This window comes from Protopterus annectens, chromosome 5.part0 (assembly GCF_019279795.1).
Source record: "Protopterus annectens isolate FY-2018-M chromosome 5.part0, PAN1.0, whole genome shotgun sequence".
Classification (NCBI taxonomy): Eukaryota; Metazoa; Chordata; order Ceratodontiformes; family Protopteridae; genus Protopterus; species Protopterus annectens.
Genome location: NC_056735.1, coordinates 1,281,982,610 through 1,282,126,788, shown reverse-complemented (window position 1 = coordinate 1,282,126,788; position 144,179 = coordinate 1,281,982,610).

The following is a 144,179-nucleotide window of genomic DNA, read 5'->3' as shown; positions in this document are numbered from 1 at the left end:
TCCTCATCGGGGCAGTTAAACAGGGACAAAAGGATTGTATTCCACAATTGTCTAATGTAGTGGTGCAATTCAAATGGTATCCAGTATTTGTCTGCTTGGGATAACATGGTTGACAGACCATGATGCTTTGCCAGACAGGGCCTGCACCTGTCAACCCTGGGAATCTGGATACTGGCTAGGGCTCATGCTTCCCCTGTAGTGCCTTCATCATGCACAGTTCAAGTGAAGGTCCTGTTGCAGGTACAGCCAAGCAATAAACTGTGGGTCTCGCTACTCAATGATACATGTCAGAAACACTATATGGACTCACTTATGTCAATCCTTAACATGGAGAACATATCTGTGCAGTGGCTGAGACATGTTTCAATGCTCCAGAGAGCATACCTGCATGACCATGTTATAACACATACCTCACCCTCGCGTATATTTATTGGAACATAGATACGGTGTGTCCATATACCTGAAGGATAATGTACACCCCATGCTAGTTGCACTTGCGCCAACTTCGAATGCATTATGCTGAGCAGCTACCTTTGTGCTAAAGTGGAATCCAAATTGCACCTTGAGACAGATCACCCACCATGCCACAGATTTCCCAACTGTCATATTGTGCTGTAATGGGGAAGATTAGGTTTGAGACAGAAAACCATAATAATGGCTACTCTCAACTATTCCATTATGAACTGGGAAGACTCCTCATGCACCAAAACCTGCGCTCAATGCATGTTGGATTCCATCATCCCCAGTGACCTGGATCACAACAGTCACACAAACAGGGCTAACAGTATACTACACATAGTCAGTCTCCAAAGCCAATGTTATGCTTCCTAAGAGCAAAATGGTGACTGTCATGGCACACATGTAGATGAGTAATGCATGTGAAAATGCTGATTCCTATACAAATGAACCTTAAGCAGTCACATACGTGCAGTGATTGTGCCATTGAAAAAGAACCAAGATGTCAATAAACACAAACAAAGAAGGCAAACTGGTGGTACCATGCTTTAAACTGCAACACAGAGAGGTAGTGAAGCACTTTGTTGCAAGAGTGAACACACATGAGTGTAGGTGATCCCTGGTCAGCCTCAGTAAGATGCAGATATACCATATAAAGCCACACAAAGCTACTGTGAAACTAATTAGCCACATATTATGAGGCCAAGCACAGAGCATTCTATAGCTGTGCCATGAATCGTAATGGCAACAACAAGACTTGCCGTGCTGCACAGCACTATGGCATGGGAAGTACTTCACCTACAGAAATAGGAGCACGAACAAAACCAAAAAGACCAAGTAAACGAAGAAAGCACAGACTGGCTGAAAAATAATTCACTTTACTTCGAATAAATAAAATAATGCAAACAAAGGCAAATGGCCAAGTGAGGTAAAATAAGGTAAACGCTTTCGTTTGGCGGTTGCCAAACTTTTTCAAACAGACAAAACATCACTTCCTGTTGGTTAAATACTCCAATTTAATGATGTAATCCATGCTTAAACTGCGGAACCTTAAAGGTACAATGTATCTTAAATAGTGTAACAATAGCCAAATAACCATAACATTTTAAATAAATCAAATGTTACCATCTATCAGCACATAAAACGATGTCGCTTCTGCAAATGACCCTCAAAGCTTACATAAAATCATCAGAAAGTGAACCCTTTAAAACTACCTATATACATGTAATAAAGTTTGAAAGTAAAATTGTGTAAAGTAGGACTTTAAATAACATTAACTTACTTTTATCAATAACCTACAACAACTCAATGCCTAAATAGTCTCCGTTACACGTGTATCTTGATCAGACTTTTTGTCAACAAGTAAATAACGTCAACACTACATATAATAGTTCTCATGTAACGGTGACTGTAAAATAAGAAATCCTGTATCAATTTCATTCCTGTAAAGGTGGCAATTCCAAAATAAATATATATAATGTAGCCAGATGGTGAACCAACCTTGTAAATAAACTAGTAAGAATGTGTATAAGGAGGTATGTTAAAAACTAAATGTGTTTAAGGGCGGTATGTTGAAGAAAAGGGAATGTATTGAACTATGTATTGTCTAAAATATATTATATTTGTTTTATATTAATTAATGAACCATTTGAAACAACCAAAATGAAGGTGTTGTAATAAAATACTATAAGTAATGTGTGTGTGGTTAATAACTAAACATAACGAACTTCTAAACTTGACATGATGTTGTAATAAATGTTTTTGTTAAAAAATATATTAATTTCAATATTTTAAATATTATGGCAAAAAAATATATTAATTTCAATATTTTAAATATTATTGTTAAAAAATATACAGTTAAAAATAAGATATACAATCACCATAATTAATAACGTTTGTAATATCATCAATAAATAAATAATAATAATTATTAATTAATAATATTATATATAAATATATTATATAAATGAATAAATAATGTAAAACAGTATATGAACTATATGTACGGGTATGTAATATAAAAACTATATAAATATAAATTAATTTATATGTAACCATTCAAGTACAAAAAAGTATATCAGTACTAAATGTATAATATTTGTAAAATATTAGTATATGTATATATGAAATTATCTACAGTATACCAATGAATAAAAATGAGACACGTATAATAAAACTCAATATGAATAATAAATGCTAGTATGCCAATAACCACGCAAAAATATACAAAAGTGTAATAAGAATATAAAATATAAAATACTGAGGTAAGTACTATCTCTATACTTTGTATATATCTATATACATTTATGTAATATAATAAATATATGTATCCAAAAGGATGACCTATAAATTAATTGATTATCTAACAAGAGATTTTAATTTTAAAATACTAGCAATAGAAATGGCATTATTCAATCCTAGCCAATTATGTGCATTAAGTTTTATTTGCCATTGTAATTCTAGTTTTTCCAATAGTGGTTGCGATGCACCACCCCTGGCATCCAAGTTTAAAACATCTAGAACAACAAATTTAAAAGAATGGGATGCATAAGTAATAATATGTCTAGCTAAAGTATTCATTTCATTACAATCACATATAGCTCTAATGTGTTCTCCCATGCGATCTTTCAATTTCCTTTCCGTTTTACCTACATAAAACGTCGTGCATGTACAACATAAGGCACAATATATTATCTTTTCACTAGTACAACAAACTTTTTCCTTTATTCGAATCTTTGTGCCATTAATTGCTAATTCAGTGGTTTCAAACACATAACTGCAATGTTTACACCTGCCACATTTATACATTCTCCCTTGTTTTTTGTTTTGTGTGTTTTCCAAGCATTTTTTCAAGTTCATACCCTTTTTATACACTATTGATGGATTATAATTAAAATGCTGGTGTAAAAATGGATCAGCTATTAAAAGTTGTCAATTTTTTGTAAGTATCTTATTAATTGAACCACTGTCAGAATTAAAAGTAGTAATGAAATTTCTAGTGAAGTTTTTTACTTCACTATATAAATATAAATTAATTTATATGTAACCATTCAAGTACAATGAATGTTAGTAACATTATACATGGAATAAATCAAGTCAGAGGTGTTCGATTGTGTGTTCGTATCTTCCATATTACTAGCCTCTATAGAATCTGTAGTTATGTTGTTCGTTTGGTTCAATAGAGGTTTGAAATATGAATTATCATGTTTAGTTATTATTTCTACCATAACATAATTTATCAATCTATTAGGATACCCTCTGTTTTTGAACAGGATAGAAGTTCGTTATGTTTAGTTATTAACCACACACACATTACTTATAGTATTTTATTACAACACCTTCATTTTGGTTGTTTCAAATGGTTCATTAATTAATATAAAACAAATATAATATATTTTAGACAATACATAGTTCAATACATTCCCTTTTCTTCAACATACCGGCCTTAAACACATTTAGTTTTTAACATACCACCTTATACACATTCTTACTAGTTTATTTACAAGGTTGGTTCACCATCTGGCTACATTATATATATTTATTTTGGAATTGCCACCTTTACAGGAATGAAATTGATACATGATTTCTTATTTTACAGTCACCGTTACATGAGAACTATTATATATAGTGTTGACGTTATTTACTTGTTGACAAAAAGTCTGATCAAGATACACGTGTAACAGAGACTATATAGGCATCGAGTTGTTGTAGGTTATTGATGAAAGTAAGTTAATGTTATTTAAAATCCTATTTAACACAATTTTACTTTCAAACTTTATTACATGTATATAGGTAGTCTTAAATGGTTCACTTTCTGATGATTTTATGTAAGCTTTGAGGGTCATTTGCAGAAGCGACAGAGTTTTATGTGCTGATAGATGGTAACATTTGATTTATTTAAAATGTTATGGTTATTTGGCTATTGTTAGACTATTTAGGATACATTGTACCTTTAAGGTTCTGCAGTTTAAGCATGGATTACATCACTAAACTGGAGTATTTAACCAACAGGAAGTGATGTTTTGTCTGTTTGAAAAAGTTTGGCAACTAACAAACGAAAGCACTTACCTTATTTTACCTCACTTGAACATTTGCCTTTGTTTGCATTATTTTATTTATTCGAAGTAAAGTGAATTATTTTTCAGCCAGTCTGTGCTTTCTTCGTTTACCCACAGAAATAGCACCTGTTCATCCAGATAGGGTCTTGGAGAACCTAAACCCACTCCCACTGTACACTACAGAGCCTCTGTAATAACAACTATGCAGGTACAAGCTGCACTCTTTAAAGCCATACATACAGCTTTCATGGGACCTGTCAACATCATCTTTAAACTCCGTCTGGCTCATTGCAGGTCTCCCCTGGTTGCCCGCGTGGTGTGCTGCCTCTTTAAAGCCTAGTGCTCCTCATCGGGTTGTCCCTCCCTGCTGGCTTATCTCTCTTGGTTTCCTGAAGCTACGAAGCAGGCTATCTGTACTGGCACCCAGGAAGCACCCCTATCTCCTCTTGAGTGAAGGCTGTTTGATTCCTAATCTCACCTGTATTGGTTCTTTAAAGCCTAGTGCTCCTCATCGGGTTGTCCCCTCCCTGCTGGCTTATCTCTATTGGTTTCCCTGAAGCTACAAAGCAGGCTATCTGTACTGGCACCCAGGAAGCACCCCTATCTCCTCTTGAGTGAAAGCTGTTTGATTCCTAATCTCACCTGTATTGGTTCTTTAAAGCCTAGTACTCCTCATCGGGTTGTCCCCTCCCTGCTGGCTTATCTCTCTTGGTTTCTCTGAAGCTACAAAGCAGGCTATCTGTACTGGCACCCAGGAAGCACCCCTATCTCCTCTTGAGTGAAGGCTGTTTGATTCCTAATCTCACCTGTATTGGTTCTTTAAAGCCTAGTGCTCCTCATTGGGTTGTCCCCTCCCTGCTGGCTTATCTCTCTTGGTTTCCCTGAAGCTACGAAGCAAGCTATCTGTACTGGCACCCAGGAAGCACCCCTATCTCCTCTTGAGTGAAGGCTGTTTGATTCCTAATCTCATCTGTATTGGTTCTTTAAAGCCTAGTGCTCCTCATCGGGTTGTCCCCTCCCTGCTGGCTTATCTCTCTTGGTTTCCCTGAAGCTACAAAGCAGACTATCTGTACTGGCACCCAGGAAGCACCCCTATCTCCTCTTGAGTGAAGGCTGTTTGATTCCTAATCTCACCTGTATTGGTTCTTTAAAGCCTAGTACTCCTCATCGGGTTGTCCCCTCCCTGCTGGCTTATCTCTCTTGGTTTCCCTGAAGCTACGAAGCAGGCTATCTGTACTGGCACCCAGGAAGCACCCATATCTCCTCTTGAGTGAAGGCTGTTTGATTCCTAATCTCACCTGTATTGGTTGTACGTCCATTTTGTTTGATTTACTTGGTGTTTCTGTCCTCTTGTGGGTAGCACACACATAGCACAAGCTAAGGTCGCTTCTATCCCTTACTTATCTGCATTCTATTAGTTACCTTATCCCCTTGCAATTATTTTTTGCTACTCCCCCCACCCCTGCTAGCCTTCCTATAGCTGTTACATCCTGCTTGCCTTGCCTTTTCTGTCTCCTCACTGCCTCTCCATTACTTTTTTCTGGCTGCTGCACTCCTTTCTCTGTTCTACCTACCTTTATTTCACTAACGACTGTGTCTTACTAATATCCCTCTCAGTGTCCCTCTGCAAACGGTATATTTTCTTACCTATACCTTGTACCTACTGTGTCCTTGTATTCTCCCTGTACTCTTTCATGCTTCTTCACCTAACTCTTCACCTAACTCTGTAAACTGTATATTTTCCTACTTATACCTGTACCTGTTATGTACTTGTATACTGCCTGTAACCTCTCATGTTCTTTACCTAACTCTCCTATACTTGCTTTCTAAACTACATAGTATAAGAAACCCGTAGTGTTCAGCTTCCCTGCTAAGCTGATTGATTCCTCCCTCTTCTTCTCTATCTGTTTCCTGCTGGTTCTTGCCTCCCGCCCCCATCCTAAACCCTCCATGCTTATTGGTTTTCCCTCCTGACTCCCCCTCCCCCCTACCCCCACAGACTCTACATGTAGTGGCTTCCTCTCCGAGGCGTCATCTTTAAACTCCGTCTGGCTTATTGCAGGTCTCCCCTGGTTGCCCGCGTGGTGTGCTGCCTGTAAGTGCCAATTGTTTTACTCAGCAAGTGATTTATTTTCTCTATTTTTGGTAAGACCGTAAACAGTTTGTTAAACTTGCAGTCGCTGAGGTCCTGACAACCTGAGTACTGTAAGCGCTGCTCGTTAATGGTTTGCCTTTGCATAAACTACTGCATTTAGTCGCTAGTGCTTTTTATAGCAACAACTCTGTAAATGTTGTTCTGTTGTACTTACCTCTGATTTTAGCTACTGTATGCAGTTGCTAAAGAGGTCTTACTCCATGTGTTCCGTAGGCTATGGTTTAATGGTAATTTTGCCTATGTTTATGCTACTACACCTAGTCACCAAAGATTACTAAAGCTAGACTTCTGTAAGAGCTGTTCTATTGTACTCTGCCATCGGTTTTAGCTACAGTATTGAGTCGCTAAGAGGTTTTAACCCTTGAGCACTGTTAGCAATGTACAGTTGTACTTTGTCTTTGATTTAACTACTGCTTTAAGTTGCTTAGAGGTCCATAATCACGTGTTATATACGCGTTGTTTTAGTGTAGCTTGTTCAGATTTAGCTACTGTATACAGTCATTAGTTTTAGGCTTTTCTTTTCTTAAAAGCACAAATATTACAAAAGGGTAAGAGGTTAACCTCGTTGAGAAGTTTCCTTTCTTAATAGCACAAATACAAAAAACGCTGCTCTTGTAGTTTGTGCACAGTATAGTATAGTGTGGACAGCACAAATATTACAAAAGGGCATGAGGTTAACCTCGTTGAGAGGTTTCCTTTCTTAATAGCACAGATACAAACAAACGCTGCTCTTGTAGTTTCTGCCTAGTATAGTGTGGACAGCGTTACCTCCTAATGCATCTCTCTACTGTTTAGAAATACACTGCATTGTTACTAGACCTGTATGCAATAAATATCTACTGTATTGCTTGTTAAGTGAATGCACCTTCCACTAGCAACTGTTTTGAACCCAATTTTGTTCACTATTTCTGAATGTACCTCCTTCAATACCACTAGTTGTATGTATAAATGCATTATAACTATTGCTGCTAACAATGAATATTGCCTTGAATACCTGTTACTGAGAATTGTAAATATTTTTTCTCTCTCTTACCTGTATTTTTCATACTTTGGTACCTCTCTATTCACTCTGTTGCTAAACACCTCTTTGCCTTCCATGACCTTGTGTTTTCCTAACCCTCCTTTTTCTTATTTTTGTATTCCAGCTTTAAAGCCTAGTGCTCCTCATCGGGTTGCCCCTCCTTGCTGGCTTATCCCTCTTGGTTTCCCTGAAGCTACAAAGCAGGCTATCTGCACTGGCACCCAGGAAGCACCCCTATCTCCTCTTGAGTGAAGGCTGTTTGATTCCTAATCTCACCTGTATTTGGTTGTACGTCCATTTTGTTTGATTTACTTGGTGTTTCTGTCCTCTTGTGGGTAGCACACACGTAGCACAAGCTAAGGTCACTTCTATCCCTTACTTACCTGCATTCTATTAGTTACCTTATCCCCTTGCAATTATTTTTTGCTACTCCCCCCGCCCCTGCTAGCCTTCCTATAGCTGTGACATCCCGCTTGCCTTGCCTTTTCTGTCTCCTCACTGCCTCTCCATTACTTTTTTCTGGCTGCTGCACTCCTTTCTCTGTTCTACCTACCTTTATTTCACTAATGACTGTGTCTTACATATTATTACCTGCTTACTTTCTAATATCCCTCTCAGTGTCCCTCTGCAAACTGTATATTTTCTTACCTATACCTTGTACCTACTGTGTCCTTGTATTCTCCCTGTACCCTTTCATGCTTCTTCACCTAACTCTTCACCTAACTCTTGTAAACTGTATATTTTCCTACTTATACCTGTACCTGTTATGTACTTGTATACTGCCTGTACCCTCTCGTGTTCTTTACCTAACTCTCCTATACTTGCTTTCTAAACTATGTAGTATAAGAAACTCGTAGTGTTCAGCTTCCCTGCTAAGCTGATTGATTCCGCTCTCTTCTCTAACTGTTTCTGCCCCACTCCGCTCTCCCCCTACCCCCTTATCCCACCCACCCCACGTGTCCTTAGCTTTATACCCCTTACACCACACCCCCTTTATAACTTACACCTATCATTGACTCCTACCTCTTTTGCAACTTCCCTCCCTACTATACCTTCCTCAATTACCTCTCCTATCTCCCCTCCATACTTAAAGCTACATACATACTTTGTCTCTTCCATCTAGCTTCTCTTCTTTATACTATAGTCTTAGCCAAGGTCTTTTAGTCTATTCCTCTCTTTCACACCTCAACATGTCTACTAAAATTTACAATCCTCCTTTCATGACCTCTGTAAAAGACAATGCTCTAAAAAACTAATACTCCTGCTTATTACTTCTTTTGCTCTCACAATACCCTGTTTCTTAACCTCTTATGAATCAAAACTTAATTTACACTTTAACTACTCTCCCAAACATACAGCCTCAAATTTCAAAAGCCTAAACTTTACTCATTTAAACATTACATCTACCTCTAGTTACCTCTTAGCTAAGTATCACAGGCTGTCTCACATTAGAATTCAAAACCTCTTGCGTAAGAAAATAAAATACTTACTGAACTTCCCTAACAAATCTCACTTGGAATATAACCACTCTACCTTGGTAGATGGCGACATTCACCCCAACCCAGGACCATCAAATACTTCAGCTGAAGCCACACCTGCCTCACTAAACTCATCCCTTCTATTACCAACCTCCAATACAAATACTTTACTCATAGGGCACCTTAATATCCGAAGTGTCAATAACAAAATCACCCAACTCCACTCTCTCCTTGAACACCACTCCTTTGATATTCTCTGTTTAACTGAAACCTGGTTAAAACCCTTTACTAAAGACACTGAAATCATTCCTCCAGGTTACAATATCTTGAGACTCGACCGCAATAGTAATAAAGGCGGAGGAGTAGCACTACTATTCAAAACTGAACTAAATGTAACATTAGTACCCCATGATAACCTAGACTTTACCAAGACTGAACTTCTTATCTCAAAGCTGCAACTAAACCCCAAAAAGTCTATCTATATTATCTGTATATATCTACCTCCTGGAAATAACTCCACTACCTTAGAAAATATCCTCAATTGGGCCACAAGAAACCATAATACTTGGAGACCTCAACCTTGACTGGTCCTCAATAAACACTAGCAACACAGCATCTCATATTAATCTCCATGGCTTTACTCAGACAATAAACACCTCTACTAGGATTAACAAACCTAATAACAAAGAAAGTATTCTTGATTGGATTCTGGTAAATAAACCTCTAGTAAAATATCAGTCCGGAACGCTACCTGATGACATTAGTGACCACAATCTAACCTTTATTATAAGACAAAAGAATGTCTCTACCTACTCTCCTATATATAGGACCCTACGTGATCTCAAATGATTTAATCCTATCCAATTTAAAACTGAACTAAAGGCCTGTAACTGGAAGCCACTAAAAACACTTCCTCTTGAAGAAGCTGTTAAATACTTTAACACCACATTCCTAACAATTCTAGATAATCATGCATCAAAACGTTCCATCAGAATTAAATCTAAGCCAGCCCCCTGGCTATCTAAAGATACAAGACAAAAAATGTCACTTAGAAACAAATCTTGGTTAAAATGGCGAACTAGCAAATCTCCCATAGACCAACAGACTTTCAGGCACCTAAGAAACAGTACCAAAAAAGCTATCCTCTCTGATAAAAGGAGCTATTATAGCAATCTTCAGCAAGTGAATCACAATAACCCTCAAAAATTCTGGTCAACCCTAAACAAACTTCTTCACCCTGGACAGACTACCACTCCCTCCCCTTCTGGGTCTGAAAGAAATTTTTCCCATGATACTGCCAATACTTTCAACTCATTCTTCATTGATACTATTAATTCCTTGGCCTCCCATCTCTCCAGTGACAACACTAGCATCCCTGACCATGCATCCTCCAAACTACCAACCTTTAGGCTACAACCCATCCCCACTACCTTTATACAGAGATGTATCCACAAACTTAAACCATGTACCCCCTCAGCTGACCAGCTTCCTTCTGAATTCCTTCAAAAAGCAGCCTCGGAAATTGCCTATCCCATATCCATTCTTATTAATAGAACCATAAATGAAGAAACCATACCTGATATCTGGAAAATCTCTCACATCATACCCTTACATAAAGGAGGTAACTCCTATGAATATTCTAACTACAGGCCCATAGCCCTATTCTCCCCACTCGCAAAAATAATGGAAAAATGTGTTCACCATCAGTTAATGAACCACTTAATAAAAAATAACATTCTTACTAACTGTCAACATGGTTTTAGGCCCTTTCATAGCACAACCACGGCTCTGCTCTCCTTTACAGACTTTATTAACAAAAATCGCAATAATAACATCCTGTCTTCCGCTCTCTTTATTGACCTGTCCAAAGCTTTCGACATGGTTAACCACTCTCTCCTATTAAAAATTCTCGAATCTCTTTCTTTAGAAGCTAAGGCTATCCACTGGTTTAGTTCCTATCTCACTAACAGGAAACAGGCCATCCTCTGGGATAATAATCTCTCATCTCTTCTCCCAATTTCACTTGGGGTCCCCCAAGGCTCTATTCTTGGACCTCTTCTTTTCTCCCTCTTTATAAATGACTTACAAGTAGCTATTCCCCAGGCTACATGCATTCAATACGCCAACGACTCCACACTAATTTGCTCTGCTAAATCCATTTCTGAACTTCAAACTAATACTCAAGCCGTATTTTCCAAAGTTGAAACCTGGTTCCTAAAACGTTGCCTACTCCTAAACGCAAAAAAAAACAAACTCCTACTCTTTAAGCCTACTACCAGATCCCCTACATTTGACTTCACTATCTTATCTAACAATGGAACCCCTATATCACCTGACTCTACTACTAAACTGCTAGGTGTCACGATTGACAATAATCTTTCCTTTGACTGTCATATCAACAATACCATTAAATCTGTAAACAGGAAACTTGGCTCTCTATATAGAATCAAAACTTTTTTAACCTACCCAGCCAAAGTTAATCTTGCCCACTCTCATCTTATTTCCACTCTTCTCTATGCCTCTCCAATCTATACTAACCTTAAGAAAAACAGTCTCTCTAAACTGTCTACCACTTATAATAACATAGCTAGATTTGTTACTGGGAAGCAATTCAGAACTCACCACTGTCTGAATCTGCAACAACTTAACTGGCTGGAACTGACAAACATGTTGCTTCTTTCCCAACTTATGTTTGTCCAAAGAGCTTTTTACCAACCTCTTAATACACCTGTACTTTCTAACCTCTTAACCCCCTACTCTAACCTGAACTCACTCCGCTCTTCAAGCAAACTGCTAGTTACCTTAACCAAATCTAATAACCTAGCTGGTGATTCCCTTTTCTCGAATACCATTGGGAAACTCTGGAATAAACTTCCTTCCGAACTTACTTCAATTGCATCTACGGTTCTGTTTAAACAAAAACTCAGAGTCTACCTTAAAAACCACTGGATATGTCCCTGCTCTAAGCTTGATTAAAAATGTGTTTTTCTCCTCCTCATGGCTATAGTCTATTTTTCTGACAGTACATATCTCTTATAAATCTGTTCTCTCTTTCTATTATTGTCTCTCTTTTCCTTGGTTTTATGCTTTCTCTTTATCGTTCTAAAGATGAAATAATGTTTAATATGTTGTTAAATACCATTACTCTGTTGTTAATTATCTTGTCTAGGAGTTAAAGTCCTAATGTCCTACCAGATTTTAATCTGTTATATTTTTTTTTGCTATGTGTTATCTGTCTTGTCTATATGTGGAGCTTTTCTCCCCGGGCCTCTGCTGAAAATGGAAATATATCCAGTCAGACTAGCCCTGTTAACAAATGTAAAATAAAATAAATAAATAATAAATAAAATAAACATCCCAGGGTATATCCTACACAAATGTAAGAACAATCTGCTCTCCACATACACATCATGTTCAATCATAGCTCCATGTCAGGCTGTGTACACACTGAATTGTGCACAGCAACATTTAACACACCCCACAAACGGGGAGACACCATTAATAATGGGAAACAGTGCACTTATACCCTGCTGAGTCTGGTCTGTAAGGCCATGAACCGTGATCAACTTATTTGTTGTACTCAGTACAGATGTAGATGACAGTAAGGTTGATTCACACAGCATATCATGACCTTGTCAGGTCTTAGGACACCATCATCCATACTGTGCTCCAGCTACACTCAGTAAACTAGGTGTATACTCCTATGTCACAGGAGTGGTTGGCAACTGGACTGCTGGCAGAACCAACACTACAGAAGGTGTCTGACTAATACATGCACATCAAACCAGTGCCAGCCACAGTAATACAGGGTTCATTCCTTGTACTCCCCCTCTTTGTTATCTATACCACACAGACTAACACAGAAAGCATCTGCCTATTGATGTTTGCAAATGACTATGAACTAGGAGCAATAGTTGACTCAATGTGTGCTGTGTTCAACATACAGAAGGGCCTTTGTGGGTCAGATATGTGGTGTGTGATGTACGGCCACAATCTGACAGCTAAGTATTGCATTGTCATCCCCTATGTGAAAAACACTGTACCCATGAACTACCACCTAGGCAGCGGTCAATGTAATGGCAACTGTGTGTGTATGGGATGCAGCTGGACAGTAGTCTTTCCTTTGATAGTTACTTCAACACACCAGTCAGGTAGTTGTATGTGGCACCCCTAATCATGAGAGGGTGCCAACCATGTATATAGAGATAATTGTTCAGCCATACTCAACACTCATGTGACCCATAATAGATCACATATTTCCCTTAAGGGTTACTGCCCATGTGTAGATGGCCTATACTGCCCTTCCCAATCCCTATCTCCACTATGTAGCATGCAGCCTACCCTGAATAAAGCCATGTCCAACCCAGAGATATTGGACATGCTACACTTAACACAGCCTGATTCCAAATAAACACATGCTTCATGGACATCCACCTTTCTAGTACAAGGATCACAACATGCCTGACAAATCTCTGTCCCATACACTTTACATACACCTGCCATACTATGCATCCCTGTTCAGTGAAGCTGCACATTGCCCCTCTCTGTGACATGGTGTGATGACCGTATGCCAAATATATCAGTAACCATGTGGAACAATTCTGTGGCACTGCTTGAGCTGGCCACTGAAACTTACCTGTCTGTTGGCTACAACTAGGTAACCTTTCTGCCTACAGTCATATATGGCCCAGTGCATATAGCCTGCTAGTTCACTATGACCATACATGCTATACTTGATATCCAGCCCTGCAAATACCATCAAGTTAACTATTGTCCCATGTGTTTCACATGTGCAACACAGGAAATACATGGCAGGATGCTACACAGCTGTACAGTGCCATGTAGATGTATATGGCAAAACACATACATATGCAACATTCTGTGAGCAAGTCTGCAGGGTCACAGGTCATGTCTCTAAAGGCTGTGTATGACTATATATGTGACATATACACAGCATAAGGTCTATTGCATTAATGTGAACACATCCAGGCATGTGCTGATGGGTAAAGACACCAGAACAGGCAAACAGACATGCCCATGTCAAGACAACATCCACATGGAGTATGAGAATTGTCGTCACATGACACACACATATATGGTGATAACATCACATCACCAGTAAGTGTCACATGTGTGTGACCTAAACATGCCAGTGGTGTTAGTGTCATGTAGATTTGCAAAGACTTATTTGTAATCTTAATAAATGTGATACACACGTATGTTCAGCTGTACTTCTGTACCTCTCTGTGAGTTACTGTGACCTGTCTCCATCATTATGTCTTACAGGTATGCCGCGTGGCAGGCTGCCAATGTACACCTGCTTGGACGATGAGGTCCTCATCCCATACCTCCTCGACAACCATTTAACACTCTTCAGCCATGTGCCACAGGATGCACGGCAGTGGGATGCCCTGTGGCAGGAACTCTGCAGGAGGGTAAATGATGTTGGCAGCCATAATCGCACCTATCAGCAGGTGTGACGACACTGCACCGACCTCATAAGATGGGTGAAACAGCGTGCTAATGCAATCACCAGGGAACAAGGTGCAACAGGTGGGGGGGCCACTCACCCAGCCCCCACTCACACATACCGAGGAGCTACTGGCTATCCTGGAGACACCTGCAGACCTCCATACACAAGCTTTAGCTGGTATTGTGGAGGTGGGTGTCTCTCAACCACTGAGCCTGGAGTTGCCTGGTAAGTCAGTACTGCACATATAACACAACTATATTTCACATAGCTACATGTGTTACTGTACAAAATGTAATGTAACATCATATGCAAGGAATGTATGCACACATGCCACATACTATAGTCTGCTACTCTATATATGCACAGATGTGCATACTCCATAGTATAGTGCATTGTACTGTCATATGTGCTAACATGGACATTGCACCCTGTAGCTATCACACAGGTGTGGATAATGATCTTACTGCTGTGACACTCCTGTTTAGGTACCTCTGGTGTTTTGCAGTGACAGCAGCTTGTGTCAGGTGAGATTATTATTTACCAGGCTTGATAATGCACAGATCATATTAATTGCATGCTATCTGCCATAACACACGTACACATAATGTATGGTGGTCCTGTTAATAGATACTGGTCAGACCTGCAATGCATCACAGTTACCCATGTGAAACAATTGAAGACTATACAAAACACCTACACTAAAGCTTACAAACTGTCATTGCCAGATGTGTGGACAACTGCGAATGCAATGGTGGAGGTGTGGTTCACTGTAGGGACAGGTACTACAGATCAGCAGTACACATGTTGGGAATACAAACAGTACTGTACAGAGAGCATATGTGTGCACACACCCCAATTGTGTTGGAGCTGGAGTATGATCAGCCTACAGGATACACCCTTGTGGATTATACCCTTGCTATGAATGTCACACAATGTCATGTGCTATCTGACATGTCCATGACATGTAGTGGGCTGACTGCAACACTGCTCAACTATCCTGCAAAGCATGATATCTCACATCCCAAATATACCACCCTTTGTCTGCATAACACTGTCCTCAGTGGAGCATTATGACATCTATGGGTGTATGTCATATGGGATAACACTGACATGTGAAATAGATGGCCATCACAACCATTGGACAGAACATGTGTACACATGGCCATGTAGGATGGCCAGAGACATGAAGTAACACACAGAGTAGAAGTGATGTACATGTGTGTACACCCTGTTGTACATTGGCTCGACACAATACAACTATGGCCTTTGTGTAATGGTGATACTGCAGATGTGAAACACTAAACATCATACAGGCCTGTGCACAGCTTGTGTAGGCATAACATGAAACCACCACATAACATGTCTTGAACATCTTGAGTGTGTCACGACATGAAAGCATTCACCTATACAGTATCCAAATACATACATGTGTTGCACAACATACACATACGATGACATCAGGCCACAGATACGATACATTCACCTTGCTGGTGTCAGACATCACTGTCATGCCTGCTCCTCATGTGTGTGAGGTACACAGATGGCATGTGGGACATAGAGTACTGCTAAGTTAGCCATGTGTGGGCATAGATGCCAGGTATCAGTAATATAGTTGCAGATGTGCAGGAGTGTCATCTGTATACCCTTCTGTGACCTGTGTCACACATTCCACATTAGGGCTTAGTGTGTATACACCTCAGTGACGTGGGTCACATTCCACATTAGATATGTATTGAATGTGAACACATTCATGACTATGAACTGTATCCGTAACTCACACTGTATAGCAACAGTGAAGCCACATGATGCCCTGCAATGGCTATGCACATCAGCTCAATGTGCAGTATGTCACTGCATATTTGTAGGGAGGACAGACAACATTGCGTCAGCTGAAAGCCCATGTTAGTATAACACATCCCTGCATTGGGACACCATTACCATACTGTAGATTGGCAAGGACACCATTGTGTTACAATGTATGCATGTCATTCAACACATCAGCAGAAGACATGTCATACTACATGTGATTGGCAAGGTCATATGCCACACATCAGCCCAGTGTACTGCAAACCTGTGCTGGTCTGTGGCACCATTGCAAAGTAGGGACAGCTATGTCAAACATGTGTGTACAGCCACATGCACAATGTCTGTAGACCCAGCTCAGGGGTAGGCAGAATAATGTTGAACAGACATGCACTGCTTTGGGGGAGATATGCAAGCTAGGGCTCAGGCAAACATAGTATTCAGTCGACATACCCTTCTGCTCATGTCCTCACACATAGGGGCAGTGGCCAACACAAAGCATTAGTGGCAGATATACAAAGGTCAGCAATGGTCTGTTAACATGTGGTGTATGTTGCACACACCATGGTCATGCGGTGTAATGGTGCATATTGAATGCATTGTGTTGCAGTATGTGGCATAAGCTACTTACCACAGATGGTGCAATACAGGTATGTATGCTACCCACCACTATAATTGTGTAAGGTGCATGCCGTCTGCTATAGCACATGCATGCTGTTGTGTGCAACTCATGGATGTATGATGTCTACCACTAAAATTCTCTAAGCTGAATGCCATCTGCCATATCACCTGCATGTTGCATGCCGTTGGGTGCCATAGCATATGTCTGTGTGTCTGTGTTGTATAACTTGTAATGTACAGTTCTTGTCAGCCACTCACAGGTGTTGATGTAGGTGCATTGCCCTCCTGCGGACCTCCTGATGTTAGTGTCCCCACAGACTCTAGCAGTGATGATGAAAGTATGATTGAGGCACAGACAGGGTTGTCAGGGGCTGAATCTGTGCCATTGGTTGCCATTCCACCTCTATCCCCCTCATCCTCGCAGACAGCTCCCCTGCCTACAAATACTCTGTCACCACTGGCCATAGAGGAAGGACAGCTGGCGGGTGGTAGCATGGAACAGGGAAGTGTGGAGACTATGGAAGGTGTGCCTGCACACCATGATCCCAGTCAACTGACTGGTGATGTCCCACACAGGCATGTGCCCAGTGCTGCTCGTAGGAGGACCACTGGGCAACATGCCCCTGCGAGACAAAGCACCATCAGCTGGAGTCACCAAACACATGTTTCAGATTGTAATGGAGGCACAGGCATGTGCTGAATGGCACAACAGAGAAGGTCTGAGGCTTCAGAGGTCTGCTGTCCGTTCATTAACTGACAACATCCAGGCAATAGCAAATGATCACCATCATCTTGCAGATGTTTTGGATAGATGATTGGGTGACATGGTGGGAGTCCTTGACCATGGCATGTCAATCCTCGAACGTGGAATGTCTGTGCTGGAACATCTGGTGGGAGTGAGGCGTTGGTCACGTGGATATAGGTCAGCTACATCAACTGTTGAAGGACTACATGAACATGCTCCTACACATGCCCGCTCCCATAGTGGCGGTAGCAGCAACAGTGCAGCTGGTGCTGTGCAGTCCACACCAGGACACAGCAGGCCACATGCACATGGTCCTGGATGGTCCCAACAGGGACATGGTTCCAGTGGATGTGTCATCAGACAGTACCCAATCTGGACCTCTGCCTGGTAGTGCCCATGCAACCCCTGGCAGGTGCAGGTCATGTGGCTGTGACCAGACACTGTGAAACCTGCCTTGTACAGTCTGCAGCTGTCAATAATACCCCTGTGTAGGCCAGCCACATGCCAGACCTGTGTGCATGCATATACACACACACACACACACACACACACACACACACACACACACACACACACACACACACACACACACACACACACACACACACACACACACACACACACACATAACATCCACACACACACAGTGATATCACAGGCCTTAACACACACACACACACACACACACACACACACACACACACACACACACACACACACACACACACACACACACACACACACACACACACACACAAACACACACACACATGATGTCATCCAATGGCACAGCCTAGGCCTCTGGCAAACATTATCACCCTGTGCATATGATGACGCCTGTGCTGCATCCCTGTCATCCACACCATCGCTGCAGGGACATGCTGATATGGTCTGATGCACAGGGTGAACATACTAGGTAGACAATTGTAGATTAACATTGTTGAGTATTGTTGACAGGCAGCAGACATACCATGTATTACAGTTTTAGAATGCATTTTGTATGTTTGACAGTATGTATCATGTGTAACAACATTAACAGCATGTTGATCTTGATGTTCTGCCTTTCTCTTTCAGGTGTAATTGCATGTGCCGGGGGATGTCAGTGTTTGTGGTTAGTGTCCCATATGGTCATGTTGACTACTCACAGGTCTGTATGACAATATCTGCATGCACTTTGTAGCTTTCACATCACAGTTATAATCTCCCATGTTTCAATTATGTTTACTGTCCTAATGATCCAAGAGCATGATAGCTGTGTATTAAGCTACTGTGTTCAGAGCTGTCACATCCATAGTGGATGACATCACAGGTATAGTCACCTGGAGCGGGGAGGAGGCAAAAGAGTGGTATAGCGGATGACAAGAGTAAAGGCCAGTGGAAATAGTGGCTTCTCATTGGGAAGGTCAATACCCGCTGCCATGAAAGGATGACAACACAGACACACACTCACACACCAGGATTCACAGACACAGTAACACACACCTGACACACGACACACAGTTGCCAGTGTTGGAATGAGAACCCCCTGCCTATGTGCAACCAATCATCATTATAGTACTACGCAATTACAAGACGCGCTTACACAGAAATTCGCTGCATGTACAGGTAGTTGGAATGGCCTAAGATCGAGGACATCAAATAGGGATACTAGCAGTGGAGTGAGTGTAAGGGGAGGGGTTCATCAGTAGGTTATGTAACAACAAGCCACACTCCAGGGTGTACATGTTGACAGGCGTGTTAGGAATGCTCATCTAAGACTGGATGGATATCGTCAAACAGGTGTACTAGGACTGCATTGACTGGATGGGGGGGAGGGGGCATTACACATTTCAGGAATATAGCCTAAAATATGCGCTCTGGGTCCAGGGACTGACAGCCACACACACACACTCACACACACACACACACACACACACACACACACACACACACACACACACACACACACACACACACTCACTCTCACACACACACACACACACACACACACACACACACACACACACTCACACACACACACTCGCGCACACACACACTCTGGCATTCACTGGAAGATATACACCTATGTCACACACATACAGACACTTCGACATTTGTGTGAGGTTCAACCAACCTACCTATGCATTTCCTTTCTACACTTCACCTGTAACTGATGTCAACAACAGTGTTCAGGAGAGTGGAAAAACATGTGGGATGTATTCTCAACCATACGTGACATATATGGACACACACATACCCACACATGCCAGTACTGTGAATCAAACACCTGCTCTATCTCATTATAGGTACTACAGAGGTACAGCACTATTGCATTCACTACAAAGTGTACTGACTCTTTCCTTTGCCAACTCTGCTGATATATGCACAATATATGCACAGCCGGAGGTATTACTGTTACAGGTGTCAAGAGGTCTGCCTTCAGTGTCACCCTCCTACTGCATCTCTTCACATTTTCTGTCTTCCACTTCAGTTAACAAAACCAGACCTTTAGCAGTTACACAGGTTATTGTAGGAATGGTTGTAACACACCTGTGAGTTGTCGTCAGTAATCAGTCATCTGCAAAGTAGCCCCACCACTTAGTAGTAATGTCCAAACATCTGTCCATATCACCTCATGTACAGAAGCTTACTGTACTTTGAGCATATCACCATATACAATTGGCAATGTTGGAGGCTGCATTGCAACAGCATGATGTACTAAAAAGAACAGTCACCTTCAAACATAAGACACTGCACATGCATGGAATTTAAACAAATGATCGAATACATGTACACATATATGCAGTGTACATCAGTAAGTGGACTAGTCGAGCTGCATTGGCAAAACACCCTATACAAGGTTTTTGTTTAAAATTTTTTTTTTTTAAAAAAAAAAAATTTTTTTTTCCTTTTTTAAGTTTTTCCTATTTATTCTTTTTTGGGGGTAGGGGAAACCTTTTAAGTAAAAAAAATTGCTTTTGGGCGTTGTTTCCCGGGGAAAAAAAAAACCCCCCCCTTTTTTCCCCGCAATTCTTTCCCCCCGTTGGGGGGTAAACCCCCCATTTTAAACATTTTTTTACAATTAGGGCCCCAATTAAATGCGTTTGGGTGGTTTTTCCCGGGGGGTTTAAAATTATTATGGGGGGTCATTGGTTGTACAAAGCCCCCGGGTTACTGTTAGGGGTTAAAGCCATTTTAATGTGAACCTGCTGTTTGAATAAAACTTTCATTTAAGAAATCCCGCTTAAAGGGGTGACAGCCAACCAAAAACCCCCCACCACAAAACCACAACAAAACCAAAAAAAACCCCAAACCCCCCAAAAAAAACACCCAAAAAAATTGGCATTACAAATTTCCCATTCCCAAAAAAAACTTGACTTTGAGTTCAACACTGTAAAGCATTTTCTTTATCACTGATTAACAAGTTTGTGCTTAATTATTTCCCCCATTGCTATTTCCTTTTACTGTATCAACCCTTTTTTTTATTCTTAAAGGGAAAGTAACTATGCTTTAAAATGTTGTTTTCCTTGCCATCTGCTGTTTGAAAAAAGAGTTTTTTTCGGTTAAATTTGTTTGTTCCCACTCCTTTTTTCTGTTTCCATTCAGGTTTAAAAAACCCCGCTTAAAGGTATTTGGGGGTTGTACACGTATGCTCAGTATTTCTTCCCCTTTTTTAAAACCCTTCTTCATAAAATACCTTATCCCTTTTTTTAGTATTTAGCTATCACATATATTTGTTGGGTCATTCCCCAAAATTTAAAAAGTACCTTCAACCATCTGACAAGAAAAAAAAATCAAATTTACACATTTTTCTTACATTGTGACTAGCAGGTAAGGTTTATTCCCTTTCCAGCCTTTTTGAAAAACCAAATTAAACCCGGTGTTGTACTGTTTGTAGGAAAACCCCTTTATGAGGAATTATTTAAATATAGCCCCTACGCTTTTCCATTCATTTAAAACTTTGTTTCCTTAAATTGGGGCCGCAGGTAATTGGGTGGAAATTATTGCCCCCTTCATTTTGGAAGTTTTAAAACCCCCGAGTTTGGCCCGTACTTTCAAGAGGGGTTTTTGGCTTTAACATAGCCTTGGCCTTTGGTACTAAGTAATTCGACAACCATGGGATGAATTGGTTGACATGGGGTTTGTGGACTGTTCCCCGTTTGAAAAAAATGAAAACTCGTTTTGGTTTGGTTTTAATTTCTTCGTTTGTTGTTCTTGTTCTGTTTTTGGATTTTTTTGGGGACATGTTATACATTTATCCCCGTGTTGTTTGTGGTGATGGGTACCGTGGGGTTTTTTTTGTTATAAATAATTATTTGTTGTGTTCTGCCTTGCTGTGTTGATGTAGCCACTGTAGTGAAGGTCAAAAAATTTGGGCATTTTGTTTTTGGGGGGGTTTAAATTCCCGGGGGTACATTAGGAAAACCCCAAGGGGTTTTTCGGTGAAGAACAGGACTTTTAAACTAAAATAATGGGTTTTTCAACTGATTTACAAAAATGGGATTTTCTTCTAAAAATTTGAGCTGTTTTGTCATTACTTTAATTTGGGGGGAAAACTGTTTTCCGTTTTGGGGACATTTCTTTTTTTTTTTTTCACCCGGTTTTTTTTCTTTTTCCATTTTCCCTTTTTTCCCCCCCGGGAAAAAACTTTAAATTTTCTTTCCCGTCTGGGTTTTTTTTTGAAATTGGTTTTCCCCCTTTTTTTATTTTGCTTTAATTTTTCCCCCTTTTTTGTCCTTTTGTTCTTTTTTTTTGGGGTTTTTTTTTGATGGAAATTTCTTTTATTTTGTGATTTTCGTTTTTTAAAGGGGAAAAAAAATTTTTTTTTCCCCCGTTTTTTTTAAAAGAAAAACCCCCTTTTTTTCCCGTATCCGGTTTTGGGGGTTTTGGGGTTTTTGTTTTTTGTTATTTTCTTTTCCCTTTAAAGGCCTGTTTCCCTTTTTTTTTTTGGTGTTTCCCGTTTTTTTAAAACCTTTTTCCTTTTTGGGGATAAACTTTTTGAAAATTTTTGGGAAACAACTGTTTTTTTTATTTTGCCGTCTTTTTTTTTAAAAAAAAGACTTTTTTCCCCCCCCAAAATTTTTCCATCAGAAGCTATGGGGGTTTTTGGTCGGGTGGCCTTTTTTTTTTAAAAATTTTTTTTTTCTTTTCCTTTTTGAATTGCTGTTTTCCCCCTTTTTGACTTGGAACTGTTTTCTATTTCTTATTTAGAATTTCCTTGAGTGAGATGATGCTTTTAGTTTTTGAGGGTTTTGTACTGTTTTTATTCATTTTTGTTTTTCCTGGTTTTTCCTTAATACACCGCTTTTGGCCAAAATATCCGGGGAAGGGGAGTTTTTTTACGATTTTGGGTTCTCCTCTTAACCTGGGACCTTTCCTTTGTTTTGGGTTTTGCCTTTAACTTATTTTTAATTTTTTTTGTTTCATTTACTTTTTTTTGAAATTCTTGCGATAGGCCCAAAATTTCATTTTATAAGTTTTCCTGTTTTTAAAAAGAAAAAATTTTTTTTCCTTTTTGTTTCCATCGATTCTGATTTTTTGCTTGTTCCTTGTGTTTTTCTTATTTGTTGGGGGGCTTCTTTTTAAATTAAGCATTGATTTTTTCGTGTAGTTTAGCATAAAGATTTAGGTTTTGCCGTTTTCCTTTTTTGGATAAAATTTTTCCTGCTTGCCAGGTTCAAGTTTCGAGAGCTGTGGTTTTTTGTTTTATTTTTTGTTTCAATTGCTCCTGCCTTTATTTCCTGCCTTTTTTGCTTTTGGTTTTTATCTTTCTTAAAGACTTGGGAATTTTTTGGGACTTTTACTGGGTTTGAGCATTTTTGTGTTTGTGGTTTTATAGTTATTTTGCCCTGTTTCCCCTTTTTAGAAAAAAAAAAAATTTCGTTTCCCTAAGTATAGCCCGTTGTATCTGCTTTGTGTATTCCTGTATTTTTTCCTTTTTTGTCCCTTTCTCTTAACTAGTTTAAATTTCGATTCTGATTTACTTTTTTGTTCCTTTATTTTTGCCTTTTTGTAATATTTCCCGTTTAAGGAAATTGTTTTTTGTCAGTTTTGGTTTAAAAATTTTATTGTTTTTTGAAAAAAAATCTGTTTCTTTAGTTTTCCTCTTTGACAGCTTTTGGGCCAGTTAATGGGGAGTTAAAAACGACTTTTTTTTATTTTTGTTCCTTTCCTTGATACCTGCATGTTTCCTGTTTTGTCTTTGTTTTTTAAAATTTCCTTAATTTTTTTGGTTCTTTTGGGTTTCTAGCAATTCCCCTGTAAAATTCGTTTATTTATAGGCTGTTTTCCCCCCTTGGAAAAAAAAGAAAATTTCTTGTTTTTGTTGGGTTTTGCCGATAATTTATTTTTTGCTTTTTTGGGTTTTTCCTTTTTTTAAAAGCTTTTCCTGTTTACTATTTGCCGTTTTGAGGGATTCCTGGGTTTTGGGGAGCCCGTTACTTTTTTTTTTTGGGGCCTTTTTCCTTTTTTGACTTTTTCCGTTTTTAGGGTTTAGCCGTTGTGTTTTTGGCTTTGGTGTTTTACTTTTTTTTTTTTTTTTTTTTTTTTTTTTTTTTTTTTTTTTTTTTTTTTTTTTTTTTTTTTTTTTTTTTTTTTTTTTTTTTTTTTTTTTTTCTTTTTTTTTTTTTTTTTTTTTTTTTTTTTTTTTTTTTTCTCCCCCCCCCCCCCCCCCCCCCCCCCCCCCCACCCCCCCCCCCCCCCCCCCCCCCCCCCCACCCCCCCCCCTCCCCCCCCCCCCCCCCCCCCCCCGTTTACTAAAGGGTTTTTAGTCCCAGTTTTCAAGTTGGGGCTTGGTTTCCTCCCCTTTGGGTTTGTTTCCTTTTGGGCCCCCCCCCTTTTTTCCCTTGGGGTTTAAAATTTGGGGAAATCACCAGAAAAAAATTTTAAAACAGCACTTGGAATCCTTGTTTGTTACTATTTGACTGTATTTGTAGCAAATTCTTCTCTGTAAGCTGTATTAGCTGATTCATAGCATTTATAAGTGTTTGCTGTACCTGTTTCTGCCTGTTTTTAGAAAAAAAAGAAAAAAAAATATCTCTTGTTTTTCCTGCTTACTAGTTTAGTCCAGTTTCAGAGTTGCTGATTCCTGGGCTTTGGTTGTAGTTCCTGTGTACTGTTTCCTTGCCTTATTTGGGGAAGGAAGCTACCTTGCTTTCCTGCTTTACTAGTTTAGTCCAGTTTCAGAGTTGCTGATTCCTGGGCTTTGGTTGTAGTTCCTGTGTACTGTTTCCTTGCCTTATTTGGGTGAAGGGAAGCTACCTTGCTTACCAGTGGGAGTGGGAAGCATTGAGCTGCCTTTTGTCCAGTTTTGTGAGGTTTCAGCCAGTAACTAGTAGTTTATTGGTCGTTTTGGGCCAGTTTCTAGCTTTTTCCAGCCCCTGGTATAAAACTTTCAGCTTGTACCTACTCAGCACAGACTCCACGTGGGCCAGCAGAGTAATCCAGGCTGCAGAGAGCAGAATAAGCGACTTTTCTTGATACTAAGTATATTTTTTGTTGCTTTCCACATCTGAATACCTAGCAACTGTATTTCGCCTGCCTTTCTGTTACATTGAAGCTGTTTTACTGCATTTAACTTAATATTGCACTTGGAATCCTTGTTTGTTACTATTTGACTGTATTTGTAGCAAATTCTTCTGTGTAAGCTGTAGTAGCTGATTCATAGCATTTATAAGTGTTTGCTGTACCTGTTTCTGCCTGTTTGTGAAAAAAAGAAAAAAAAGAAAAAAATATCTCTTGTTTTTCCTGCTTTACTAGTTTAGTCCTGTTTCAGAGTTGCTGATTCCTGGGCTTTGGTTGTAGTTCCTGTGTACTGTTTCCTTGCCTTATTTGGGGAAGGGAAGCTACCTTGCTTTCCTGCTTTACTAGTTTAGTCCAGTTTCAGAGTTGCTGATTCCTGGGCTTTGGTTGTAGTTCCTGTGTACTGTTTCCTTGCCTTATTTGGGAAGGGAAGCTACCTTACCAGTGGGAGTGGGAAGCATTGAGCTGCCTTTTGTCCAGTTTTGTGAGGTTTCAGCCAGTAACTAGTAGTTTATTGGTCGTTTTGGGCCAGTTTCTAGCTTTTTCCAGCCCCCGGTATAAAGCAGCTAAACGCTTGTTAGCGCGATTTAGAGCGATTGAGCTGCCACTGTTGCACACTAGGGCAGTGCGGTTAAGCAGGTTTAAACTATTCGGCTACCTAAAGTCCACTCTTCAAATTTTCCTTAAAACTACCTTCCTCGAACTATACTACTGATCAAATCAGCGTATCCTATAACTAAACGATCAACTCTACTTGACTCCAAGTAGACTATTCTCTATCTATTAAACCTAGCACTTGCTCTACAGTACTTATTACCTTGATATGGCACTCTTGTCATAGATAGTACCCCAAAAGGCAACCCCCATTTCTCGGTCACCCACGTCCCCGGAATCTTTTTTAAAGTTTTCGTCTACCCTTCTAGCATGTCGAGGGATCAGTTGCTAGTGTCCTCTCCTGCTCAGCTGGTGAACCTGGGAATATTGAGGCAATGTTTCAATTGCCTCATGTACACAGACAACCCTTTCCTCCTCCCACAAAACACAAATACATGCGAGAGATGCAACTATCGGCCAAACTGGAGGCTGAGCTCTCTCAACATAGGACTGGCAAGACCAGTCAGGAGGAGAAGGTTACCACACACACTATAGACCCAGTCTCACATAGTACCATTACAACCTCAAATCATACACATAAACACACAAAGACATACTCGGAGGCTCTGATCAAAAATCTACCAAAACAGCAGAGGCCACCAAAGCAGACACCCAAACAACCACCACCTCAGAACACAACACCCGCAACACATAGACCTCACAGTCAGAGTGTCAAACAGTCACAGCCCTTAAGGCCAAACACAATGCCAGACACACTAGTCATTGGTGACTCCATAGTCAGACACACTGATGTCCCGCTCACCAGACTGAGTAAGGAGAAGGTCACAGTAAGCTGCCTGTCGGGCTAGAATCCGCCATAACGCAAGCACTCAGGTCTCTCAACAGCAGGTACAAATATGACTCAGTCATTGTCCACGCTGGTGTAAACGACCTGAGACGTACCTCCTTGGACTACATGAAAAGAGACATTGAGGAGCTCTCTGATTATGTAGCCCAGGCAGGTATGACCCTGACCTTGAGCAGTATCCTACCTTCACCAAGAATGATGCCACAATACAGAGATAAGATGATCAGCTTTAACAATTGGCTTAAACACTGGTGTCATTCAAAGGGGATCCAGTATCTGTCTGCCTGGGATGACATGCTGGACAAGCCACGCTGCTTGAGGGACGGCTTGCACCTGTCACCCTGGGATTCGGATATTGGCAAAGGCTCTTGCCACCCCATAATGCCTTTTTAGGCAAGGCTCAAATTCTAAACCTACCACCCTAGAACACAAAAAGGAAAAAACTTAGGGTAATGCTGCTCAATGCCAGAAGTCTAAATCTCAAAATGCACGCACTCGAGGCCCTTCTCAGTATGGAGAACATCGATGTCTGTGCTGTGACAGAAACCTGGTTCAAGGCTCCTGAGAGCACCCCAGCTATCAGGTTTTACCTCATATCATGCGTTCCGGCCCCAAAATCCGGACAATACCAAAAGGAGGGTATCCATATTCATCAAGGACACCCACACCTCAAGACTGGTGGCAACGACGATGCATCGGAGACCATCCAGGTGCAATTAACCATAGGCAAGACTGCTCTGCAAATTGTAGCATGTTACAGGCCACCCTCACAAACTCAGGAAACTCACATGGCCTTCCTGAAAACACTAGAGGATAAATGTATCACCAAACACCATCATACTAGGTGACTTCAATTACCCTAATATAGACTGGGAACACTACTCAAGCCCAAACACCCCTAGCCCAAAAGTTCCTGGAATTCATAAACTCAAATGCCATGGAACAACTAGTCACCATCCCCACAAGAGGAGATAACATACTTGATCTCATCATCACGAACATGGGAGCACAATGTTCAACACCGGAAGTATACCCCTCACTGGTGAGATCAGATCACAACTAATCTCGCTGGAGGTCCTCATCCCACCCCACCTGAAATAAAAAGACCACAGTAAAGAACTTCTCAAAAGCCGACTTCACACTTCTAAAGACTAGTGTGGTCTCCTTTCAGGCCCCAGGCAGCGGAAAACAATACTCAAGCCGCTGAATCACTTACAAACGCCTTCTACCAGCACCTGCAGGACTGCATGGATAAGGCAATCCCAAGCAAAACAAAGACTCTTTGTACCAAAGGCAAGCGTCCAGTCTGGTGGACCCCAGCCATAAACAAACTCTACAACAAAGGAGAAAGCTACTACAAGATAGAGCAAAATCCTTAAAAGGTAAGACACCCTTGATCACTATAAGTAAAAACTAAGAGCTCTCATAAAATCATCCAAAGCAAATTTCGAGAGAAAAATAGCTAAAGACTCAAAGACAATCATAAGGCCTTCTTTAGCTATGTTAGAAACCTAGGAGGAAACTCCCAGATATGCTCAGAACTAGTTCAAAATGATGTGAAGATTACTGATCCTACAGACATTGCCAACATACTGGCTGACAGGTTCAGTGCAAACTTCTCCCCTCCCCAAAGGAGAGATATCTATACCAAATGAGTGCAGCCCCCAAACATCTCCAGCGCCCAAGTGAGAACTGCTCTCTCCAAAGCAAAAACACAGCATCCATGGGACCCGAGGGTGTCGCCGGCGTTGTTCTCCGCGAGCTCGATGAGGAATTAAACCCACAGCTAGGACAGCTGTTTAATCAAAGTCTTACCTCTGGATACGCACCCAGGAGTGGCGCACTGCAACTGTGGTCCCACTTCACAAAGGCGGTGCCTCCACAGACCCTGGAAATTACCGCCCATTAGCTTGACAAGCCTTATCTGCAAAGCCATGGAGAGGATCATAATGGACCTCATAAATAAAGACATAGGAATTTGCAGACTTTGGATCCAACCCAGTTTGGCTTTGTCAAAGGCAGATCATGCCTTTTAAACTTGGTTGACTTTTGAAACAGTCACCAAAGCCATTGATGAGGAAAGGCAGTCCATACAGCCTACCTCGATCTGGCTAAGGCCTTCGATACAATACCCCACTCGGGTATCATTGAAAAACTCATCAGCTTAAATGTTAACCCATACATCACAAGATGGGTTGCAAACTGGCTGAGTGACAGAACCCACAGGGTCAGAGTTGCTGGCACCATGTCAGACTCAAAGCCTGTCACAAGTGGTGTCCCACAGGGCTCAGTCCTGGGCCCACTCTTGTTTGGCATCTACTTTTCCGAAGTACAAGCAAACACAGGAGGGTTATGGCTGACAAAGTTTGCAGATGACTGCAAACTGGGCGCCATAGTAGAAAACACATCTGACACAGATATCCTTCAGAAGGGTCTCACAGAAACGGATAACTGGTGCCAGAGCCACGGCCTAAATTTAAATGCCAAAAAATGCATAGTCATACCCTTCGGGAAAAACAAGGTTACCCCTAGCTACCAAATAGGTGGCAATCCACTGAGCACAGAAGAAGTTATCAGGGACCTGGGGACCCAGGTTGATAGTAGTCTGTCATTCGACACCCATGTAGCTAAAGTAGTTAGGAAGTCCTTCTACATTGCCCACCTTATCATGAAGGGATTCTCATCTAGATCAAGGGAGGTCATAGTCTCCCTTTACTCATCACTCATCAGACCAATGATCGAGTACAATGCCCCATTGAATGTATCTGACCCGACACTTGCAGCAGCTGGAGAGGCCACAAAGTTCCTCACCAAAAGGATAAAGGGTCTCAAAATCTGTCCTATGCTGCCCGACTGAAAGAACTCCAGCTCTATTCAGTCGCCACGCTGCTCAGAGGTGACCTTTGCCTAACATACAAGGCCATGTCAAACCCAGATTTGATGAATATGCTTCACCTCAAAAAATCTAGATCCATCAGAGCCACAAGGGGAGACTTAAACCTCGACACGGCTATTAATAGGACGTGCTGGAGAGATAGATTCATCACCCAAAGACTCCCTATGCTGTGGAACAAAATCCCGGTACATGTGAGGCAGAGCACCTGGCTGGCCTTGTTCAAGAGAAATCTTGACCAATGGATGGGAGATCGCAGATATACCCCAGGAATTACCTCAGTGTCACTGCTCGACAGAGGCACAGCAAAATAATGGGTATAGTTCCCCATACTAAAGGGGTGGCGTAAGCCACAAAACAATGGGCTAGGCTTATAAATGCCCTCGGGCAGATAGCCTAGTATGAACCTATGAACCTATGAACCTATGGAGCGGGGAGGAGGCAAAAGAGTGGTATAGCGGATGACAAGAGTAAAGGCCAGTGGAAATAGTGGCTTCTCATTGGGAAGCAATAATACCCGCTGCCATGAAAGGATGACAACACAGACACACTCACACACTCAGGGATTCACAGACACAGTAACACACACTCTGACACACGCACACACAGTTGCCAGTGTTGGAATGAGAACCCCTGCCTATGTGCAAATCATCATTATAGTACTACGCAATTACAAGACGCGCCACAGAAATTCCGCATGTACAGGTAGTTGGAATGGCCTAAGATCGAGGACATCAACAGGGATACTACAGTGCAGTGAGTGTATGTGGGGAGGGGGTTCATCAGTAGGTTATGTAACAACAAGCCACACTCCAGGGTGTACATGTTGACAGGCGGTTAGAATGCTCATCTAAGACTGATGATATCAACAGGTGTACTAGACTGCATTGACTGGATGGGGGGAGGGGGCATTAACATTTCAATATGGTAAAATACAGCCTCAGTCCAGGGACTGGACAGCCACACACACACACACACACACACACACACACACACACACACACACACACACACACACACACACACACACACTCACTCTCACACACACACACACACACACACACACACACACACACACACACACACACACACACACACACACACACACACACACACACACACACACACACACACTCTGGCATTCACAAAGATATACACCTATGTCACACACATACAGACACTTGACATTTGTGAGGTTCAACCACCTACCTATGCATTTCTTTCTACACTTCACTCTGTACTGATGTCAACAACAGTGTTCAGGAGAGTGGAAAACATGTGGGATGTATTCCCAACCATACGTGACATATATGGACACACACATACCCACACATGCCAGTACTGTGAATCAAACACCTGCCTATCTCATTATAGGTACTACAGAGGTACAGCACTATTGCATTCGCTACAAAGTGTACTGACTCTTTCCTTTGCCAACTCTGCTGATATATGCACAATATATGCACAGCGGAGGTATTACTGTTACAGGTGTCAAGAGGTCTGCCTTCAGTGTCACCCTTACTGCATTCTACATTTTCTGTCTTCCAATTCAGTTAACAAAACCAGACCTTAGCAGTTACACAGGTTATTGTAGGAATGGTTGTAACACACCTGTGAGTTGTCGTCAGTAATCAGTCATCTGCAAAGTAGCCCCACCACTTAGTAGTAATGTCCAAACATCTGTCCATACCTCATGTAAAGCTTACTGTACTTTGAGCATATCACCATATACAATTGGCAATGTTGAGGCTGCATTGCAACAGCATGATGTACTAAGAGAACAGTCACCTTCAAACATAAGACACTGCACATGCATGGAATTTAAACAAACATCAATACATGTACACATATGCAGTGTACATCAGTAAGTGGACTAGCAGGTCAAGAGGATACATTCCACACCTTCTCCACGCCATGTGTGAAACATAGCCAAGCATTACACCATAATGGATGTTGTATTCATGTACTGGTTGGACACAACCACCTTCACTGAGTAGCCAAGTGTACATATATGACAACAGTACATATCAGCAAGACCCACATAGCATTATTCCATGTCATGATCCTACAAACTGTTACTTGACAGTTTCATGGTGAAGCCAGGGCACTGTAATGGTCAACAGTGAGCACATCATATTTGCCGCACACACCTCATGTTTACTGGAAGAGTGTGAGCAATGTGCTCTGTTAGAGCTAGGCAGTACACTCATTCAAGCATGTGCGAGGTCTGTGGCTTGTAAACATCTCACCCCAGCACGTACTGGCTGTTGTGGTACTAAGGCTAATGTCCAGACAGCACACAGCATGGCTTGCTATTGTTGACATGGGGTATATGTAGGAGCTGTGTGCACACATGGCTGTACATGTCATGGACATATCACCAGTAAATACTCAGGAACATACAGAGCAGAGTTGGATTTCCTTGAGTCTTTCAATATAGGCCTTGTTTAGGTCCAATGATCCTGTTATTTGGGTATATTTGTAGGCATTGCATTAGGTGGACATGTCTAATGAAATACATGCCACATGGGTTGTTGTATGATATGATAGGTGTCATGGGTGACCAGTAGAGAGGGAATATTACCTCTATTAACATAGATATCAAACCTTATGTACTGTTAGCATGCTATCTGCCATGTGCATGTGTGTAATGAATGTAGCCCCCTGTATGTAGAAAGGATAACAAAAGCTATGGTAATGTCATTTATGTTGTATGAGTGTGGTATGTACATATCCAGGGCAGATACAGTTAGGTAATATACAGCCATAAGGGTGTTGTTTACTGGTGTACAGCAACAGTTGACTGTGTTAATGCTGACAACATCCAAGGGACCCTGGTATGTGTACAACTGACCTGGTTACAAACAGTGGTATTATTACATTGCATAACACATTATGCAGCTGTGTCAGTACATGGGTACTTTGCACAGTTGATGTAGGCCTAGGTACAGTCCACGAATCAAAGATTATCTGGTGGTCTACCATACTATGTCATACCACATATGGATGTGTGTTGTTAGTCTGGGGACAAGGTGGTGGATGTATATGAGGATACAACCTAGAATGCAGCGTTCACCACTGTCACCTGTACCTGACTCATCTGTGATGAGTTATGTCAGAGTAGTGGTCTTTACATGTGAGTAGCCTTTATGAATATGTGGACACCACCACCTGAAATGGTCCATACCAGTGTTATGGCCCACATGTCTGGATCTGAGTTATATGGTGGTAGTGCAATTGTATACTACAGAGCCTTCAGCCAGGTGTTCCTCACTGCACAGTTGTCAGTATTGCCCATTGTAGGTTCTACATTGAGCAAATGGATTACAAAAGCCACACATCTAGCACTGGTTAGCATAAGCATCAAATGCGATTGTCTTGTAGGTGTCAGGGTGTTACTTCTGTGTGTAGGAATTTTGCCTTGGAATGCAACTATATGGGTAAATGCAAACTAGGTATTATCCACACACACGTGAAACATGGATGCATGTGCTTTGTGTCAAAGGCTTGTTGTTTAGTCATGACAATCCAGAATGACAGACACTGGACAACCTCATAATAACAGCAGGAGATTGGCTCATTGTTTTGGTCAAGCAGTTGCCACTCATACCATGACATCACTGTGAGTGGCAGTAATGTGCTTGGTATCAAATGCCACATCTAAGGTGATGGACAGCAGCAGATGTTGTGTATATGACCAATGTCAGATATACTTAGTGTAGCAGTCCTGCTAATAATGACAACTACTAACACCGCCGGGAGATGTCATTTTGACACCTGCACCTCAGTACCATTACACAATGGGGCTCACACATTATGCTTGCACATGCCACTGTTCCAAGTATAATGCCACTGTCCACAACCTGCTATCAATGTATGCCTTTCAGGGCAGCAAGGTGTGTGATACATGCTGTAGGTAGCATCCGCCTGTGTCCCTATTAACCTATTGTCTGTCACGTCCACACATGCATGATTGTGTATACTTAACATATATATGTCAGTACTTCATGTACCTGTATGCATGTGTATCACACAGCACAGACACAGATATATCATTTACGAGCCACATACAGGTATCTGGTAGGTGGCAGGACACTAAACATCGAAAGTGTGATGACAGACTTAAGGACACAGGTGGACAGTGGTCTCACTTTCGATAACCACAGTGCCACAACAGTCAGGAAATCCTTCTATGTGGCACACCTCATCACTAAGGGCTTTTCATCCAGAAAAAAGGAGGTCATTGTCCCACTGTACTCATCCCTCATTTGACCCATTATAGAGTATAATGCCCCTTTTGGTATGCACCTCACAAGACATCTGCAGCAGCTGGAAAGGCCACAGAAATACCTCACTAAAAGAATCACAGGCCTAAAGCAGATGCCATATACTGACCATCTAAAAAAAACTCCAGCTATACTCTATAGCATATCGTCTACTCAGAGGCGATCTCTGCTTAACATACAAGGCCATGTCAAACCCTGAGCTGTTGGACATGCTCAACTTAAAGAAATCCCAATCCCTCAGAGCCACACGCTCCAGGGATCTAAACCTTGTCATCACAATGAACAAAACATGCTGGAGGGATAGGTTCCTGACCCAGAGACTCCCCATACTCTGGAATAGACTGCCAATACATATAAAGCAGAGCGCCTCATTGGACCTCTTCAAAAGGAACCTTGATGATTGGATGGGAGATAGGAAATTCACCCCGGGGATCATGTCAGTCACCCTGCTAGACAGGGGCCTGGAGAAGTAAACATTGTGGGAAGAAATATCCAGGGAATTGTTATGGCTAGGCTTGCATAGGCCCCAGGGCCAATAGCCTAGTACCAACCTATGAACCTATGAACCTATGAACCAGTATGATGTGCATATATACTGACAGGTAATATGTACGTAGCTGTAAACCTGTCTATTTACAATAGGAGTCCATTACAACGTGTTCTGTACATGTAAGTGTATGAGCATGCACACTGTGGCCTTCTGTGGTTAGAATCGGAGTTCATCCCAAACAGCCCTGTGCTACTAGGTGTATGAGTGTACTCACTGCCACCTTGTGTAATTTGAGTCAGTGCATCCAAACAAGCCCTTTGTAAGTGTATGAGCATGCCCAGTATAACCTTGTGTAGTTGTAGTCATAGTGCATCCCAAACGGCCCTGTGCTACCAATTGTATGAGTATGCCCACTGTCACCTTGTGTAATTGGAGTCAATGCATCCAAACAAGTTCTGTGATTCTATGTGTATGAGCATGACCACTGTAACCCTGTATAGTGATAGTAGTTGTCCATTCCACAGATGGGCATACTTCAGTTCAGGGCTTGTTGTGCTACAACTATACCTTTCAGGTCTACCTATGTCTTACCTGCAGATGATGTGTCTTGTTTGTACATACAGGTTGTAATGGACTCCTACTTTAAACACACAGGTTTACAGCTATGTACATCTTGACTGTCAGTATCCCTGTTGTTGTCCTCAATCTTAGAAGGGCATTCTGACTGCCTTGGAATGTATAATCTCTGTGGTGCGTCTCATAACTGTGTAGTACTGCAATAGTGATCTGTAGAGAGGTGGAGTTCTGATCCCAACACTGGAAACTGTGTGTGTGTGTGTGTGTGTGTGTGTGTGTGTGTGTGTGTGTGTGTGTGTGTGTGTGAGTGTGTCAGCAAATGGCTGAGTGTGGTTGTGTATTTCTGTCTGCAGTCTGTCATGACAGTGGGTTTTGCTGCATCCCAAATAGATACTACCTTTTGCACTGGCCTTTATCCTCGTCAACTGCTAAAACCTCTCTTTTCTCCCTCCCCACTGCAAATAATCAGTCCTGTGATGTCACCCAGCTCAGAAGTGGAATCAGAGTAAGTGTAATTGTATGTGTCCTGTGGCACATAACCCAACTGCATACCACTATACTACTTACCTTTACATAGGCAAGACATGTATGCACAATACTGGCACACTCACAGTACACTTGAAATGCCCTTCTTTGGCAATCTTGCTGATGTCACCCACCTAGGAATACACCTCTGGGAGTGTTGTAACTCAGTAATCTCCATAGCGCGTGCTGTAATTGTGTAATGCTGTAGTGTGATAAACTAGTTTGGTAGGTGTTTTAATCCCAGACAGGCCAACTGTGTGTCTGTCTGTCTGCCTGAGAAAGGAGCAATGCTTTTTAGAGTATTCACACTCTTTACAATTCACATGCTCACCTTTGGCAATCCTGCTAATGTCATCCACCTAGAAATACACCTCTGGGACTGCTGTAACCCAATAATCTTCGTAGCGTGTGATGTAACTGCATAATGCTGTAGTGTGATAAACTAGTTAAGTAGGAGTTCTATTCCAAGACATGGCAGGTGTGTGTGTGTTTGACAGTCAGAGCCTGTGTGGAGGTGGCTGTGAGTGTCTAACCACTGGACATGTTGGGGAGCATTTTTTGTAGTTTTCCTATATTGTGCCCATATTATATGTCACAATGTCCACCTCACGAGGAGTACAGATGTCAATCAGCCAAGGGATTGGGTTGGCAACCCATACCCCTACAACTGGAAAAAGGCCTGGTGAACAAAGTATGCAACCCTACTATTACCCAGAATACGTTCTGAACCCATGTGTCATACACAAACACACTTGCCTAGAATATCCCACTATGTTGCTAGTACCCTGCACATTGATGACAGATAGTAGGCATGGTGTGATTGCAGTGGGCTGCAGAGAACAATGTGCCTTCACTATGTTCCCCACTGGATGCCTGCAACATATGTGATGCCATCAAATGTGATCCACAAAGGACATACAATGCCTTACACACATGCCCTGTATGGACAGATGCCACTCACACCAGGGAATACCTATACCATGCTATCAGTGCAGGTGCAGGGTCAATCTGCTGTCTATTAGCAGGTCCTGCCACACCAGGCCAGTATTGGCATATCTGATGATAACAGTCTGTGTACACAGCATGTGCCAGCCAAACCAGGTACACTTGTACATGTCACTGTACATTATTGTGGGAGGTGCACATCCCAGGCAATGTCCATGTCAAGGACTATCAAACACAGACATGGCATGCATTGCAAAGCAATGGTCATACACAATGGTAACCAGGATGACAGGACAGTTCATACAATACCCATCTGTGTGGGACATTGCAGACACTACACCCCTGAACCACACTGCACACCATTGTCAGTGGTGTGATGCCAAGGATTACCCCTCACCCAGCCTTGTACAGCCATCTTGCACAGCCAACCTTATACACCCATGAAGCAATGCACACATGCATGTCAGTACTGGCACCTTGTGTCTGCATGTGGGGTATGATGCTCCCAACCACAGTCGCACCCAGTATAACTCCCATTGGCCTACCGACTGATGTCAGACATGTTCACATGCCCTAGCCCATAGAACCTCAGGATAGCCCCTGTGGTGCATGTAGTACCTGTGCATTACTGCAGTGTGGCAAACTAAGTAGTTAGAAAGTGTATTTGTGAGCCTGGCAAAGTGTGACAATGTGGCTGAGTCCCTTAGAGAGTGTGTTTGTGCTGCCAGTGATATCTGTTCATGTGGACAGCCATGTGTACTATACCTAATGTATGTCTACTATATCTCTATTGCAGATGTCACTCACCAGCACACAGATGTGTTCTTACAGCACACCATGTCAGCTATGTGGCACATGGAGTAACTGCATGCACTTGTAATAGTAATGGCTAGTCAGTCAGGAGTTTGAACCCCTGTACTGGTAGGTGTGTGACAGATGATGCTTAGGTTTTAGTCTCCAAGACCTTCTCTGATGTACTTTGCCTCTGTCTGTCCCTCCCACAAACTCCCTGGTGGATGTGGACTTCTACACCTGCTCAGCAGCAGCTTGTGTTTTGTAAGTGATGGGCATGATCAGGTGATGGCCTCTACACCTATTGCAGTCCTCCTCTAGCTGATTGCATGTGGAACAGCTGTGGTGACATTCCCATAGCCAATCGCATGGAAACACAGTACAATATCTAGGAACATCATGTTGGTGTTTGCCCATGACAGTCGCTGTGAATGGAACCTGGATCTGGTGTTTGGTAAACAGCATCACATATGACATCTGGATACTCCTCAAACAACATACACAGCAGAAAATAGCCTAAAGACAGGAGGGGGATGTGCCAGACATGACTACAGCATGTAAGTGTAGCTATGCTTCATTGAGACTAATGCCAATTTAACAGGATTTGTGTGGTAATGGCTTGTGTGCATGTTTTAAAACTGACAAGACAGTGCTCTGTTTGTGAGGAAACCCCCATCTGTAAGGTCATCTTTGGACTGGTCAGTGTGTGGAACAATTTGTTTCTTGTGTTACTCACTGAATACACATCTGTGTACTGCAGAAGCATAGTGTGAGGATTGCAGTCAGTACATGGTGATAGTGATGACAGTTACTGCCATCGCATCCCTGATTGGACATATGTCACATGAAACAGTGGTATGACAGTCACTGTCTGATGTTCTCACAGTGACATGCCAATAATGGGCCACTGTTCATAGCTGCAGCCGCAAGTCTTCTACACTTTGTACAGAAGTCATGCAGTATATATGCATGTGTTGTGCTCCCTCTGCAAATGTACACCATCTGTTGTGTTGGGTTGATGGTCATATCTATGCATGCTGTTATAAGTAATCCTGAATGCTGTTGACTATTACTAAGCCATATCTGTGTTAAAACTGCAACATCATAGGCTGTATGTGATTGGAGGTCCTGGTAGAACCTCCTGTCCCACTTCAGCTGGCCATGGCACCAGGCACCAGCACATCTGGGGCCCAGCCTTGGACCTCCACCTCTATTGGCTCTACACCACCTTCTGCTGGAACCGCCACTGAGGATGGGACTTGTCACCCCTGGGAGCAGGTCCAGACAAGAACTTGTCAGCCATTGTACAGTCCCAGACGTGGTACGTAGGGGGTTCAGTAAGGGGTTTCAAGGCCAGATGCACCAGCTCAAGGGCAGAGTGTCACATTTAGAGGGTGAGCCTGCCTCTCCTAGACAGCACCCAGCACAGCCACCTTTGCGGCTGTTTTGGTGCAGTGGTAGCTGCCCATGGGTGGGGACCTCTATTCCACTGTTTCCATCTGGGGGCTCATGGGCTTGTGACTGCCATCCAAGGTGTATCCCCCCACATGTGTCAAATACTGACCCTGTATGCTGTCTTGTCTGTCTTGCCCATCATCTAACCCAACCTATCCTCCACAAGCATACCTACTCTCCTTCTCTAACATCCCACTCTCACCTTACAGAAACAAAAGGCCAATCTGTTCCTAGAACAACATTTGCCCCATACATAGCTGTCCATTTCACACACGTGTCCACTGGACACATGTAACCTTTTTAATTTGCATCACAATATACTAGTGTTGTCCTCACCCCTCTCTCTCTCTCTCTCAGGCACACGATCCTGGTATGCACATGACTCCTAAAGGTTCCAGATACACGTGATGCAGACAACCCCATTATTCACATAACACTAATGGTGCCTCTATGGTTACTCCATTTACTTTTTTCATGATGATGATGTCGCACACAGCACCTTGCAAGAGTACTGTTCTCACATAATGATTAGACACAAACTGTTTTGTTAGTGTAAATAAAATGCACAGAGTAATGTATTTGGCCAATGTACAAATGTTTGCGTGTATTAATGACACATGTCTGTCTGAGGGAGTCTTGATATTACATAGGACAACACCACTACATAATACAGGAGTTGCTGGTGTTTCCCTTTTCATTCCTTTTTAATGCTTAGTTGTCACATGGGATGTTCTTGATATGTCTATGTATATGTATGTATCTATATCTGGACATAAACACACACACATACATCTGCATGATGGAATACATTTCCTATACTGTTGAATGACTGTGCTGGATGATATGTTTGTGATAACATCTAATGTTTGTATATCTACTATGGCTTAGTGGTAAATCACATTGGCTGTGGTGTGCAGCGTCCTGATTTCGAGCCTTGCAGAGGCCGTTTATTTTGTTGCTGGGCAGAACAAGGGCCATTGGATACGGAGTGATTAAGGCACTTTTAAGTTACTGTGAGTGGGTGTACTTGGGTTTGCGTGACGGTAAGCAATGGTTCCATTTGGTTACAGTTCCTTACACTCAGTTACCTTCTTGATTGCTCAACCAATGTAGGCAGTGCTTACCCCTGCGCAAACAGGCTGAAACCCACTCACTGCTGCTTAAAAGTGCTTACTCCCGCTTACCCCAGTGCTAATTTCTTTAAAAGAAAAGAAAAAAGGGTTTATAGGAAAGTGGTAAAAAAGGGGCACAAAGAGGGAAAGACAGTAGGGAAAATAGCTAGGGATCTGCAGGAAGGCTGTAGGGAAGGTCCATAGCTGAAGATTTCTTCTACAGCAACGGTTGTGCATATGCAATAAATTTGGCGGGACATTTGGACACTCACAACCCTGAGAGAGGCGTAAGGGCAACAATAGTATGTTGTGATGCCAATTAGAAATGTTTACATGTGTCCAGTGTACATGTGTGCGAAATGGACAGCTATGTATGGGGGTGTGTTTTTTTTGCGGGAACAGATTGCTCTTTTTTCTTTTATGTTTAGGTGAGAGTGGGATGTTGGGGAAGGGCAGTAGGTATGATCAGGGAGGATAGGTTGGGTAGGATGACAGACAAGACAAACAACACGTGTACAGGGGCAGTATATGACACATGTGGGGGGAAACACCTTGGATGGGGAGGGGTGTTTGGAAGTCGCAAGCCCATGAGCCCACCAATGGGTACAGTGGGACTGAGGTACCCCCCCCCTTGGGCAGTCACCACTGCCCCTTCACAACCCAAAAGGTGGCTGTGCTGGGGGCTGTGCAGGAGGGGCAGGCTCACCCTCTAGTTGTGCCACTCAGCCCTCAAGCTGGCATAGGCGGTCTCGAATTTCCCTGTCGAGCTCCCTACGCACCATGGCCCAGATCGTACCACGGGTGACAGGTTCCTGTCCGCTCCTGCTCCCAGGGAGGGCCGAGCCCCATCTCCTGTGGCGGTTCCACCCGAAGGTGGTGCAGGGCCAATGGATGAGGAGGTCCCTGGCTGGGCCCCAGATGTGCTGGTGCCCAGTGCCATGGCCAGCTGAGGTGGGACAGGTGGGTCTGCTGGGACCGGCCTTCCCATATGATCTATGTTGTAGTATGTTTAAGGCAGATAGGGTGGGAGGGTGGCCTAATGGTTAAGATGTTTGCCTTACAAATACAAGGTACAGGGTTTGAATCTCACAGGGGATAATTGGCTAGGCTTAAAATGGCTCGAAATGGCAGTTAGCCTAGTACTAACCTATGAACCTATGAACCTATATGGATTAGTAATAGTCAATAGCATTCACGATTAGTTATAACAGCATGCATAGGTATTTCCATTATCCAGGGCACCAGATATAACATAGTTGGAAAACAGGCAGAACACATGCATATATGGGTAAACAGTGGCCATTACAACAACATGCAGGTTTCATTGATGGCAACAGGCCATCAATATGGCACATGTATAGAAATAGATGTGAATATTTATAAACCAATGTGACATATGTCCCAACAAAGGTTAGGAGTGTAGACATACCAAACGAGTTGTGTAAAACGGTTATGTTTGCACATATGGTAGGGGTGAGAGAGAGAGAGTTCAATTAACAACTAATACATCCTTGTAGTTTACACAACATTCGTAGTCACTGCAGTGGTCTGTCCCTTACATGTATTATTACACTACCCAATGCCATTATATTGCACAATGGTATGTTTGTAGATTATTATGTATGAGACCTGTGTCTTATGTACAGGCTTGACAAGATGCAGGTGTTAATGAAACATGTTTTGAGACTGCTCTCATACACTTTGGGTGAGATGCTGGGTTTGCATGTACATTCTTTGACTATGTACAAGTCTGGCTATCAGTTATATGTCATTAACAGCTGCCTACATTTCTTGGCTCTTCACACTGATTTGTCAGGGGAACAAGGCAACAGACAGGTGATGTGGGCCATTTATCAGGAGATACTGGGCAGATTGGAACAGTTGAGGGGTATGAATATGCATTCCACTCTCTATTTAAGCATTCTAGCAAAATCTGTACAGTTGTTAAGTGTAAATATGCATACAGCTTTCTCTCTGAACATTCTAACAGACTGTGTGCAGTTGTGTGGAATGATTATGCATACAACTTACTAGCGCTCCTGGGATCCAAAGCCCTGCTGTGTGTGACAAAAGCATTACAGTTAAGATCACTGTACACTATGCTATCAGGCAATTGTTGTGAGGCTTTGCAATGTATTTTGTGTAATATGACTGACCTGTTTGCACTTCCGACATTGTTATACAGCACTTCATACACATTTTATCTGCATACCGCAGTGTGGGTAACACTGCTTACTACAACAGTACTATTTAATAACTGCAACAGTACAACAACATATGACTGCAGAGTAAACAGAAGCAATGCAGGGGTTACATCTTTATTCACAGCATATTGCACTATTCAGTATACTGATACAACACTTTCTCAGGCTCTTAAATTTATTTGTTATGACAGTACATGCAGGCTATTTACTAACCCGCCTTGCGATGCATCCTTTGCAGCCTAGCATCATAGGCTTGCTGGTTTGCAGCACGCTCATGTGCAGGTGTCAGGGAAGTACAGTGATATTTAGCCTTACCTATCCATAGTATACACAGCAATTATTAACTGCGTAGTGGAAGGAGTACATACTCAGTTCTGGGGCATTCTGCATCTGCCTTGCTTCCTGGGGCCACTGTTCCAGGACATCCCCCCTCCATTGCTTCAGGTTTGCATGATGGTGCCTGACCTGCTCATCCATCTGGGGGGATACCTGTGGCACTAGTGAGGTCACGGCAAGACTGTCCCAGACTTCCATTTTGTACTGTGAGCCCTGGTACTGACCCTGCAGTAGTCTCCTGTTTTGGTGCTTTACCAGGAGCCATACCATGAATCTGGACTCCTGGATGCCCCAGCGCTGCACTCTAAAGTGAGTGCCTTCTCCCACTCCAGCCATTCTGCCTGCAGGGGGATGCTACAACCAGTTATGAGCCGTATACCCACCTCTTCGGTTTAAGTAGGGCCGGATTCCCACACTTTTCCATAATTGGCTGGTTTCAAAAAGGCTAAACTATGGGCACACATGCTTACTTCAGGTTGGCACTGATTAAAGAGGTGTACCTGTGGGCATATTGTATTGGCTTCAATACACATTGCTTATAATTACTTAGTTGGGCTGTGCGGCGGTTAGCATTGCTTATTGGTTATCTAGCATTATATTTGACTTTTGTCAACGATGTCTTACTCATTACAGGCTATATATGTGCCTGGTATCCGTCATTCATGTGTACATACACTGTATGGGGTCCTGGGGACTTCTGAACCTTATTACTGTGACACCTCAACTCTATGTGTACTGCAGTACTCCAATTCACATATTTATGGTCTGTGGCAGGTTACAAATCATTACACTGTACATAGATTCAGTTCAAATATTTGATTTGTTTCCCTGTTGTAAGGATTAGTTTGCTGATACCTCCTTTATATGTATTGCTATCATGGCATAGTGGTTTACTACTATGACTGTGATGTACAGGGTCCTGCGTTCTAGCCTTGCAGAGGCTGGTTCTTTTGTTGCTGGCCAGAACATGAGCTGTTGGGTACAGAGTGATTAAGGCACTTTAAAGCAGTTGTGAGTGGGTGTACGTGGGTTTGCATGGCGCTAAGCAATGCTAACCTCCATTTACAGTTTCTTACACTCAGTTAGCCTCTACATTGCTTTACCAGTGTGATACTCGCATACCAGCAGCCAAACAGGCTTACACCCGCTTGCTCCCGCACTTGCAAATGCACTGCATTTGGTATTTGCATCTGACACTCACACCCCTGGGTGGGAGTGAGGACTATGATATTACCTTGTGATGCCTATTACATCGGATTACATGCCTACAGTATTGGGAATGGCTGCCCATTAGGCGTAAGCATGCTGTTCGACTGTACGGAATCCGCTGCCTGTCCAAAGTTTGATTCATACTATTGGTGTGTTCCTTTTACAATCTGCACCTGTCTGGCTAATCCATGGGAACTGACACCATTAAATACAGACAAGTAATTGGGTTTTGGAACCCACATCCTTCAGCCGAGTCATGCTACTGCATACCATTGTATTTCCCACTATCCCCATCAATAACATGTAGCATTTATGAAAATATGAATATGAAAATATAAGTAATGAGAGGCAAACAGTGATTCATTTCTCTATTGCAAAACATTAACAATCTCAGTGTCATTTTGTTTATAAGTCCTTGCCCCTTCTAACTCTGCCAATTATTAGCCGGTAAATTCCTTACTTAAAGAAGTTACACCCAAAAAAGATCAAGGCATCAAAAGGCATTATGTGTGTTAACTGGAAATATACAAAACGTACTATAGGCTTGAACTAGGGATGTGATTATACTGCTGTACTCTGCACTCATTAGGCCAGTAATTTGATATAATGTCCCTTTCAGCATGTGTCTATCCATGCACCTGACTTAGCTACTAAAATGTTTTCTCACCAAGACAGTTACGGAACGAAATCATAAAACAATCCAAGAAATGCCAGGGACCATTGAACCACAAAATGCCAATAGTTTAATCCAGGAAGAAACGAAAAGTTACACCAAGAACTGTATCACGAAAAATAGTATTAACGCTCTTATAAATCAAGCACAATGTACGCGTTTTCGTCCTTATACTTAGGACTTCATCAGACAAAATACACCAATTTAATTACATATTAAATAACAAATCAAGTTGAATTAATTAAGTTAATTATCTTTAACCCAATAAAAACACTCTATTAGAATTCAAATTGTCAAATCACGATGCATAACTCATGAATATTTATGCCTATCTGCTAAAGTGCAAAAGTACTTGTGAATAAAATCATTAAAAATAAAACAATGTTTTATCATTTCCTAGTTAAAAACTGTCATAAAATTTAATTTTTAAAAAAAAAACTGTTAAAAATGTTTTTATTTTATGAATAAATTCATATAGATACGTTCAAATTTCCTATATAAGACTTTTATCTAGAAATGTATTTGTAGTATGTTGGCTCCCTCTAGTGTCCATAACATTAACTACACTATGAAATCATAAAAGCTACCCTGACTGCCTCAAAGCCCTGACACACTCCTCAGAGTTCTACAAGATATATGTGCCTGACATACAGGGCCACTGCTGATCCCATCCTTTCAGACCTTCTATGCATCTCTAAGTCCAGTACTTGCAGAAGTACCCATTCAATGACCTCTATCTTTATTACAACTTAAACAAAATATGCTGGAAGGATGGACGTGTCACAGAGAATACCACTTCTCTGGAACCACCTTCCTCTCCATGTGGAGTGAAGTATATCTCTTACTTTATTCAAGTGAAATCTGGATGTATGGATGAGAAAAGTAAATTTGCCCTAGGTTTAGTACTGTTGTTTCTTATGGACATGGGGGAACATGTAAATACCTGCTTCAGGGTTACTGTTCTCACACAGCACTAAAGGATTATCTCACCTGGGGGTTATACAAGACTTCATTAATGTACAGTGGCTTTGGTACAGAACTGCTAAAACTGGAATCTCAGTCAGTATGCACATTAGGGCGATAAAGATCCACACATATTAACAGCCTAGTAAATACCTATAAGCCTATAAGATATTTACATTTATTCTTCTGTTTTAGTTTCACTTTTTCTTGTTCATTTTATAGGACCGTGTTTCCTGTTTAACTTCCCCTGTTGTACTGTATGCTAGACTGAATATTCAATTACTTGTCATATGAACTATAACATGGACACAGGATGCAACATGCAGTATCTTGCCTTATTTATTTTTCATTCATTTGTTGAAAAAGGTGAGAACTGTTTTATTTGCCTTATTAACAGCTAATACATAATATGTGAAAGTGTAAGATATCAAATTGTTATTGTCACAACTGATATCAACAAAAGTCATTTTGAAGTCTCCTTCATACAGAGGTTTTTTTTTTTTTTTTTAGTTCAGTTTAATTTTATTTTGTTTTTCACATACAAGACTCAGTATATAGGAAGGTCTGTTTCCAGAGAAGATCTGAGAGCTCTGGTCAGGTACAATGAATTGTTTTAATTCTCCTGGTGTACAAGTGGAGGTTGTAATATTTTAGACTCGGGTCAAGAAGAAAATAACGTTTTTGCAATTTATTGAATTAATTCCCTAAGTTAAGGTGATTGTGAGTTTGAATTCTAGAATATCACTGCAGCCAAAACACACATTTTGCTGAGTATAGTTTCTATCTGTCTAACTGTCAAAACACCTCAAGTGACAACACCATGTTTCTTGCCAAAAGACTATTATTGAAATTGACAGTCATGATGTTTGGAGGTTTGGTGAGGAATGTTTAAAGTTGTATTTCATATGTATTCTTTGATGAAAAATATTTTTTAGTATGTGTTTTGCTCTTTTTCAGGCATTTATGGTCTGAAGCTGTACCAGACCCCATATGTTACAGCTGCAGTAGGGGACACAGTCATAATGAACTGCACTGCATCCAATGAAACTGTAGGACCTTTCAGATGGTACAAGGGTGGAGAGCAGGAGAAGCTATTGTACTCGTACGGTTTTACTAGTGAATCAGATCCACGAGTACATACAACTAGCAATGATGCAGGCAACAGAGCAACTGATCTGTCCATCACATTTGCAAATATTACCTTGGAAGATGCAGGAGTGTATTACTGTGTGAAGTTTAACTCAAGTAAAGTACACGTGGCAGCAAATGGATCAGGAACTCAACTTCATGTAATCCGTAAGTACAGAGCTAAAATAAATGATCATTACAAAGTGAAAGGAGCCATGCAACTATGTAACAGGGAACTGAAAAATAATTAACTTCATAATATAAATACTATAAATGTAGTGGGCCAAATATCTCTTGAAATTGTGTTCCAGAGTTATTACAGTACAGCAGGACTAGAAGAACAAAGCTTCAGACAAAACTAACATTTATACTAAACACAAATTAAAACTAGGAATATCTATTTAGTATAATGAATCATTCACACCTTTTAAGAAGATCTAGTTATTCTCCTATAAACAGCAAAAATCTGTGAAAATTACATTGTTCCAAACTAACTTTGTCTGACAAGTTATGATGCTGACCATATGGACATGAAAATAAAAAATACATTTTGTTGAGGGAAATCAGATGTCTGCAGTGCTTTCCCTGCTAAATCCTGGGAATTAATATAGTTTATTGATTTACACAATACACATATATGAAAATCAAAGTTAAAATTTACTTTTGTAGACAGCAAAATACAGTTTTCATGTTCTCTAGAATCAATGAAAATGTCTTTTTATCACTCACTGTCATCTCATTCCATTGGTACATTTTAATAGATGTAATAAAGATGCTTTGGAAATGGAGAAAATATTTTCTCCCATATACTGTAATTAGGAGGTGTCTGCAAAATGCTGCTCACATTAAAAAATCACATAAAAGTTATATAAACATTTTAAAAATACTGTTTGTTTACTACTTAGAATTAAAAATAAGAAGTTGTATGCTAATTTTCAAATTAAACTGTTAGAGAACATAGCTTTTAGTTCAGGAACGTTTATTCAAATACAAACAGATCTTATAGACAGGGATCAAAATAGTAATTAATTTGGATGACAAGTATAATTCTCCCAGACACACTTAGTGTTTGTTCCTCAAGTCATATTACACACATCGTGAGAAAATAGCCATTCAACTATTAAGATAAACTACAAGAAGAAGTGTTAACAGTACTGTGGTGGTGGTGTTACTGTTGTCGCCTCACAGTAAGACGCTGTCCGGTTCGATTCTCAGCTAGAGCGTCTTCTGTATGGAGACATGTGTGAATGGGCATGCCTTCGTTGAAGGTTGTGCATCAGGGCTGGCAACTCGGCACGTAAAAATCTTCTGCTGTGGCGACCCCTAACCAGGAAAAGCCAAAAGACACAACAACAACAACAACGTGTTAACACTATGAAATTTCAGTTCAGACTTGACATTATTTAATTTACATGAAAATGGTGATAACACACACACACACACACACACACACACACACACACACACACACACACACACACACACACACACACACATATATATATGCCAATTTTATTATAATACCAGATGCACAACTTTGCTGAAATTTTGTATTTTTGCAGGGTTTCAATAGATGGCAGGCATGTACTCTCATGTACAAAAGTCCTCAGGTCATTACAGGCAATAGCGCATAAACTGTACTTAAACTGGTCAGGGATGATATGTAAACATAAAAACAGAATAATGGGCATGCGAAAGAGTATTAACCCTTTGAGAAAGTATATGTCATAATCAATCAGCATATGACAAGTAGAGATTAATTATTTTTGTTTCATGCTTTGTCTCTCGCTATATAAATGGGAGCTGCTATTGAAGAAACTATCCTTGAAAGGAGCAAAATACTTGGATTTGACTACTATGGCATAGCAAATGAGTCTATGATTTACCCCATGAAAAACAATCAGACAGTGCATGTGTGTGTGTGTGAGTGTGTGTGTGTGTGTGTGTGTGTGTGTGTGTGTGTGTGTGTGTGTGTGTGTGTGTGTGTGCATTTGTGTCTCTGCTTGTCTGTCAGCATAAAAGTATCTACATGTGCATGTGCATATATCTGTGGCATGTGTTTGTGTCTGTGTGCCTCTGTGTGCATGCCAGCATTTACATGTGCATGTGTGCTTGTTTGTGTATTTGTGCCTCTGTCTGCATGCCAGCATCTACATGTGCATGCGTATGCATGAGTCAGTGTGTGTGTGTGTGTGTGTGTGTGTGTGTGTGTGTGTGTGTGTGTGTGTGTGTGTGTGTGTGTGTGTGTGTGTGTGTATGTACGCGTGTGTGCGTGTATATGTGTAAATATATACATGTATATATATAGGGTCTATTTTATATTCAAATGTTTAACTGTTCAAATCACTAAAGATCGAACTTTAGTGATCGAACATTTAAATGTTCGAATATATTAAAACTTAATATTTAAAAGTAAAAAAGTAAAACTAAAGGGTTTAAGCATGGGGGGCAAGCAACCCCCACACCCCACGCTACTTAAATATACCAAGTCTGAAATCACACTTCAGTGTGCTACAGTGCGGAAATGGAAAATTTCCCATTTCGTACACTGTGGCATGATTTTGGAGTTGGTATATTTAAGTAGCAGGGGCGAGGGGGTGCTTGCCCCCCTGTTTAAACTATTTAGTTTTACTTTTTTACTTTTAAATATTAAGTTTTAATATATTCGAACATTTAATTGTTCAATCACTAAAGTTTGATCTTTAGTGATTCGAACATTTAAGCGTTCAAATATACAAAATAGACCCTGTATATATATATATATATATATATATATATATATATATATATATATATATATATATATATATATATATATATATATATATATATATATGTATATATATATAAATACTTGTGTTTGTGAGTGTGTATGTGAGTATGTGCATATTGGCGTGTGTGTATGTGCATATCCATGTGTATTTTTGTCTTTGTGTGCATGTGTGTGCATAGATGCATGTTTGTGTGTGTGTTTCTGCGTGTGTGTATGTTTGTGTCACAAGAGCTCTACAGGTCCAGATGAAATTTTGAGCCACTTTATGTCCAATTAGTACCTTTGAAACAATTTTATGTAATAGATGCCGCTGATGACTGAACAGTAGTTTGCTTTCCACTACAAAACATCTGTTGTTAAGTATGTCTTGCTTCATTCTTAAGTATATTTAGGTTTACTTAAGCCTGGAATCATGTCAGTGTAATCTCTGTTACCTGAAATGTGCACACAATAATAGTATCCACTAACACTCACAGATGTATCATTTATGAAACATGGATTTCAGGAAAAATTAGTTTAATGGGTTATTTATAAAACACAGAATGAATGAACTTGTGAGTATATTGTGACCATTTTATTTGCAAGATTTTGGCCTGCTATCTGCATCATGACTGCAGTTAATATTTTTCATTAGTCATAGCAACGAAACAAGTCAATCAAAAAATGAAGCAGAGACTGTCACTTTCTCTTCAGTCAAAGAAATTCTGTCTGGGATTCAAAAGCATTTTTTGCACCACAATAGCCAACATTTTTGATGAGCAGCCACTTGTTGAGTCATGGTGATTCAGAGACCCATTAAGGTCGATCTTGATCGATAAATGCTCTGGCCTGCATAATATACAAATGGCAGTATAGTGACATGGAAATGAGGAACATTATTAAAATAAGGGTAGTGCAGATGAAAATGATGGTAAGGAATATGCTGGAGCAATTCAGAAGTGTATATATTCTGTGCAGAGAGATACTACTGCCAGAACTTTTGACCTCAGTAATAGCTTATGGGATAGAAACTGCAAGACAATTTTGGGTGTATCTGAGGCATTAAGTCAATATATATATATATATATATATATATATATATATATATATATATATATATGCACAAGGCCATTGTAACTGCCAGTAATCACAGAGTTAAGCACTGATGCCCTCAATGCTGTCCGGTCATCTAACCTCACCAAACATACCCTGTCCCTGCAACACAAACATATCGGACAACTACTGTACGGATAGTGGAACTATGTGGGAACTGTTTCAAGTGTGCTGTCCTCATATGCAGGGTAATGGGGCATACAAGTACCCAGCTCTGTGGACAACAGTGCATTGTAACATTAAGAATATTAGCTACAGTGACTTTTCAATGATAAGCTGAGGACACAGTAGCTACATCCTTGATATTTGTCTCAAGGACACTCCAACAGTTCATCAGTAACATGCTATAGCATGTAGAAGAGCACATATGGTTCCTACACACCACAGAGAAGACAGAGACTGCCATGCAGACATTTTATGACATAGCCCAAGTTCTCTGAGCTACTTGGAGCCATTGATTGCAGTCAGATTGCAATAATGATCTCATCTGTAGAGCAGGGACAATAGCATATCAGTCATAAGGGATTCTATTCCATCAACAGCCAGGTTGTTTACAATCCACATAGTATAATATATAATGCATCAGAAGGCCACCTAGGTGACAACCATGACTATCGCACCTGATACACATAGGAATGATATTGGCAGTTTCTTTGGAGGGATTTTTCATACTGCCATATTGGTGATGCCAGATATGCCCTGGAGCCATGGCTATGTCACAAATTAATAACTCAAAGACTATGGCAGACAATCCTTACAACACCATTGTCCAGCATGTGTTTGTACTGATATAGGTCTGCTTCCACTAACTTGATGTCTATGGTGGCACACTGCAGTATGATCCTGGAACTTCCAGGAAAATGTTTGTAGTGTTCATCATATTTCATGACATGTTAATACACAGACGTTTACAGCAGGTATGGATATTTTAGAGGAAGTAGTCCAGAGTCAGTGGTGGAGGGGTGCCTGCTGAGGAGCCTATGGTAGAGCCAGCTGCAGGTGATATCTACATAAGATGGAGTTAAGGACAGGTGGCATGGCACTGGCTAAAGGTCAGCGTATCATTCATAACTATGGCCAGAATAAGCCTAACATATAACAATAAAAGTGATTCATGCAGAACTACATCCAGGCTGTGCTACACCATCCATAGACCAAAGTGCATGTGACACAGGCTACCTAATTAGTAGGTAGGGTAGACCTGTCAATATGCACAAGTGTGGTGAGACACAGTAGTGTCAACAATGGTTAGCATGTGACTGGGGATGTGAAGTAAGACTTACTTTTGTATGTACGTGTGTGTGTATGTGTGTGTGTGTGTGTGTGTGTGTGTGTGTGTGTGTGTGTGTGTGTGTGTGTGTGTGTGTGTAAGGTATAGGCAGGTAAGCATGAGGACCCTAGAGGACTGCCAGTGAGTAGATGGTGTCTTTACTATCTTGTGAGCAGGAGGTGGTGGGTGGTGCTGATACATGTGCGTGGATGTGCATGGACACTGCTCCAGCAGAAGATACAGCAGAAACAAAACAGATAAAGCTCACAGGTAAAAGCTGGAATTGTAAAATACAATGTAGAGAATATTAGCAGTCCAACAATCCAACTGTGAAGATAGGTGAAGACTGCCAGCCTAGCCAGTTAGAATTTTGTAGATAATTCTGTCACTTGTAAATATTAATATAAGCCACAGGCTTGTTCTCTTACACTGAAGAAAATGCTGTTAGATGTGGAACTGCAAAAATGTAACAACAGTGCACTCTGCTGTAACAAAGCTGATAAGTTAAGCATTGTGAAATTCTTTGATCTAAAACTCGGAGTTGAGATGACTAGAGGGAGGCATTCTGCCTATTGTTTTGAAGCCAGAGTTAATGGCTAGAATTTACATATATAATTTAATTTATTGCTCTGGATTCCTGTTCAACTGCAAGATCAAAAGGGCTATTAACCTCTGAGTTTCTGTTAGCCTGGGAACCAGAACGAAATGATGTAATCTGAAATGAATCAGTGGTACTGTGTTATCAATTTAAGGACAGAAAGAATGAGAGCATTGAGCATTTGTCTTGAGAACATCCAACTCACCACTCTGCCTGTGTCTGTATAGGTTCATAGGTTCATAGACAGGTACTAGGCTATTGGCCCTAGGGCCTATATAAGCCTAGCCAAATGGTACCCTGGCTTTTGCCACCCAAGAAAATTATTTTCCTGTCCCCCTGTTGAGCAGAGCCACAGAAGTGATCCCCAGGGTGAATTTCCTATCTCCCATCCAATCATCAAGATTTTTCTTGAAGATTGCTAATGAGGAGCTTTGTTTGATATACAAAGGTAGTTTGTTCCAGAGTACGGGAAGTCTCTGGGACAGGAATCTATCCCTCCAGCATGTTCTGTTTATTGTGGTGACAAGGTTTAGGTCCCTAGACCGTGTAGCTCGGAGGGATTCAGATTTCGTTAAGTGGAGCATGTCCAACAGCTCTGGGTTTGACATAGCTTTGTATGCTAGGCAGAGATTGCCTCTGAGTAGGCGATATGTGATTGAGTAAAGCTGGAGTTTTTTGAGACGGTCTGCGATGGGCATCTGTTTGAGGCCAATAATATTCTTTGTGAGGTATTTCTGTGGCCTTTCCAGTTGTTGTAGATGTCTTGTGAGGTACATACCAAAAGGGGCGTTGTACTCGATAATGGGTCTAATGAGTGATGAGTAGAGGAGAACAATGACCTCTTTTTTCCTGGATGAGAAACCTTTTGTGAGGAGGTGTGCCACGTAGAAGGATTTCCTGACTACTGTGGTGATGTGATTATCAAAGGAGAGACTACTGTCCACCTGTGTCCCAAGGTCTCTTATCACATTTTCAGTGTTAAGTAGACTACCACCTATGTGGTAGCTCATGGGTACAGAGTTTTTACCAAAAGGGATGACAATGCATTTTTTGGCACTGAGCTTGAGGCCATGGCTTTGACATCGGGCATCTGTCTCAGTGAGGCCCTTTTGTAGGAAGTCCACATTGTTAGGAGTTTTGATTATGGCTCATAGTTTGCAGTAATCTGTGAACTTTGTTAGCCAAAGACCTTCTGTGTTAGCCTGTACTTCAGAGAAGTAGATACCAAACAGGAGAGGACCCAGGACTGAACCCTGTGGTACTCCACTTGTCACTGGTCTGAAGTTGGATTTAGAGTCTGCTACTTTCACAGTTTGGGTTCTGTGAGTGAGCCAGTTGGCAACCCATCTTGTGACATAGGGATTTATACCTAGTTTAGTGAGTTTGTCTATAATTCCAGAGTGGGGAGTGGTGTCAAAAGCCTTGGCGAGATCTAGATAGGCTGTGTGAATCACCTTCCCCTCATCTATGGCATTGGTGACTGCTTCAAAGAAATCTATCAGGTTTAGGAGACATGATCTGCCTTTTACAAACCCAAACTGGGTAGGGTCCAGAGTTTGGAGATTACCAATGTCATTGTTTATAAGTTCCATGATGAGACATTCCATAGCCTTACAGACCAGGCTCATCAGGCTAATGGGGTGGTAGTTCCTGGGGTCCATGGTGGCTCCCCCTTTGTGGAGTGGGATAACTGTTGCTGTGCACCATTCAGCGGACACAAAGTCTGAGGTGAGGCTATGATTGAACATGGTACTTAGGTGGGGTGCCAGTTCATTCTGTAGTTCATGTAGAACGCAGCCTAGGATGTTGTCAGGTCCCATGGATGCTGTGTTCTTGGCTTTGGAGAGTGTGTTTTTTACCTGTGCAGCCATGATTACAGGAACTTTGCATTCTTCTGGTATAGAGATTGTCCCTTTAGAGGGTGAGAGAGGGGTACAGTTATCACTGAACCGATCTGCCAAGATGTTGGCAATATCAGTTGGTTCTGTATATTTAGTGCCATTGTGCTGTAACTCAGAGCAGATCTGAGTGTTGCCATTGAGATTCTTGACATAGCTATAGAATGCTTTGTGGTTGTCTTTAAAATCAGTGGCAATTTTGTTTTCATAACAAGCTTTGGATTATTTTATGAGGGATCTCAGCTTCTTACTGAGGCTGACCAGGGAGTCCATCCAATCATGGGATTTTACTTTTTTTTGCAACAGTTTCTTTCTTCTGTTGTATAGTTTGTTTATGGCAGGGGACCACCAGATTGGCTTCCTTTTTTTTGGAGGATAGCATCATGGTTCTGTTAGGGATTGCATGATCTATGCACTCATGTAAGTGCTTTTAAAGTGCATTTGTATAGGATTCAGTAGTCGTACCTCTATTGTCCATCAGCATGGGTGTCGTGAAGTTTGCCCCTTCTGTCTTAAGAAGCGTGAAGTTGGCTTTGGAGACATTTTTTATGGTGGTTTCCCTAATGGTTGGTGGGGGTGGGATGTGGATGTCTAGGGTGATTAGCTTGTGGTCGGATCTGACCAACGAGGAATTGATCTCTGGTGCAGTAGGATCTTAAACTTTAGTGTTTCTTTTAGAAATAGCTAGGAAATAGGAAGATTAAACTAAGTGTTTTTCTGTGTTGATGTCAGAACTATTCTACTGTAGTATTGTAAGCATTTCCCTGTGATCGCTGAACTTTTGACTAGCACTGTGTAGTAAGAAGTATTGTCTTGTATTTTTTTTATTTATTATTAAATATTTTTAAACCTTTCAACTGTGACTGTTTTGTGTAGAGATAATTTAAGCTCTAGAGTACATTGCATGTATATAGTGATACTGGCAAAACCACTCCAAATAAGCCTTGACTGTTCAGTGGCACTTGCCATTTGGATAATAATATTGCAGAGTATAATTGGACACCCTTTCATACGGACCTTTTAGTAGCTGATAAATATCAGTGGGTGACGGCAGTGATTTCTACCATATAGTCTTGGTAAAAGTGGCACAGCTGGAGAACCTGTGCCAGCCTTCCCCAGGAGTGTCTGTGTGGTTGTATATAACTCTTATCTCAAAGTGTGTGTGTGCGTCAGCTACTTAGGCATGGACATGAAACACTGGTTTGACAGAGAGGGTGCTGGAGTTTTAGCTTGCCCACTAGGCTGAGATCTGGACCCTATAGCTGTGCCAGTGTTGAGTCTTATTGGGGACCTGGAGAGAAAGGGAGAAACCAGCCCCAGACTGACTGTGATCTCTGTGTGCTCTTAAGATAAATTGTACTTTACTGTGTGTGTATTTATTATCCTTTTCCTATATGGACACCCCTCACTGGTGTTAGTGGTGAAGATTGAGGCTCCCTGATTGCTGGGCCAGTGCACAGGCATCACACGAAGGGATGCAAAAAAATAAAGTTTAATGAGGTAAGCACTTTCACTACAACTGCAGCTTCATCAGACCATTGATAAAAAATGCCAGAAGACTATTTAAGCAATCAAACAGTGATGTCAGAAAGCAATAACCATTCAGCATTCACATAAAACAACACACCCTCTTAAACATACAATACCATAACAATTCTGTAATAAAGGCTTAAAACCTTTCAGCTCACAAAACATAAAAAACATTCAATAAAAATAGAGTCTATAAAACATTAAAACTAATGGGGCAACTTCCCAGTCCTTAAAATGGACTTCAAAGACACTTTGCAAAATTTATTTTTTTGCATCCCTTCATTTGGTGGTTGGATTATTAGACTGCTCATATTCTCTACATTGGATTTTACAATTCCAACTTTTACCTGTGAGCTCTATCTGTTTTGTTTCTGCTTCACTTTGCTTGTGTGAGCTCTTAGGACATGGTGGAGGAGGCTGATATAGAACTCGAATACACCATTAATAATGAACTGCAGCATGATGGATTACATGGGAATCAGTTTCTGTGTGTGTTACATGTGAGCAAGAATCCCTTGCTTCATATTCCTAGTGATCCTTTGGATAAGGACTGTACTAATGACAATATACAGGTGGGAGATTTTTCTGCTACTTTTAAACAGCTTGTAAGTAAACTATAAATTTAAAAGACTGCAGTGGCTTGAATTTTGAAGCTGCTTTATTTCATAAAGTGGTGTCTCGTGGTCTGAGGGTACTGACTATGCCTACTTATGGAGCAGCTTATCCTGAGCTGCTAAAAAATTGCAGTCATTGAATATTTACTTGAGCTTTGATTATATGCATTTGCTACTTGAGTTTTTTTTAAGCCAGAAGAAGAGACTTTGCTAGCAGAGATTAAAGCCCTACAGAATGACCTGTTAATTAAGTTTACATCTGATAATGTTTAAGAATCAACTACATGAGCTCTATGATAATAGTACTGCTTATGAGAAAAGACTGCAGTTAGTTAAAAAGAAGAAATTACAGCATGACTTACTTGATTTTTCTAAAGGCAATGTGTTTTCATGGCCCAAACCAAGGAGAGACACGCCCTCTGAGAATGCAGCAAGGAGAGAATGTGACCCTAACAACAGCCGGCAGGAAACTGATACATATATTACAGGGACTGCTACTTCTGATAGGATACATTTAACTCAGAATGCTACTCCTTCTGTAGCATTGTTGCCTTCAACAAATACAGCTTCATTGAAGCTACTGGCTGTGAGACCGAAAGAAAGGAGAGATTTGCAGATAAATGCTGTTTCTAAGGATGACAGCAGTTTGTGTGGAGTTCAAACTGAATCTAATGATGTGTTAGAAGCTACTGCCAGTACTTCTACAGCATGTGCTGCATCTCTGTTATCGGCTTCAACTGGCCAGAGATATTTTTATTTAAGGAATCCCCTGGCTATCAGAGAGAGACAGAAGAGAGGCAGATCCAGGAGCCCTTTGCTGAAGAGACCATATTAGAGCCAAATGCAGAGTCAGGTAGATTTCAAGAGATGGAACATAGTAACTTAGTTTTTAATTTGTTACCTTGTGACTTAACCTCTGAACAAGTGAATGTCCCGATTAAAGGTTTGTCATTTATTCCAGCAATGAAACCAAATCTTATTGACACTATTTTAGACTTGAAAATGTTTGCTAGGAATACTGCATTAAAACTGCTTTATCCTGAACAGAACAGGAATTATGTGTCAGGGTTTAAAAAACCTAATTCCTTCATACCGGACATACACCCTGCATTGAACACTTTCGTAACCTTTTGTGAGAATGAGTTACGGCAGACTCTGTATTATGATTTTAAGTGATCATATTACAACTTGACATATGATAATTTAGCTCTTAAAGCTTTACAAGAATCTGATTCACTGGAAATAAGACCTGCAGACAAAGGTAGTGGTATTGTTGTTATAGATTGTAGAGATTATGTTAAACAAATGCATGCTATGCTTAATGACGACTCCACCTACTTAAAGATATATAAGTACCAAGTTAATGGCATAATGAAGAAAGTTGAATTTTCTATTTATAATCTTTTAATGACATACCTTATTAATAAGGAATGATATGATTATTTTGTGGTTGAACACTCTTTGGTCCCCCTTATATATGGACTTTTGAAGATATATAAAAATGTATATAACCCCCCACCACCACCACCATGCGACCGATATCTCCAGCCATGGCTGGATTACAGAACCACTGTCAATTTTTGTTGAAAAATCTTTATGGCCTCTTCTTAATGACATACCTACTGTGCTTAGAGATACCAACGTTTTTCTACATGATTTATATGCATGGCAAAATGAAAGTAATGATTTATCTGAATTGCTTTTTGTTACTCTGGATATCAACTAATTTTTCACAGTAATTCCCAATGATATTGGAATTGAGAGTGTTAGGATGTTTCTAACAAGGCTGAGTGGTATGAGCATCAATAGGGTGATGCTGATTTGCTCTTTATTGGAGTTGATACTAGAAAATAATGTTTTATATTTCAGGATGATTTTTACCTGCAAAACATTGGTGTTGCGATGGGGACGGCATGTGCTAACTCTTATGCAAATGCGGTCCTTGTTCAGTGGGAGTTTGAGTGTCTACAGAATAATAATTTATATTTGGACAGCTTTGTTATTTATAGACATTTTGTGGATAATATATTTATTTTATGGAAAGGTACCACAGATAGTTTTGATGAGTTTTTAGAATGTTTGTACAGCACAACTTCCTATTTGGAATTTAAGTGCACTTACTCTTTTTCTTCTATTGATTTCCTAGACATCACTATTAGTAAGGATGGACTTGGTTTTGAAAGTAAGATATTTAGGAAGCAATGTAAAAGGAATTATAAATTGCATAGATTGAGTATGCATCCAAGACATGTCCCTAGGAATATTGTCAAGGGACAGTTGTTGAGAGAGATTCGTCTACATAGTGATGATTTATTAGCTAAGCAAGCTGTTGCTGCAGGTGAAAAATGGTTAGTCTCTAGAGGCTATTCTATGTTTGATGTCAAGAGGATCAGTGAGTTTGTATTGTCACACAGAGATACTGTTGCTAAACCTTATTTTGGTGTACATGATGTCAGTTCAGATGTTGGTCCTGTTAGACAACATCAAGATAATTTATGATTAGTTTTTACATATTCTAGTGGTACAACAGACATCTAATATTATTAAGAAATATCGGCAGGTGTTGCTAACCAATGAAGAGATTAGTCAGATAGTAGGTTCTAGACCGAAGTTTGCGTTCAGGAATAACAGATCTCTTAAGCACCAGTTATGCTATAAGAATTGTAAAACACATAGTAATGTTACTTTAGAATGTATAGGTACCTTTCCATGTAGAGGATGTTCAGCTTGTACATATGTATGGACTACCAGTCATATTGCTTGTTCTATCACCAAACGTCGTATTGATTTTAACTTTTATGCAGACTGTAAAACTGAACATGTGATCTGTTATGCTGAGTGCTCTCTCTGTCAAGCCTACTATGTTATATAGTATATATATCTACCTTATAGCTTATTCCTCTCAGAATTCCTGTCCAATACTTTGCTTCTCTTCAGTTCACTACATTGTATTACTACCTTAGCACCTTTCTCCTACCATCCCTCCCACCACTCTGTCTACCTCTCTTTGCACCTACATTACTTACCTTCCTTCAAAGCACTTTTCTCTGATTGTTCCTCATATGCTTCTTCCTTCTCTTGTCTCTACCGGCTCCATTCGCCCTGCGGGCTCACTCCGCTCCCCTATCCTACCCCCAATTCCCATCCACACCCAGTGGCCCTAAACTTATACTTCTATAACCACACCCTCCTACACACACAACCAATCAATTGGTACCACCATCCTAGATAATTGAACCACACCTACTCTTCACTAAACCAATCTTTAACCCTAATTATCTTAACTCAAAGTCTACCTCTCCTCTTAGCCTATACCTTTGCAAGCTACCTAATATTTCCTTACCAATTCTACCATCATGTCTACCAAACCACCTCAGCACTAACTAAACTACTGCTCTGTGCCACACTCATATCTGTACTAACCTCAGCATATCTGATAACCTCCTATGAACACCCAAATATTTCTCAATCTAACCATCCAAGAAAACAAACAGTCCTACATACTTTCACATTCACCCATAATAATATCACTATTACATCTGCAGCTAGATACATACTAGCTAAATACCACAGACTTGCCCACATTAAATAAAATAACCTAACTACAAAGAAATTCCAATACCAAATTAGTAACATTCATTATCTTTTGCTTTCACTAAAAAAGCATTCCTTACTGGATGGAGACATACATCCTAATCCTGGCCCACATAATGTCCTATCCACTGGACATCTCACCAACAATTCCTCTATTCCCCTCATCCCCAAAAAACACCCAACTCTCTCCTCATTGCACATCTCAATATCCAAAGTGTGAATAACAAAGTTCCCCATCTTCATGCTCTCCTACAAGTACACTCTTTTGATCTTTTATGTTTGACAGAGACTTGGCTAAAACCTAAAACACATGATAATGAAATTATCCCACCAGGTTATAACATATTTAGACTTGACCGTATAAAAAGAAAGGGAGGGGGAGTAGCACTTCTTTTTAAAGATGGGCTACAAGTCACCCCTATACCTTATAACCCACCAAAAGACAACCATGCTGAAGTCCTTATCTCCAAATTACAGCTCAATTGTCGTAAATCATTATATATCTTTTGTATCTATCTACCTCCTGGAAACAATATCAGCATTCTAGAGGATATTCTGAGCTGGATCTCAACATCCTTCCCACAAGAAACTATAATCCTAGGAGACTTTAATATAGATTGGAAGAACATCAGTACTGAACATCCTACCTCTCACATTAGCCTTCAAGGTTTCTCTCAGACCATTACCTCCCCAACAAGAATAAACAAACCAAACAAAAAAGAGAGCACTTTGGATTGGATCCTTATTAATAACTACCACCAACATTATACAGTTGGTATCCTCCCTGATGATGTGAGTGACCATTCCTTGACTTATATAATCAGGCATAAGTTTAATACCTCTCACCTAACTTCATATAGGACTATACGGTCCAACAAGCAATTTAACCCACACCTTTTCCAGAGTGAACTCAGTGCCTGTGATTGGTCTCAATTAAAAACCCTCCCACTTGAGCAGGCTGTCAAATATTTCAACTCTAAGTTCTTAGAAATTCTAGACAACCATGCTCCTAAATGTACTATCAGAACTAGGTCCAAACCTGCCCCCTGGCTTACAAATGAAACCAAGAAAAACATCCTCCTCAGAAATAAAGCCTGGTCTAAGTGGCAAACTACCAAAAGTACATCAGATCAACAAAGCTTTAGACATATGAGAAACATGACTAAAAAATAAATTCTCTCAGATAAAAAAAAAACTTTTACTGTAAATTGCAGCAAACAAACCAAAACAATCCTCAAAAATTCTGGGCAAATATCAATAGACTCCTCTATCCAGGTCACTCCAGAACACCAACCCTAACAGGTGCAACACATGAGACTCCTATCCAAACTGCCAATGCTTTTAATTCCTTCTTCACAGAGGCTATCCAATCTCTAGCCAGTCAACTAGCTCCTGATAAAGCCAGTCTTCTTAACTCTTCTCCTAGCTCTCTTCCTACCTTCCAATTTCAACCCACTTCAACATATTATATCTATAAACTCATTCTAAAACTTAAGCCTTGTACTCCTTCTGCTGACCAGATCCCAGCTGAATACCTGCAAAAAGCAGCTAAAGAAGTAGCTTACCCAATATCCATCCTGATTAATAGAACTACTAACGAGGGAAGCATCCCTAACATCTGGAAAATCTCGCATATTATCCCCCTACACAAAGGTGGCAACTCTAATGAATACTCTAACTATCGACCTATAGCCCTACTATCCCCCTTAGCAAAAATAATGGAAAAATGTATTCACCATCAGCTACTAAACCATTTAATTAATCAAAACATACTTGCTGAAAGCCAACATGACTTTAGGCCATTCCACAGTACTACTACTGCCCTCTTATCTTTTACTGATACCATAAACAAAAACCGCAATGACAATGTTCTCTCTTCCTCTCTATTTATTGATCTCTCAAAAGCATTTGATATGGTCAACCACTCTCTACTTATAAATATTCTGAAATCACTCTCTCTTGACACTTTGGCTGTACTATGGTTTACTTCTTACCTCAGCAATAGGCAACAGGCTGTGCTCTGAGAGAATAAACTATCATCCCACCTTCCAGTCTCACTTGGTGTCCCTCAAGGCTCCATCCTAGGCCCTCTCTTATTCTCAATATTTATCAATGATCTCTACCTAGCTATTCCTCAGGCAACGTGCATACAGTATGCAGATGATTCAACTTTAATCTGTGCAGCTGAATTTTCATCTGAACTACAATCCCTAACTCAGAAAATATTTAACATAGTTGAGACCTGGTTCCTAAAACGTTGCCTCCTCTTGAATCCCAAAAAAACAAAGCTCCTTCTCTTTACGCCTACCTGTAAATCCATGCCTTTAGATTTCTCTGTTATTTCTAACAATGGCACCCTCATATCCCCTGATTCTACCACCAAACTCCTAGGAATAACTATAGACAGTCACCTCAGCTTTGATAACCATATTAATAACACTATAAAAACAGTCAACAGAAAAATGGGCTCCCTATACCGGATCAAATATTTTCTCACTCCAACAGCCAGAACTACTATTACACACTCTCATCTAATCTCAACACTCCTCTATGCCTCACCAATTTACACCAACCTATCCAAGAAGAATCTTCTTAAACTCACTACATCGTACAATAACATTGCCAGCTTTGTAGTCACTTTAGAACTCACCACTGCCAGAATCTAAAACAACTAGGATGGCTTGAACTGCAAAATCAGCTTTATTTTAACCAACTAACCACTGCTCATAAGATCCTCAACCAGCCCAACAACACTCCTATACTCTCAAACCTCATTAATCCATATAAAAATCTTAATACCTTATGCTCTGCTAACAAACTTCTACTTAGTATTAGTAAGTCTAACAACATGGCAGGAAACTCTCTTTTCTCAAACACAACTGGGAAATACTGGAATCTTCTACCTAGTGATCTTACATCACTTCCTTCCCTACCCCACTTCAAACAAAAACTCAAAATATACCTTAGAACACACTGGCTATGCCCTTGCACTAACCCTGACTAACCCACTACCTCTATGACCAAGTTTCTCCTAACTCCTCTCTAATTATAACTTAATGCTCTTTCTCCAAACTTTAGAAGAATAGCAAACCTGCATGCAGTATGATCTACCTCACATGTATATCTTGTTCAATATGTTATCAATACTCTTATGCAACCGTTCTCAGGAATTGTAAACCTAAAAGTCTTATCTACCTCATGTGAATATTCTTGTTCCATATTGTAAATATTTGTTTTGCAATATACTGTAAAATGTTTTGTATCTATTGCTATGTTAACTGGATTGTAACCTTACAAACACTGTTTTGTATATGTAACCTTATACATATTGTTATAATGTATCTGTCTTGGAGCGTTTCTCCCCAGGCCTCTACTGAAAATGGACATATATCCAGTTGGACTAGCCCGGTCAACAAATGTAAAATAAATAAATAAATAAATAAATAAATAAAAATAAAAATAAATAAATGTTGATAAAACAAATCATAGTTTCAAGGAGAGGATACTTGAACATGTTAATTATATCAGGAAACTGGAAGAACACAGTGCGTTAGCAAAACATATTATCGAAAAAGGTTCAGAACATAAGTTTAAGTTTACAGTCTTAGAGTTTATGACTATTAATGTAAGAGGGGGGACGTTAAATCTAGAACAGAGTGTGCAGAGGTACACTAGATAAATCAGTTTCAAGCTGACACTTTTCCTGGTTTAAATGGCAATGTGTCTTTGAAGCCCATTTTAAGGACTAGGAAGCTGCCCCATTAGTTTTAATGTTTTATAGACTGTATTTTTATTGAATGTTTTTCTGTTTTGTGAGCTGAAAGGTTGTAAGCCTTTATTACAGAATTTTTATAGTATTGTATGTTTAAGAGGGTGTGTTGTTTTATGTGAATGCTGAATGGTTATTTCTTTCTGACATCAGTGTTTGATTGTTTAAATAGTCTTCTGGCATTTTTTTTATCAATGGTCTGATGAAGCTACAGTTGTAGTGAAAGCGCTTACCTCATTAAACTTTATTTTTTTGCATCCCTTTATGTGGTGGTTGGATTGTTGCACTGCTCATATTCTCTACAGAAGATGCAGCACTATACTTGGTCTGATGAACAGGCCTAGGGCAGCTACTGGAGGTGTACAAATAAACCATGCATTTCTTCATCCATGGAGGGTCCTTTCTGCTGGGAAGGTCATAGGCATGACCATAGCACACACAGAGGATGGAGTGCTTTGTCAGCATGAACAATCTGATGTGTTTTGTCTAGTCTCACTATTAAAATGCTGTCCATGTCTACATCCAAGATGCCCTGCAGTGCACTAAACACTGGACGGTGGTGTATAGGTAATAGTATTATGGCTCCTAGACCTTTCCCAACCCCCTCTCACACTGTACTCCCACATCAGAAGAGGAGGTGGATGTCCACAGTAAGAATGATGTCTGTGATGGGTGAAACCTCAAAGGCACCTACTGTAAGCAGACTCTCTGTGTTGACTGTCTGCTATGGTAGCCATCTGGCTGGGCACTTTCAAATGTTGTCATGTAGAAAAAGTACTACTTGGACTTAATCAGCTGTGGGAAACATGGCTTCTGCCTGTCCTGTCCTATGGTCCCCCAGAATCTCTGAGTAGCACACATGGAGACACTCAACTCAGGAAAAGGATGGTACTCAGTGGGCTTCAGACCAGTTGTTTTACATTAGGAAGGTTTGTGGCAAGCACTGTGGTGGCAGGACAGGTAGTTTTCATCCTTCTAAGTTGGGAACTGCTGATTGAGAGCCCAGTGTCCAAGTGTATTAGTTCTGGTTTAGGCACTTGGGCTTCAGGCCAGTTATTTTACATTAAGAAGGTTCGTGGACTGCACTCTTGTGGGAGAAGAGGCTGGACTCTGCCCTTCTGAGCTGGGAATTTTCTGGTTAAAGGTTTATAGTGCCTGAATATTTGAACTGTATCTTACTGAAATTGGTTCACCTTGTTTGCTCTAGCATAGACTAGATCCAGGCCTACTGAATCTAGCTTTGTTTATATACTTGTTGTTTGTTTGCTTGTTATTTCCCTGGAAGCTAATTCACCACTTCTCAGCTTCTGTGGATCACTAGTGATATCTGCATTGCTTACTGTACTTATTTCCTTGTTTCACTTGAAAGAAAGTTACTGTTTGTCATTTTGCATTTAGTTACTTGTATCACATTGCACTCAAGTTACCTGGCACTTGTTCACTAAAGCAATTATATAAGTCAGCACTAAAAATTAAAAGCACTACACCCTCACTCCCACTGGCCCTTGTTTTCAATTAAGGATTTCCCAATATTATTCTAGCATGTCCAAAGGTCAGTTGTCAATCTCCTCTCCGGTCCAGCTGGTGAATCTGGGAATCTTGAGGCAATGTTATAACTGCCTCATGTACACAGACAACCCTCTCCTCCTCCCACATAACACAAATACTTGAGATGCAGCTATTTAGCCAAACTGGAGGCTGAGCTCTCTCAACTCAGGACTGGCAAGACCAGACAGGAGGAGAAGGCAACTACACACACCACAAAACCAGCCTCACATAATGCTACCACTCCACTGAATCAAACACATAAACACACAAAGACATACTGGCTCTGAGTAAAATTTACCTAAACAGCAGAGGCCTCCAAAGCAGACACCCAAACAACTGCTACCTCAAGACACCCCACAAGCAACACATAAACCACAAAAGAGCAAGCAGTCACAGCCCTTAAGGCCAAATACAACACCAAACATACTTGTCATAGGTGACTCCATAGTCAGACACACTGACGTCCCACTCACCAGGCTGAACAAGGAGAGGGTCACAGTAAGCTGCCTATCGGGCTAGAATCCACACCATAACACAAGCACTCGGGTCACTCCACAGCAAGTACAAATATGACACAGTCATTGTCCATGCTGGTGTGAGCGACCTGAGCCTCCCTGGACTGCATGAAAAGAGACATAGAGGAGCTCTCTGATTATGTAGCCCAGGCAGGTATGACCCTAACCCTGAGCAGTATCCTTCCTTCACCAAGAATGATGCCACAATATAGAGACAAGATGATCAGCTTTAACAATTGGCTTAATGTCTGGTGTCATTCAAAGGGGATCCAGTGCCTGTCTGCCTGGGATCCCCTGGGATTCCGGATATTGGCTAAGGCTCTTGCCACCCCCATAGTGCCTTTTTTAGGCAAGGCTCAAATTCTAAACCTACCACCCTAGAAAACAAAATGGGAAGAAATTGAGGGTAATGCTGCTCAATGCCAGAAGTCTAAATCTCAAAATGCACGTTACGAGGCCCTTCTCAGTATCGAGAACGTCGATGTCTGTGCTGTAACTGAAACCTGGTTCAAGGCTCCTGAGAGCACCCGGCACTATTAGGTTTTACCTCATATCATGCAAAGGAGGGTGTATCCATATTCATAAAGGATACTCACACCTCCAGGTTGAAACCATCCAGGTGCAACTAACAATAGGCAAAACTGCTCTACAAATTGTAGCATGCTACAGGCCACCCTCTCAAACTCAGGAACCCCACACAGCCTTCCTGAAGACACTGGAGGGTATAAATGTATCTCCAAACACCATCATATTGGGTGACTTCAACTACCCGAATATAGACTGGGAACATTACTCAAGCCCCAACTTTCTAGCCCAAGGTTCCTGGAGTTCATAAATTCAAATGCCATGGAACAGCTAGTCACTGTTCCCACGAGAGGAGAAAATATACTAGATCTCATTGTCACAAACATGGGGACAAAATGCTCCACACCGAAGTATATCCCTCATTGGTGAGATCTGATCATAAACTAATCTCACTGGAAATCCACATCCGCCCCCACCCCAAACAAAAAGACCATAGTGAAGAACTTCTCTAAAGCAAACTTCACACTACTCAAGACTGGTGTGGCATCCTTCAAGGCCCCTGAGTCAGAGGAAACCACAACCCAAAGCCCTTACAAATGCCTTCTATGAACACCTCCAGGACTGCATGGATCAGGCAATCCCAAATAAAACCAAGACTCTTTCCACAAAGGGCAAACGTCCAGTCTGGTGGACCCCAGCCATTAACAAACTTTACAATAAGAGGAGAAAGCTATTACATGATAGAACAAAATCCATAAAAGGGAAGTCACTGATCATTATTAGTAAAAAATACGAAGCACTCATAAAATCAACTAAGGCCAATTTTGAGAGAAAAATTGCCATGGATTCAAAGGACAATCATAAGGCCTTTTTCAGCTATGTTAGGAACCTGGGTGGAAACTCACAGATATGCTCAGAATTAGTCCAAAATGATACAAAAATCACTGAACCCACAGACATTGCCAACATACTGGCAGACAGGTTCAGTGCAAACTTCACCCCTCTCCCCTAAAGGAGAGATAACTATCCCAGCCGAGTGTAGCCTCCCGGACATCTCAAATGTGAAAGCTGCTCTCTCTAAAGCTAAAAACACAGCATCAATGGGACCGGATGGTGTCCCCGCTGTGTGCTACACCGAGCTAAATGAGGAATTAAACCCGAGGCAGCTGTTTAATCTCAGCCTTACCACAGGATACGCGCCCAAAGGGTGGCGTACGGCAACTGTGGTCCCACTCCACAAAGGTGGCGCCTCTCGGACCCTGGTATAAGCTTAACAAGTCTAGTCTGCAAAGCTATGGAGAGGATCATAATGGAGCTCATAAACAAAGATATAGGGGACTTGCAGACATTGGACCCGACCCAGTTTGGCTTTGTCAAGGGAAGATCATGCCTTTTGAACTTGGTCGACTTCTTGAAATAGTCACCAAGGCCATTGATGAGGGAAAGGCAGTCCATACAGCCTACCTTGACCTTGCAATACCAGCTTAAATGTAAACCCATATGTCACAAGATGGGTTGCAAACTGACAGAACCCACAGGGTTAGAGTTGCTGGCGCTGTGTCAGACTCCAAGCCGGTCACAAGTGGTGTCCCACAAACAGATAGCTGGTGCCAGAGCCATGGCCTGAAAACAAGGTAACCCCAAGCTACCATATAGGTGGCAATCCACTAAGCACAGAAGAGGTTATCAGGGACCTGGGGACCCAGGTTGACAGTGGCCTTTCTTTTGACACTCACATTGCTAAAGTGGTTAGAAAGACCTTCTACATTGCCCACCTGATCATGAAGGATTCACATCCAGATCTAGTGAGGTCATTGTTCCCCTGTACTCTTCTTATCAGACCAATGATCGGTACAACATGCCCCATTCGATGTATCTCACCCGACATCTGCAGCAATTGGAGAGACCCCAAAAGTTCCTCACCAAAAGGATAAAGGGACTCCAAAATCTGTCATATGCTGCCAGATTGAAGAAACTCCAGCTCTATTCAGTCGCATACCGTCTGCTCAGAGGTGACATGTGCCTGACATACAAGGCCATGTCCAACCCGGAATTAATGGACATGCTCCACCTCAAAAAATCCAAATCCACCAAAACCACTAGAGCAAGCGACTTAACCCTTTTAGCCGGATATAAATAGGATAGATTTATCACTCAGAGACTCCTATGCTGTGGAATAAAATCCCGGTCCATGTGAGGCAGAGCACCTCGCTGACTCTGTTCAAGAGAAATCTAGACCTGTGGATGGGAGATCGTAGGGAATCATCTCTGGGTCACTGCTGGACAGAGGCACAACAAACTAATGGGCACAGTATTTTTCATATATAAATGCCTTAGGGCAGATAGCCTAGTATAAACCTATGAACCTATGAACTCATGGCATGTTCAGTCACCAACATGCCAGCCCCTGAGATCACCCTGTCACTCAATGGAGCTGGCAATATTCCAATGATGACTATGTCACTGAAATGAGGTAGTTCTGTGGGCTGATGTGTCAGCCTCATCATTTCTTTGGGTGGCATCCCTGGGCCATGGTGTGGGTTGCACAGACACAATAGCTGTGTCGGTAGAAATGGGTTGGGATATTGCCATGCATTACTTTAGTTTATCACTGACACCATGACCTCAAATGTGCTGGGACTTAGCTGCCATCATTATCTGGTCCAGACAGTTCCCCAGTATCAGGAAGGTCCATAAACATGGTGGAGGAGCCACACATAACATAGCATCTGTAAATGCACACAAGCATTACCCAGTCTAAGGAAGAACTCTTCATCAACATCCACAGTCCCATGAAACTACACCTGTATAAGACTTAGCTGCCATCATTATCCAATACAGATAGTTCCCCAGTATCAGGCAGGTCCAATATCCATGGTGGAGGAGCCACATAACATAACACCTGTAAATGCACATACATATTAGCCAGTCTAAGGAAGATCCCTTTGTCAACATCCACAGTCCTGTGAAACTACACCTGTATAACAGAGTGGTATGGAAAAATTATTGTTAACATACCTTAAGTAGACTGCCATTGCACCTGTAATCCTGATGTTCCTGTGACTACAAGGAAGCCATGCTTAAATCTTCTATGACTCTGAACTGAACAAATACTTCAGATAGTAAAACATGTTAAAACATAACCAACTGCGGCATCACTGAAGGATATTTGAAATATCACTTACCATTTGAAATGTGTATCCAGCACTCCACCATGGATTGCTGAACTGCATGGATCTTCAGACAGAATTGCTAGGAATTCTTGTGTCTATCAATGCTGGCTTTTACTATGTGCTTTTGAGATCATGTCAGTGACCCTTCCATGTGCCATCTTATTGGTCCAGTTTTGGCCACCAACAATACTGATGTCCTTGATAAGGTCTCACTAGACACACACACACACACACACACACACACACACACACACACACACACACACACACACACACACACACACACACACACACATGGAAGGTCTCATCAGATCTCTCTTTCTGGAGTACCTGATGATCACATTCATAGAGGACCTGCAGCATGGTGTCATTCTCTTCCTAGGAGAATTTACTCTTCCAGTGATAGTTACCTTTAGGCATGACCATCTGGAATTTTGAAGAAATATGCACTCATACTGTTGGCAAGTCATACATTACATACATCTACTCAGCACCATGCAAAACTGCCTACTGTTGGCAAGATCTCTGTTACATCACAGAAATGATGGAGGACTACCTAAGTGTACAGCTGCCATTTCTGCGGCAGTGGTACATATTGTATGATTATAGGTGCTGCATTGATATGGGGCAGGGGGTTCACATTACCCTGAGTAGGCAACCTTGTGCACATACATCTGTGTCTGTGATACATCATGTCTTGTCTATGTCTATGGAACAGAGCAGTACACATATTGGCTCCATGTAAACTTTGGAGGATTACAGGTGTGGTGACCGTCATCTGATTACTCCTCAGGACTGTGGACAAGCTACATGGCAAGCATATGATATGACTGCCAGTGTTCAATAACCTCCCTGCCAGAAGCATACATTGTTCCTGTGATGTGCAGTGTATCTATCCTCACAAAGCTGTCAAGCCATATAAAACCCCAGAAAGTACATATGTGCAGCCTACAGCTAGGCTTGGGCCTGGAACATGGCATTAAATATACTTATTCCCAAGGATATTGCCAATATCCTGGCAGATCAATTCAATGCCAACTTCACCCCCTCTCACCCCCTAAAGGGCCCATCTCAATACAGAAAGATTGCCTAATTCCGGTAATAACAGCCACACAGGTAAAAACCGCACTCTCCAAAGCTACAAATACAGCATCCATGAGACCAGACGACATCCTGGACTTTGCACTACATGAGCTACAATATGAACTGGCACTTCACCTATGTGTCATGTTTAATCATAGCCTCACCTCAGGCTTCATTCCCACTGAGTGGCGCACAGCTACAGTTATCCCACTCTACAAGGAGGGATCCACCTTGGATCCTGGGAACTACTGCCCCATCAGTCTGATGAGCCTGATCTGCAAGGCTATGGAATGTATTTTCATGGAATTTATAAATAAAGACATTCGCAACCTTCAAACACTGGACCCCACCCAGTGTGGGTTCATGAAGGGTCAATCTTGTCTCCTGAACCTGATTGACATCTTCAAATCAGTCTCCAGAGCTGTGGACGAGGGTAAGGTGTTCCACACAGCCTATCTGGACATCGCCAAGGCCTTCAACACCATCCCCCACTCTGGAATCATAGATAAACTTACTAAGCTGGGCATTAATCCCTATGTAACTTGATGGTTTGCCAACTGGCTTACTGACAGAACCCACACTGTAAAAGTAGCCGACTCCAAATCCAGCTCCAGACAAGTGACAAATGGAGTACCTCAGGGTTCAGTCCTGGGACTGCTCTTGTTTGGCATCTACTTCTCTGATGTACAGGCCAACACCAAGGGACTCTGGCTAGCAAAGTTCACAGATGACTGCAAACTGGGAGCCATTACTGAATCCCCAAATTATGTGGATATTGTACAAAATGGCCTTACAGAAACAGATGCTTGGTGCCAGGGCCATGGGCTCAAGCTCAATGCCAAAAAGTGTATAGTTATCCCCTTTGGGAAAAAAACATGTACACATAAATTACCACATAGGTGGCAGTACACTAAACAGCAAAAGTGTGATAAGAGACTTAGGGACACAGGTGAACAGTGGTCTCACCTTCGATAACCACATCACCACAACAGTCTGGAAATCCTTCTATGTGGCACACCTCATCATTAAGGGCTTTTCATCCAGAAAAAAGGAGGTCATTGTCCCACTGTACTCATCCCTCATTAGACCCATTATAGAATACAATGCCCCGTTTGGCATGTACCTCTCAAGACATCTGCAACAACTGGAAAGGCCGCAGAAATACCTCACTAAAAGAATCACAGGCCTAAAGCAGATGCCCTATGCTGACCGCCTTAAAAAACTCCAGCTGTACTCTGTCGCATATCGTCGACTCAGAGGCGATCTCTGCTTAACATACAAGGCTATGTCAAACCCAGAGCTGCTGGACATGCTACACTTAAAGAAATCCCAATCCCTCAGAACCACATGCTCCAGGGATCTAAACCTTGTCATCACAATGAACAAAACATGCTGGAGGGATAGGTTCCTGACCCAGAGACTCCCCAGACTCTGGAATAGACTGCCCATACATGTCAAGCAGAGCACCTCTTTGACCCTCTTCAAAAGAACCTTGACAATTGGATGGGAGATAGGAAATTCACCCCAGGGATCATGTCAGTTGCCTTGCTAGACAGGGGTCCAGGGAAGTAAATCTTGTGGGAAGAAATAGCTAGGGAATTGTTATGGCTAGGCTTGTATAGGCCCTAGGGCTGATAGCCTAGTACCAACCTATGAACCTATGAACAGTGCATCCTGCAAGAGCTGAATGCAAACCCTGCCACTACCCACATATGTCCCCATATGTAGGGATATGGGGAAGCAGTCAAACTTCCCCAAAAACAAAAGAACTAGCACAACTCATACATTTCATGTCATGGTACAGAAGTAAGACATAGATGGCCAGAAGTGCTACAAATGTAGTGGATCCACAACATAGAAGTAAAAGTTCTCAGCGTTACTGAAGATTCCCTGGCTCCACCTTCTGATTTCCATTGTGCACACACTTTCTCCACATCTACAATCTACAGTATACAGGAGAAGTGACGGCAAAAGGTATATGAACACACCACTCAAACAGTAAAGTTACTTAGGGATGTGGAATACAAGGGCACTCCATGTATATTTCTGGGCTGTGCTAGTTGGCCACCAAACTCCCCCTACAGTGCCACACTCACAGGTACTACATTATCACTCTCAACAGACAAACAAGTAATGCTTACAGGCCTCAAACAGTATAATATATGGTTGGCAGGGATAACCATCTCTTACAGGACAGTGCAGCATGTACTATAACATATACAGTCTACAGATGCCAGAACTTGAGGTGGTCCTTTAACTGGAACATATATATATTTGTGCATTTACTGAGACATGGTTTTGATGCAATGGCAGCACTCCCTCTAAAGCAGGGTTTAGCACCTATCATGCCTTCAAACCCTTGGATAACTGTAGTGGACTATCTATGTTTGTTAGAAACAACATTAATTTTACACCAAATTACAATGACCTTAACTTGGTGTTCCTAGAGATCTGAATCGCCCTTAACAATTCTAACTCACACTTCATTGCAAGTGACAGGAATTCAATTACCCAAGCATTGATCGACACAAATACACCTAAAATAGAATCACTGAACTTTTTCTAAACTTCATTAATACCAATGCAGAGTAGCAAACTATAAAACTACCCACAAGGGGCACTAATATCTTTGACCTGGTCCTTTCCAATGTAGCCTACCTGTACCCCACCCTACCTGTCCACATCCTTTGTTAAATCTAGCCACAAATCAGTCATCTTCTTTTTCAGGCTTAGTGGTTTCATCCCAGCACCAAATAAGATCATATTTAAGGACCTCCCCAAGACAATCCTGTTTCAATTTGTCGAAGACTTATGTAAATTTCCCCAAACAATCCCTTGCAAATGCACCAAGCTGGGAGGGCCGTCACATTCACCTCAGACATTTACTTGCACCTGAACAGTTGTGCAGAAATGTCAGTATCCCTAAATGTAATAAGAAATTCTTGAATAAACCTCTCCACTGGAACTCGCATATTAATGCACTGTACAAAATAAAAGGGAAATATAAAAAGTTGTAAGACATCCCCAACTCCCTACCTCAAGACTACACTGAAACATGCCAGCAAGGAAGTTAACAATACTATCAAAAAATGCAAAACAGAGTATGAACTTAAGGTTGTTACAGATTCCAAAGGAAGCTACAATTTTTTTTTTCAGTTATGTCGGAAAGTTAAAGAATAATGCCCAACATTGCACTGAGCTTATCCATAATAATATCACCTATTCTGACTCTAAGAATATAGCTAATATATTAAACAAGTTTAGTGCTAAAGTTATGCCTCCTACCTACATTGTTGCCCCCACTATTCCTGATAATGTAGTTTCATAAATCACCTTGTAACAATTCTTAGTGTCCTTGCCAAAGGCTAACAATGGTACTTACCTGGGACTGGACAACAAGCCATTTTGCATTCTCACCAGTGCCAAGCAGGCACTATATGAGCCTTTACTTAAACTGTTCAACCTCAGCCTGTCTATAGAATCTGTTCCCAATACCTAGAGAACAGATACTATGACTTTACTACACATGGGTGGCACCTCTACAGACCTAGGTAATTACAGACCCATCAGTCTGACCAGCTTTATATACAAAGCAATGGAGTGTATAATAGCACAAGTCATTTATGCAGCCACAGGCAACTTAATTGGTCTAGATCTTAATCAGATTGGTATTGTGACAGTCATGTCCTGTCTCCTGTTGCTGTTTCCCTCTATGAATATAAATTAATAACTATTGGGATACCATAGAGATCAGTTCTGGACCCTCTCCTGTTTGGCATTTATTTTGCAGACCTCCAAGCTAATATCCCAGAGTTGTGACTGGCCAGGTTTGCTGATAACTGCAAAATGGACACTTCAATCTACTTATTCACTGATACCAAACAGCTGCAGCAAAGGCTGGATTATGCATGTTCATAGTATATGAAAATGTTCTCGAACTACATGAAAAAAACAGACAGTGTAGCATAGTAGCTTTGGGGCAAAAGGTGTTCCCACCTAATATATTATATGATTATATGTGGTTTTCTTCAGAAAGAACTGAACACATGAATTTCCATGTTAGTGACTTAAAGTATTGCTGTTGCTTGTATATCCCTTTTTTGTGCAATACTTTGAATGTTTACAAATAGGTGCAACAAGTCTGAGCTTCTCTGCCGGTTCCTTATAAAATCCTGTTAGTAAAGGCCTACTAGTTTATTTATACAGTTCCATAAGATCTTAGGTAATATTTTAGTCTCAACTGCCATTAGGGACATTGGTCTGCAGTTACTAGGGGAAGTTAAGTCTTGTCCCTCTTTCAGAAAATTATTGAGGGGAAGATAGTCTGGTGGTATATGGAAAGTGATCATTTGACCAGATAGTGTTAAATGTCTGTAAGGGGACATTTCCCAGCTTACTTGAATATTGAATGAAGGTCTGTTGGTAGTACATCAGAACCCAGCACTTTATCACTTTCTAGACTATCAATTATCACATACTCCTCCCTGACCATAAGAGACTTGTTGAGTTGGTTTGCCTCCTGTTTATCCAATATTGGCCATCTCATTACATTTAAAAAGCTGACAGGAAAAATAAATAAAATTAATAGGGACTAGTACTAGCCTATGAACCTATGAACTAGTCATCTTTTCATTTTTTTCTCTTTGCATTGTTACTGTAGTTCCTATTAATTTTATTTATTTTTCCTGTACTATGTCTCTATGTCTCAATGATCCGTACTTATTCCTCCAGTGCGCTGACAGCTTATGCACATCTCCTACCCTTTAACCTGTCAAACAGTAATTTTAGGATCTGATCTAACAGGTTTAGAATTGCTGGTTCTTTCTCTATCATTTCTTACTTTACATCCTGCTGATAGGCTCTACATTCCCTTTTTTGCCCTTGTAATTTTGTCAGTAAGTAGTCCCCATTTTATTCTTTCAAGTGTACTTTACTTCAAGTACAACAGTTTTGTCCTCCCTGACTTTCATAATCTGGACTTCCACATTCTTTCTTTGCCTAGTTTATCAGTGAAGTTTCTCAAACTCTTCTTAAAAGTGTCCCATTTGTATCCATGTCTTTGTGCCCAAGCCAGAGTTGTATCCATAATCACAGGCTACCACAATACTCCTTCCTTTTGACAAGCAGTGAGTCCAGTTCCTCTGCCCCTTTGTTGCTTCTCCTTGTTAAAGCCCATATTCATCAACCTATTATCTGGATACAGGTGAGGACTGGAGTCCTAGTTCATTCACTTAGTGCAGAATTCCAACACATGTTCTAATGAATACCCATGTAGTATGTAAAGAAGAAGTATAGACCTTGCTTGTGGATTCTGGATTCGCAATGAGTAAACTAGCCAACTATCCATTCCTCTCTTATTATGTGGCAATCAGGGGTGCTCTATGTTAATTTAGCTAACAGAGATTTTACCATTGAAAACTCCACCCATAAACATAGAATTAAATCTTCCCCTCCATCTCTTCATAGTTTCTCTGTACTTCTCAAATATGTCAGTGTTCTGTAAATTATACCCATAAAAGCTCTCTAACAGCACTCTCCCCTTAGTTGTCTGAGATTTAGCTATATACCATCTGCTCTTCTCACTCCCCCCTTCCACTTTCATCCAATTTACTGAGTCTGCTGCTAGTAATAGCACCCCTCCCCATTGCAGCATTGGGGTGTGATACCACTCACAACCCTTCCAAAAAGATAAAAACCTCAAAACTATTTGTGTTTTAAGCTTGACATCCTGAATCATATCAATATATACTTTTACTTCCCTTATCGTGTATAATGCACTGCATTGATTAGCTGAGCCATTAATATCCTGTACATTTCAAGAAACTAATGATAAGTCATCTAACTGGGCTTTGTGTGCATCATTAAACAATGCTAAAATATCAAAAATACCTCTGTTCACACTCAAGCACTATCCACACAATGTTAAATAAGGTTAGAACCAATGACAACAAGGAGCCAATGAGCCTGGATATGTTAATAGATGAGTTTATCAGATGTCTCATTGCTATATCATTCATATAATTAGTAGACTAAATATATTTGTGTGAAAAACATAACATATCAAAGACAGTCCAAGGATTGAAAAGCATTCCCCATTCTTTAATAGTAATCTGAACATAATAATAATTTTCTCACCATATATATACTGGGGTGTGCCATTGGACTAGTCTAATCACAGGACTGCTTCAGTCTCTGAATGGTATGTAGTTAATTTTATTGGTAGAGAACACAGATTTGAATGTATTATTTTTTAATTGCCTTTCTTGTAAAATGGCCTTTACATATCATTTAGTACTTTTTTCTAAAACCTCTATACAGTAGATCACTATTTTTTGTTGGCCCACCCATCTGGCTTTTACCAACTGTCTTGCTGACACGACACCCATTTCCATCTGTAAGGACTACAACACTATCCCTAAGATATGTATCCTCAGCATAGATAAAATAAACTTTTGCTATACTTGGGCTATGCAATACCTCTGAAAACTCAAGTTACTGGATCACAGACCCTATTTGCAATATGCTTAATGAAACTTTAAAGAACACCCCTCCCCTTCAGTATTCAAATAAAAGGTATGAGAAATTACTCTGAAAACATTTTAAGCCTTTGTTGCACAATTGACTACTTACCCATGTGGGTTAAAAGGTTCATTTTGTATGTGCATGTGTTGTGAGAGTAGCTACCATTTTTAAAATATCTTCTCAGTCCCTACTTGTTTTATCAACTTCTTTTATTAGTGGGTCTGGAGTTAGATAGAACATTGAGTCCTCAGTGTTTAGTTAGTCTTTGTCTCCAAGTAGGGAATATCTATTTTTCATCTCCAGTTTAACATGCAGTTCCTGCTTTGACTTTGGTAGTCCCTGATTCTTTACTCATGGGATAAAGAGGGGTAAATCTCTTAGCTCTGCTCATATCTGGTATCTTCCTTTGGCTCCCAGGAGACTAAGTCAAGTTCCTTTCTTGGGTCATTGTTTTCTTCCATTGTAGTCTACCCCCACATTACCCATCCCCCATTTAGGTCTGCACATGCCCTTCCAGGAAGCCCTTCTCCACAACAGGCAGCCTAAAGGAGAAGAACTGACCATTTTTGGATACCCTTAGTGCAACTGAGAATTTAAGTTGAACAGACTATCTCGAGTCTTTAAGCCTCTTCAGACTTAGTATAAATAGAGTGCATGGTGTGAAATGACAGCATCAACTGATGTACATGCATGAGTTCAATTTGCTGCTCTATTTTACTGTTTAATTGTTGTATTTGCCTATTACCCTCCTCACCCATCTCATTTATTGTTTTAGTTTCAAATAGTACCTCCTGCAGCATGCTCAAGAGATCTTCTGTTGAGATTTCCAATGTGACCAAATCCAATTTACCTTTAGAACTACTGTCAGTCTGTATGATTTTGTTTTTTGCAGGCATAGCCAATGCTTCTTGCACCATGTGCTTTGATGGACAAAGCCTATTAAAGCCACTAAAGTTAAACGTTTCAAACTGAACCTTCATCCCTAGAAAATATACTAAAGGACAACATTTTTCACATTGATATATGAGTCAACATAAAAAATGAAGCAGTATTTTAATCTTAAGTTTACATACTGCTGGAGCTCTCACTGATTAAGGCAGCTACATCTTTCATGTTCCGAAGCATACTCTGCCATAGGTGGTTTTATTCACAGTTTCAAGGCTCATTGGATTAATAAGCCTATTTCACATGAAAATTCATGAAACATGGCTTTATATCATCATGCAATTCACCTTTGCTGCTCTGTGAGTCTTGGTCATATATGTGCCATCACATGACTACCTGCAAAGCACAGTGAGCATGTGTGGTTGGGTCAATGACTCCTTTAAAGACATGAGGCAAATTATTGAAGTATTATGTATGGCCTGAAGTACTGAATAGCAAATCTAGTGACATATGTAGTCACTGTGATTCTTGTATGCTCATTTTATGCCATTGTTTGCATCCTAACATCATTGTGTTAAGGCATGCATTTTCATGCAATGGTGGTACCCTGACTGGTCAACCTAAGAAGATGCTCAAAGATGCATGTCACATCAGTTGTCAGAAGTAATGTTAGAGAGCAACTATATTTCTCTAGATTGTGACCTACTGAATGGCTATGGCTTCTGAGGATGCAGATGATGGCAGGTCTCCCAGGTGTTGCACTAAGGAAATTAAAACTTTTCTGCAGTTTTATAGGACAACCTGCTTGGAGACCCTTATAAAACTCCGTAGAATAAACTGAAAGTCTGTCACACTCTTCCCACAGTAAGTTGGGTGCAGCTGCAGAGGCATCAACCACTCTGTTGAGTAGTACTGGTACCACTACAGTGACATGAAGATATGCCATCCTAACATTCTGAGACATTAAAATCACAAACACTGTGTCCACAAACAGAAAAAAACATCTCAAGTAATTATGGTTAAGCGCTTTCATAAGGTTTATTACCAAACTTCATCAGATGAAGTTCTGAAGAAGTTTGGTAATAAACCTTATCAGAGAGCCTAACTACAATTACTCGAGTTGTTTTCTTCTGTTCGTGGACACAGTGTTTGTGATTTTATTGGATTATTTTTCCTTTTTGTCATATTCTGAGCCATTAAGAAGAGGAGGTGAGAGATAGTACTCTTAAGATATATTGTAAGTATGCTGGGATGATCACTGAATTGTAAATTCCCTTACAATTAAATGGGTCCTTGTAGGGCATTTAAATTATATGTGCTGTATTTAGTATGTTATTCATTCAAGAAAAAGTAATGAAGAATGCATTCCTGTACCAGAGGAGAATGGTGACTTTTGGTTTCTCAGTCAAAAGCTGGATGATTTGCTTACCATTATCACTAGTAAATTTAGACTTACTGATGATGAGTGCAATTGTACACCTGGAAAACTATTGTTACCTATAAGAATATCTGGAGTGATGAGATAAATGATGGTAGACAAAGGGCAAATAGAAGCCATTTAGGAAATTGTCTTTTTCAGCAAAGATCACCCAGTTCTTATTAAACATGATACTACTGATGACAACCTTGAAATTCAGGATACAAGAAGTCTGCAATCTGAGGATTCAGAGCATGTAGAAGAAAATTACAAAAGGAAGAATGGAATAAGTTCACAACAATAACAAGGAAGTATAAGAACTTTATTAATGTCTACAATGCAAAGAGAATACATACTAAAAAGGCTACTGTTTTATTATGCAGACACAGATTACAGAAAATGATTACATTGTTCTATCAGAAAACCTTCAGTCTACAGAAAGGCATCATTTTCCAAAAGAGAAGGTAAAAAAAGTTGCAAGGGGCAGGTGAAAAAGAAAAAACATAACTGAGCATGAAAGGATTGAAGAACATTGAAAAAACAAAACGTGAAGCTGGAACCACAAATGACTATCCACACTGGTTGATAAGTTAAGCACGTTCTTTCATTTAATATCAATAAACTTCTTCAGAACTAACAGACAATTTCTAACAACCATTTAAATACAAAATAGTTAACTAATCATCCAATCAGTTTCACTGAACCTCAATTAATAAATATTTACACTGAATGTGAACATGCATAAAAGAAATATATACAGTTGGATGTATAAGTACAAACTGTTAATGTTACATACAATAACACAGATGTTGAAGCATTAAAGCCTCTGATTAAACACAATTTAGTTCACATTAATTGTTTAAAACAAGAAATTAAAGATTTGAATGATTCTATTGTGAATTATGCTAATTCTGGTTCATCTAAGTCTTTATATGATAGCATTGAACCCAAACTTCAGAGACATATGGCTAGTTTAATTAGCAGAAAATGAAACAAGTTAGCACGGGATTCATTGACTTATGCAAATAATACAGCTTTTGTGTTAAATACTAAAATAGGTTCATCTGGTAATAATACTAACAATGAGCAAGGGATGAACTTTAAAAGAGTTACTAATAATAGTGACAGAAATAACAGTAGTCAAAACACTGAGGATGTTATTAACATTAGTGATGTGAGTGATGCAGAAGAAGGCACTAGTACCAACTTGAACAAGTCTCAGGGCCCCAATAACCCTTTTCCTTCCACTTCACCAGAAACAAACAGCAATGGAGGGAAGGTGAAAGGGAAGGGGAATGTGGGGAACAAAACGAAGGGGAAATACCAAAAGAGGTAATTCCCTTATGTAAAATGTATAATTTAAGCGATTTAACTCTTAGTGAGGTTCAACAAAAAGTACTGGAAAAAAGGTTTTTATTTTGTTCCCCCAGTTAAGGGACCATTAACTGACACTATATTAGATCTGAAGTTATATTTCAGGAAATTAAACCTTAGTTATGCGTTTGATGGGGATGCACAAAAGGACAGTACTGATTGTAAGAAACCTAGCGGTATTAATCCAAAATTGATGCCTATACTAAATGTCTTTAATGAGTTGTGTGAAAAGGACCTTAGGGGTGTTTGTAACAATTATAAAACACTCATGGCTAATTGTAGTAATAAATATACAAGCAAAAGAATTTATTGGGATAGGAGAGAGATGGAGATGTTGGTAAATTTAGGAAAGAGTCAACAATACTGATTTATGAAAGCGGAGAAAGGGAATGGGTTGGTTATTATGAAAGTGTCAGACTATCAGTCTTGTATGAATGATCTGTTAGGGGACAAAAAGAATTATCAAATGGTTAGTAAGGATGTGGTTTGAAATAATTTTTCTAACATAGACAACCAGTTAATGGAATTACTGAATAAAAACTACATTAACGTGGTCACCTATGAGTTTCTTTATGTTGCGGAACCTTTATTAGGGGTGCTGTTTGGAATTCTGAAAATTCATAAGAATTCTACCATCCCACCCTTTAGACCTATTGTTTCTACTAAGAAAAGTAAAACTGTCACTGTTTCTCATTATTTAGATCATTTATTAAACTCATTAGTTGTTAAGACCCCTTACTTTTTAAAAAACTCATGGCAATTTCTGGACCTATTAAAAAACTATACATTTAAGGGTACAGAAACATTATTAGTCACAGTTGATGTTGTTTCTCTATACACTTCAATAGGCCAAAAATGGGAGTGGAAGCTGTCAAAAACTTTTTAGATGAACATACTACCTATACTGATGTGATGGTCCAGTCCATCTGTTTACTATTAGATTTGGTTTTAAGGAATAATTTATTTTTGTTTAACGGTAAGATTTACTGTCAAACTTGTGGGGTGGCCATGGGTGCAAAAGTAGCACCTGCTTTATTAGTCCCAGTTGATGTTGTTTCTCTATACACTTCAATAGACCAAAAAATGGGAGTGGAAGCTATCAAAAGCTTTTTAGATGAACATATTACTTATAGTGATGTGATGGTCCAGTCCATCTGTTTACTATTAGATCTGGTTTTAAGGAATAATTTCTTTTTGTTTAACAGTAAGATTTACCGTCAAACTTGTGGGGTGGCCATGGGTACAAAAGTAGCACCTGCTTTTGCCAATTTAGTATTAAGTTGTTGGAAACTGTCCTTTCTGATTAAATTAGAAGGGTTTAAGCATGTCACCTTATATAGGAGATTTATAGATGATTTGGTTTTCATTTGGAATGCTTCTGCTGATGAACTATATTAATTTTTGGATGGCAATAAACATATGCTAGGACTGAAGTTTGTATTAATTGAAGTTGGCACAAACGTGCACTTCCTGGATTTGGACATTACTATGAATGTCAAAGAAAAAAAAATTATAAGTATGGTGTATAGGAAAGACATTTACACCAACAATTTTCTTCATTTTGAGAGTGGACATCCACTGTTTATGAAGTTGAACCTAGTTCGAGGGCAAATTATACATCTCAGCAGGCTCATTTCAGACCATGACAATTTTATGTCTGAAACTAACAAGCTTTTATTAATGTTTATTCAGAGGGGATATCCATGTGAAAGGTTAAAAAACATTTTGGAGAAAATTCTATTTGTCAGGATGGAAAAGTTCCCACCTATCTTAATAAGTGGGTTTACTCCTAAGAACAATGTTAATACAGGCAAAAAGATGGACTGTGCCTTTCCTGTCCCCATTAGTTTAGATTCCCACAGGATTAAACAGGTAATTTCCAACAACTGGAAAGTTATTTTGGGTAACAGTGACCTAATTAGAGTTTTAGGTGATCACCCTAACTTAATTTATAAAAATGTAGCTAGTGTTAAGTCTATCTTAGAAGTAGAGGAACACAAGACTTAGAGGACCTGTGGGTACGTATCCCTGTTATGACTGTAAGCAATGTAGGTTAACTGACTCTTCCAAGAATATATTTTTTCCTCATATTCAGAAAATGGTGACCAGTAAGGGTAGATTTAACTGTAAAAGCTGTGGAACAGTTTATTTAGCATCCTGTTCCACTTGCCATAATTTTTATGTAGGAAAAACTGTAAGAGACTGTAAGAGCACTATATAAAAGAATTTATGAGCATTGTTTGGCTATTAAAATAAAGATGTTAATAATGCTTTAGCCAAATATGCTATAGAATGTCCCAACTTTAAGAAGTCTGTATTTTTTGTATTGGATTTCATTTATCTGTCACCTTATATAACAAAGTATAACAATGCTCTTGAGATCAAAGAGTTAAAATGGCAAGTTTTTTTGAAAGCTGACCAGACTTCTGGTTTAAATGGCATTTTAAATGTGAAGTGCCTTTTAAATAATAGGTTATACTATTAACATCAGGTTCCCTTCTTTTATTTATGGGTAAATGTAACATTAACAGTTTGCACTTGTACATCTTTTAAATTGTATATATTTCTTTTATTTTTATTTATTTATTTATTTTATTTTATTTTACATTTGTTAACCGGGCTAGTCTGGCTGGATACATGTCCATTTTCAGCAGAGGCCGAACAATACATGAGGAATACTTTACTAATAGATCAATCTTTTTAAAAAAAACAAAAAAAACAAAACAAAAAATGTACAAGGACAAAATACAGTTTGTCTTGACTAACTTAACTAGGTTACAGTAAAGATTATAATCAAAGTTCACACATCATGTGGAGGAGGAGAGCAGGGCACCCAAAAAAATATACAGTTGAGTTAAGGATATCTGTGTAGGTATAAAAATTAATCACATTGGTCAGAAGGTAGAGGACAAATTGTAATTAACAGAGTGTGAAAGGAAGGTAGTTAGTAGTTAAAAAAAAAAAAAAAGTTAGAAGGTAAGGAGGTATAGAGGTAGTAAAGAATGTTAAGAAAGTAAAGTTAAAAGGAGAGTGAGGTATAGTATAGGATATGAGATAAGGGAATGAAGGGCAAAGCCAGTGGATTAGTAGGTGGTTTTTATCTGTTTTTGAAAAAAAGGTGATGTGTTAGGGAGGTCAGTTCAGTGGGAAGTTTGTTCAGTATGAACCCGATAGTGTGTGTTTGCAAATAGAATCACCTGATGAGATTCTTATAAGGTGTGATGACATTATTTAGTATTGGAATGTTGGAAGGGTAATGAAAAATTTTGAAGGTGATGATTGTTGTTTGTATATAAGGTTTAGGAGTTCAAGGTTTGGGAGTTTCTTTAAGTTTTTGCAATGGGTGAGTTTGGAAGAAAAGAGCCAGTGGCAAATCTGTAGCCTATACTGTGGTGCAGAGCAGTATTCAGTTTCTGAAGATTACCCTTAAGAATTAGGACAAAAGGAGGGGCTGAGTTAGTGTTGATATGCCATTACAGGATGTTATAGAGAAAGAGATGGGGGGGATTTAGATAGTTTGGTTTTTGGGATTTCAGGGAGACAGAGATGTGAAACCAATTTTCTGCTGCAGATCATCTGCATATTGTATGCATGTGGATGTTGGTAGGAATTGGGCAGATTGTTGATGAAGATGATGTTGAGAGTCTACAAGCAGGTTGTTATTTAAGAGATAGTTTAGAGTTGATGGTGAATACATATTTATGTATGTTCCGTTCAGATTCAGTGTAAATATTTATTAATTAAGGTTCATTGAAATTGATTGGATGATCAATTAACTATTTTGCATTTAAATGGTTGTTAGAACTTGTCTGTTAATTCTGAAGAAGTTTGTTGATATTAAATGAAAGAAAGCGCTTAACTTATCAACCAGGGTGGACAGTCATTTGTGGTTCCAGCTTCATGTTTTGTTTTTTTTTCATAGTCTTTAGTGTTTGTGAATTGGTGGTGTTTTGTTCTCTTTCCTGACTGAAGAACATTGCTGTAAGAAAAAAGGAGGAGAAAGACTAAAGTTAACAACATGGATCAAGCTGTGGAAGTACAAAGCCAGCTGGATGAGAGCAGTATGCCTGCAATTGTAATAAGCAATAAAAACAGTTGTATTAAGTAATGGCAAATAAGTTATTTCCTTTGTAACAACTAATGAAGCAAATATGTCTGAATTAGAAGTTGAAGACTCTTAAGATCTGTTCAGAAATTATATACTTTTAATTGGAGATTCAGTTATTAGAGGAAGTGTTACTTAAATCTGCAGATAAGATAATGAACATCAACTCGTTTTATGCTTGCCAGGAGCAAAAATATAGCCTATGAGAAAAGGCTTAGAATGCCTTAATGTAAGTAAGTATGGAATAGATTTTATTCATGGTGGTGCAAATGATATCTGCAAGGGCTCTCCTATTGTTAGTAGGGAACTGACTCCCCTCTTAGATAGCATAGCTTGTACAGGTGTTAGGATGTAATTTTCACAAAACACATGCAGAAAGGAGAGTCAGGTCACTGTGAATGAAAATATATTTTGGATAAATACCTACATGAAAAAATGGCCCATTTTAAAAATTGTATAGGGTAGCCACAACTACTTTTGGGCACACATTTGTTTAGATGTTAAACAATGTATTCCTGTCAAGACCAGGAAAGAGAATGTTTGCAGCAGATATATTGCAATATTTGACAAAAATAAGACATGTTTTGCCAGGTCAAAATATTAACAGTTCACAGACAGTAACATTTGTTGCATCTTTGATGGTTGTTAATTCTAAGAGCATTAGTAATATTTTTTAATGGAAATTTTGTTTTGTTCCCACAAGACTGTTGTTGTTTGTGAAACACCGTTAAAGAACAATGACTGGAAACTGGCTCAGTCAGGGTATAAATGTTTTTACTGTTTAACAGTCATCCTAACCAAAAATCAGGTGAAGGTGTATTGATAGGGATTAAAGATTGTTATTAGACCTGTGATTATTACATGTTCACTGATAATACCAATACTATAGATTGTAGAACTGTGACAATAAAGACATCACTGGAACATATAACAATTGATGTAGTATAAGAGATCACCAACTCAAGTGCTGATGAACTAGATGAATTCATTCATTTCTCACATGAAACACAAGAGGGTAGAATAATAGTGGCAAGCGACTTACATTTAATAGAAACAAACTACAATAATAATAATTCAACATTAGTAAGGAAAATATTTTCTAGGTATGTTCAGAAACAGTATTGCTTCATATTGTAAAAAAAGCCTACAAGGGAATGGAACAGATGGACATTGTTTGTGTTCTAAAGAAATGACTGTTACTTCATGTTAAGTTTTACTACCACTGATGTGCAGCAATCATGGGATCATACAGGTTAAAGTGCTGGTAGATAATTTTGCCAAACTGAAATTTAAACCACTGCATAGAAGGTTATTAATGGATTATATGGAAGCAAAACAGTCACTATGTAAAACTAAATGGAGAGATGCATTCAGTGGAAAATCTGCAGAAGGAATATGGCAAGTTTTGAAACAGAAATTGTTTGAATGCAAAATAAATAAATAAATAAAATTAAAAAAAATGGTTTAACATCAGGATCTTGGTATACAACATCAAGAGGATGTATTTCCATAAGAGCAAGATACTTGATTAAGGTGAGAGACAAAAATGTAAGAAATGAAAAAGAGGCTGAACTATAACTTTGAAAACACAAACAAGCTAGACAGACAAATTAACCAGTCCTGGGGATTTGATAAACACTGAGTGAAGCCTATGCAGAGTTTATGTTTTAGCATGATGAGTAGTAGTGCTAATCACATATTCATGCTGATCATCACTCTTACATGAATACAAGCAAGGTTTCATGGCCAGCAAGTGTTACTGGACAGAGCATCAACAGCACAGAAAAAAGAGGCATTCAAGTTTACCCACGGGTAAACCCACTCTGCAAAACCTTGTGGACAACCACAGTGACTACCAGGGTTTAAAATACTGCAATAACAGCAATAACAACACAGTAAAGAAAAACATATTGAGTGTAATGTATACTAAAACAATTATTTGCAGAATGAGAAAATGGAGGGAGAAGATAAATGGCAAAGGCAACAACAAGGAAAGGTACACTGGACAGGGAAATTGCACTGATGCAAATGTGCACAGACATGAATGATAGGGACAAATAAAGAGGAAGAGGGCATTGCAAATTTGGAAATATCCCCAAGATAGGATATGTCAATGTATGTACACTTCCAATACAAGCCAGTCTCATAACACTATGCACATATGTAGATAGCACAGTATGTACTGCTCTTTATACCTCCTGAGCAGGTATATTATGATATGAACACACATGACAGTATATGTTTGATGGTCACACATGTCAGTGGAGATAAATGACTTCACTGACAGGCTCACTGGAGAGGACACTTAGCAAGGACAGTATATACAATAGGGAGTATATGTTTATTTTGAAGATCTGCAAATGACTTGCTTGAATATGACTGACATGTCACCATAACTCTCAATCAATCATGCACACATACCAACATACTTCAGGACAAATGTAGAAAGAAATAGGCACAATCAGGGACAGTTTTAAAATATTGCATCCATTACCTGTGGCACTGACAGAATATGCGTTTCAATTATTATACGTGTTCTGCAGTAACAGATATGTACAACTGTAATGATTGTCAGTATTTTATTAGGAGAATTCACACCCCCTTCCCCAAAAATGACCACTTTATGGAGAGATTAAGAGGGACAGTGTTAGTAGTTGAAATCAGGGGCAATCTTGGAGAGTTGAGAAGTTTGCATGACACATAAGCCACAATCCCCCCCCAGCAAGAATCAAACCCATGTCATCTTTGTTGTCACTGAGCTGTGTATTTACTTGGTACAAAACCGAAAGATGTATCATATTTGCATCCAGTAGAACACCCAACAGGGAAGTCTGCACTGTTGAATCCTAGTGGTATGCATTCCAGAGAATAGTTCTGTGTGGCCTACCAGATGTGGGAGTTAATTGTGCCAAATGTGATACACTTGATTAAAGCAGCCCTGCCTGACGTAGGTAAACTTAGGTCAAATAAGCTGTTATGAATCCATTTTGCAAAAGTGAGGCAGATGCGTACCTGTTTTTCAGGGTGTTGTGTAGATGAGGCACACATACATATACACCACACAAGTGGGAAAGTGTGTGGTAAAATATTGGAGTTATGTGTCTTCATATTCAGATGAAGGTATGTCCACATTAATACAAGTTACTGACAATATTAATGGGATATGCTAATGCATGACCAATGTCCACTGTCAGTATAAATCAAAACCAAATATAACAATGCAGTTAGGCTGTGTAATTCTGGAGTCTGTTTAACAAAGGCCCAAATACTGATACAGCATTTGCAAATGTATTTCTACAGGGCACACATGAATATCAGCAAGTATGTGTTCAGTCAAACACACATGTAACTGCCCTTTTCAGGTGTTTATGAATGTGTTTCCATATAATGGAGAATTACTGACCAGTAACAAGTTTTAGACATGCTAAACAGCTCTTCACAAAGTTCATTGCTTTGAAGTTGATGTGCATAGATTATGGCTAAGTATTAGTGCATGCATGGTTCAAATTTCAGTAATTCAGGTTGGACTAGTGAAGTAGCAGTGTCCACTGGTGCCCATTGCCACACTGTGTGCAAATAGGGACATACAGTAGCTGACCTGATTGAGGTTAACTACAAAATACATCTATTAGTAAATGTCATGTTAGTTTCATGTCAGGCTTGCAAGGTACGTTATGTGAAAAATTGCTGGTAGCTAGTATGATGAGTATGCTATAGTCTATCTTTGAAATGCTGGGCCACAGTTTTATTACATAAATAAACATTGGCCTTGTCTTCCTGGTTGCACAATATTAAGCGCCAAGCAGATATGCTTCTCTACTTAAGGAAAACAAAAAATTTTAATGTAGTATGCCTTCCTTCATGCCAGTAGGCTCAGTTGCAATGCACAGCTGTCAGCACTCTGGACAGTACAAGTATGGAAAATGCACCCTTTGCTTATCTTTCTCTGTGGCACAGGGTGTATAATCAGTGAGCTTCTGGTCAGACCAAAGATGAACCAGGATTCAAATCCAGATATCATCTTTTTTTTGTACATTTGATCAGGACTGCAAATGTGACTTTTAATGACTATACTAAAGTATGTGTCTTGCCCAAATTGTATCAGTAATGCTTACTTGAGAATACACTTCTACAACAGTTAGCTGTTTTACAGGCCTCACTGCAAGTCACAAGTTACTTATGTGTACAGCTTGCTACAAATGACAAGGGGTGGTACTTCTTTTGAAATGATTAGTATGAATCAACAGATATGCTATTTGTGTAGGGGTGGGTATCCTGAAAAGTGTTTACAGTATGCTTCTTCACAGTAAGGACAGTTTCCACATCAAATTAGATGAACATTTTTAGACACAGGGCTGTAGGGGACATAGGAGTTACTGTCCTGGCACATTCATGAACACCCTAATGGTGTGTTGGTGTGACATGTCTTCTCAATCAGAATTCTGTCCTGTTTTGTAGCATGAATTGCATGAGATAAGGCTAGAGGAGATATAGAGTGACAACAATTAGTACATTGGGAGGGTGGCCTAATGGTTAAGGTGTTTGCCTTACAAACACAAGGTGCAGAGTTTGAGTCTCACAAGGGATAATTGGCTAAGCTTAAAATGGCTTGCAAGGGCAGTTAGCCTAGTACTAACCTATGAACATTCATCTACATCCGTTTGAAGAGGATGTGGGAATTGATTTTTGATGGTTATATCAGTTGTGGGACACCTTACAGTTTACTTGATAGGCAAATGTATCATACTAATGTAGGAGAAGGGGTAGACAGATGGATAGGCAACTGATACACAGGAAAGAGACCTCTGAAAACAGTTCTTAACAGCATCCCCTGCTGGGTTATAAACATGCAAATGTATGTTTATACATCTGATCATCACCTGAACATGGCACAAAAGGATTCCTACAGTAGATGTTGAAACCTTGCACGCTACAGAAGCAATGATAGCCTATCAAGTCAAGGTAGCATGTTGGTAATATCCATCATCAGAGTTAGGACAGTACGCAGAAACCATGAGATGACCTTTACATCCATAAGCCTAATAGAGGCACACACATAAAGAGGGCTGGAAGTGAAGGGGTGAACACAAGGAGAAATGGACATACATATAACAATGACAAAAATTAAGCAAACAGCTACTGAGCAATGCAATGGGGGGTACCAATAGAAATGATCTCCAAGAATCACCAGTTTGTGCTCGGTATTGAGAAATAATAGTCCAAGTATACACGCAATAAATTTTATTTGTTGAGACAGGTTAGCGCTTTCGCAATAGCTTCATCAGACCTTCAATGACATAACCCATTCCAGGCCAATTATTTAAATACATACAAAGGCGCCAAAAACCTTCAAGCTCATTAAAGCTATAGCACACATTAAAAGTGCATAAAACAAACATAATGATAAAAACAAACACAGAATCTGTGCACAATTAAAATGCAACAATAGAAGCAAAAAACAAGTCATCTAAAACATATAAAAATATATACATAAAAAATGGAGAAACATATAAAGATGCAGATGGGGAATGCACATTTAAGTCATATCAGATTGAGACATCTGTGTATAAAACACATACTATCATCACTTATTCTTTAACTTCCTAGATTTTAATAGGGGGCGTAGGGGGACCTTCCCATTCAAGCCTGGTATCAGATCGGCCCTAAACTTAATTATCCAATGTATCTCTCTGGTCTCTGTGTAGTTCTTAATGTCCCCTCTCCTATGTGTCCTGGAAATCTGTTCCAGGACCCTAAACCTGAACTGATGTGCTATACCCTCCTCCTTAATGTGTTTTGCCAATGCGTTATGTAAATTGCCCTTCCTTGTATGGTACACATGCTCCCTAATTCTATCTCTCAGTACTCGATTGGTTTTGCCTACATAGTAGGCTGAACATGACGTACATGAGGCGAGATAGACCACATCCTTCGACATACAATTGCCTCTAGTCCGAATATGGAATACACCCTGTCCATACGGATAAACAAAGGTTGGATCAGTTAATATGTAGGAACAAAAATTGCACCTATTACAAGCTGTCATAAAGGGTCCTGACTGAATAGTAGATGTATTGAGTTCTTTGGGATAGCAGAGCAACCTCTTGAGATTCTTCTTGTTTCGATATACAAATTTTGGTCTTTCACCTGCCAGACTATTAATGATGGGATCTACAGACAGGATATGCCAATGTTTAGAGACAATGTCCTTAACGGGTCCAATGTCTCTAGTATAATAAATGGGAAAGATGATATTATTCTCCGTATGAAAACAATCTCTACTCCTGTTGACCCTCATCTCATCTGTATACAGTTCCATTGCCCCCTCTGAGAAGTATGGTTTGGCTCTATCTTCCCTAAGACTATGAACGCCATCCATTCCTCTGGTAATATCCAAACTGCTATAACCTCTTTCCTCAAACCTCATACTCAGATCTTCCAACTCTCTTTCCAAGTTAACATCCCCAGGAGTGTATCTGGACATCCGCATGGATTGTCCTTTCACAATGTTGTTATAAACAAAACCTGGGTGCATACTGGAACGATGAAGTAGTGTGTTCCTGTGACAGGTCTTGCAATACACTCCTGTGTTGATGATCCCACCTGGTGATTTATCCACATAAATATCCAAAAATGGAATGGTGGTGTATGACCATTCCATGGTGAAACACAGGAATGTATTGGAGGTGTTGATCCATTCATGGAAATGCTTCAGCTGTTCTGGTGTACCCCTCCAGACAAAGAAGAGATCATCCACAAAGCGCCTATAAAACGGGATGAACTCCTTGAAAAACTCATTCTGGAAAAGATGGCAGTACTCCCATTCAGCCATGACCAGATTGGCGTAGCTGTTCGCACATGAAGTGCCCATAGCTACGCCATCTCGTTGTAGAAAAATCTTGTCATGGAAACAGAAGAGGTTGGATTCCAAGATGATTCTCAGCAATAGAACGATCAATTCAATGTCATAATCTAAGGGGATGGTGGATCTCCTCAAATAGGCATCAATCATCTCTGTACCCCGTTGATTCGGTATAACGGTAAAAAGGGACTGGACATCCATGGTTACCCAGATGAGATCTGCGACATCAGGACAGTCTTGGATGTACTGATACAGATCTAGTAAAAACTGCCTGGTGTCCCTAAGGATGAAAGAGTTGGCATCAACTAGAGGTCTGAGTTGAGCTTCCACGAACAATGAAAGAGGTTCAGTGGACCATCCCCTCCCAGCAACAATAGGTCTCATGGGGGGATGGCATCGATCTTTGTGGACCTTGGGTAGGCCCTGAATAATAGGAATCAAAGGATGGAGAACATAAAAATAATCAAATAGGGCCTGATCAATGGCTCCTTCGTTCAGGAGACCAAGGAGTGTAGAATGTATGGTGTAAATGATGATATCAACCTCTCTATTGGTAATGGAGGCATAAAACCTGTCATCAGCCAACATCTGTAACATATCATGACTGTACCTATCTGTGTCAAAGACCACCACGCCACCACCCTTGTCCGCTGGTCGAATGACAATCTCACGATTGTGACAAAGGGAATGCAAAGCTACTCGTTGTCGGTAGTTAAGATTGTATCTCCTATTTCTACTAACAGACCCTTTCTGATTCATTTTATAAATGTCATCTTCCACCAGCTTACTATATGCAGCCACAAGGGGATGTGTCGGGGGGATAAAAGTACTAGGTATCCTAAAAGCGGTATCATGCAAAGTAGTACCTGCATTCTCTTTGAAGAATATCTTCAGGGATAAGTTCCTAATAAATAATTTAAAATCCTTTAACGTTTCTTCATACCTACTATCTATCGTGGGAATAAAGGTAAGGCCTCTGGAGAGGACTTCTGTCTCATAGTCACTTAAAATATGACTAGATAAATTAAAAACAATACCTACTGTTTCACCTCCCACATTTTCTTGATGGTCCGATTGGGCTGTTTCTCTGGGAACTTATCCCTGAAGATATTCTTCAAAGAGAATGCAGGTACTACTTTGCATGATACCGCTTTTAGGATACCTAGTACATTTATCCCCCCGACACATCCCCTTGTGGCTGCATATAGTAAGCTGGTGGAAGATGACATTTATAAAATGAATCAGAAAGGGTCTGTTAGTAGAAATAGGAGATACAATCTTAACTACCGACAACGAGTAGCTTTGCATTCCCTTTGCCACAATCGTGAGATTGTCATTCGACCAGCGGACAAGGGTGGTGGCGTGGTCGACCAGCGGACAAGGGTGGTGGCGTGGTGGTCTTTGACACAGATAGGTACAGTCATGATATGTTACAGATGTTGGCTGATGACAGGTTTTATGCCTCCATTACCAATAGAGAGGTTGATATCATCATTTACACCATACATTCTACACTCCTTGGTCTCCTGAACGAAGGAGCCATTGATCAGGCCCTATTTGATTATTTTTATGTTCTCCATCCTTTGATTCCTATTATTCAGTGCCTACCCAAGGTCCACAAAGATCGATGCCATCCCCCCATGAGACCTATTGTTGCTGGGAGGGGATGGTCCACTGAACCTCTTTCATTGTTCGTGGAAGCTCAACTCAGACCTCTAGTTGATGCCAACTCTTTCATCCTTAGGGACACCAGGCAGTTTTTACTAGATCTGTATCAGTACATCCAAGACTGTCCTGATGTCGCAGATCTCGTCTGGGTAACCATGGATGTCCAGTCCCTTTTACCGTTATACCGAATCAGCGGGTACAGAGATGATTGATGCCTATTTGAGGAGATCCACCATCCCCTTAGATTATGACATTGAATTGATCGTTCTATTGCTGAGAATCATCTTGGAATCCAACCTCTTCTGTTTCCATGACAAGATTTTTCTACAACGAGATGGCGTAGCTATGGGCACTTCATGTGCGAACAGCTACGCCAATCTGGTCATGGCTGAATGGGAGTACTGCCATCTTTTCCAGAATGAGTTTTTCAAGGAGTTCATCCCGTTTTATAGGCGCTTTGTGGATGATCTCTTCTTTGTCTGGAGGGGTACACCAGAACAGCTGAAGCATTTCCATGAATGGATCAACACCTCCAATACATTCCTGTGTTTCACCATGAAATGGTCATACACCACCATTCCATTTTTGGATATTTATGTGGATAAATTACCAGGTGGGATCATCAACACAGGAGTGTATCGCAAGACCTGTCACAGGAACACACTACTTCATCGTTCCAGTATGCACCCAGGTTTTGTTTATAACAACATTGTGAAAGGACAATCCATGCGGATGTCCAGATACACTCCTGGGGATGTTAACTTGGAAAGAGAGTTGGAAGATCTGGGTATGAGGTTTGAGGAAAGAGGTTATAGCAGTTTGGATATTACCAGAGGAATGGATGGCGTTCATAGTCTTAGGGAAGATAGAGCCAAACCATACTTCTCAGAGGGGGCAATGGAACTGTATACAGATGAGATGAGGGTCAACAGGAGTAGAGATTGTTTTCATACGGAGAATAATATCATCTTTCCCATTTATTATACTAGAGACATTGGACCCGTTAAGGACATTGTCTCTAAACATTGGCATATCCTGTCTGTAGATCCCACCATTAATAGTCTGGCAGGTGAAAGACCAAAATTTGTATATCGAAACAAAAAGAATCTCAAGAGGTTGCTCTGCTATCCCAAAGAACTCAATACATCTACTATTCAGTCAGGACCCTTTATGACAGCTTGTAATAGGTGCAATTTTTGTTCCTACATATTAACTGATCCAACCTTTGTTTATCCGTATGGACAGGGTGTATTCCATATTCGGACTAGAGGCAATTGTATGTCGAAGGATGTGGTCTATCTCGCCTCATGTACGTCATGTTCAGCCTACTATGTAGGCAAAACCAATCAGTACTGAGAGATAGAATTAGGAGCATGTGTACCATACAAGGAAGGGCAATTTACATAACGCATTGGCAAAACACATTAAGGAGGAGGTATAGCACATCAGTTCAGGTTTAGGGTCCTGGAACAGATTTCCAGGACACATAGGAGAGGGACATTAAGAACTACACAGAGACCAGAGATACATTGGATAATTAAGTTTAGGGCCGATCTGATACCAGGCTTGAATGGGAAGGTCCCCCTACGCCCCCTATTAAAATCTAGGAAGTTAAAGAATAAGTGATGATAGTATGTGTTTTATACACAGATGTCTCAATCTGATATGACTTAAATGTGCATTCCCCATCTGCATCTTTATATGTTTCTCCATTTTTTATGTATATATTTTTATATGTTTTAGATGACTTGTTTTTTGCTTCTATTGTTGCATTTTAATTGTGCACAGATTCTGTGTTTGTTTTTATCATTATGTTTGTTTTATGCACTTTTAATGTGTGCTATAGCTTTAATGAGCTTGAAGGTTTTTGGCGCCTTTGTATGTATTTAAATAATTGGCCTGGAATGGGTTATGTCATTGAAGGTCTGATGAAGCTATTGCGAAAGCGCTAACCTGTCTCAACAAATAAAATTTATTGCGTGTATACTTGGACTATTATTTCTCAATACCGAGCACAAACTGGTGATTCTTGGAGATCATTTCTATTGGTACCCCCCATTGCATTGCTCAGTAGCTGTTTGCTTAATTTTTGTCTTTGCTGTTTGCTATTCTGCTGAGCATTAACTCCGCTGGACTAGTTTTATTTCTGATACATATAACAATGTTTGGTGTAATGGAACATTCATGGACATGTTTTTGCATGCTCTCATTATTAACCTGCCATGCTCTGTAGCATGACGTGTGTGATATGGTAGTAAAGGGACAAAAGGCTTATGACAAGCAGAACAAGGTTAGATAAATATCTCATAGCTGTGAGGATGTCACTTCAAATGCTGTTATTTGTCCAGTATTCAAAATATCTCCATGTGAACTTATAACTGTGGCAAATGTTAAGATGTGGGTGATTAAACATATTATTGACATAGAACATCACACTAAGAAATTATGTTTATATAGTAATATACTTGCTCAGGAGGCGTAAACAGCAGTGTATACTATGCTATTTATATATCTGCATAATCTTATGTTACTGACTTGTCCCAGAGGTGTACATACATTGACATATCTTATATTGGGGCATTTCCATATGTATCATGCCCGCTTCCTCTTTATTCATTCCTATCATTTTTGTATGTGCACATTCTCATCAGGACACTTTCCCTGCTCAGTATACCTTTTCTTCTAGTTGTTCTTGCTGTTTACCCTCTCCCTGCATTATTTCATTCTGCAAATAATTGTTGTAATGTTGCACTCAGCACACTTTTCTTTACTGTGTTGTTACTGCTGTTATTGTAGTATTTTTCACTTTGGTAGTCATTGTGGCTGTCCACACCTGACATAAACGCAAATTTTCCAAGATACTGCAGTCCTGAACTTTAAACAACAATCAAAAAATTATACATTTGTGGCAACACAATATAGCATAATTTGGAATGAATCTTTCTGCTATTGACTACAAGAAATGGACCTATAAACATTTAAATGTAATGTTTTCTCTCATTCAGCTAAGTGACTTGGTTATTATAAAAACATGTACTTTATTGTAAGAAAGAACTTTACTTTCAATTAAAAGGAACACCTATGGGGGAAGGTGCTTACCCCTTAAATGCAAATCTTTCATGGGACATTTGGAGATAAGAGACATGTATAATAGAAATAACATTATATATTTGGATAATATTGACGTGGATGATATTTTTTCACATGCTTTCTAGGTGGTGTAGAGGGGAGACTCATGAACTTGCACACTTTGTTACATACTTACATGCAATGAATTTGGTAGACAAGGCTACATGCAATGAATTTGGTAGACAGTTTGCCTTGAAAGCTGTGTTCTGTACTATAAACCTTTTGGATGTGACAAATGATAAACAATGAGTGAAATCCTAGACAGAATATCTAGAATGCATAAAGAAAGGATTAGTGTGCATTTCCATGACATGAAATCCCCCCAAGAAAGAAACATTTTATATAAACATTCTTTCATCCCCAATCAACATTTTATTAATTGGTACTGACAGATTTGTACTTAATGGAAGAGTTGAGGCAGGCTCGCAAAATACATTGGACATGAAAGAGAAAAACTGACAAAATATCTTGGAGAAGAATGAAGAATACTGCATTGCCACTACAGGAGGTCTCTTCATTTAGGCTTAAATAACTATATCAAAAAAGAAATATATTTTTCAAGATAGGAATGAATTTTACTTATTGCACTAGGGGATAATAGATGATTGTGCTGTGAACCCATCTAAGTAACTATTATATATCAAGCTGGATTAAGTAGAATTCTAACTTATTTGCTAAGCAATACTATATTTTTACTTTGCAGTAGGGAGTTTAAATTCCAATATAATAATTTATTTTATTATTACTATTGTTATATTTTATTGAACTGGGATGAAGGTTATTCAGTGGTGGAAATGATCACAATAAACTAAGACAAAACAAGTACAACTGGGTTCATTCACTGACAAATCATTTGGGCAAAACTTATAAAGGTGCTATAGTTAAATAAACATTTGTAGTTCACAATGGTGTGCTAGAAGTTATTATTTTTGTGATGCAGTGCATTACTTTTTATGAACTCTGTGAGTGCAAAACAATCCCTTTGTTAGTCTGTGGTTTATATACCTGCACACTCAAACACACATACACGTGTGTGTGTGTGTGTGTGTGTGTGTGTGTGTGTGTGTGTGTGTGTGTGTGTGTGTGTGTGTGTGTGTGTGTGTGTGTGCACCTGTGCGTGTGTTCTACCTTAAGTACCTTAAGTCAAACAATCACAAAATCAAACCTAGCTATCTGAAAAGATTGAAACTCAAAAGACTAAAAAAATAGAAATAAACAATACCCCTGCTACTTAGGTATACCAACATCAAGACTGAATAGCTGTGGGATTTGTGGGACAAGGGCAAATTCCCAACCCCCCCCCTCGAAACGTGATCGCCACAAAGTGGTGCCCGCATTCTGTCATCTGATGACAATTTGATTGCTTGTGCCAGTATTATAAATGTTCAGTATTCTGAATGTTTGACCAAAGGGCTGGTTCCCATACATATCTATCTATCTATCTATCTATCTATCTATCTATCTATCTATCTATCTATCTATCTATAGAGAGAGATATGTATGTATATATGGATAGATGGGAGTTACCAAATAGTTTTGTCTCATTTAATTAAATTGCAGTTAAGAATATCTAAAATGCCTAAAATCTTGGTAGGTTGAAATTCAAAGAAGTTGCACTCCTAATGTTATAAAATAATGTTTTTCCCAATGGGATCAAGCCCTGATATACCCATGGAAGCTGGGGCCAGACTAAATAATATTCATTCTGAGGTTGTATAATATTGGAGTAAAGGACTGGTAAGAAAACGTAGCACTCATCTCCTCCCTTTTCTCCAGCTCTAACATTAGCTAAATCTACCTGGTGTCTATTCAGTTATGACATCCTTAGTGTCTCTTAACTAATAGTAGTTTTAGCTTACTCTCATGGTGGATTTCTAGGCATCCATGTCTTGAACACATAAAAAGTTGGTTATGATCTGATACCTGATCATAATCTTTGATATCTGTGTTGCAATAATAGTTATTTGTATACATAAGAAATGTAGAAGTACAGTGCTTTATATAATGCCCTAATGTACGAAAGTGCTTAGCTGGTGATTTGGCAGTGTAAATAATCCTGTGCAGCTTTCTCAACCCATAATGTATTATACCAGCTATTACTCAAAATAGTGTGGAGGACAAATTTCAATTACAGGACAGTTGTATATTTCAGCAGAAATCTGTCTGAGTCATAAAGACAACTCAATAAAAAAATACTGTACTCTGCAAAGTGATCAAACCAACCATTTAGTGAAGAGACTAAAGCTGTTGGTTCATAAATATTATGTGTTAACCTTATAATTATATCACTAAAGCTATATGGTCAGACTACTTATATCCTTTGTTTATAATGTATATTATGCATCACAAGTACAAGGGGAAACTGCCTACAAAGAAAAATGTCAGACCAGAGCAGTGAATACCTTGGAACTAATCAATGCTTATAAAAGCAGGCATGCCACTTCTCTTAAGGCATGCCCAAAAATAAAAAGAACCAATCAAAACAGCCACATCTGAGTAACCCATTATCTTTTTTATCCTAACAAATACTTCCAGCAATCATCTAGTGTTCAGCAAAACAGTAGAGGTATACAATATGCTCTTACCTAGGAAAAGAATTTACTTCCAATGGAATGAGGTCTTTTTTAAGGAGACACTCAAAGCCATTGTTGTAATGTAAATAATAATCACATAGGTTCATAGGTAGGTACTAGGCTATTGGCCCTAGGGCCTATGTAAGCCTAGCCAACAAGGTTCCCTGGCTTACGCCACCCAAGAAAGTTATTTTCCTGTGCCACTGTCGAGCAGAGACACAGAAGTGATACTCGGGGTGTATTTCCTATTTCCCATCTACTCATCAAGATTTTTCTTGAAGAGTGCTAATGAAGAACTTTGCTTGACATAGATGGGTAGCCTGTTCCAGAGTATGGGAAGTCTCTGGGACAGGAATCTATCCTTCCAGCATGTCCTGTTTATTGTGGTGACAAAGTTTAGGTCCCTAGAGTGTGTAGCTTGGAGGGATTGGGATTTCTTAAGGTGTAGCATGTCCAACAGTTCTGGGTTTGACATAACTTTATATGTTAGGCAGAGATCTCCTCAGAGTAGGCAATATGCTACAGAGTAAAGCTGGAGTTTTTTGAGGCGGTCAGTGTAGGGCATTTGTTTGAGGCCAGTAATCCTCTTTGTGAGGTACTTCTGTGGCCTTTCCAGCTGCTGCAGATGTCTTGTGAGGTACATTCCAAAAGGGGCTTTGTACTCTATAATGGGTCTAATGAGTGTTGGTTAGAGGGGAACAATGACCTCTTTTTTCCTGGATGAGAACCCTTTTATAATGAGGTGTGCCACATAGAAGGACTTCCTGACTACTGTGGTGATGTGACTATCAAAGGAGAGACTACTGTCCACCTGGGTCCCAAGGTCTCTTATCATGCATTCAGTGTTAAGTAGATTGCTGCCTATGTGGTAGTTCATGGGTACAGAGTTTTTACCAAAAGGGATGACACTGCACTTTTTGGCATTGAGCTTGAGGCCATGGCTCTGACACCAGGCATCCATCTCAGCAAGGCCCTTCTGTAGGATGTCCACATCATTTGGGGACTTGACTATGACTCCTAGTTTGCAGTCATCTGCAAACTTCATTAGCCAGAGGCCTTCTGTGATAGCCTGTAGTTCAGAGAAGTAGATACCAAACAGGAGAGGTCCTAGGATGGATCCCTGTGGTACTCTACTTATCACTGCTTTGAGGTCAGATTTGGAGTCTGCAACATTTACAGTGTGGGTTCTGTCAGTGACCCAGTTGGCAACCCATCTTGTGATGTAGAGATTTATACCTAGTTTAGTGAGTTTAGATATAATTCTAAAATGGGGGATGGTATCAAAAGCCTTGGCGTGGTCAAGATAGGCTGTGTGAACCACCTTACCCTCATCTACAGCTTTGGTGACTGCCTCAAAGAAGTTGATCAGGTTCAGGAGGCATGATCTGCCTTTCACAAACCCGAACTGGGTGGGATCCAGAGTTTGGAGGTTACCAATCTCTTTGTTTATGAGTTCCATGATGATACTTTCCATGGCCTTGCAGACCAGGCTCGTCAGTCTAATAGGTCGATAGTTCCCGGGATCAGTAGTGGCTCCTCCTTTGTGGAGTGGGATAACTGTTGCTGTGCACCATTCAGTGGGCACAAAGCATGATGCAAGGCTATTATTGAACATGGTGCTTAAGTGGGGAGCCAGTTCGTTCTGAAGTTCGTGTAAAATGCAGCCTGGGATGTTGTCCAGTCCCATGGATGCTGTGTTTTTGGCTTTAGAGAGTGCAACTTTTACCTGCGTAGTTGTGATTACAGGGATTCTGCATTCTTCCTGTATAGATATGGGCCCTTTAGTGGGTATGAGGAGGGTAAAGTTAGCACTGAACCTATCTGCCAGGATGTTGGCAATATCAGTTGGTTCTGTAATTTTCGTGCCTTTGTGCTGTAACTCAGAGCAGATTTGGGTGTTGCCATCAAGGTTCTTGACATAGCTATAGAATGCTTTGGGGTTGTCCTTGGAATTAGTGGCGATTTTGTTTTCATAGCTAGCTTTGGTGGATTTTATAAGGGATCTCAGTTTCTTACTGAGGCTGACCAGGGAGCTCCTCCACTCATGGGATTTTACTCTGTTTTGAAAAAGTTTCTTCCTTCTGTTGTACAGTTTGTTTATGGCAGGGGACCACCAGATTGGCTTCCTTTTTTGGAGGATAGCATCTTGGTTCTGTTTGGGATAGCATGATCCATGCACTCGTGTAAGAGCTTATAGAGTGCATTTGTGTAGGATTTAGCAGTTGTAACTGTAATGTCCATCTGCATGGGTGTCATGAAGTTCACCACTTCTGTCTTAAGAAGCATGAAGTTGGCTTTGGAGAATTTTTTTACTGTGGTTTCCTTAATGGGGGGTGGGGGCGGGATGTGGATATCAAGGGTTATTAGCCTATGGTCGGTTTGAACCAACGAGGAGTTGACTTCAGGTGTGGAACACCGGTCACTCATGTTGGTAATGACTAGGTCTAAGATATTGTTGCCCCTGGTGGGGGTGTGGATAAGTTGATCTAGGGCATAGAGTTTATGAATTCCAGAAAGCGTTGAGCTAAGGAGTTGGCACACAAGTAGTTTTCTCAGTTAATGGTGGGGTAGTTGAAGTCACCCATTATTAGGGTATTTGGTTGAACCCTAATATTTTCCAGTATATCAAGAAAAGAGGAGTAGGAATCCTGGGGCATGGTGGGGGATCTGTAGCAAGCTACAATTTGGATTGCAGTTTTGCCAAGAGTTAGTTGCACTTGGATAACCTCAGATGCATTATGCTGAGCAACTAGCCTGGAGGTGTAGATATCCTTAATGAATATGGACACACCTCCGCCTTTGGTGTTTCGGTCCAGGTTACATGGCCGAAAAGTGTGGTATGAGTTATAGCCTGGTAGTGCAGGGGTGATCTCTGGAGCCTTGAACCAGGTCTCAGTCACTACACAGATATCGATGTTCTCCATTTTAAGGAGTGCCCTGAGTGAGTGCATTTTGAGATTTAGACCTCTAGCATTGAGTAGCATTACCCTCAGTTTTTGCTTGCCTGTTCCATTTCTGGTGGTGAATTTGTTATTTGAACCCTGCCTAAAAAAGGCAGTATGGGGCAGCAAGAGCCTTAGCCAGTATCCGGAATCCCAGGGGCGACAGGTGCAGGCCATCTGTGGCAAAGCATCATGGTCTGTCGACCATGTCATCCCAGGCAGACAGATACTGGATCCCCTTAGAATGACACCAGAAGCTTAGCCAATTGTTGAAGTCAATCATTTTGTCCTTGTACTGCAGTATCATTCTGGGTGATGGCAGAATGCTACTCAGGGTTAGGGTCATACCTGCCTGGGCTACAAGATCAGTAATTGGTTGGTTTCATGTCTCTTTTCATGTAGTCCAGGGAGGTATGTCTCAGGTCATTCACGCCAACATGGACAATGACAGAGCCATATTTGTACTTGTGGAGTGACCTGAGTGCGTGGGTTATGTGGCGGATCCTGGCAACTGACAGGCAGCTGACAGTAACCTTCTCCTTGTTTAGCCTGGTGAGTGTGACATCAGTGTGCCCGACTATAGAGTCACCTATGACTAGTGTGTTGGATACATTGTTTTCCCTTATTGGCTGTGGTTGAGTGGCACACTGAGTCTGTGAGCTATGTGTCATTTGTTCTACATAACCTCAATGAAAACAGTCTATAATGATAAATATAAAGCTGCAGTAAAATCTGCAGCATTTTGCTCTCATAGCTATGCAGTGCAACCAGTTGTAACCCCCCCCACACACACACACACAGACAGACAGTCATTCATTACAACCACTTTGACTATGGGGGGAATTTAGAAAGGCTTATCATAATCGGGGAACATTATCTCAGAACATTTAGATATTTAAGGAGGCCTTTCAAAGTCATAGACTGCCATATCATTATATCCAATGTGTTCCCATTGGTCACTGAAACATCCTTATAGTTAGTATTCTTAAAGCCACACACACCTTGATTTCCACAGGGGCAGTTACTCCATACATCTCACACACCTGCATATGGCAATCTCAACCATCGTGGTCCACAATTTCAGTATCATGGAGGTATGATAAATGTGGATGGATGACAAGGTGCCACTGAGGCTGATGGTGTGCAACACTCTGACACTCTAGAGACTAAGCATGTAGAGGCTTGTGCATATACAGATCTATTAGTGTAATTGCTAGTTCATATGTGTTTATACAGTCTGTCTCCACTAACGCCACATTTGATCATATTGTTTGCTCTCATTTGCATCTGTAACTGCCCTTATCTTAATATTATTGCTCTTTACCCTATTGCTATAACTCCCTTAGCTTGTTATGCAGCCTAAGGAATTACTCTAGTTTCCACACTTGGATGTGGCATGTGTCTGAATTGCTGCCACACTGAGCGGCCACTTATTGTAAAAAAAATCACTTCTATATAAAAACTGCTTCCAAATATCAGTGCATGTTTAGACAACATAACAAATTATACTTAAGTAAGTTATTATATGAACATACAGACTGAAAATATCTTACTGCAGGGTCATACTGCAAACATTATATTCATGCCAATATACCCATGGCATGAACCACTATTTGAGGTCAACAAGTATGCCATTCTCTCAGCATGGAGTGATCCTCCCAGGACACAGACATTCCATCGATGGGGACATGTGCAGCCTGCACAAACATCTATTATGAATGATTTAATTTTAGCATCTTTAATAAGACAATGATAATCTTACAGCATTTCACATGTTAATACATTTGTTTTGTTAGTGATTTATTCTGTTATTACTATAATAATATTTAGACTTTAAAGTGCAACAGAAAAAGATTATTACCAGTAGTTGTTAAATATGAAACAGGCATGAAAAGTAAATGAACGTAGAAGTTTATTTTATCCCAATAGATGCACATGTTACTTTTATATGAACAAAGGTAAGTGATGGACGTCTGAAAAATAGCTTAATTAACTTTAGAATAAATTTAAGAAATGATTCTTTTATTCGGAAAAATGACTTAATAAGGCAATAATCATACCTGTGTCTATCCAAGAAATATCTTAGATAGACACAGATGTGATTTATTACTTTTAGCTTTTATATTTAAATCTTATTTTTTTAATTAGAAATGCTGAATACTTATGATTGTGTTGAGATATAAACCAAAAAAAGAGACACCACTGGACCAAGGCAAACACCAATGAGTTCTCCAAATATCTTTTAGTTGAGTAGTTAAGATAACAGTCTAATGTAACAAAAAGTGCATGTAGCAAAATTATTGTAAAAACTTCATCAGAATGAACACAGAACATCCAGTTACTTCACATTATATACTGATTCTGATTGATATTAATTAAATGATCAAACCAATTAACACTTTTAAAACAATAATGAAAGGTAAAAACCATTTTAAAAAACACACAATTAAATAACAAACAGAATTCACTGAAAAGTTTTTCTACTGTATAAAACAAATTACACTACTACACTAAATCTGATATTCTGGAGAAATTTGACCATTCTTTCTCCATTCTCATTACCTTCCTGTGTTCGTTTACTAGTTTGTGAAAAGGATGGATCTTTTGGGCAACTCCGGTTCCAATTCAGGAAGCTCACAACGAAGTTCAGAGTTAGGTGAACTGGACAACCAGGAAGCGGAGTTTAGAGTGAGGAGTGATACGGAGCGTACTATTCGCAAACAGACCACGGAGAATAACAGTGAAACACAGAACAGCCTCAATGATACACCAAGACTGTTCGATAGAATATTACATGAAGGAAGCTCGTCTGTTTTAAATGAAAATGCTGGCACTAAACTTTTGCTGATATTTTCACTGCTAAACATGACTTTAAAAAGGATATGACAACTTTAGTTAATAATGGGACATATAAAACAAGATTAGAGGACTTTGAATATTTTTTACACAAATTGAAAATGTTACAAATGGATAACTGTTACTTAAAACACTGTCTGTCGTTAAACATTATACCTAAGGGACTTAGAATTTGTAAGTACCCTAATAATGTTGTGGAAGGCAGTGATTTTCACAATGATTTGTTATTGGCTCATCAAGAATAATGACTGTGAAATTGAAAAACTCAGTGTGAGAATATAACAACTTAATCACAGCCTTACTTCTGACCTTTTATATACTATCGAAGAGGAGAAACTAAAATATTTTAAAGTGTTGAAAGATATTGAAGCCAAATGTTTCAAAGTACAAAATAGGAAATATAATAAAATAGATAAAAACAGAACTCACTATTTAACTGGTACCAAACTGGAATTCAAGAAAATGATGAGGTGTTTTTGGTTAATGATACCTATGAAAATGAATTTCCTCCACTAAGGAGATCGGAAAGACTTAGGTCTAAATATAACACTGACCCTAACCCAAAAAACTACCAGGGATACCAGAGGAGACCTCAAGGGAGGAATCCAGTCAAATGGAATTAACGAATCAGATAAAGAATACTGGGTTTAATTGGACCCGGGGTGATTTTTCTATTTATAATTATTCTCCTTCATTTACTCCTACTGATGTTACATTTGACTTGTTTTCCAAGGGTTTTGGGTTTATACCTACTAGTAAGACTAACATTTTTAATTTACTTATAGACCTGAAACTGTTTATTAGAAAGAAGAATCTGGAATTAATTTTTCAAAATACAAATACTTCTATTCCCACTACTGCCCTGAGGAGAAAAAGCATATTCAACCCCCCCATACACCCTCAATTAAGAAACTTAGAGAATGTCCTAGAACACAATTTTAGGAAAACTCTCACAAACAATTATGTGAATTATAACCTTACGGTAGAAGAGAAAAACACGTTGGATTCTATTGGTAAAGATAAGATTATGGACCAGATACTATATGAAGCTAAGATGTTAGATATACTTAATAGTTCTGACAAATATACTAGAGTGTCTCTTAATGAGATCAACATAGCTTATAAGAAGATTTATTTACTATTGAATGATTTACTTTTGGATGGTCTCATAGACACAGTAACTTATAAATATCTGCATGTTGACAAGCCAAGGGTGCCTGTGATTTTTGGTATTCCAAAAATTCACAAAAATATCAGTGATCCACCATTGGGAGCAATAGTTTCAGCAGAGGGCTCAGTCACAGCACCCTTGGCTAAATATGTAGATGAGAAAATAAAGCCCATTGTTTCTACCAACAAAAATATCCTGAAAGACTCATGGGATTTTCTTGGGAAACTTGAACATTCATTGTTTTCAGAAGGATTGTCCTTTGGAACAATGGACGTAGTAGACCTCTTCATCAGTATACCTCATGATACTGGTTTGGATTGGTTCGAAGAAATGTTGGTTGAATACAGAGGACTTACCAATGATGAGTTTAGAATAGTATTGGTACTAATGGAAGTCATCTTGAAACATAATTATATTTACTTTGCTGGACAATATTACCAACAAGTAAACATTATCATGGCATACTGGGAAAACAAGTTTTTATTGAATTCTTTATATAAGAACAATTGGGTTCTTTATGGTCGATTTCTAGATGACCTATGTTTCCTATGGACAGGAGATGAAACAACATTTTGTGACATGGTAGATTACCTCAATAATACAACAACCTTTTTGAAATTTACATACAGGTTTGATATTGACACCTTGAACTATTTGGATATTTCCATAGAGAAAAAGGATAACCATTTTGCTTCAAAGGTATACAGGAAGGACACCTTCTCAAACTCGTACCCCCATTTTAGCAGCTCACATCCCCTCTCACAAAAAGAAATTTCGAGAATGTGTCCTGAAGACAGTGTTTTTATGGAGGAATGTGAGTGGTTAAGGGTTCAATTCAGGAATAGAGGGTATCCTGAAGACCTAATAGAGGAAATTTCCAAAGAAGTGTATTTAGCTAGAAATTCCAGGTTTGCCCCCATATTAGGTCGTGGTAGTGAGACAATTTATTTTTCAAAAGAACAGAGGACTGAAAACTATAGTAATAGTTTGGTAACTACTTTTGATGGACAATCTAGTCTTGTCAGAAAAATTATGGAGAAAGAATGGTCAAATTTCTCCAGAATATCAGATTTAACTAATATTTTTTTTGATACTTTGAAGTTTGTATACAAAAAAAGGGAGAACAATAAAAAATCATCTTGAGATGGGGCATATGGACTTGAAATCCATTAAGTCAATTAACAAAAATAACAGTAAAAAAGGTTTATTTAAATGTGGGGCATGTAATTACTGTAAATATTTACTAGTAGGAGAGAGCTACTATTTGAAGCACAGAGATAGGAGATTGTTTTTAAATTCATTTGTCAACTGTAATACCTGTGGTATTATTTATTTAGTGGTATGCATGTTCTGTGGTTCATTTTACATAGGCAAGAGTGAAAGAAAACTCAAACAACGCATTTATGAACATTTGTATGAGATTAGAACAGCCAAAGAAAGTAATGCATTGTATAAACACTCTTGCCTTTGTACAAAAACAAATTTCCAATTTTTTGTGCTTGATGTAGTTAATATTGATGCCAGAGGTGGTATGTGGGAGACCAGGGTGGAGTTCAGGGAACTTTACTGGCAGGTTGTCTTGGAGTCAAACAAGTTACCTGGTCTTAATGAAATGGTTTCGCTGGCACCAATATTAAAAATGAGAGCAGCTAAACTTTAAAACTTGAAATTTTAAATTCAAAATATAATTAATAAATTTATATAATACAAGGTTCAGAAGCACACCACAGTTGGTAGTGTAATTTGTTTTATACAGTAGAAAAACTTGTCAGTGAATTCTGTTTGTTATTTAATTGTGTGTTTTTTAAAATGGTTTTTACCTTTCATTATTGTTTTAAAAGTGTTAATTGGTTTGATCATTTAATTAATATCAATCAGAATCAGTATATAATGTGAAGTAACTGGATGTTCTGTGTTCATTCTGATGAAGTTGACGACGAAAACGGATTTACAATAAAGCGTTAAAAATTTTGCTACATGCACTTTTTGTTACATTAGACTGTTATCTTAACTACTCAACTAAAAGATATTTGGAGAACTCATTGGTGTTTGCCTTGGTCCAGTGGTGTCTCTTTTTTTGGTTTATTGGTTCCGTGGACACCTTCCTGTGTTCGTTTACTGTGTTGAGATATAATTGGATCATCATGAACTGAAAGGACAAATCAGGAGCAGATTGTGCAGACTAACCACTCCCTGTATCCTTGCAAGTATATCTTCATAAGGAGAGTTGTAGACACAACAAATGGTCTACTAGAATAGATAGTTGGGAGGGAATCCACAAAAGCAATCAAGACAGCAAGACCCAGATGGCTAAGAAAAGTTAAGAGGGTAGATAGTGATTTAGACAATGTAGAATGTAAAATGCACTTAAGGGGTCAGCTTATTATTTACCTTAGCCATCAGGTAAATATACTGTACTGTAATTCATTAGGCTGGAACTTAATATTTTAGATGGGGAAAGTGATAAGCCAGGGAATATTATAACTGGCTGAAGCTTAATCTCTCTGATAAGCTTTTATAACTTTACATGCAATTGTATCACTATTGTACAAAAGTATTCTGTTATTTAACGAAATATGCAAGAAAAACATCATTGCAGGATTTACAAATTCTGGTCTAAGTTTTTGACAAACCATGCAAGAAAAAAATTCATCACTGTAAGATTTATAAACTCTGTTCTGATTCTTTAATAAGTAGTGCAAAATGACTGGATGATTTACAAAGTGCGTTTTTAGTTTTTGACAAATTGCACATGAGGAAAATATATCATTGGAGGATTTACAAATGGCTTCTTATGCAAATGAACCAGAATAAAGTCAAAGCAACATGTAGGGCTTTTAGTGAACTTAATTTACATCATAAGTCATGACATAAATTGTGGCTGGAAAATAATCTATATAAATCCAGAAGGTGCACTTCTCTTGCATTTTTAACAGACTAAAACTTCTACAAATAATATTACTTAACAAAAAAGCAAGGAGCTTGTGAACCTGTCAGTGAAAATTTATGTATGCTTCAGTTACAGCTAAAAATGTAGGTGACATGTAGAAATTAGAAAAATTATTTTCATCTTTTGACCTTGTCTTGGTTTTTGTTCTTCTAATAAAGGTTAAAGGAAACTATACTTCAGGTCCATATCAAATGAACATGTAATACCTATTCTTTTTTATTTGTATTTTATTATTTGTTTGGCCATCAGCAGCATTAAGAAAGTTCTCCCAAGCTTTACCAACACATAATGGAGGAGATAAATGCCAAGTAACTAGCTGCAGATTTATAAGTCTTGCCTCTGCATCTGGGAAATGTTTTGATGGTATCTTTCTTAAAATTATGCCTTTGTTATTAAGCCATCTTTGACCAGTACCAGCATGAATTTACATGCAGCTGTCCTTGTACAGCCAGACTTACTTAGTTGTATTCCAGTGTAAATGATGACACTGAATTCTAGTCTTCCTCTCAGTTTTATCATCAACATCCTACATTCAAGAATAATAAAAAGGTTACAGTAACTATAAATCAGTCTAATGGTAGGATCCTGGATATCAGACTGGTTAAACGGCAGAACTCATTCTACCCAGACATAAATAACATGAGAAGAGCCCCAAAGAGCTGGGAATAAAGTTGCATGGTGTCCTAGATTTGTAGATGGTTTGTAAACTAGGAACTCAAAAAGGCCACCACAGCATGTAGAGCTTTGTGGACCAGTTATAAGCTTAGTCTAGTATCAATGGTTTAAAGTGTAATAGCTCTACATTCTCTGTAATGCACTATGGCAAAAATAACATACAAGATTATACAGAAAAGCATGTAATTTTGGAAAGTGTGTTAACCTATAAAGACATAGGCATAATTATGGACAACAAATTTTATTTTACTATTAATGCTGGTAACATAACAGAAATTAATTTATGTCTGTATACATAACATTAAATGAAATAATATTTAGGAAGACTCTCGTCCTGTTTCTGTTATACAAGGTGCTAGACAGACCTATTATAAAAAATGATAACTCTTTTTGCAATCATTTGTCATCTGAATTGAATTAGCTTGACAGGATAGGAAGAACTTTTAACTGGCAATCATACCTTTCAACTTTTTAGCAGAAGAAATCTGGACAAAGTGTATAATAATGGAGGGAGAAAGGCCCAAAAATAGAGACAGATTTTAAATATGACTCTTACGGACTTAGAAAGTTACAAGAATAACAGCATTTGCAATTTAAAAGAAAATGGTAGGAGATTTACACTGATGTACTTTACATGTCTCACAAGAAACACATCAACAGGCAGCAGGGCAGTGCAATAGAGTCTGATGCTATCATACAACCAAGGGTTAATGAAAGATGTGCCAGGATGATTTTCAGGGGTAAAAGACACACTGGCCTAAATGTAAATACCTAAAATATCCCCATTTCCCTGATTATAGTTGTACTAAAAAGGGGGTTACATATTTTTAAATGGAAAATCACATCTAGAACTTTTACAAAGATGGTGGTTGCTGAACATTAAGTTCAGTACTGAATACATGAAACTAATGAATGATTTTTTTTGAACCCATGGAATTAAAACTGAAAGATGAGATAGCTAGCTCACAACAATAGATAATAGCATAGCCACAGGTACAAGAACAATGGCTTATTTCAATGAAGAAAAAGAAAGCTGCAAAGCAATGCTCATGACTAAAAATGTTCATGTGTTTTCCTGGCCTAGATGAAAAGATAATACACCTGCTAGTATGTGAATAGATACTTCTGAGACATAAAAATTACTTTCAAGTACAATTTTAAAAATGATGGAGCAGAAATAAATGCAGATTTGGTCTCTGCCCTGGACTGTTTAGAATTCCTTCTTATCATTCAAGAAGGCCCCTTAACAAGGAGACAACAGAGGGGCAAAGGAAAAAATCAACAGAAACTGGGGATATGTAGGCCCAAACACCAGGAACAAGTTTAACAACAAAAGATAGATGAACAGAGTGTAATTTTCAATCTATCAAAATATATGCTAACCCATGCTGAAATTGCAGAAAGAGCAGCACTTTAAACCAGAGGAGGATCAGTTGAATGATTTTTCGGCTGGACTGTGTTTCCTCTGGCCAAGAGACCAAAAAACAAATAATTTCAAGTTGTTTGTGTGAACTCAGTAAGAACTGATAATACTATATCGGACATGGCTATGTCCAGTTTCACCTTAAATATGAATACAGAGCATGTAACCATGAACAAGGAAGCTCCCCCTTTTGTTCAGATTAGCCAGCCTAGGACAGTAGGTACTGATGACATAGCTTCACCATCAGGTGGAAGTGGAGCACGTAGGAAAGATACATCACATATTTCAAACTGCAATGAAAAAATGAATGAGCAGTCCAGAGAGGACAACGAATGCTTGATGTTGCCATACTCCATTCGCACACCAAATTTTCATCAATGGAGTCAGGGCAGAGGCCGCTTGAAGCGGAAAATGTCAACAGAAGAGGAGAATGCCCTCACAATCAAAAGGATGTGGCAAACGAAAAACAGACAATAATCTGGAATATCTCTAGTCACAGTTTGAGATGAACAATCTGTTCTTAGTAAGGGCACAAGTTTTATACCAGCTAGCCGTAGGATGATTACAGAGAACATCATTGAACTGAAGACATTTACTAGAAACTTAATGTTGAAGCTGCATTTTCAGGATGGAAATGTAAGTAATAAAAGCATTAATCTGTTTAGAAAAGCCAGTGTTTATGTACCTATAACTGTGGGAGTCATTGAAGCATTTGAGAAGGCTTGTATTAATGATATTTATTCATTGTATGACAGTAAGAGCCATACTAAATGTTTTGTGAACTTGAACTGTGAAGAAAGGTCAGCACTTGAAACACTTTGTAAGGATCATACAATTTGTTTTAGACCAACTGATAAAGGAGGACCACTTGTTATCATGGATTACATGTTCTACAGGGATGTTATGTTTACTATGTTAAACAATGAAGATGTATATGAGAGAACAGAGCAAATACAGGTTGACAATTGTGTTTGTAGAATATGCAATGATTTATTTGAATGTATGCAATGCAGCCAAATCACTATGTAGTTGTATAATTATTTCCTGGTAGATGATCCCACTACTCCTATAATACATGGACTGCCCAAGATACATAAGCATCCACATAATCCACTGATGAGACCTAGTGTGGCTGGGCAAGGATGGTGCACTGAACCACTATCGATTTATGTAGAACACTTTTTGAAACCTGTACTAGCCAGGAATAAATGTATTCTTAGAGATAAAAAACATTTTGTAATGGATCTACATGATCATATCAGTAATTTTCTGCCCACTATGGATTATTTAATGGTCACCTTGGATGTATAGTCCCTGTTTACTGTAATTCCCAATGGAGTAGGACTAGAGTTTTTGTGTCAATATCTTAAAGAAGATGGAGTGTATGATACCAGAACTATTGATCTTCTATGTTTCCTAGTTGAAATTATACTGGAGAATAACATCTATAAGTTTGAACAGTGCATATATAAACAGTTGGATGGAGTGGCTATGGGCACTTCATGTGCCAATAGCTACATCAACCTTGTTATGGCAAAATGGGAAAAACAGCATATTTTTGAAGGAACATGGTCATAGAAAGTGGTATTTTATCAGAGATATGTAGATGACCTCTTACTGTTGTGGGAAGCAGGTGCTACAAATCTACATCAGTTCTTAAGTGACATCAATAGAAGTACACACTTTTTGAAATTCACAGCCCACAGTTTGAATAAGAATGCTGAATTTTTGACGTTAGTATAACTAGGAAAAATACAGGGGATTTTTGTACTGAAATCTTCCTTAAGGAATGCTATAGGAACACCTATGTCCATAGGCAAAGCATGCACCCCCAATATGTGTTCACTAATGTAATAAAAGGACAAGCATTAAGGCCTTCAAAACTGACAGCAGAGGATGACAAGTTTGAGAAAGAATTACATCATCTAGAAGACAGATTTATAGAGAGAGTGTATGGGAGGAGAGAGGTTCTTTCCATTACCTCGAATATGGGTTCTCAAAGGAGAAAGGAGGGTAAATCATACTTTTCCAATCAATGTCAAGCTTATGAGGAAAAGAGCAGGAAGGATAACCTGCTAAGAATTCCCATTATGTTTGCTAGTAATATTAGATTACTGCAGAATATCTACCATAGGAACTGGGATATACTATGTTCTGATGACCGAGTTAAAACTCTGGTAGGGACCACCCCTCAATATGCCTATAAGAACAAGAAATCCCTTAAGAGACTCTTATGTGGCCCCGGGTATAAGCAAGCAATAGATGTTCAACCTACCACTCCCGTGTATGGGACGAAACCCTGTAACTCCTGTAACTATTGTCAATATAGTGACAAAAGAGGGCATTTTAGACATCTAGACACTGGAAAGACTACCTATTTCAGGCTTACAGCTGATTGTAATACCACTAACATTGTGTACCTAGCTTTCTGTACTACATGTTGTTCATTCTATGTGGGCATGACCACAAGAAGGTTTTGTGATAGGATTAGGGAACACATATATGACATAAACAGAGGGGCAGGAACTAATGTCCTGGCTAGGCATGTTTCAGTATCAGGGACAACACACAACTTTCAATTCATGGTAATTGAGAAAGTTTAGCTAGGATGCAGAGGAGGTGCAATTAGGAATTTGGTAGAGACTAAAGAGCTTGAATGGGTTATTAGAATGCGTGCCAACATAGGCAAAGGCCTGGATGATAAAGTTTGTATTAAACCGGTTTTGGTTAATAGGCCACTATGCAAATAAAGTCTCTATAATATGCACTTTTATGTATTTATATTCATTTTAATGTTTTATTATTTGATATTATGTCTCTAGCTAGTGCTTCACCTTTAAATCAGTGCCTGTTAAGCTAATTGTTTATTGGGAACTGACACTGATAGGCTGTTGCTGTTTTTAAAAATCCCTGTGGAGTTTATTGAGTTGTCTGATGAAGTAGCTCTGGCTACAAAAGTGCTCACTATTTTTGTACTGTGGATTAAATTTTGGAGCTTTATTTGATACTATCTGCTGTGGTCTGGTGTTTCCTATATTTTTCTGCAAATACTAGTTGTTTGGGAACTCAGTCTGCTCATACCACTTTGTATTTTTTATCTGAGATATTAACTGTTTGTTTTTATGATATTAATTTATATAGCTATAAATTTCATATTTTTCTAAATATTTCAACAACCAAGTAACACAGACAAAACTCCTTAGCCTCTTATGAAAGCTCTCTGCTAGATGAATAAAATTCTGCTGACAGCATGTGTGTATGTTGACACGTAACAGCTTGAATGGTTGCTGAGATAATGTAAGTTGTTTACAAAATATTACAATGTACTAGTGCTACATTTACTGTGAATTATAAAATGTGGTTCAAGTCCTAGAACCTAAAAAATACTAAAACTATAAAAACAGTTTGTGCTGAAGAGTTTGCCATTTATACTTCTTTCATAACCCCTATGGTTCCATAAATATGAACATTTGTTTGAAATGTGAGGACATAATTTGATTCTGTCAAAAGGCTTAGGCTCCGCCCATTGGAAGTTATAGTGCACAGTTCCTGAGCTCCATTGGAGTGAATGAGTTAAAACAGCTGTTAAAGGTGGTGGAGTTGTCATAATGGATAAGGAATTTTATCATGATAGCATTTTACTACTACTAAATGATATGAATATGCATATGAAAATAAGTGATAATATAATAAGTAATGATGTATACTGTATGCTTACAAGGAATATGGTTTACGTAGCTACAGCAAGAAGTGTCCTGCATTCTATGTAGGAAAAACAAATTGAAAATTAAAAGAAAGAAAAAGTTATCATATGTCTGACATTAGAGTTTTATAGAGACTAATTTATGCAAACATATTGAAAATAAAAGTATTAGTTTGTTTTTGCAGAACAGAAAGTTGTCAGTAAATATATTACAGGTGGGAATATTATATCTGCAATAGAAAAAGAAGAATGCAGGTGGATTAATTATTTCCAAGCTAGCATCTTCACAGGAGTTAATGAAATGGTTGGCATTAACTTATTTTAAAAATGTAGGAGTTTGCTTTTAATTAATGGAATTCCTATCATGTGACTGTTTTAGTTAGTATTTATTTGTTGTAAACACTGTTTTATGTATCAACCTGAAGAAGCGTCATTGCAAAAGCTTTTTTTTATTGTGGAAACTAATTGTTTTGAATGTAATATTAAAGTAACTCTGTATTTACCAAAGTGATTTTTTGCTGCTATTTTTGACTGTGTGATAATCACACTGGATTAGCTACAAGAGCTTTCAGTTCTGGATTTGTGCTCCAGTTTAACAAGCCTGTAGTTCCACACGGGTCATAGACCAGTCCACACATGTGCATTGCACTTCATTATCATTTATGCATGTGCATTGCCAGGCACAATCCTCATTGTACAGTCCAGGGCTGTTGTGCCTTGTGAAAAAGTGTGGCTCAAATACCTTTACTTTAAATTGCTTCATTAGTATAATTGCTACAATACATACATTAAAGCTGTGAGATAAAAAAAAAAAAAACAACCGTAGCTATTTTACAGCTCATAATACTACATAAATCCATTGGAAAGCAACTAAATTGCAGTAGATATTATAGGAGCTACTCAAAAGAGAAAAGATCAATATACATCTTTTTCGGTAAGGGTACATGTAACATTCACACATGAGGAGTATTTTTGGTTAGCTCTAGTATGTTTTTGGGTAAAGGTTGCTCTGTGTCTATGTGCAGACATGAGGTAAAAAATATTGATGTAGCTCTGCAGTACATAGGTTCATAGGTGTGTACTAGGCTAATGGCTCTGGAGCCTTTAACAGCCTAGCCCATAGGATTACCTGGCATCGTGCCACCCGAACTTAGTTCTTAGTGCCTCTGTCGAGTAGAGCCACTGGAGTGATCCCCAGGGTGAATTTTCTATTTCCCATCCATTCATCAAGATTTCTCTTGAAGAGGGACAGTGAGGTGCTCTGCTTGCCATGTATGGGAAGTCCATTCCATATAATGAGCAGTCTCTAGTTTATGAACCTGTCCCTCCAGTATGTTCTGTTGATTGTGGTAATGAGGTTGAGGTCTCTGGAGTGTGTGGTGCAGAGGGATTTGGATTTATTTAGATGTAGCATTTCTAACAGAGCTGGGTCAAACATGGCTTTGTAAGTTAAGCAGAAATAGCCTCTAAGTAGGCGATATGAGACAGAAAATAGTTTGAGTTTTTTTGAGTCTGTCTTTGTAGGACAAGTGTTTAAGGCCTAGGATACTTTTTATGAGGTACTTTTGTGGCCTCTCAAGTTGTTGCAGGTATCTAGTGAGGTACATGCCAAATGGGGCATTGTACTCAATGATTGGCCTAATGAGGGAAGAGTAGAGGGTGACAATGACCTCTTTCTTCCTGGATGCAAAACCCTTAGTAATCAGATGTGCCACATAGAAGGACTTTCTGTCCACAGTGGCAATGTGGTGGTCAGAAGAGAGGTTGCTGTCAACCTGTGCTCCTAGATCTCTTATAATGCCTTCTGTGTTCAGTGGACAACCATCGATGTGGTAATTCAAGGGAACTGGGTTTTCCCCAAGGGGGCATGACGAAACATTTTTTGGTATTGAGCTTGAGGCCATGGTTCTAATACCAGTCGTTGGTCTCATTGAGGCCTTTCTGTAGGATGTCAACATCACTTGGGGAGTTAATAATAGCTTGCAATTGTCTGCGAGCTTTATCAGCCAGAGTCCCTTTGTGTTGGCCTGAACTTTAGAGAAGTAGATACCAAACAGGAGAGGACCCAGGACTGACCCTTGTGGGACTCCACTCATGACTGGTTGACAGTCTGACTTGGAGTCAGCTACTTTCACACTGTGGGTTCTATCTGTGAGCCAGAAATTACCACAAATAGTCCATGGCTTTGAACTCCTTCTGAAGAAATGTCATCTTCTGCTGTCATTTAAGTCTCCAGAGTCTGAAGGTTGCATAAGAATCCTTTCTAAGAAAAACTGATTGACTTTTTTAATGTTAAGAACATGTCAACCATGTCCATATATGTGTCTCAAGTGAACAGGAAACAGAACATAGAAATTATAATTCTGCTGCTTTAAATTTTCTTTGTCAACCAAGTAGATTAATCATGGTTTATTCTTAAAAAAACTTTATTATTAATAACAATTTCCTGGTTGTGAATAGACTGAAAGTATTTAAAAATAACTGTCATTAGAGGCTGGGTTTCTTTTGTTGTTTTTCACATAAATGTTCAATAGACATTGTGAAAACAGGAAGTACTGCCAGCACAGCTAGTTGGAATTTTGTAAATAATTATATGTCATTTATGAATATCAAACAAATTCATATAAGATGCTTGTGTTACAAATGTATTAGAACTCTGTGTCATGTGTATATCAAACTGCTCTGTACAGATGTTTGTATTGAAAAGGTATTTGTAAAGTGTTGTGTTTAAAATGTATCCACAGTGTGCCCTACTGGAAGAGAACAGAAATGTACATGCACTATTGTAACTGTTTAAATGTATGTATTTTAACAATGGAAACTGTAATACAGGAGGTTAACCTCAGTCCAGCAAAATATCTGAAATTAAATTACTTTATAGGCTAGGCCATAAAGCCAGAATACACAAAGTCTGTACTAGGAAGCTTTCTGTATTGTCTTTAGGGTGGACTAATTGCTACTTTGTAAGTATGACTGAATGTAATTGTTTTATGACTTCCAGCATCTGCCAAAGATCTGAGCAAAAGCTCTTGTATGAGTATTTTTACAAGTAGATACTAAATACTGCCAGCTTCAGCAGTGGGGGGGTTCCAGGGAGCCGGAAGTCAGATGACAAGAAGTGATGTCATTCTGCAAGCTATCCAGCAATAATATTTTAGATATTATTTTGAGAAGTCTCTGAGTGAGATAGAGCATTCTGCATTCTGCCTTGGACCTGGCAACAACAATAAGAACCACTGACTACAACAGCCTTGCTCTAAGGAAGCAAGTTTCTATGGAGCAGTAGAACTCTCTTAGATACAGCCAGGATAGGCTCACAGCAAAGCTTAGTTTAGATTCTGTTTCTCTTCATTTGCAAGAGTCTGTACTGCAATGTCATTTTAAATATTTCCTGTGGTTTTGAACTCTGATGTCACTGTGAATATATACTTAGTATTTTCTTGTTCTTTTATTATTTACTATTAAATGTATGTAAACCTTTCAATGTGGCCAATCTGTGTAGAGATATTTAAGTTTTGAGAGTACATGCATATTTATTTGGTGACAATGTGTGGGCCCCTCCTAATAGCCTTGCTCTTGGTCAAACTACAACTTATATTAATATTAATATCAATCAGTATATTGGATACCCTTGGAAGAGTCTTAAGGTAGCTAGCAGGAGTGACTGGTAGCAGTGAAAACTACCTTATAGTCTGGTCAGAAGGGGGATAGCTAGTAAATCTGTGCCAGCCTTTCCCAGGTGTGTGTGTGTGTGTGTGTGTGTGTGTGTGTGTGTGTGTGTGTGTGTGTGTGTGTGTGTGTGTGTGTGTGTGTGCGTGTGTGTGTGTGTGTGTGTAAATCAAACCTCAAACAGTGTCTGTGTGTCAGCTACTTGGGCAGGGACACAAAGCACTGGTTGGACAGAGAGGGTGCTGGAAGCCTTGGCTTGGTCACTCATCTGAGATCTCAACTCTATAACTGTGGAAATGGGAGTCTTATTGGGGATCTGGAGAAAGAAGGAAAAACCAACCCCAGCTGACTGTCATCTCTTAAGGGAAATTGCACTTGATGCAGAGAGTTGCATCTAGAAATACTGTGTGTGTGAATGCCCCCAGGTGCCAGTGGTGAGGACTGAGGGTCCTTGATTACTGGTCCAGTGGAGGGTCATCACATTTGGTTGGCAGAGGTGGGATCACCACATCACATATTGGTGAACAGTGGTATGGATATTGAACTCCTGTAGCCTGTAAGCAGTGGTCACTAAAGAAGGTGTTTGTACTCTCATGCAGCCACAAGGTAGACATTCAGAGTTTTATATCACAATAATTTTGTTTATTTTTGTTAGCTTAGTTAGTCAGGGAGAGCAGGCAAGGCTGGTTTTAACTATCCAAACACTGTGAAGGATTGGGTTACCTTATATATGTTTTTCATCACGTTTTTTACCTCTATATTTTTACGGTGATTGGATGGTGATTACATCTACTTGGGCCTAATTATGAACGGAGGAACAACTGATTTTTAGAGCCACCTATTTGTGTATGGAGCTACGGCTCTATGCTCACTTCAGCTTTTGCGATCATTTGGTCTTAAACAAAGTTACTGAATTGCTCTGTTCACCTTGTATCTCTCTGGACAATATATCTTGTTCACTTCAATAATTTTTTGAATGGACATTTATTTCACTTAACAAGGACTTTGTACTTGAAACTGATGACTAATAAGGACTTTATTACAATCTAACTAGTTTAAATATCTATGTGGGCCAGATTATTTAATTTGAATGTACGGGAATGTTTTTGAATAATTAACATTTTTATGCAGGTTTTTGTCTTAGCAATTGCATGTGGGAATCAATATGGTCAATTACATACAGCATTGAGATAATATTAAGGTTGCATTATACTTAAGGTTTCATATTTGGTGACCACAGCTATTTGAATTCATTTTTTAGGTTGGGCACTATTATATAGGTCCAGTATTTATACCGGATTGCATAGATATGTTGGTATTGGGGACGAATATATGATTCAGAGCTCATGTTTGACCCATATTTTTTATGGGTATACATAGGGCCAGTTTTCAGGAATATCTTTGTAAGGACCTTACTATGTTAGAATAGCTGTGGCTTTATGTTTTTTGTTGTAGACTTGACTACTAGATTGTAATGCCTGTATAACTATTTAGAAGGTCCACCTTACATATACTTTCTATGACATGCTGGGGGGGACAGAGAGACCCTCATGATTTGGAAGGGGATTACCATTAGTTTTTTGGTATTTTTGTATTTAAGTTACACCTTTGTCCCAGCCTTAAGGTTCACTATAGTTGGAAACATTTTTTCTTGATGTATGCTTTCACATGTATCAGTCAACTACTTTCAAGCAACCTTATTTGGATCTTATTGATCGGGTCCATTATATTAGGAATTCCATCTTTGGTCTTGTTTTTTGGAATCAAGTGATACGTTGCATTGTATGTGATTATAAAATTAGTCGATTATATTAGGAATTCCATCTTTGGTCTTGCTTTTTGGAATCAAGTGATATGTAGCATTTTACGTGATTATAAAATTAGTCGATAAGGACTAAAATGGTTATTCACAGCAAGGGCTATTAATTGTATCACTACACTATTTGGTCTCAGGGGGTGAATACCCTATTGCAAGTAGGGACCATTGAATACTGAATTCTCTACTGAATCTTGCCTGTACATGTGTTAATGCTGACATACTATGTTCTAAAATATTGGGATGATTGTGGATCTTTGAGTCTGGGACATAGTGTGACATTATATTTGTACTATATATATATGTGCTTTTTTGCCTTGTTGTAGGGTATACTCAAAGACCTTTGGTTTTCCTTCCCATTAGGTGTTGGCCTGGCTAATTTATATTTTGATTTTCATTGATTAATATACATATTTGATATGGATTTGGCTTCCCTTATTAAAGGTTTGTGATCCGATATGGATGATTTGGAGGTATTTGGGTTAGGACCTGCCAGCCTAACCAATAGGGATAATCTCACAGAGAATGATCCAGTCAATCAATGCAAGGTGGCCTTCTTTAAATTGACTAAGAATATGAAGAATATGAGAACTAATGTCTGGCATTTACGGCTTTTTAAACTTTACCAATGTAAACAAATTACACCTAGGGGACTTATCAAGTTGCAACCCCTGGTACATAGTGTTGACCAATTGCTTTCGGAACAATGTGCACAGGTACAACAGCAGGCCTCCATGGGTTTTGTGGATGCCTTAGCTGCTTACTATGAATATATGGTTCAACAAGGTACTCAGGAGGTTGAAGCTTTATGTCAGAATCTCAATGCATTTGAGACTTTATCTTGCTATACATCCTGTGCGAATCAGCTTAGTAGTGAATTACTTAATTTGGAGAAGTTACTTAAAGAAAAAACAATGAAGAAATTGAATAGGGATGTAGGTGACTATGAGAAAGGCAGACCATTTGATATTCCCAAATATGTTAAATTTATGATTTCTGACAAAAAAACATTTACTCCTAAACGGAAGAGACCCAAATCCAGTCTCAAAAGAAACAGGGATTCTTTTACCTCAGGGGATGAATCATCATCCAATACTGAAGTTGATGATGGCCACACAGAAGTGTCACTAGACCCCAAGCAAAGTAACTTGTCACACCCTTTAGGTCAGGATCAGGAGATGGGGGAGGAAACATAAGAGTAACAAAGTATTTGGAAGGACTTCTCAATTTGATGATACAAAGGTAGACACCTTGAATGACTGTTCATAATATTTCTTCTGTAACTCTTTCTGAAACTGAAATAAAGATATTGAACAAGGGCCTGAACTTTGTACCTGTTTTTTTTTGTTCCTGAACACACTTTGGCTCAGGATATGATAGATTTTTGCCGCTTGTTAAACCTAAGGCTATATTTTGAAAATACCTCCACCAATACACAAAGAGGTTTTAGATTTCATGGATCCACTTTTATGCCCCCCATGTCACCGATTGTATTGATTTTTTCAATCTAATGTTCTCAAAGATATACACTTTAATCCTTGTGAGTATAAGAACTTTCATAACAGTTTATCTAAGGTTGAGGAAAAATGTATAGATAGTTTGAGGAACAATAGGGATATTGTGATCCTACCTGCAGACAAAGGAGGAGCAGCTGTGATACAAGATTGGGTCTCTTACTGTAGGGAAGCAATGAAACAGTTAGAAGATGATATATACTATATGGCTAAGCCATTAGACCCCACCAGGAGGTTCAAAATGGAAATTAATACCTTTTTGGGTGAAGCTTAGGAGCACGGCATCATTACTAGGGCAGATAATTTTCATCTTAAGGTACCTGATCCTAAACAACAGTACCTCTATGTTCTACCTAAGATCCATAAAGGTCCTAAAATCCACCGGGAAGGCCAGTAGTGGCATTTAGGGGTTCCTTTACTGAACCCTTTTCAGAATTTCTAGCACTATATTTGAAACCTTTGTTGTCTTGTGTATGAGCCCGTATTCAGGATACTACCCAATTTTTGGGTATCATTTTGGAAATGTAGCTAGAACAAGATTGGCTGTTATGCACCCTGGATGTCACCTCTTTGTATACCAACATCCCACATTGGGCAGGGTTGATAGCCCTACAGTATTGGCTGGACATATCTAAATTAAATGAACCAGGTTTCAATACCTTTCTTGTCTGCCTGGCTGAACACATTTTAACGAGCCCATATTCAGGATACTACCCAATTTTTGGGTATAATTTTGAAAATGCAGTTAGAACAAGATTGGCTGTTATGCACCCTGGATGTCACCTCTTTGTATATCAACATCCCACATTGGGCAGGGTTGATAGCCCTTCAATATTGGCTGGACAGATCTAAATTATATGAACCAGGTTTCAATACCTTTCTTGTCTGCCTGGCTGAACACATTTTAAAAAAAAATGTGTTCTACTTTCATGGATTTGCTCATGGCATATCTGGAGGAGGAGGAGTTGATTTATAATCCTTGTTATAATTTGTATATCAATGAGATTGACATCTGGAGGCATTATCTTGATGACTGTTGGTTGATCTGGACATCTGATGATATTGTACTGCAGGAGTTTGTTGGTTATCTTAATGAGAACAAATAGGGCATTGAATTTAAGTTTACTTTCAGCATGACTGAGTTTACCTTTTTGGATGCCCTTGTTAGTAGAAATCCGGACAATACTTTGGATACTAAGATATATAGGAAATCGCCTCAGTATAATTCTCTCCTGCATGCCACCAGCTTCCACCCACAGCATATCATCAGACATATCCCAAAAATCTCAGTTTTTGAGGGTTAGAATGATTTGTTCCAACTCCTCAATATATGATTTCTATAAACAAGACTTAATTCATCGATTTAAGGATAGGGGTTACAAATCAGGTGACATCAGTAGAGCTTGTCAGTTTGTCTCTTGTCAAGATAGGGCTAAACTATTGGAATATCAGGTACAACCACCAGATACCCAGCCCAAGATAATATTTGCTACCACTTTTGTCAGGAATACTAAATCATTCTTTCATACCATCAACAGGCACTGGAATGTTTTGTTGGCAGAATACAGATTGACCATCTGGCGGATAAATGTTCTTTTTCTTTTCATAGGGGCCGTACTTTGGGCTCCTTATTTAGCCCTTATAAAAGGTTTGATCATAGCAGAACTGCCTCGATCCAAAGAACACTCACAGGTGATATATTGGTGGGATGTGTCCATTGCGGGTATTGTTCTCACTGTCATAGGGTGAACAAAATCAAAGAATTTACCAACAAAAATATATCCACAGTCTTCAATATCACCTTTTTGGTAAATTGCAGTACAAGTTGGGTAATTTATCTGGCCACTTGTACATGTTCTGTGTTTTACGTGGGCCAAACTTCAAGACCTCTCAAATTTAGAATTGGAGAGCATATGAGTGATATAAGGAATAAAAGGCAGTCCAATGCCCTCTTCAAACATACTTGTAAACATCAAAAACACACCTCTCTGGAACAACGTAAAATTTCAAAGTAAACCACAGGTCAGACTTAAAATAAAGTAAAAAGTTGCTTTTAATCCACAGACTCAAAAATCAGTAAGCGCTTTCATCCAACTCAGACTTTCTCAGCCTGAATAATATAGTAAAATACGACTAACTTAAAATACTACTAAAACAAACGCGACCATTTAATTATGATGTAAATTCCTCTTTTTAAAATATGCAACAAAATCAAACTTATCATTCACTCCAGGTGGATAACATGCATTCAATTTAATTTGCCAAACATATTCCTTCCACTCGAGCTCATCTTCAGCATCAAATCTATTGTGCACATTTATCACTTCGTCTAACACAATAAACTTGAAATTCACTTGACAACTTGCATTATTTTTATAATGTTTACCAAAAGCATTTTTTTCATTTTTCACAGATACTGCATATTTATGCTCATAGATGCGTATTTTAATTCTCTAGTTGTTCACCCCACATAAAATGAATTGCAGGACATACATATGCCTAAATAAACAATAAATCTCGATTTGCAGCTATATTTTCCTTGTATTGTTATCATATGCCCTCCCAATATTAGTTGTTTGACATCTGTCAGCAAGAAGTTGCATACATTACAATTTAAATACTTATACATTCCTGTATTAATAACCCTATTCTGTGTGGGTAGAGAAATGGGGGGGTTTAATCTAGCTTGAAATTAATTTTTAAAACTTCGGCCCTTTTTCTGTACAAATAATGGTGTATCTCTTACAACTTTCATCAATTCTGTATCTGAATTAAATAATTTCCAGTTTTCAATAACAATATTTTTAGTGGAAAAAGTATCTATGCTGTTTTCTATCTGCATCGATGTCACAAAATCACTTTGTTTTTTATTAACATTTTCAGACACTTTTAGCTTGTGTCTATTACATCGATTTTATTCTAGAGCTTCTGCTACTACTTTCTTAGGATACCCTCTACATACAAAATTAACACATAAAGCCTCACTTTCTCTGACAAAATCACTTTCCTTGTCAGTTAACCTATCTACCCTTTTCATTTGACTGAACTATATTATTTTTAGTTTTGTTTTGATGTAAACTATCGTAACGCAGATATGCATTATTTTGAAATTTTTTTTTATATATAGAGGTGCATAGACCCCCATCTTCCTTATAAATATTTAAATCCAAATAGTTGATACTCAATTTGTCACAGGCTGATGTAAATTTTAAATAAAAACATACCTCATTTAAATACTTAAGAAATAGATCAATACCATCCCCTCTCCAAACAAGAAAAACATCATCAATAAAACGTTTATAGAATATAATATTTGCATAGCTCGGGACCATTGCTGCCCCCATAGCTACACCATTCATTTATTTATATAGCTCACCATTAAATTCGAAGAAATTATAGCTTAAATTAAATTTAACATTTCCATTATAAGTCCCACTGTATCATGGGAAAGCTTTCTAGCTCTAATTAATTCAAACCTAACTATTTCCATTCCAGCATCATTGGAAATAACAGTATATAATGACTTAATGTCAAGTGTAACAAGATACTCATTTTCGTCTATTTCTAGCTCCCTTATTTTATTTTTAAAATCAAAGGAGTCTTTTATATATGCATCATTGTCTACCACTATTTGTTGTAAGTGTTTATCTACATAGATGGAAAGTGCTTCTGTTTTACTTCCACTACTACTTACTATTGGGCACATAGGTGGTTTATCTAAATTTTTGTGGATTTTTGGCTGCCCAAATATACGACTAAGTTTTGGAGCTGGAACCACCAAAAAATCCCTAATTTGCTTCGTAATTCAACAGTATCTTGCAGATTCAGCGCTTGCTGTATTGTCTCTTGTTGTTCCGCTGCATATTCTTGTGAGAAACTGCTGCTATTTCTGCCCAGGTTCTGCTGTCTTTCCCATTGCAATGATAAACCCTCACTAACTGACTGATTTTGTCACTTTGAAAATCCTGCTTAGCTTTTTCCAACAAACTATTATCTTTTTCTTTGGTATTAATAGTCACAGTTGTTTCTTCATTAGAAGTACTAGCAGTTTCACTTCTATGTGCTAACCTTTTAGATTTTCTTGGGCCATTTTCTTCCACTGATACAGCCTCTGTTTCAGTTCTCTCATTTGTTGCTGACATCATTGCTGACATACTAGCTCCGCCTTGAACTTCAGCTGGTCTTTTTTTCATTTACAACTTCATAAGCACACAAAAAGAAGTGCCAACAAATCTTTAACATCTCATTCTCTTTATTCAGGTTTATTGAAAACAATGAAAAAGCGTTTTCGCCACTACAGTTGAGTAGCTTCTTCAGAGGTACAGGAGCCAAAAAATTTGTTTAGAAACTCAGGGTGATAATTAGACCCAGCTGGCATTATTGACACTCTCAAGCCCTTCGGCACTCGTGATTTTAAACACAAGTCAAAATAAGCACTGTCCCACTGCAACCTTCTTAATTTAAGCAGCTCTTTTTCTAACTGCCCAAACATTTCACTATAGTTAATAGTAGGAATTGTTGAAAAGTTATTAGATTGTAATCCATCAAACGGATTTGATGGAGGCGCCAACCAGCCATTAAGTGCCTCATCAAATCTCTGAAAATGTCCCCCTTTGTTGGTAGCAGGGAGAAATGCTGATGCAGTATAACACTTCATTCTTTCTTCTTGATTAATGGTTGGTTGGCAGTTAGAAAAAAATAATCTTAAATTAAAAAGGTTGCAGTGGGACAATGCTTATTTTGACTGTTGTTTAAAATCACGAGTGCCGAAGGGCTAGAGAGTGTCAGTAATGCCAGCTGGGGTCAAATTATCCCCATGAGTTTCTAAGCAAATGGGTGGAACTAAATCAATGAACTGGCTTACAATATGTTGAACTGTTGCTGGAGTTTAACAAAAAGAAAATGGAAGATTTAAACAATAACATCAGAGTAGCTTTTTTTAAGCTGAAAGATTCACTGACTTCTGATAATTTTGAGTCTAAGCTAGATTTGATTCAAGATAAACTGAGTAAAGAGAATGAGGTGTTAAAACAACATAAAACTGGTAAATATTTGAGAGATAAAGCAGATTATGAAGTTGTGAATGAAACAAGACCAGCTGAAGTTCAAGGTGGAGCTAGTATGTCAGCAATGATGTCAGCAACAAATGAGAGAACTGAAACAGAGGCTGTATCAGTGGGAGAAAATGGCCCAAGAAAATCTAAAAGGTTAGCACATAGAAGTGAAACTGTTAGTACTTCTAATGAAGAAACAACTGTGACTATTAATACCAAAGAAAAAGATAATAGTTTGTTGGAAAAAGCTAAGCTGGATTTTCAAAGTGACAAAATCAGCCAGTTGGTGAGGGTTTATAAATGCAATGGAAAAGACAGCAGAACCTGGGCAGAAATAGCAGCAGTTCCTCACAAGAATATGCAGCGGAACAACAAAAGACAATACAACAAGCGCTGAGTCTGCAAGATACTGTTGATTCTGCTTTTGTTATAGTTAATTTATCTGACATCACTTTAAATGAAGAATTGTCGTGTGTTGCAAAAAGGATGGAATTTTGTACCTGCTAAAAGAGCTGATAAGTGCAATACCATTAATGCACTTAGAGACTATGTGAGGAAATTGAACTGTAAATGTTTATTTCCTAACAAGGTTCAGGAACATTTATGTTTTGTTAAGCCTAACACATATAACCCACCTTTGAAAAAAGAACTTGAATTGTTCCAAATGTTATGTGAGCAGCAAATTATAGAAATGTTTAATAGTAAACCTGCTTATAAATATTTTAATATGAATCCTGTACAAAAAGAAATGTTAGATGATTTGTTGAACAATGAAACTATTTTAGTAATGAAAGCTGATAAGGGTAATGCTTTGGTAGTTTTAGATAGGAACGTATATGTGCAAACTATGAATAAAATGTTGTCAGACCAAGCGTTTAATAGTAAGGTGTTGTTCAAAGAAATTAAAAAACAGTATGTGTTCATAGATGGCCAAATTGAAGAATGGTTTTTGACAGGGTGAATTACGAAGCAAATTAGGGATTTTTGGTGGTTCCAGCTCCAAAAATTAGCTGTATATTTGGGCAGCCAAAAATCCACAAAAATTTTGATAAATCACCTATGCGCCCAATAGTAAGTAGTAGTGGAAGTAAAACAGAAGCACTTTCCATCTATGTAGCTAAACACTTAAAACAAATAGTGGTAGATAAAGATGCATATATAAAAGACTCCTTTGATTTTAAAAATAAAATAAGGGAGCTAGAAATAGACGAAAATGATTATCTTGTTACACTTGATATTAAGTCATTATATACTGTTATTCCCAGCAATGCTGGAATGGAAATAGGTTTGAACTAATTAGAGCTAGAAAGCTTTTCCATGATACAGTGGGGCTTATAATGGAAATGTTAGATTTAATTGTAAGCTATAATTTCTTCAAATTTAATGGTGAGCTATATAAACAAACGAATGGTGTCGCTATGGAGGCAGCAATGGCCTCGAGCTATGCAAATATTTTTATGCAGGGATGATAGAGAGTTCTTATTTATGAAAGTATATACAAGTGTAATATTATATTCTATAAACATTTTATTGATGACGTTTTTCTTGTTTGGAGAGGGAATGGTATTGATCTATTTCTTAAGTATTTAAATGAGGTATGTTCTTATTTAAAATTGACATCAGCCTGTGACAAACTGAGTATCAACTATTTGGATTTAAATATTTATAAGGAAGATGGGGGTCTATACACCTCTATATATAAAAAAGTTTCAAAATAATGCATATCTGCATTATGATAGTTTACATCCAAACAAAACTAAAAATAATATAGTTAAGAGTCAAATAAAAAGGGTAGATAGGTTAACTGACAAGGAAAGTGATTTTTTCAGAGAAAGTGAGGCTTTATGTGCTAATTTTGTGAGTAGAGGGTATCCTAAGAAAGTAGTAGCAGAAGCTCTATAAGAAAATCGATGTAATAGACACAAGCTAAAAGTGTCTGAAAATGTTAATAAAAAACAAAGTGATTTTGTGACGTTGATGCAGAGAGAAAACAGCATAGATACTTTTTCCACTAAAAATATTGTTATTAAAAACTGGAAATTATTTAATTCAGATGCAGAGATGATGAAATTTGTGGGAGATCGACCATTATTTGTACAGTAAAAGGGACAAGGTTTTAAAAATTTATTTCAAGCTAGATTAAATCCTCCCCCTCTCCATTTCTCTACCCACACAGAATAGGGTTATTAATACAGGAATGTGTAAGTGTTTAAATTGTAATATGCGTAACTTCTTGATGACAGATGTCAAACAACTAATAGTGGGAGGGCATGTGATAACAATACAAGGAAAATATAGCTGCAAATCGAGATTTATTGTTTATTTAGGCATATGTATGTCCTGCAATTCATTTTATGTGGGGCGGACAACTAGAGAATTACATAGACACATTTATGACCATAAATATGCAGTATGTGTGAAAGATGAAAAAATGCTTTTGGTAAACATTATAAAAATAATGCAAGTTGTCGAGTGAATTTCAAGTTTATTGTGTTAGACAAAGTGATAAATGTGCACAATAGATTTGATGCTGAAGATGAGCTCGGGTGGAAGGAATATGTTTGGCAAATTAAACTGAATGCATGCTATCCACCTGTAATGAATGATAGGTCTGATTTTGTTACATATTTAAAAAAGAGGAAGTTACATCATAATTAAATGGTCTTGTGTTTGTTTTAGTAGTATTTTAAGTTAGTAGTATTTTACTATATTATTCAGTCTGAGGAAGTCCGAGTTGGATGAAAGCGCTTACTGATTTTTGAGTCTGTGGATTAAAAGCAACTTTTTACAGTATTTAAAGCCTGTGGATTAAAAGCAGAAATGTTTGAACTTCGTGTTCCTGACCTGTAGTTTACTTTGATACTTGTACACATAATACTGCATCATTTAGATTCACCATTATTGATTGCATATTAGGGAATTGCAGGGATAAATCTGGCTGGCACAACATTTTAAATGTTAAAGAAGGGAAATGGATAATCAAACTGGGGGGATCTTTTCCCTCCTGGTCTAAATGAATATCTTTAAATTAACCAAAGGGAGGCATTTTGGCATCTGTCTGTATGTATATAAGAAGGGCTTTTTTTGTTCTATCATCTATATTTTGTCTGTCTTTCACTGAAGAAGGCTATTAAGCCGAAACTGGTTTGGTGTGGGTGTTGGGATGTTTTTTCCCCTTCACCCATGTCATTATATGTTTTTGTATATTAAACTGTTATACCACACTTTGTGCAGGCTCTGACTCATTTTGGAATTTACTTTGGACTATAAAACCTTTGCACTTGCCGCATGTGTGGGTTGAACGACTTTAGAGCAGGCAAGGCTGCCAGCAGAGGATTATAGCAAGCTGATAAGGAGCCAATTGGCTGAGATGTGCCAAGCCAAAAGACTGGGGCATGTCAACCTGACTAAAGTGTAAATGATTGCAGCCTTAGTCATAGCTGCATCACAGATCATCAACCAGGAGGACAACCAGACTGGTCTTGGGGATGTACACCTCTCAGAAAATGGACAATTCACTTTTCCTCAGAGGACTTAAAAATCCATCTGGAGTTAGAGAGACTTGAACTGGAGGTCAAACACTTGCAACAAGAATCAGAGACACTAAAGAAACTGAGAGGCAGAGGCAACATGAAAAGCAGATGTGGATTCTTTGCCAGAGTCATGGAGGTAATGGGAAAGGGAATAACCAAACCCCAGAAGCAATAATGGTTATTATATTTCTTCCACAATTTACAGAGGGCGATAATTTTGATAGTTTTTTTTTTCATATGTTTGAAAGGGCATGTAAACAGTATAATGTTGACCAAGGGCTCTGGGTATGGTTTCTGACCCCTTTACTCCATGGTAAAGCTGTAACTGCTGTTTTTAAATTGTCTGATATTGATTGTTTAGACTATAACAAAGTAAAAAAAAAACATTTACTAGAGTGCTTTAAGTTAACACCTGAAGCTTTTAGAAAAAAAGATTCATGAGCACAGATGCAAGGCAAGAAAGTGTGTGAGATTATATTGCTGAGTTAAGCACTTATTTTCATTGGTGGGTGAGTGGGAGTCAGGTCACCATTTTTGAAAAGCAGGCAGACCTTTTGGTGAGGGAATATGCCCTTAGAACTTTGCCAGAGAGTATGCAAATCTGGTTGACAGATAGGGAATACAATACTGGAGATGTGTTGAGGGAAAAAAAGGAAACTTATACCTAGCAAGCTGGGCATCACTGCACAGGAAAGGGATACCCAGTGCTGCACATGGATATAAGGGAATCCATGATGGGCAGTCTAAACTGCCACAACCATAGACTGCCAGTAACAGGGGAAGCCACTAGTTCAGGTACATAGCCAGGATTAAGGGTTACATGTTTTAAATGTAACCAGTGGGGCCATGTAGCATATAGATGTCCATGGAGGCAAGGTGGGGAACAAAAGGTGGGGAAGGCAGCAAATGGGAATGTCAGAATGCCAGTGGTAAGTTGTCTGGAGACAATAAGAGTACCAAACTACCACAAGAGATTATACCCTGTCTTAGTAGATGGGAAACAGGCCACTGCTAAGAGAGACACAGCCTCTGGCCTAACCATTGTAAAGCCTGCAATGGGTTAAGAGGAGCATTAGTTCCTTGGCAGTCTACTCCAGTCAGAGATTTATGAGGGACTCCATTCCAAATACATTTGGCCAGAGCTCACCTTGACTGGGAGGGTGGAAAAGGAAACAATCAAGTAGGTGTGTTTAAGGATATTCCTGCAGATGTCCTGATAGGGAATTATTTTGATAATGCAGTACCTTGTGTTCATGCAGTTACACACAGTCAGGCTTGGAGGCAAGCATGTGGGTCTGGTAGCCTGGGGAGGACCCAGACAAACAGCACACTTGAACACGGACTGGTGATGTGGTTACTTCAGAGAGGGAGCTACATTGTAGCAGTGAGACTGAAAGTGAGTCATAGCTGCTGGTGGGTACTGATGTTCCCTTGGACAGAGTGACTGCAAGGGCATTGGTGAGTAGTAGTACCCTAGCTGGCAGTGAGACAATAGAGAGTTGAGACAGGCTCAGCTCTCAGACCGTACATTACAAGGTTTGATGGAGATTGCTAGGGAGGTTCCTGATTCTCAAGAAAAAGGGGAATCTGTATACTGGAACAAAGGGTTACTGTATAGAGAATGGACCCCTGAGGGAGAGCTAGAGGGTGAGAGAATACAGCAGTTGGTAGTGCTCAGAGCCTACTCTTTGGCACTCCTAGCCATAGCCCATGACATTCTCTTTCCAGGTCTTATGGGTATAAAGCATACAAAAAGACATATTATGCAGAAAGTTTATTGCCCTGTGATTTCCAGGGATGTAACAGGGTAATGCAGGACATGTCAGCAGTGCCAAAAAGTAGGCAAGGCAGGGGACAAGGTCAAAGCTCCTTTGGTGCTTTAGCCTGTGACTGAGAAGCAATTTCAGTGGGTAGCTATAGATATTGTGGGGTCTCTGAGAATCCCAAGTTCCACAGGGAAAAGTATATCCTAGTGGTAGTATATTATGCTACCAGATACCCTGAACTGGTAGTCCTGTCCTCCATTGAGGCAGAAAAGGTGGCAAATGCTTTGTTAGAGATTTGCAGCAGGATAGGTTTCCTAAAAGAAACCCTAACTGACAGAGGTGCCAATTTCATGTCAGACCTGCTGGCTTGTCTGTGGAAGTACTGTGGGGTGAAACACCTAAAGACCATCCCCTACCATCCCCAGACTAATGGTCTTGTGAAGAGGTTAAACTCTACAATAAAGACCATGCTATGGGCATTTGCAGACCAGTTTAAGAGGGAGTAGGACAAATATTTGCACCATCTGTTGTTTGCATTCAGAGAGGTGCCCCAGGAATCCACAGGTTTTTCACCTTTCTAGAATTTGTATGGGCATAAGGTATGGGGACCTCTAGATGTGATTCATGAAGAGTGGGAGGGTGAGTGTGAATCTGACAAGGAGTCTGTTATGGCATATGTCCTAAACCTCAGGACAAGGTTTGGGGAACTCATGGGCTTGGCCAGGTGAACCTGGCAGAAGCCCAGCAGCAGAAAAAGGTCTGGTATGACAGGATTGCTTGAGCCAGACAGTATGCTGTCATAGTTCTCATTCCTGTCAGACACAACATGCTTGGGAGGGACCCTTCAAAGTGGTAAGAAAGTTCAGTGCTGTTAACTACATGGTAGAACTGCTAGGCAGGAAGCAGGGGCACAAATTGTACCATGTTAACATAATGAAACCTTACCATGATAGGGGAGACCTGGTGCTAATTACTTGCAATAGGAGGCAGGAGGAGTCTGAGAGGGAGCTACAGCTACAGGGAGCCAGCCAGCAAAATCCCGAGTTACTATGGTGGAGCCTACGGTTGCAGGCATATCATATGACAGTGCAGCACTGTAATGGGGTCAGCAATGCAAAAGGCAGCTGGAATCTCAAGACAGGGAATGGAATAATGTATTCCCAGATAAGCTCATTCTTCTCATGCAATGTTTCCCAAGGGTTACTTGAAAAACTAGCTTGAGTCTTTGAAGGGGGGAAAAGTGTGACAAAAAGAGGTACTGCCAGCAGAGACAGCTGGAATTTTGTAAATAATTATATGTCATTTGTCAATCTCAAACTAATTCATATGTGTGTTTCAAATATATTAGAACTGTATGTCATGTATAACAAACTGCTCTGTACAGGTGTTTGCATTGAAAAGGTATTTGTAAAGTGCTATGTTTAAATTTTATCCATGGTATCCCCTACTGGAAGAGATCAAAAATGTGCATGTACTATTTTAACTGTTTAAATGTATATATTTTAAAAGTGGAAACTGGAATATAGGAGGTTAACCCAGTCCCTCAAACTATAGAAAAATATCTAAAACTAATGTACATTATAGGCTAGGCTATAAAGCCAGAAGCCACAAAGTCTGTACTACAAAGCTTTCTGTATTGTCTTTAGGGTGGACTAATTGCTACTTTGGAAGCATGAAGAAATGTAATTGTTGCATGACTTCCAGCATCTGCCAAAGTTCTGAGCTGATCTAACCTGTGAACTTGTCTGCTCATGTTTGCTTAAGCATTCTTTGTAAATACCATATCTGTAAATTGTCTTCATTGTTTTCATTGTATCTGTTTACCTTGGAGCTTTTCTCCCCAGGCCTCCACTGAAAATGGACATGAATCCAGTCTGACTATCCTGGTCAACAAATGTAAAATAAATAAATAAAATAAATAAAATAAAAAATCCTTGTATGAGTATTTTTACCGGAAGATGCTAAATACTGCCAGCTTCAGCAGTGGGGGGTTTGCCTGGGAGTTGGAAGTCAGATGACAAGAAGTGATGTCATTCTGCAAGCTATCCAACAATAATATTTTAGATATTATTTTGAGAAGTCTCTGAGTGAGACAGAGCATTCTGCATTCTGTCTTGGACCTGACAACAACAAAAATAAGATCCATTCACCACACCTCCCTTGTGCTAATGAAGTAAGTTTCTATGGAGCAGTATAACTCTCTTAGATACAGTCAGGAATATAGTGAAGCTTAGTTTAGATTTTGTTTTTCTTTATTTGTGTGAGCCTGTACTGCAATGTTATTTTAAATATTTCCTGTGGTTTTGAACTCTGATGTCACTGTGAATATATATACTAAGTATTTTCTTGTTCTTTTATTATTTATAATTAAATATATTTAAAACTTTCATTGTGGCTGATCTGTGTAGAGATATTTAAGTTTTGAGAGTTCTTGCATTTGGTGACACTGTGTAGGCCACTCCTAACAGCCTTGCTCTTGGACCATTTGTATTAATATTAATATCACTCAGTATACTGGGTAGCCTCGGAAGAGCCTTAAAGTAGCTGTCAGGAGTGACTGGTGGCAGTGAAAACAACCCTATAGTCTGGGTAGAAGCTAGTAAACCTGTGCCAGCCTTTCCCAAGTGTGTGTGTGTGTGTGTGTGTGTGTGTGTGTGTGTGTGTGTGTGTGTGTGTGTGTGTGTGTGTGTGTAAACCAAACCTCAAAGAGAGTGTGTGCTGGCTACTTTGGTGGGGACATGAAATACTAGTTGAACAGAAAGGGTGCTGGAAGCCTTAGCTTGGTCACTCAGCTCAGATTTCAACTCTATAGCTGTGCTAGTGGGGAATCTTTCTGGGAATCTGGAGAAAGAGGGTGAAACCAGTCCTGGACTGACTGTGGTCTCTGTGTTCTCATAAAGGAAATTGTACTTGATGCAGAGGGTTGCATCTGGAAATACTGTGTGTGCACCTGTTGAAAGCAAGAATCTGAGTGGTAAAAGCAAAGGTCAGTTAAGTCAACAAATGCTGTACAGCAGTAATTCCAAGAAGTGGAAAATATGTTTTATTTCAAAGATTAAGTGCTTTTTTCCAGCATAAGTAATGGAGTTCTTCAGAACTTAAATCAAAAGCAGTCATTAAACAGCAAAATGAATACTATGTGATTTTAAAATACGTGCGATTGAAATATTTTCATTAAGACCTAGTGATTCATAATCCTTTAGTTGTAATCACCACAACAATTCTTTTTATTCCAAACAACTTTCTCATTAATCACAAATACCTTTTTCATGTTTATAAGAAATGAAAAAAAAATGTGTACGACAAAGAGCTTGTTTGTCAAGTCCATTATTAGGGTAATTTTTGCATATATCATAGGTATGGTCACATATCCCATGAAACAACTTTTTATATGTTCCATTTTACCAGTGTAAAAGCTGTCACAGAAAAGGCACGGTGCCCAACTATATTTCAGAACACTTTTACTAAGAAACATCAATAAATATTTGAGACACTGCCTCAGATAGATAGCAAATGCAGGCTTGGACAGGCATTTCACTGTATGTCTGAAGATGTCCATTATTTCCTTTTTTTGTTTGGGATGTATATATTTCTACTATAAAGGTGTGGAATGAAATCCAAGTCCAGCACAGCTTTATTGAGCTTGGTATTAAATCATAACTAAAAAATTTGCATTTCACTTTAGAAATATTTTCTAACATTATACATATGCTGCCATTCCCACATAAATTGACATGCATTACATGAAATGAAGGTATATGCACATATTTATAACAAAAGTAATTGATTTAATTATAATATATAGTAAAGTGCCATGATCTTTCAGAAAGTTGCTGCAAACATTCAAATCCATTTAGCTGTATAAGCTTTTTATAGTAGTCAAGATTACCAGTACAATGTCATGACCATTAGGTTGCTCTTCTGCACTTTTTTCCAGTTTGCTTCACAGTATACGTATTTATATCTATCTATATTAATAAATATATCAATATAGATAGATTGATGTAAACAAAACTAGAAATACTATTTCTGAAAAGTGATATATGACAAAATTTTTTTTGATAGAAGACTGACAACAATTCATTGACATTGTTGTCATTTCATTTTCTTGTGTTTCATATTATCAACTCATGTATTATATAACGTATGGCTGAACATCAACGTGTCTTGTTCTTGAGAAAGTTTTTAAGAACATCATAAAACTATACAGATTACTTGTATAGGAAGTCAGAATAATGCCCGAAGTGCAATTACAAACTTGCAAACTTAAATGTAGCACTTTCTATAAAATAATCCAAAAAGCATACATCTTCAATACCAGTCCACCAGACACGTGATGTTCATTTAAACTAATCAACAGTCAACATATAAAAAGTTGTGTAATAAATCTAAGTACTTCAAAGATCTTACATTTAAAACATATATAATGTTTAATATATTGCTCAAATTTGCTGGGAGCATTGCTCCTAATAATAGTTGCCAAAATATCCTTTATCCTCCACTGAACTGAATCAGTTGCCATCCCAATATCTAATTTCAACTTCTATTTGGCAAGGAAAGTACATTACTTTCAAACTGGTTCAAACAAACCATGTCTAGCCAAAGCAATGTTTGTGTTTTAATGTGTAATTGTGCTAATAATAACGGTCAGCAAACTTTCTGTTTTGCCTACATGATAACTTTCACAATTTACAAAGTTTCCTACATAAATAATTTATTAAGTTGCACATGTAAACATCTCTACAGAAAAAAAGTTCTCATTTTTGCCTTACTGAAAAGAAAAAAGTGTTAATAATTTTACAGTGGAAACAGACACCACATTGAATCATCTGTCTCATTTCTAAGTTTAGCCCACGCTACTTTAAGGCATTTTGGATATTCCATCTCTTTTGTAAATAAATTTGACATCATGCTTATTGATCCAGCAAAATCAAGCTTACCTATTAGCATTTTCCTTAATACTTGGTGCATCTTTGGAGTATGTTAGACAAACAGCCTTACTAAAACTCTTAATCTCTAATTCAGTGTTCTTCCTTAGTGGATCATTAATAATGACTTTAAATCCTTTTTGTACACAATCTAAAAATTTCCACAGACTCCTCAATTATTTGATTTTCTGCATATCCACTTTATGCAAATATTAATTTTAAGGTAGTAAATGTATAGGCTAATTCCATTTAAATCAGCAATTATCCTAGTCAATCTAACAAATGGGCCTTTCATTTAACATGTGAATGATGTGCACTTTGTAGTGAGGGTATGTGTTAATAAATGTCTCTTTTATAAAATCAAGGAAACGATTCCATGTTTACTTTTATTATCATAAATCTTAGTATCCAATCATGTCATTACTTCACTTTGGATAGATAAATCTGAGAAAAGAACCTTTGTCCTCCAAGTGTTTTAAAAATACATTAAACTTATCAACAGAACCATTCAACAAAAAGAAAAGGTCATAACAAAAAAGAAAACTAGAGAGATCTTATAGTATATATTTGTGTATATATGCTGGTCTTTCTATTGTCCTAAAAAAGTGGCATGAATGTGAGCCTTGGGGGCTCCTTTCACCACTCTGTCTATTGTTAGTAAATAACATCTTCAAAAAATACAATTTGTAATGGTAACAAGTAAAGTGTGAACACTATTCAGTTTCCTAGAGGAAATTATAGTGTTTTTATTGCTAAAAATGCTCTTAGTATTTCCTTACTTGCTTCATAAGTGGATATCAGAATATAGGGCTGCAGTATCCACCCTTACAGAAAGCAAAAAAAGCTACTAATAATATATAGTTGTTCGATCCGCGGCTGGGGTACCTTCTGTGCAGAGTCTGCATGTCCTCCCCTGTGGTCACGTGAGTTTCATCCGGGTGCTCCGGTTTCCTCCCACATCCCAAAGACATGCTGTAGGTGGATTGCACACTCTAAATTGGCCCTAGGTGTGAGTGTGTGCATGTGTGTGCCTTCTGTGGAAGTTTGGGCGCCAGGCTGGAAACTCGACACTGAAAAATTCCACTGCCAATCATGAGCAGACAGGTGATCCACTGTGGTGACCCCTATCCAGGAAAAAGCCAAAAGAAGAAGATATATATATATGCCCCATTTGACTGGCTTTCATTTCACTGAGACTATATCACCTAAAAGCTCATTTGACTGAATCTCATTTCACTGAAGTGTAAGCAACAGACACGATGTGGGTTTCAATTCCCCTGTGACTTGTTTGTGATAAAAAGAATTTCTGTAACTTATAGTGATAACTGTCAAAATGCCAGTCATCATGTAGAAAGTAGTGTTGTAATGTTTTTAAATGTGGGTATGTTTCTTTGCATTTTTATGCGAAATATCTAAAGTAATATGGCAGATGTTTTGTGCATTCCCAGCAGTAGTAGTGGCAGCGTGTAGAGTACTCTAAGGCAAGTAAAAGGTATATGCCCCTTTCCCCACTGTAGTGTGATCCTGGAGTTAGTATATATATATATATATATATATATATATATATATATATATATATATATATATATATATATATATATAGTTAGGGGGGCTGTGGGTGGCATAGCCCCCCACTTAGTTTGGTTTTATATTGTCAGGTTTCTGTTAAGAGGATAAATAAGTTCTGGAAAGGGATAGTTATTAGTGTTGCGAGTATGTTCGTTTATGGTTTAAGGTTTAGCCTTTTGAAATTTAGCATTGTAAGCTGTCAATAAAATGAGATTCAGTATTTTGACAAATCAGGTGATTTGAACTCAGTGAAATGATAGTCAGTCAAATGGGTTTTAGGTGATGTGAAGTAGACCTATATATATATATATATATATATATATATATATATATTCTGCACCACCAAATTCAATTTAGATTTATTACCACTGTTAGTTTAGCTCACCAACATTAACTATGTCAAAAGGCTTGGTTGTAATAGGTTCATGAATTTTACTTTTGATGGAAATATTTGCTTCAGACATGGGTAGAAACATTATGCATGCTGACTGATTGCATTTGTCCTGAATGTCCTATTGCATCTTCTTAAAGTTACACACTTGCAAAGTGGCTTCTTTCTTATACACCCTGTCCAACATCAAATCATGATCACTTAATTATTTTCATGATCATTTGTAATGCTGTCATTAATCTGTTTAAACTCATCTAGCAAAACAGAAAAGTCAGTTATGGCCCATAAAAGTTCTAATACGTTCTAGCCCTGTTTTGTAAAAAAGGTTCTACTAATGTAAAGGATATGTCACTGTACTTAGATATATTGATCAGCAAGTTGGCAATCTTGAGACCCTTGGCATCTGCTTATTCAACCACTTTGAAAAAATACGTTGTCCCATACATACACAACTTCTAGCTAAAAAGTTTCCATTTCATTTCCATTAATTTACCTTTTAGAGACCAATGTAGAGTTTAAATAGGTCTTTGGAAAGCTATAAAAAGAAGTGACTATTTTACAGGATTTTGAAGTAAGAGCTTTTATGTTGGTTCTGACCTCACCTCAAATTAACCTCTAGCATTCATATTTTTATGTAAATCCTATGACTCAAGAAGAGTACTAAATTCCCACAACATACAAATATACAGATCTAGTTATTATATCTGATCTCAATGCACTATGTAGTTATATAAAAAGTCCTTATGCTTACTAATAAGCTTACAATTGCAATCAAACATGGAAAAAATATCTCTTTAAAATCCAAGATGCGGTTGCTCCGTTATCTTTGAAGCTGGGATCAGAATCTTATGGTATGTTATTGGCATGTGTCTATGTATATTTTCTGAAAATATTATGAGAATATGTTAAACAATTTTAGAGATCCAGCCTTGTATAGGAACAGAACAACATAGTTCAAAACAGCTAATATTAGGAACAAATCTTTTGGAAATAATCAGCAGTAAAGCGGATAAAATAAAAATGTAACAGTTAAACTATATGATTCTTCAGTTCACTAAATTAAAGTAAGAGCATTACTTTTTAAACCATGTCCCTTGCTATTGCCATATTATACTGAAGTCTGTGGCCACAATTTCTACTTACACTGACAGCAGGTATTGTGGAATCTGGTCCTGTAGTAAGCCTGCTTATAGATGAGTATTACACTGAAGTAAGTCATGTACACTGAGAACAACTCTTCTGGAATCTGGCCCTACATGTAAGATGAAAATGCTTACTGTATGTGATTAAAGTTTTACTTTTCAGCTTTTTTGAAATTTTGTGATATTAACAGAAGTTCAATTGATCTATTGTTCTAAGAAGTGGTTATATTTTTTTAAATTATACTTCCAAACAGAAGCAGAATTTTAACTTTTACAAATATATAAATGCAGTTTCTATCTATTTGTGATAGTAACAAAGACCACATGAAAATTGGTAAAGGAAAATAAAGGGTTACTAGGAAGTAGGAATTTCACTTACAAGGAGTATAGATGCATGTGACAGGTAGAGATGCTTTGAGAAAGACATATACAAAACATTGCTATTTCTCAGTTAACAGGTGTGCTGGGACAAAACTAAAGGGAAAAAGTTATTTTGAGGAGAGAAAGATATAAAAGTGATGGCAGTTATATAGTAAACATTATATCCAAATACTGCAATGAGGTACTCAGTACAAAAACTGAGAGACAGAAATAATTTATTTATTTATTTTATTTATTTATTTTACATTTGTTGACCGGGCTAGTCTAGCTGGAGACGTGTCCATTTTCAGTAGAGGCCTGGGGAGAAAAGCTCCAAGAATCATACAGATTTTTTACAAAGTTAAAAACAGGAGTTATACAGATAATAGAGATAGCTATATTACAAAAAAATGTTTTTTTTTCTTCTTCCTCTTCAAATAGTACAAATTGGTGTTACCATGGTCATTTTGTAAGGTACAGAGTAGAATTAACATGGTCATTTTGTAAGGGACTGAGGTATGATGTAGATATATACTTGTAAGATATATACAATAATGTAGTTTATTGATACATAAAAGGTAGCTAATAAGGGATGAGGTGGGATAAGTGAATATGAGAAGATTTAGTCAGGGTTAGTACAGGTACATAGCCAGTGATTGTTAAGGTAGAGTTTCAAATTCCTTTTGAAAAGTGAGAGAGAAGTTTGACATGTGATTTCAGAGGGAAGTTTATTCCAAAGTTTTCCTACAGAGTTAGAGAACAAAGACTTGTTGGGTTTAGTAGTACTGATCAGTGGTTTGTTAGAGGAGCTTAGAGATGTGAGGTTTTTATAAGGTATAATGAGGCTAGAGAGTACTGGAATATTGTTAGGTAGATATAGAGTCTTATGGGCTATTATAAGCTGGCAATATTGAAGCTGATTAAGAAATTCAAGCCAGTTTAATTGTTTAAGATTTAGACAGTGATGGGTTCTGTAAGGAGAGCCTGTAGCAAATCTAACAATATTATTATAGGAAGTAGTTAGTTTCCTGATGTTGTTCTTTGAGAGATTAGTATAAATGGGAGAGACGTAAAGTAGGGTGGATATTAGGCGTGTACTGGCTATAGCAGTCTTAGCTGCTGGTGTAAGATAAGGTTTAATTCTGTAGAGGGATCCCAGTTTTTTGTTGACTGACTTTATTGTAGTGTTTATGTGAGTATCAAAGTTTAGATTGTTGTCTATTGTTATTCCTAGAAGTTTAGTGGTAGGGTCAGGAGAGATAAGAGTACCATTGTTAGAAGTGAGACTGAAAGGTAAAGATGTGGACTTTTGGGTTGGTGAGAAGAGTAGCAGTTTAGTTTTTTTGGGATTCAGAAGGAGGCAACATTGAGAAAACCATAGTTCAACAGTGTTGAATGCTTTTTGGGTAAGAGACTGTAGTTCAATTTGAGAAGAGGCTGACCAGATTATGGTAGAATCATCTGCATATTGAATGCAGGTGGAGTAAGGAATGGCTGTTTGCTGGTCATTAATGAAGTTGAAAAATAAGAGTGGGCCTAATATGGATCCTTGAGGAACACCGAGAGAGATAGGAAGGTGATCGGATAGTTTATTTTTCCAGAGTACAGCCTGGTGACGATTATCAAGGTAAGATGTAAACCAGTTCAAGGCAAGAGGATCAAGTGAGAGAGTATTCAATGCATGGAGTAGTAGTTGGTGGTTAACCATGTCAAAAGCTTTGGATAGGTCAATGAAGACTGCAGATGAAAGACAATTATTGTTACGATTATTGTTGATGCTATTTGTGAATGATAGCAGTGCAGTGGTGGTACTATGGAAAGGTCTGAAGCCATGCTGACAGTTAGCGAGTAGATTGTTCTGGAGAAGGTGGTTGAGTAGTTGTTTATGGATGCATTTTTCCATAATTTTTGCGATAGGGGAAAGTAAAGCTATGGGGCAAAAGTTAGAAAAGTCACTGGAGCTCCCACTTTTGTGTATTGGGATGATGTGTGAAATTTTCCATATTGAAGGGACAGTTCCTTCACTTATTGTTCCATTTATCAGAATAGAAATAGGGTAGGCAATGGCTTTAGCTCCTTTTTGCAAGAATTCTGCTGGGAGTTTGTCAGCTGAGGGGGTGGTAGGTTTTAACTTATGTAGAAGAGAGGAAATGTAGGAGGTAGATACTGGTTGGAGGTGAAATAGAGGAGGTGGATTTGTAGAGGAAGTGTTCAGATTAGATGTGTCAGGAGATAGGTGGCTAGCTAGAGTTTGGATGGTATCAGTGAAGAAAGATTAAAGGGATTTGATGTTTGTGTGGGATTCTCAGGGTTAGAGCCTAGTGGGTTAGGTGTTATTAGTTGGCCTGGGTAAAGAAGATTATTAATAAAAGTCCACAATTTTTGGGTTCTTTGAGAGACGTTTGTTGTAGCTGAAGATAATAATTATTTTTGTCTAGAAGTATGGCTTTTTTGTATTGTTTCTATGTTCTCTAAAGGTTTGGCGGTCTGTTGCATTCTTAGTTGTACGCCATTTTGCCCAGGATTTGTTTCTAAGTTGGATTTTTTGTTTAGTATTGTTAGTGAGCCAAGGGGCTGGTTTAGCTTTAATTCTAATAGAGTGAATTGGAGCGTGGTGATCCAGGGTGGCTAAGAATGTGGAGTTAAAGTATTCCACTGCTTCATTTAGAGGGAGATATTTTAATGGTATCCAATTACATTGTTTTAGTTCTGTTTGGAAAAGTTCTGGGTTAAATTCCTTTTTAGAGCGTATTGTTCTGAGAGTGTTAGGGAATATTATATTGGTTTTATGTCTGATAATATATGTAAGTGAGTGGTCACTTATATCATCTGGAAGGGTTCCTGTTGTGTAGGATTGCTGAGGATTATTAGTAAGTATCCAATCCGAGGTACTTTCTTTGTTATTGAGTCTATTAGTTCTGGTAGGGGAGTTTATAAGTTGTGAGAAGCCATACAGGTTAATGTGGGTAGAGGGATTAGTATTAGTACAGGAATTCCAATCTATATTAAAGTCGCTGAGGACCATGGTTTCTTGCGGGAGATTAATAGAAAGCCACTTGAGGATATGCTCTAGTATATTGCTGTTATTTCCTGGGGGAAGATAAACACAGATAATATTTATGACTTTACTTGTGTTTACCTGAAGTTTACAGATAATTATTTCTGCAGAAGAGTCTATAGGTAAGTTAAGATGTAAGGTGCTGACTTGTAGCTCTGTTTTATAGAGGATTGCCACACCCCCTCCCTTTTTGGAAGTACGGTCAAGTCTGAAGATATTGTAGCCAGGTGGGGTAATTTCATTATCTTTAATGGTGGGTTTTAGCCATGTTTCTGATAAACATAAGATATCAAATGGGTGAGATTGTAATAGGGCTTGTACCTGAGCAATTTTATTGCAAATACTATGCATGTTTAGATGTGCTATTGAGAGTGAGTTGGTAGGTTTGTTAGGTGTTAGGATTTTAGTTATGTTTTGTTTGTTGTTTGCATTAATAGGGGAACAGATTGGGCCAGGGTTGGGGTGAATGTCTCCAATCTAACAGTGAGTGGGGGAATATTAAAAGGTTAGGCTGTTGCAGTTTACAATATAATTCAAATAGTTTTCTAATTTTTAGGTTAGAGTATTTAATGTGTTGTAGTCTGTGATATTTGGCTAGTAGGTAGTTGGGTTTGAAAATGAGGTTTAGGAAGTTGTGAGAGAAAGGTATTGTTGGTGTTGAGGTGTGTTTTGATGGGAAGGGAAGAGTATAGTGGAGTGAATGTTCATAGGAGGTATAGAGATAGGTGATTGTTAGAGGAGGTATTAAAAAGACCCAAATAATTAAATATATTTTGTGGGGGC